This window comes from Vidua macroura, chromosome 13, assembly GCF_024509145.1.
Source record: "Vidua macroura isolate BioBank_ID:100142 chromosome 13, ASM2450914v1, whole genome shotgun sequence".
In the NCBI taxonomy this organism is placed as follows: domain Eukaryota; kingdom Metazoa; phylum Chordata; class Aves; order Passeriformes; family Viduidae; genus Vidua; species Vidua macroura.
The window spans coordinates 14,718,062-14,829,696 of NC_071583.1; the positions used below are offsets into that span (position 1 = coordinate 14,718,062).

Sequence of the window (111,635 nt, forward strand, 5' to 3'; positions counted from 1 at the left end):
CCTCTCACATCAAGCCAGTCCTGCAGCACTCCCAGTTTCAATAGACCGCTCTGTCCTGCTCTGCTTCACCAGACTCCCTGCCCTCCACAACAAATCCAGCACCCTTGTGGGCAGCTCTTCCCCACCCAAAGACCACCCCAAATCCAGTTTGCCTTCCCATGCAACAAGCCAGCTATTTTTACAGCAGGTGAGGAAGCGGCGGTGGAGGAAGGGGGGCAGCATGGCCAGGCAGAGCCGAGCCGCAGGGATGCTCCATCAACATGCAGAGCCACGTGCCAGTTCGACGGTGGCCGGACAGCGTCTGGCTCATCCAGACAAACTGCTGCGGGGAAAGGTGGAAATTCAGCCCAGAAATAATGGCGGAGAAGGCATCCCCTCACCTTGAGCCCAGGATAATGGGCTGAATCCCACCGACAGGATCTGCCAGTGGGAGCCCTTTGTGGTGCTTAATTAGGCTGTAATTTAGGTGGTCGCTCCGTTTAGAGGAGCGAGGACAAATCTTCAGCTTGTACAAATCAGTGGAGTACAGCCGGTGCCACCCCCGCCTGTCGCCTCCTGCTCTCTCACGGGTGGCGTTCGGGGTGGGAAGCTGCTGTGCCAGGTCTGGGCTGGCCAAGCCGCCGGGGCCAGCCCTGGTACTCAGGAATCTGCTGCCTCGTGGGGCTTCAACTAATGTGACTTGCATCTGTAATTTACTTTTAAAAGGGGATTCTTGCTTTCTCTCTCTCCACACTGCCTGCTGGCTGCTCCTGGATTTTCCAAGCAAAGGGAAGGGGAAGAGGGGTATGAATAAAATATCATCATGACAGCTTTTATATATATATACATGAACCCGCTCTGTCAGGCTGCAAGCTTCATTTTTAAATAAGAAGCTCAGCTCCGTTCCCAAGAGGCCGGGAGAACGCAGCGGGCTTTTAAGGGAAGGGACCAAAACAGAAGAGCATTTTCCTCTTCCATCACATCAGACTGGAGCTGGGTTAATTACGCTTCTCTGTCCTGATTTAAGCACGGGAGCTTATTCAGTACAACTGTTCCTTTATTAATGAATTGCAACCCAATTTTAACTGGAGGAAGTTGGCGAGGAGGAAAAAAAAAAAAAAATTGGAAACTCTTTTGCCAGCATGCTCTGTTTGCCGCTGCCTTTCATTTACATAACTTCAAAGTGATGCATTTTTTAAACCAACCTATTTTCAGGACTGGCTGGACTGCATGGGTGCATGGACATCCATGCAGATGTGGCATTTCTCTGTGTACGCCCACTGCTGCTGCAGGGTGCAAGAGCTCCTGGGCAGGGCTGGGATCCTCCATCCTGCTGGGCTGGGACATGGCTCTCCACACTCTGCTGCTGCCCGAGATGCTGCTGGCTCTGGGTCAATGCCATCATGAGCTTTATGACCACGTGCCAGCCAGTCCCTGCAACATATCCTGGGGTTCCGATCCTGCCCTGGCCCATCCTCCCTAGGCTGGACCAAGAGGTTCATGGAGGATGCCCCAGGGAGCAGGGATTCATGCTGCTGCAGTCCTGTGCTGGTTCTGCAGGGTGTCACTGGCACCTCTGGGTCCCTCTGTGCCTCCCCGCAGCATCGGGGGGGTCGCGGGCATCGGCGCCGCCGCCACGCGCCAGGGATCCAGGGACATATGCTGCTTTTTCACGCCGCGGAAACACCACCTGCTCGGCTTCCTGCTCAGCCCCAGGCAGGAAGGGAGGGGAGCCCATCACCCCAGTGCCCCCCAGCATGTCCCCACAGCCTCCTGCAGCCAGCGGGGCTTGGCCTCTCCCTCACAGCTATGGGCACTCACAAGTGGCCTGAGCTCTGGAGTGCCATGGGTTGGCACAGCTGATTCCCAAAGCTCTGCAAGCAGAGAGAGCTGAGAGCAGCTTCCCAGCCCCGTGGTGTGCCAGGACCCAGCCCGGTGCCAGCACCCACCACTGGCACCCTCCATCGGCTCGCTCCACACACGGGAGAGGTGCTGGGGTAGGGGGGAGCCTCATGGATATTCATGAGCAGAGGGTTTGCTGATCAAAAGGCGCAATCCTGTTTTCCTTTATAATATATCTGGTTAATACAGACTTAATGAACAAATGAATAATAAATTAGACCAATTTTGTTTTCTTTCTTCTTGGAAAGGCAGGCGCGAAGGGGGACTCTGTGCGGGTTTGATTGATAGCAGGGGCTTGCTGGGAGATCTGCTCCTCAAACCCTTATTAAATATGAAACAAATAATGGTGCAATTGGTTTAATCTTGTTGCAGCGGTGGACGCTGGCTGGGTGGGGATGAGAATGATGGGGAGGAAGAGGGATTTTCAACTGCCTTCACCCCACACCAAGGCAGGGTTCAGGTGTCTGGACAGGGTGCTGGGCACCTCGGTGGTGGTGGCTGCACCATTAACCAGAGCACAGTGGGGGCACAAGCTACAGGAAGCAGCCAGCACTGCACGGCACCACCATGGCACATGGCCCAGGGTGATGCAAAGGCATCGTGAGGGAATGGAGCAACAACATCATTGCCCCAGCTGGATCAACACAGGGCCTTTCTGGGCTCAGCAGGCTGATGTCTGAGGGGCTGCCACCAGAAGAAGGATGAGATGATGAGTTCCATCAGGGAGATGAGTTGTGGCCACCCCGTCATGGCTGCGAGCCTGGGATGGCAAGGGGCCGTGGGTCCCTGCATGGCAGCACAGCTCGCTGAGCCAGCACTGCCCTCGCCTGCATGGCTCATTGCAGCCTCCGGGGTCGTGTCACATCCCACATGCTGATGTGAAGCACTGGGAGGAGGTGATGAGTCACGGGCCACTGGAGCATCCTCCACCTGGCAGGACTGCTGGGAAGGTGGCTGTCCGGGGCAGCCCAGGGTGCTTCCCTTGGGAGCACTGGGGCTGGCATGCAGATCTCCAGAAACACAGATCCCTTCAGAAACACCCTCCTGGCCTTCAACAGGCTCCAGGGTCTGGGCTTCATCCTGGTCTGTCTCCACAATGTCCCACTGAGATGCCTGAACCACCTGGATTCCCTGCAGAGCCAGTGATGAGAGCATCCTCCTGCCCTAGGACCACAGCATCCCCTTCTTCCTACACAAGGGTGCTGAGCTCCTTGCAGCGTGATGGACGTGGGTGTCATGGGTGGATTTCCCATGCCCAGCACCCCTCTGCTCTGCCAGGAGGGCCAGGCAGCGAGGGACTCCAGGTGGGTGCCAGCACCCCAAACCACCCAGTGACGCTTTAGCACACACAGCGCCAGCAGTGCATCAGGCACTTCTTGTGGAAGCTGCTCCTCTCCAGGTAGCTTCCCACTGCCATCATTTCAATCGAAAAAAGAGAAGGAATTCCCAGCTGCTGTGAGCTTAGCACCGCTCCAGCCGCCTTGGCCCAGCCTTGCCGCTTTTCTTTGAGCTCAGAGCCCCTCACTGGAGTCCTGGCCGTGGTGGGAAGCTGGGCTGGGGATAAAAGTGCCGCTTACCTGCTTACTTCTGCTCCAGTGCCCAACGAGCAGCAACACATGGATTACCAAAAATAATTCCCCCTAGAAAAGGAGGAGGAAAGAGAGGGGAGAAAAAAAAGAAGGAAAAAAAAAAAAAAAAAAAGAAAGCCTGTGCTGTGGGAACAGCCAGCTAACCTCGAAAGCCTCTTACCTGGCTAGATTTAACTGCCTTTGTTGCTGCATCAGCCTGAAAAATCCCTTCTTGCATCGTGTCAGTGCTGCTGGCAGCTCCGAGCCGCTTCCCGGCCCTTTGTAATGAAAGGCGGCTCTGTGCGGCGCGGCAGCCGCGGCTCCGCTCTCCCCGCTCCGGCTGCTCTCCCGAGAGACCCAGCTCATCTCTCGCACTGCTTTTCTTTGCGGGGCTGTGCTCGGTGTGCACGGGGCTCCAGAAGTGGCCTGGGGAGGAATTGCCTGTATTAAACACTGGCCCTGGTATTAACTTATCTTCTGCTTCCTTGAACCTGCTTATCGCTGTGATCCCAATTGCAGCACTTCCAGCTTGCTCCAAAGTGGCATTTATGAGACATATCTCCAATCTACTAATTAATGGCTTTATTAATGCTAGAGGAATAGCATGGGTTGGGACAGGGGGCATGAGGGGCAGGGGAGCTTGGGTGAATCCAGGGTGCTAAGGTAGAGCCTGAAGCTGTCCCAGGGAGTTGGTACTGGTGGGACACAAATCCCACACACTCCCATCCCCTTTTCCAGGGCAAACCCCAAGGCCACCTCTGCCACCATGGTTCAGAGCCTGGCATCTGTACCACGCTCCAGCCAGCAGCAATGTGGGGCTGGGAGTGAGCAGGGGATGAATGGGACCATGCCTGGGTGACATCTGCGCTTTCCTCTTGGATTTTTCTGCCACCTTGGCGCCAGCCCTCAGAGGTGAAGAGGGAGCCAAATCAGCTGTGAGGCATCAAAGGGGGATGTGTGTATGTGGATGGGGTGCACCACCAACCCCAATGTTTCCTTTGAGTTGGTGTCACCCAGGATGGTGGGTGACAGCCACCTTGCCTGGGAGCATTTGGTAGAGGTGGCAGTAGCCAGCTGGAGGACACAGAGGGGTGTTCATATGTGTGTGGTTTGTAGGACCTGAGTACACCTCGGGGCCCAGAGCTGCATCGCCAGTGCAGCATGCACCTGCAGCACCCCATTGCCGTGTGTGTGGGGACAGTCACAGCCCCTTCCCGGGACCTGCCACTGCTCAGTGGGAAGCGAACGGGAAAGAGGACGGTGATGGTGCTCCATCCTGCCTGAGATGTTTTGGTCCGTTTCCCAGGGTGGGCATCCCTGTCCCGGGCTCCCGCTGCCTCTCCCTCCCAGGCCCACATCTGGGCCGTGACCTCCATCGCGGGCTGCGTCCCCATCCCGGGCTGGGCTCCTCCTGTGCTCAGAGCGGCCTCGGGAATGGGGGGGTCCCGAGGGGATGTCGGGCGGTGGGGGGAGTAAGGCAGGGGAGGCTGCGGAGGGGGCGGGGAGCCCCGGCCGGACTGGGGGCCGGTGCCGGGCAGGGCCGGGGGCGGGGAGGGGGCGCTCGCCCCCCCTTCCCGCTGCCCGCCCCCGCGGCAGCGAGAGTCGGCGGCGGCTGCAGACGGGGACGGCGGCGCCGCGCAGGTAGGACCGACACCGGCAGCGGCACGGGCAGCGCTGCCGGTCCAACGGGAGCTCGGGGCGGGGAAGGAGCGGGCGGCGGGGCAGGTGCGCCAGCCTCGGTTCGGCTGGACCGGCGGGGAGCGGCGGCGGGTCCTGCCCGGCCGGTACCGGCCCGGGGATGGGAGCGGCGGAGCCCGGCGCGGGGGTATTCCCGCTGCTGCCGCTGGCCGGGGGCGCTGGGCCGGAGCCGGGGTTGGATCCTGCCGGGAGGGAGGCGGCTGCCTGGCCGGCCGGGGTGGAAAGGTTCCGGGATGGAAGATCGGTGGTCCTGGGGACCGCTCGGGGGTGATGGGGCTTCTCGGGTGCCCACGGAGAGCGAGGCCGGGGGATGCCAGGGGCTGGCGTGGGCGTGGGTCGGGCGCCGGCTGCCTGGCGGCAGGTGGATCCGGGGGAGGGACACCTCGGGGGGACCCCTCGGCCGCTCGCTGTGGCCCCCCATTTCCCCAGCGGTCACTGCTCGGCCACCTTGGTGGGGCCGGGGGCGCCTGGGCGAAAGCCCACTCGAGCAGGGAGCACCCTGGGAGGCAGGAGTCATGTCCGGAGGGGCCGAGCCCTTGTCTCCTCTCCCCGCAAAGCCCCGGCCCGCGAGAAACTGACTCCCTGTAGGTTCACTGCATCGTCCCGGGTGGCCTCGGCGGGCTGTCGGGGTGGCCGGTGGCTCTCCGGGGATGTGATACATGTGACACGGCTGAGCTCCCTGCTCCTTCCCCGGCTGCCGCCTCTTCCCTCTGCAATTTTTCATCCTCCCATCTCCACGTCTACCTCTGCAGCCTCTGGTTTCTTTTTTATCCTTCCCTCTTGTTTCAAGATCCGTGGGTTTGTGTGGACTTTTTTTCCAGCCCACTCTCCCCCCCCCCCTCCTGTTTTCTCATCCGTGCTCTCGCTCGCTCGAGCCCTCGTCTTTGTTTCAGCAGGGAAAAAAAAAAAATTGCTTCCCTTGTAAAGTTGGCCCTGGCAGAGCGAGCCCCTGGAGAGCGATGCTGCCCGGGTGGCGCGGGAGCCAATGGCAGCCCCTGCCGCCCTAGAGCCGCGGTCCCCAGCGCGGGGGGACAGCCGCTCGCCCCAATAAATACCTGCCACCTCCCAGGCAGGGCGGTGTTGGGATGACCCACGGCTGGGGGGCACTGGCGGTCTGACACAGGTACCTCCACGGAGCTGCTTTCCTCAGGGCGGATTTTTCTCCCCGCATGATTTTGATCCCGGGCCCCGTGTCTCGGTCTGGGCACTCTGTCACTCAGGTCTGTGTGTGGTGCTGGTCCCCGGCGGTCCCGTGGGGCTGGGGGCCCCTCAGCCGGCCTGGGGTCTCAGGGGGCTTGGGGTCTCAGGGGCTTGTGTTTCAGGTGTGTGCTGCTATGCCCAGGTTTGCCTTTGTTTGGAGCAGGGACGGGGATGAGGGACGGGGCGGGGGGGGGGGGGGGGGGGGGGTTGGTCTTTTATTTTTCCTTTTGCATGTGTCTTTGATACCGTCCCCAGGCGGGGATCCCATTTCCCCGAGCCGCCTTTGCTCTGCGTGGCTCCTCCTGCGCTGCTGGGATTCACACCAGCCCCAGGTAAACGGAGAAGCCACGACTGCTCTGTGCTTCCCGCTCCCCGTTCCGCGGGCAGGCTGCCGGATCCCGGCTGCGATCCCTGCATGGAGCCGCTTTGTGGCTGGCTTTGGCCTCGCTGGCTCGGGTATCGCCTGCCGGATGCCGGCGGCAGAATCTGGCCCCTTGTTTATAAGCGAGGGAGTAGTTTTGTCCTTATCTCCATCTGCTACGGAGGCCGGAGCTAAAATTTCAGTGGGATGCCGTGGATCACCCCGGGCGGCAGCCGGCGTGGGTGCTACGCCCAGGGGAAGGTGTGGGCACCCCGAGGGGGCAGAGCAGCGACGGGCTCTGTTGAGCCCAGAGTTGGGCTCTTGAGGACCACGGGTTTAGCCATGGATTTATTGTCTGGTGTCTCTGTCTCCCCTCTGTTCTGTCTGGTTTTTTCTTCATCTCTAGGCTGGCTCTAAAAGGCAGGGAAGAGGTGATGCTCGGTGGGCAGTACACAGAAGGCATGCGGGGTGTTTCGGGGGGTACGCACACGCCCGCTTCCTCGTCCCCGGGAAGCTGTTTTTACAGGATGCTCTTGTGGCTTTAGGCACCCGATGATTTTGATCACCTAAATAAAGCCGGGCGGAGCGGGAGCGGAATGTGAGGGCACCGAGCCCCGTGGGGAGCGCTGGCCGGGCCCCTCCGGCTCACCGGTGTCGGCACGGCCGCGCCAGCTCCATGGGCCGTGTTTGGAGGAATGACGTGTGCGGTGACGGGAAGGAGGGAGGGTGAGCAGGGGACGATCAGGAGCCGGAGCCTGGCCGCATCCTGGGGCTCGCATGGACATCCACAGCAGGAACGGAGAGTGGGGAGGGGGATGAACAAGGGATGGCGTCTTCCTCTGCTCGACCCTCCGCCTGCCTCTGCGCGGCAGAGCCCCAGCACAGCTGCTGCTAGCCCCTGCTTGCCCCTGCCTGCCCTCTCGAAGCCGTTTGAACTCGGCCATAGGGAAAGAAGGCCAGGCGTAGGGTTTCCTCCCACCTCCCTCTTTTTTGTGTGTGTGCTTTTAGACATGAGACATTCCTGAGTGGATATTCGTTGCCGGGGCTGGGATGCCTCCTGCCAGACAAAACTCTACGAAAAATAGGGGAACTGGTTTGAGATTTTTTTTCTCCAGTGTCTTGACCCTTTGAGTTATTGAAAAGCCAGCTGCAGCTCAGCCCTGTACAGCGATTCCCACGTCTCCAGACAGTCATTTTGGGTCTGTAGGTGGCTTGCAGAGAAGTCATTGTGAGTACGGGAGCAGCAGCTCACACTGTTGTGGTTTCTGTGGCAGGTTACATGGTTTTGTCTCTGTTTCCTCCCCAGTTCAGATGTGTAATTATCAGAATCGTCAAAGTGTAAGTTATAAAACAAAAAGCTGCTGTGACATAGTCATAACTCTGCCCTCAGTGAGGTCAGCCTTTGGAGCTGTGAGGCCCAGAGGAGCACTCTGCCACCGTCCCATCACCCACCTGGCCAGTGACAGGGGAAGGAGAGGGGAGATGCAGTTAGGCAGGCAGGGAGTGGGTGACCTTGTGAGGTCCCCTTCGTCCAGCTCTGCTCCACCACCTCTCGTTTTTGTCCAGGCACTTACTGTAGACATCTCTGAAAGCTCTAATCTGCAAAGCCCTGGGGGGCTCCACACTGCGCTGGCTGCTATTATCCCCGAGACAAAGAGGGACAGGCAGGCAGATTACCTTGGCCTTTATTTTTTCAGCTGAGAGCAAAGAAAAGCCTTAAATGAGCTTGCTGCCAGGGAGGGATTGACAGGGCAGAGCCCCCAGTGCCCTGCGCTCCTACCCCTCCCCACATGCTGCGGGACCCCATTTCTCATCCGGTCGCTCCCTGCTCTGCTGCAAAGCCCCAAGGCGAGGCAAGGTTTTGCCTCAAGGCTGGGCTCCACTGGAGCTGCCCTGCAGTGTCTCCGGCCATGTAGCACCTGAGGCTGGCGTGGCCAGGAACAAAGTGACGCTCACACCCACCTCGTCTGCACCATCTCTGTGCCTGCTGCTTACATTTCCAGGCTGGAGCGGCCGTGGACTCCCAGGGTCTCATCCCGCATGGCTCAGGGGCTGTATCCCATCCAGCCTGGCCCCAAGCCGAGACGGCACCGCCACAGCGAGGGCCAGGTCCCCTCCATATGGTGCCCCTGGCCGGCTCCCAGCGCCGGGGCAGGTGTTCTTGTCGGGACTACACAAAACCCTATTGTCGGGGCCCAGAGGGCTTCCCTCGCCGGGCAGGGGCCCGCGCCAGCCCCAGCACTGCCGGGCAAATGGCTCAGCCGGCCGGACGCGGCCACATCCTCCTCTAGGTGCCCTGCAGAGGATGCTCCCCATGCAGGCGGTGTCCCCTTGCTGTCCCCTCCACCTCGTGCCCTGCCGAGCAGCCCCGCTGCCGACAGCCCTGCTGGGTGGGTTGTGTCACCCGGCCGCTGAAGTGCTGATGGTTTTATGCCCAGCACTTAATTATTTCCCCGATTGCCACCGCCATGTGCTGGCGAGCGGCGCTGGCTGTGACCCCGCCGAGCCTGACGCCGCCGCTGCAGCCTGGGGAGCTAATGGCAGAAGCACACCACACGTGGAGTTTAATTATTGGCTTTCTTCCTCAACAGAGTACATTGGCTGACCTTAATGCAATTAATTAGGGCTTAATCAACTTCTGGTGGCTCAGCACAGCACACAGTGATTCCTGCCTTTCCAGGAGGGTTTATAAGAGGTTAAGGCAGTAAAAGGGAGGGTGTGGTGTTGTTCGTGGGTTTTGTGGGGCTGCGCTGATAAGAAGACTTAAGTTAGTCAAGTCCTGGGGTAGAATTTGTGACCTCCCAGGCTGGGCTTATTGCTGGACATTCTGGTAAAGGCAGGGGAGAGGTGAGCTGCACTCAAAAGCTGTGTCTGAAGTGATGCTTCTGCACAGAAGTGCTTGTGTTGCTTGGTTTTGGCATCACACTGAGCTCAGGGGCAGCTTGTGGTGTGACTGTGGCTGGGTTATGCGTTCAGCAGCTGCTGGTGGGTGGCTCTTAGGTTTGCACCCAGAGTGCTGGAGGTGATGTGTAGGGAGCCCCTTCACCTCCTTGAGCAGCTGTCAGCCTTGGAGACAACAAATTGTTGGTCACTGACAGTTCCTGAGCAAGAGCGAGGCTCCTTCCCCTCCCTGCCCAGCAGCACACAAAAATTAATAGTTCTCATTAATATAACAGAATGTCCCCAGCACCCTTGCCATGGGCCCTTGGCTCTGCACCCCATGGCTCCTGTTGGGTGCCCCAAGAGCTTTTGGAGCTCCTAAAAAGGGGATTAGACACAGATGTCCAGCTTAAAGACTTATTTGCACACCTTGTGTTTCCAAACCAGCAGGCACCTGTTGGCTTAGCTGGTGATGGAGTGCCCTGTCCTTGGGCTGCTGGGGATGAAGTGACTCAGCCTTGGCCTTGCAGAAAGCACCTGGCAGGGGAGGTGGCCCTGTGCAAGTGGTGGCATGTCCTGGTGTCAGCTGTGGTGACACTCACCACAGTACCCTCATGTACACCATGTGTACCCTCACATCCTGCATGCTTTGCATCCTCTCTGTGCCATCATCCCATAGAAATTCCTGTCCCACAGTGGCATGCCCCCCCCCTCTGCCGCTGTTTCTTTGGGTCCCCACGTCCCTGACTGAGCCCCCAAGTCCCCTCGTGCAGCCTGCCCAGTGCTGGGACTGGGATGTGGCAGCAGGAGCTGTGCCAGGCACTGTTACTGCCTTGTTTGCTTCAGTGCCAATTCATTAATATCAAAAAGCTAATTAGGATTCCACAGCCCTTCCCACCCAGCCTCTCCTTTGGAGGCAGGAGGATACTTGTCTGCAGGATTTTGCTGCAGCCCTGTGTTCAAAGGAGTCAGTTCTGGTCTGTCCCGTCCCGGTGGTTTGTGTCCCTCTCTCTGTTCCTGGTTAATCCACGTGGCTAAAGCCCCTCGAAGCCTGGCAAATGGGAAGTGATATTTACCAATAATCCCTCTGCTCTCCTGGGCAGGCTTCTCATATTACAGGTTTATTAAAAAAAACAAAACCCAGGCAGCAATAACTGTGGCCCCAGGGAGAGAGCCCAAGCACAGATTGTTCCTGGTCAAGCCCCACCTAACAGGAGAGCCCAGGCAGAGGCACTGCAGGCCCAGCCCCATCTCATGGAGCATCTCTAGGCAGAGCCCAGCCCCTCTTGCAAGCACAGGAGTGAGCCACAATCCTCTTTCTCCCTAGGGAACAAGCAGGATTCCCGTGAGTCACAGACTAAATCCAATTTCTCCCCTCAAAGGCTGTGGGATAAACCCTGCTACTGCTCAGCAGGGCTCCCCAGTCCGGTGCCAGCACCCCCTGGCCTTGGCATCTTCCCCACGGCTGGGCTGGGCAGGAGCAGCTCCTGCACTGGCATTTTGCAGGCACGGGACAGAGCCAGCACCACCTGCCTGGCACCTACTGGGACAAACACAGACTCTGCTGCTGATTTCTGTGCTTTGCTTTGCAAAGCTTTTGAGGAAACTTGCCCAGAATTAGGGATGCTGTTTCTTCCAGAACAGGGTAGTGATGTTCTTCTATATTTTCCCGAAGTCTTGTCTCCTTTAGAATGGGTTGTTCCCGTGGGAAATTCAAACCACTAAATATGTGTAGCTAGGGGTGGGTTTTTTTGGTTGTGGGGTTTTTTTTTTGTTTGTTTGTTTTTTTTTTGTTTTTTTTTTTTTGGTTTTTTTTTTTTTTGTGTGTGTGTGTGTGGTTTTTTTTTTTTTTTCCTGCAAAAAATATCAATTTCCCTACAAGGAGTCTCACTTCAGCTTGAAACATTTCATTGCATGGACTGGGGGTTTCCTTCTGGTTTTAAGTCAACATTTCCCCTCAAAATGTCACTCAGGGAAAGCTGCTTTTTTTTTACAGCAAAAGTCTGTGATGACATTTTAAGTGGAGAAGAAAATTGCTGCTTCATTTCAAAATGCCAACTTTGTGTGGGGTAGGATTAGAGTTTTGTTGTTTTTTTTTTTTCATTCCAGTGTTTCCCAGGGGAAAAGCAAAATGGTTTCATTAGACTCGAGTAACTGTTGCCCCCCCCCCATCATCTCCAAAAGAATTTTTTTTTTTTTTAACCTGTTTGCATTTTTGTAGCAGGGAAACTTTTGCCACAAGAAGTTGTGCTCCAGTGGGATGCTGCCTTGGGAGGGGAGAACTCTGCTGCATCCAAACCCGAGCCCTCTATGGCAAAATCTCTGCCACCAAACTCCAGTGAGGACCTGTGGGAGAGACTCCACTACTGCTGGCTGGCCTTGGTTGCTGTGGGAAGGATTAACAGCACAGCCAGGTTTTGAAGCTCTCCTCTTCCTGCTTTCCCTCTGTCTTGTGCTCCTGCTTTTATTTCATACAGCTCTCCTCGAAAATCGCTTGTTCTAGATTAGGCTAGAGACTGGAGTTATCTTCCTTTTATTTATTAGGGTAATTATACCTAATGATTCACATGCTCGGGGAGAGTAATTGCTCCCAAATACAGCGCTGGCAGTGCTCTTACCCAGCCGGGGTGCAGTGATTCACAAACACATCTTTTCCTACAATTCATCACCTGATGATCCCGTAATTGCTGACTTGGTTTGGAGCATTAAGGAGCGATGCGGACCCGGCGCTGCCCTCACCGTGTCTGTGCTCCCCTGGGAGTGTCTCCTCCCTGCCACCCTAATGCCCGGCACCATTCGCTTCCTGTGTGGGTTTTGCTGGGATTTCAGTTGGGCCAAGCCCCCCAAACTGTGGGATTTGTGCTTTTGAAAGAGTCACGGTGTCTCATCTGGCAAATTCTGTGGCACAGCCTGGCCGAGGGAAAGCCAGGGCTGTGCCCCTTCGCAGTGGGAATGATCATCATCCCAAAAAGTGGCAGAGATGTAGTTTTATGTTCACCACTTCACAGCTCTTGGAGCAGATGGGTGAGAGCCTTGGAAATACTGATGTGGAAAGCCAACCCCCCCAGGTTTTACACTGAAAAAAGCTTCTGTGTGGATCGATTTCCCCTTCCTTGGGGTCTGGCAGCCCTCTGCCTGCACTGTGTGGAGAGCCTTGCCTCAGGACTGCTGCCCATCCACCATTCAGCGTGGGCAGGGACATCCCACGAGGGACGATGTGCAGAGTTCACCCTTCTGCACAGCTCCAGCCCCTGGAGAAACCTGGGCACTAGTGGAGGAAGGCTTCTGGGAGTGTTTTGAAGAGTGTTATGTTCCCAGTGCTACCCTGTGGCATGGAAAGGCAGCCTGAGGCTTGAAATTCCTCCTTCTGGCTTAAGGGGAGCCTGGGGTGATGGCTCTGGGGTCTCCCAGCTCCTCTGGAGCTGCTTAAGACAACACTATAGTGCTCGACTGGAGGCTCCTGGTTGGCTGTGCTGTCTTGGGCCAGCAAAAAGTTTTTTTGGTGCTGTGTGGCAACCAGAGAGTCTATTGGTACTTTGTTGGGGGGGGGGGGGGGGTGTTGGTTTGTTGTGGTTTTTTTTTTTTGGGGGGGGGTGGTGTGGTTTTTTGTTTGGTTGGTTTTGTTTTGGTTTTTTGTTTTTTTTTGTGTTTTTTTTTTTAGCTAGAAGACCCTTCCCTCCTCAGTCTGGGCTGCACTGCATAAGCCTGCACCCACCACCCATTCTCTCCTTCCCCCGGCACTGCTCCAGCTCTCCCCTCCCGTCGATGCCAGAATTGCTGCTGGGATGTGAGCAGAAAGGCAGGAGGAGAGGAGGTGGCACAAACAGCCCTTTAACAGCCCTTTCTGCTGGCCACCACTTGGCTTCATCCCCAGCACTGCTTGGGTGGGCTCCCAGGGGAGCCTGCCCTGGTTGCCCCCCACCCCCAAACATGGGGTTGTGCCAGTGCTGCTCTGGAGTGTTCACTGGAGGAACAGTTCCCTGCTTTCCTTCCACCCACATCCACCTCCTTCGAGGAGGATCCACACTTCTTCACGCTAGTGCCTGGCCCCCTGTCAAGAGCTCCTGCAGGCAGCCAGGAGCTGCTCCCAATGGGCTGCCAGGGGATTTGGGATGTGACAGCTGGGTGCTGACAGCTCCCTGCAACTGCTCGCTCCAGCTGCTGGGCCCTCCTCTCCCTGGTCAGATGGAGAAGGATGCTCTGACCTCCACAGGGAGGAGGCTGGCTCCTTCTCCCTTCACCAGGTGTTTGTGGTGGTGCTGGAGGGTTGTGGTACCCACTGCCTTGGTGGGGCTGGTAAAGCCTTGGGGGACAATGGTGGTACAAGCAGAGGGATCCCAGGCTGGAGGAGCTCCTGCAGGGTGATGCTCCCAGATGGGCACTGTGAGGGCGGAGGAGGTCTGGGTGTAGCACAGAGCAAGTCTTGTCGCAGCTCCTAGCAGGGAGTTGGGATGGGAGGCCCTCGTTAGCTGGGAGCAAGTGCTGACACCTCGTGGGGCTCCCTCTGCAGCAGCTCTGGGGCCTCCCAAGCTTTCTCCTGGCTGACACATCGCTTCTCTTCTCTGTTTGATGCAGGGCTCCTGTGCCTCCCCACAGACCCCACACAGGGGCTGGTGGGAATCCTGGGGGCTCCCTGGGGTCCGGCTCCATCCCAGCGGGGGCTGTGGCAGCCCAGGCAGAGGGACTGTCCCGTCGTCCTCCAGCATGGAGCATCTCACAGCCTGCCGTCTTGTATGGCTTTTTATTCCTATGTGATTATACATCCCACTTCATATAGGGATTGAAGCCGTGCAGTACGCCGGGGTCCTACGGCAGAGAGCAGCCCCTGTGCCACGGGAGCCGGCCTCGGAGGAGCCACCAGAGCTGTCCCCCAGGGTGCTGGAGGAGGATTGCGGGCCTCAGCCTGGACTCCGTCCTGCACCCCAGGCTCCCTAGCCCTCTTGGGATGCAGGTGAGGGGTGCCAAGCTGCTTTGGGGTGAGGCCAGCACAAGCCCACTTCTTACATTGTACCCCCTTGCAAGGGTGGGCCTGGTTCTGCTGTGGAGAGCCCCCGTGACTGCACTGGTGGGCTCATCCCTGGGGAATCTGCTGCTTTGGTTTTGTCCCCGACTGTCCTGGGATATGCAGCATCTATGTGCAGGCACTGCCAGCAGCACAGGGGAGGAAGAGGAAGAGGAGGAAAAAGATGCTGAGGAATGGCCACGACAGCAAGGGCTGCCCCAGGCACGATGCTCTTCAAGGTTTCTCAAGAGGCCGCAGCCACTCTTTCAAGGTTTGTGTTATATCTGTCACATTAGCGAAAATGGTGAAAATTGTGGCTTGTGGAGGAGATGAAAGGCAGCCCCTTCCAATGCCTCCATAAAGGAAGGGCCCCATTAACACCTAGTGAATTATTGGCCATTAATCAGGCTCTGTGCAAAATAAAACCATCCACATTTATCATTATTGGATCCTTAATGAAGTGATAATGGGAATGCTGGGGAGCTGTGATATTAATGTCTTCTAAGAGGCAAGAGCAGAGCCAAGGGCGGCAGCCAAGATTTTTAATTTACTGCCAGAAGCTCGTGCTGTTAATAACGCTGTTACTTCTCCCAGCCGTTAGCACTGTTTGGCTACGAGCTGCCGACTTAGGAGAGCAAATCAACCCTGAACATACCCAGACTTCGTTCACCTGCTCCCCACACAGCATCTGAGTACGTTTTTCCCACCCACTGTCCCAGTGTCCCCTGCCCATGTGTAGGGATATGGCTGGGGAGCTGCTGGCCATCCTCACCCACCTGACTCCTTCCTGAAGGCTGGCTGGTGTAGAAAGTTCTGCTTTTCTGATAAAAAGGGAAGGGACTGTATCAAGCCCCAGTGTCTCTTACTGTCCTCACTCTCTCTGACTTTTCTTCTTAGGCACAGGCACCCCAGAACCAGGGGGGCACGGAGCTGCTCTCAGCACAGCTCACACACTGGGGCTGCTCAGTGTGACTGCATCCACACTCTGGTGTCTTCATTTGCACAGCTTTATTCCCATGAGGCCAATATCCCATCCAGGACAGCTCGGACAAGCTGCAGAGCCCTGCTCAGCTGTGGTGACTCACTTGAGTTCACAATGGGAAAGCCATTGCTTCTGCCAAGCCCTGCCAGCCCAGAGGCAAATCATTACCAGGCAGGTAAGCGATGTTGTTCTCGTGTCTTAAGATTTGTGTTATCTCACAAATCCTGCTACACCTCACCAGTGTGGCCCAAAGGTATGTTGGCTCATGCATGGGGCCTTTTGACCTTTATCAAGGGACTGCAGGTCAGAGGGAGCTGGCCTTGGGCTGGAGCGATAGCAGACAATTCCCTGCTGAGCATTGTCTAGAGGAATAAGATGATGCTTTGTCTGTGAGGGCTGAGCACACTCCAATGCTCCTTTTGTCCCTCGGTAGAAGTTGCACAAGGTCCACCAAAGCAACCCCTTGGAAATGGAGCTTTGAGTTATCCAGGTAGAAGCATCAGAGAAGTATTTCTGTAGCCTGGGTGCTCTTGCTGAACCTCCCCTGGCCTGTTATCTCCTCATTAAGAAAGAAAGGACAAGAACAAAAATCCATATATGGGAGCCAAGCAAAGGTAGATGGGAAATGCACTTCAAACAGCTCCATCCTTTCAACAAACCTTTTATTAGACTTCTCTCCTCCCCAACACACACTTTTTAATCGTTATGAAAAGCCACCATTCAGGAAGCAAGGACACTGCTCGGGCTACCTGGAATAGGCATTTCCCAGGAGAAGCCAGCCAGCACTAGCCCAGGGTCCTCTGGAATTGACTGGGCGGCAGCACAAGCAGCAGCTCGAAGTCCAGGATGGTGCTCAGAATGTGGCAGAGCTGTGGGCAGGGGGTTGTGGTGGCCCTGTGGCAGTGTGCACAGGCTGGCACACAGGACCGCTGCTGAAGTGACCCTTCTGCCAGGCAGCCCAGCCCGAAACAGGAGTCGCTCTGCATTCTGCTGGAGCAGAATGGCCCAGGCAGCGCTCAGCACGCCGTGGAGCCAGCTTTACCCAGTTGTCCTGGCTGCAGCCCATACTTGTGGCTGTATCGCTGCCCGTGTTAGTGCCCCGTGGAGCTGCCCTGCTGGGCACGGAGCAGGCGACCTGCCAGCGACCTCTGGAGAAAAACACACGGCACAAAGCAGCTTCTGCACAACCACCCCCTGACAATACAGGGGCACAGCGAGCTCTATAACGCTTGGCAGATTTTCCCCAGCAGATCTCAGAGCTGTTTGCCACTGTGAGCAAGTTCAGGCATGTTACAAAAGACCTTCAGACTCTGAGGACAAATGAGCTGCGTGGATGAGTTTAAACCACTGGGCAAGACTGGGGTTTGAAATTCCCAGGGTTGTGCCTTATTCTGAGCCTGGGCTGTAGCCCAGACAGTCCAGCTGCCAGCCTGGCATTGACACCAGGCCCCATGATGCTCCTGCAGATATCCCTACGTGTTATTTACTGGCTTCAAAACCAAAATAGGAGGTTTTGCATCCTCCTCAAAACCCCACCCTCTGATCCACCTTGAAGTGGGGCGCAGAACAACTGACTGTTCAGTGAGACTCCACAGGGTGTTGGCACAACGGTGTATTTATGTCACGAGATGAGATCAGCCACACGGAGTAGGTCGGTCTGTCTGGAAAGAGTCTGAGTCAAGCGTGTCCTATTACATTAGAGCTGGATTTTCAAAGGAGCTCAGCTCCCACTTAGGCTCTGTAACAAACAGACGGATATTCAAAAGGAGTTGGACGTGCTGGGTCATACTGGCTGCTGAGCTAAAGCCCTTTGAATATCCAGCCAAACCGTCAGTGTGCCTGTTGCTGCAGGCAAAGCCCTCCTGAAATCTAGCCCCACTGTGAGCTCCATGTCCTGGGAAACCAAGCTCATCTCTGCTCTCCCACATATCACACTGCAGCAGGTGACAAAAATGTGATAACCACTGTGTCCTCATGCGTGTGGGGGGAGCCGCTCCCTGTCAGAGCACAGCTCTGGCAGATTTGCCCTTTGATCAGCTCAGCAGCATGGGTCAGGAGAGCTGAGCACGAAGGTTTCCTTGTCTTTTGTTCTGTGGAATTAGCAGAGTTAATCAGAATGACAGCAACTTCTGCCTCAGTGCAGAGGAAAGGTCAGTGGCTCAGGCTGGATGCACGACAGTTTTCTAGACAGTTGGAAAACAACACCATGAAAGCTCATAGCATACTTGCTGCTGGCACAGAGGCTCTCCCAACAGGGACCAGCAGGAAGATGTTACTGTGGAGGGAAGGGGCTGGAGGAGGACTCTACACAGCTGGCTTGTCACTGCACTTCATTCATCCCCATCCTTACACTGTACAGTGAAGGTATGTCATCCTCTTTATCACTGTGCACTGCTTGTGTCACCCAGCCAGTATCAAGAACTTCTCTCTGCCAATGTGCTTCTTAGCCACACTCCTGGCTGTGCATCCTGCTGGGCTTGAGGTCTCTGTCATCTCAGTACCCTGGTGTGGGAAGAACTGTAGGGCACTGTGCTGGCATGTGGAGTGGGTGCTGGGTGTCCCCGCCCCCCCAGCAGCTCAGTGCTTCAGGTGAGCAGGCCTTGCTGTTACTGCTTTTACATCCTTCAGTCACTGTAATTTGCTCCTGTGGACCCCTAAAACACCACTGCTGAGCTGCTCTTGAGCTCTGGGGGCACTGGAAGTGCAACAGTGCAGCAAGGGCTCTCCATGGTAGCCCTGCCATGGCCTCAACTTCCCCTCGTCTCTTAAATTAACTGTAGTTGAAGCAGTCACAAGCTTTAAATCCAGTTTTCTTGTCTGTAATATGACCTCTTACCTTCCTCTGAGCCTCCCAATTACAAGTGCTTGTTTTTGCTGTGGATGTCCACTCATGTGTCTAATTAGTGGATTCTTTTTGTCAAAGACACTAGCAGCTTCAACAGTGAGCCCTAATTTAAGCAGTTTGCATTTGTCCACAGCATTGGTGCTTTCATTTACTCCTGCTCCTAATTAAGTGTATTTGGGTATCTGCAGAGGGAGCTCTCATGATCTCTCCATGGCTCTAATTAAAATGGCCTGGATGTCCATGACATTGGTGCCTGTCAAGCCTGTCACCAGGAGGTGATGCCCACCTTGGAACTGGCTGAAGAACGTGTAGGAGTCGTTGTTCCTGAGAAAGGCCTCCACATCCAGACCCTCCTGAAGTGCCTCAGCCACCAGCCCTGGGCTGCAGAAGGCTCCTGCTGCCTCTGTTGGCCCATCCTGCCCATCTGTTCCCCCACTGAGGAAGAGGATCTCACACCTTCCTTGGGGGCTGCTGGCTCCTGTGGCCTGAGCCTTGTGCAGCCCCAGCCCCACACGCAGAGCCAGCTCCTGGTTTCTCCCTCCCTTGCCGGTTCCTTGGAGCTGGACTGTGGTTTCTCCACCAGCCAGGATGCAGACTGGTCTGTTGGGCCCTAATCCTCGCAGGGCCTGTAAAAAATCATCCAGGTGTAAACCTGGGATCTGTAGCTCTGCTGCCAGCTGCAGGAGATTCCCTCTCAGCTCGTCACCCAGGGGCCCTGCTCCGAGGCTGGTGAAGCCCAGGCAGACGAGCTGGATCAGCTGGCAGTACAGTGTGGCAACACGGCTGACTTCCCCATGGACTGCCGCACTCAGGACCAGAGCTGCATAGCCCAGGCCCTCAGCCTGGCGTCTGGCCTCTTCCAAAGCCAATGTGTTGGACCCAAGGATGATGTTGGAAACATGGGAGTAGTTTTCTGGAGCAGTGGGCTTGGTGGGAGAGCTGGAGAGGACCATTTCCACTGACTTGGGCAGGTTGTGTAGCAGGTTGTATTTGCTGAGTATGTGAAGGCAGTCTTGGACACTGTGGGAGCTGGCAGCAGTGGGCCCACTCGCTATGATGTCCAGGGGGTCACCTATCACATCAGACAGGATGAGACTCACCACCTATGGAAAGAAATGCCCACAGATTATTGCAGGAGGCAAAAACAGGTGATCACAAAAAAGCCCTGGCATAAGCACTGCTCTGAGTGCCATCCCCACATGAAAGCAGATGGAAACAGGGTAGGTCTATGCCCATTTTTATTTTATGGACCTGTGAGTGTCACCTTGCCCTTATCAAACCCACAGATTTACAGTCCCCTTTGAAGCTGGACTATCATGTTGGAAGATGTAATCTGTGACACTGCACTTGTCAGGCCCAACCTAGTGTGGGTTCAGCAATGGCACACGCTGAGAACAGCCCCCAGGAGAGCCAAGGGTCAAAGCCAGCCTTGAAAGCACTGTGCTGAAGCACCAACACTTGGAAGTGCCTGCTGGGTGTGGGCTTGGGTCTGCAGAGTGGCATGATGGGATGGCTGCTGTTTCCCGAGTCTGAATTCCCACTCTCCCAGCTCTGTCTCCCTGAGAGTTTCAGTCCAAAGTGAAATCTCAGCCGGAGAGCCCCAAAACAGCGTGCAAAGTTGTTCACTCAGTATGGACAAAAACCTGGCAAGTTGATTAAACCTCTGTTTTGAGGGCAGATGGGTGATCTCTGGGCAAACAGGGGCTTTCCCTTGGTTACCCGTGCAGGATGTGCCAGCTGGGCCAGCCCTCCACCCTTCAGCACGGACAGAGTCTTCCGGACAATGTTCAGCTCCTGTATGGCAGCTCCTTGGGAAGCCAACATCTTTGTGAGTTCCTCCTTCTCCTCGAGGAGGATGGGAGGGATGGGAGCAGGCAGTAGGGCTGATCCACCTCCTAGGATGCAGAAGAGATGGCAAGGACATCAGGATAGCAGGAAAAGGAGGACAAAGGAGAGCAAGGCTTTAGCCTTTTCTCTTCCCTCACCAGTGTCTGGAAGGAAGGCAGAGGTGATTGGGGACCTAAGCTAACATCTCTGGAGAATTCAGTCATCTTCAACAATGGGTTTTAATCACTTCTGTCCTGCACTCTCTGCAGTCAGCTACACTTCACTCCGATAGTGTGAGCCTGGCTGGATGGGGGCACCATAAGCCTGCAGTGTGGTGGGGGTGACAGAAGAGAGACAGCAATTACCCTCACCTCTGCACGGGGCTACAGCTGGGTCCTCACACTGATATTCAAGGGTTACCTGGGTGGCTGAGCAGGGAGCACGGCCTCCATGGCTCACACAGCAGCCAGTGCTGTGCACATGGGGACACTGCCTGCTTTGGTGGCTCCATTTATTCAGGACAGTGTGTAAAACACTGGCTAGGGATGCAGCGAGATTGGAAACTGCTGAACTGCACTCATCTAGGCCTGGGAGGAAAGAAAAGGGGGGACAGTAATGCAAAGGACAAAGCACACTCCGAGTCCAGGGTGATAGCTTCACTGATGGGAATTCTGTCTGATACAAGCAGGCATTGGAAATGTGGAAAAGAAGGCAAGGTTCCAATGGAAAAGTGGAATGGATGGAAAATACAGAGGAGAAAAGAGCAAGGTCTGTGCACAGAGTGAACGTGCACAGAAGTACAGCTGAATGCTACTGTCAAAATGCAAAGCCTGCTCAGAGGTTTGAGACAAATCAGCATCAATAAAACATGATGAGCAAGAAAAACAAATGCAAATGCCTGTGTTTCAGTCAATAGCCAGGGATCTAGCTGAGAGGCAGGAGCAGTTGGGGACCGGCTGCTGTGTGGGAGTGCACATGCATAGGGAGTCACAGCCACGGGGAGATCCTGTACAGGCTCCCTGAAGGGCTGAGGAGTCTCTTGGAGATCCCTGTAGCCAAAAGACAGGAGGAAGCCCAGGGGAATCCCCAGAAAGCACAGCTAGCTTCCAGTCACTTGGGTGTTTGCCTAATGGCACTGCTCTCTCCATACCGAAGCAGGCTTCAGCATCCACAGAGGAATAAACACTGAGCAGAGGAGACCAAGGCCTTTCTGCAGAGCTGCTCAAAGCCCCTGCATGCTTTTGCCCTGTGACATCCACTGAGCTCAGGATGAGGTGATGTCACTGCACCCCTCTGTAAATCTTCTTACACAGCCCTGGATCTGGGGACAGCCTGGGGGCCACCAGCCAGGCCCTGGGAGTGTGCAGGGCTGCCCCTGCAAGGCATGCAGCTTACTGTGTGTACCTGGAGGCTTAATTTCCACTAGCTGGGAGGCAGACAAGCCCTGGGAAAGGTCAGTCCCAGATCTCAGCTTTCAGACTCACACTCCTGCACAAATGCAGAGCATGCAAGTCTACTGTGTGCTTGCTTCTCCAAGTCTGCATCCCCAGATGTAAGGAGGGGGCAGGAAGAAAGTGTATCCTTGCCAAGAGGTGAGAACAGCTGCCAGGTTGTGCCCAGAGGTTCCACTTCACTGTGGTGGCACAACTGCAGGAGCCAGCCTGTGCAGCTCAGCCTCTTTCCAGTGCTGGGAGGCAGTGTGTCCACTGCAGCAGCAGGAAGCCCTGTGCTCTCCCTTGCTGCATGCCTGGAGAAAGGATGGCAGAAGGGACAAGAAAAATCAGAGATGCAAGTGTCTGTGCTGAAGGGGCTGGCACAGCACAGCACTCCCTTGCTGCATGGTCAGGGGAGGACAGGCAGCTGGGGGCCCTCAGCAGATCCCATTCCCTGGGATCCCCACACTACCTGAGATGAGCACAAGGAGCACATCATCTGCAGTCAGACCCTCGGCCAGCTCCTGGATGGCAACTGCTCCCTTCAGAGCCTCTGCATCTGGGAGGTTGTTCTTGGCGCCTTCAATGACCTGGATTTTGCTGTGTGGCTTTAGCAGCATCTCCCTGGTGAGGTAAGAGAGGCAATTACACCATGGATCTGTGCACCCACACAGGCAGCCAGGCTGTCACCTGCAGGTGCCTGGTGTACCAGTGGTGTACAGTGAGTGACCTGGACAGCCTTTGCTGAGTGTCTCTTCCTCACAGCCAGAGAGGCAGCACATCCAGCACGAGAGGTGGGCTGCATCACTGGTGTCACTGGGATGTGATGGTGGTTGAAGATAAGAGTGCTGGGGTGGATGGGGTGGGCAACAGAGCAAGGGCAGCTCAAAAGGACTTAAGGTGTTCCCAGCAACATCCCACAGAGGGAAAATCTGGCAGCCTACACCCCTCCTTTCTGCTCCCCAAAATTGTCCAGAAACAGTCCTTACTGCATTCCCGCTCGCTGCAGGCTTTCCTGGATCCCCAGCGGCACATTGATAATCCCCCGAGTGAGGTGGTCTCCCAGGATCTCTTCTGCTGCTGCGGCCATCCCCAGCACAGCTTTTCCGAAACCCACCAGGTACAGGTCCCTCTTCACTGGAAAGGCCTGGCCCCTCACCAGCAGCTGAGGGCACCCATCTCCCTGAAGCTTCAGAGCGCTTTTCAGCATGGGAGCTGGGCGGACGGTGCCCAGAGCGCCACGGAACAGGGACAGTGCGTGCTCGCGGAGGGACATGGTGCACAGGCTGCCAGGGCTGAGCCACTCTCCGTTGTCGGGTGGGCTTCTGCCCTCTCTGCCAGCACTGGCAAGGCCTCAAGGGCTGAAACAGCCAGCAGCCTCCAACCTGCAAAGGAAAGTGAACATTTTTGCTAGTAGAAGAGACAGGGCTGTCACAGAAAGAACAGAGGTCAAAACATGAACCGTGGAACTCTAGCTCCTGTTTCCCCTAGATTAAGGTGCCATACAAGCAGCATTTTCTAACTTTTCCCCAGGCAGGAGGAAGGGAAGGACAGTGTCACATTCAAACTACCTGTCAGCTTGTGATTCCCCTGCAATCTCATCACTTCCTGCAGGGAAGGTGAGCTCTGCCAGCCAGCTTCTCCATCACTGTAGATTTGCCACTGGCAAGCCGTCATTTTTATTTGCTTAGTGTTTGACACCTTTCCAAACTGTGGGAGCTGCTCTCTCTCCTGGAGAGAGCAGGGCATCTGGGTGGAACAGCTTTTCACTACATTAACTCCCTTCCCCATGCTAGCCAAATGCTGATCTCATCCTCTGGCTGTGCATTGCCCCATGTGTCCCTGCAGCACCAGACACGGACTGAGGAGAAACAACAGCCTTGCTGGCTGCCTCATCCCTTGCTGCTGGTGGCCACAGAGAGACCAGTAATGAGGTTTCCTCACCAAACAGCAAATTAACACAAGGCTTAATTTACCTTTCTCTTTTTCTCCTCATTATCCATTAAAATCACATTTAGACCCCAAATAAGACTTCATATCCAGGCAAAGTTGCCAGCTGTCTGTGAAAGCCCATTTGAGCTGCTCTCCACTGAGCATTAGCATTATCTGGAACAGATCTGTGCATGGACTGAAAGATCTCAGCTGCTCAAGGGCAGATACTTGTCTTGACAGAGGAAAGGTGGCCCCTGCCAGCATACACACATCTATTCCCTCCCAGCATTTCTCCTTCCTTCTGTTAACTGGCAGCAAGTTCACTGCTGGTTTCTGAGGATCAAAGATCCTTGTGATCTGCATCTCTCCTGCTCATGGCATTTAAGGCAGGGTGCCAGGAGGCTGAAGCAGCCAGGGCAACACACTTGATCACAGACCCATTGAAATTCCCTGAGAATTAATCCTCTCTCAAGTAAGTGGATGTGTTTTGTGCAAGGGCTTCTTTTAGGAGAGCTCAGGAGTCCAGAGGTCTCTTTGTTCTGACACTCCCTAGCATTGCAAGGTGTTAATCATTAAGCTGGACAAGCTTTTCAACAGCTCCTCTGGGCCTAAATATGCCTTATTTTGCTGCAGGGACCCAAAAGATCTACACAAAAAACCTCTACACATCTTCTCAGACATTGAAATTTGGGCACACACTGAAATCTTGGGACAAGGGACTTGCAGCTAAGGCTATACAGAGAATCAAAAGTTTGTCAGAGAAAGAACCCCAAGAATCACTGAAGTGGGAAAAGACCCTTAAGAACAAGGCTAACAGTAAACGATTCATTTCTTAGGAGAAAAGATTTTAAAGCCAAGGCAGATTAACTCTTTATGTGTACTCCCTTTAGGAGCTGGTCAGAAGGACTGGCTTTTCAACCACACGGAGACAGGAGAACAAAAGACGGGATGCCCTGACCACTTTGTTACTAGACTCTTAAACTTCATGGCAGGCTGATGCTGCCAGCAGTTGAAACCGCTGACCCCACTTCAATGAGGGCCAGAGTAACTGTGCTGACCGAAGTGAAGTCAGCTGTGCACCTCTCAGGAACTGAGATAAGCATCTCTGCTCCCAGCAGATCTCTGATTCACCTGGCCCTGGGCACAGTGCAATCAGAGGAAGGTGCTACAAAGCAGAGGTGCATCACACCCCAGGTCACCTCGTCTGAGCTGCAATACAAGGTTTGCAGGAACGGCTGGAGAAGAGAAGCTTTAAGGGAGCCAGGGCAGTTTAAGAAAATAAAGCCCTAAAGTTTTTAACAGGCTTTGTCTCTGCCTTGATGTTTCTGTGTGCCGCTGACCCTGAAGCCCGGGGAATTGAGCACAACCAGACCTGCAACCGTGGCTCCTGTCACACGTGCCCTCCTGGCAGCCCCATTCAGTTCCAGCGCCAGACGTGACACAGCAGGCATGAGTTCTTTAAAGGCAATCCTCTCCTACTGGAGGTGGGAAAACGAAATGCCAGCTTAATTCATCTGGCACTTGTGTACATACTGCTAATGCTTACTCTGGAAAGCATTTCAGTACAATAGCAGGCATGTAATCTGTTTTCTGCACTCTGAACTCAGATTGTATTTTAACCATCAAGGCCTGATCCAGAGTCTGTGGAAGTCAGCAAGCACCTTCTATTGCATCTGAGGGTTTTGGGGTCCACTGCCTGACACCGATCTCAGAGCACAGGTGTAAAGGCAAAGTAAATACAGTGCAAAACCCCCTTGCAGTCAGAGGTTATCCAACTTTATACCAGTGCAACAGAGAGCTGAATTTGGCACAGATCCATTTGCTTTGGATGTCTCAGTGTGTGACTCTGCTCCTTGTCAGCTCTGATTAGACACACAGGCTCACTGGAGACTCCCCTTGGAATGGGGGTGCTGCTAATGATACCACAAATCCCTTTTTATGTAATTTATTTATACAGTCTCAGGCACTGGGTACTAAATGTCATCAGGGAACAGCTATAAATCAGTGCTATGAAATCCACTGTAGACATTAACAAAAAATAAAACTCCTACTCATTTTACTAAGGCTTTAAAAACAAGATCAAGAGAACTGAATATCACCCCAAAACACAGGCAGTTGTGGAAAGAAAAATAACCCAAATGGCAGCTCTCAGGCTCCCTCCCCAGATGGTGGGTTTAGAAGTGGTGTAATTGCCTGTTAACTGCTACATATTGCACGAGGGGAAATTACACCCTCACATCCCTGCGTTTTCCTCTTCCCACTGCTGGCTGTGAGGAATCTGGGCTGGGAGAAGGGGCTGATGATGTGACTCATATTACTTCATGCACTAATCTTAGTTTCCCAGTTTCTCAGGAAAATCACTTAAGGATGAATGAGCCCTCTTCTATATCGATATAAGGTGACAAGCTAGAGAGTAAGGTTCAGGTTTCACACCTTCCCTTTGTCCCTGGTTGGGATAATTTGGAGTTGGGATATAGACTTTTGAAAAGTTTCCTGTAAGTTCGTACTAAGCTTAGGATGAAAATGATGCTAAGAATTGCCCGTTCCAAAGAGAGCTGGAGGATTGTAAGGGGTTTAGATTAATCCCCTTTAAATGAAAACTTCCTCAGTTTTCATTCATGAATAATCTATGCACTTATAATAATCTACACACACCATTATAAGCCCTTTCTTCAGAGGGCTCCTCCTAAGCCTGTAGAAATTTCCACTGTTAGCTCTCACACCAAAAAGCAGCAAAATCACAGCTTGTCATTTTCACCTTCTCTGGGAAAGAGGGAGGGGAAGGAACTGGACTGTGATAAAATACAGGCAAAACGCTCGTTTGCATTACCTTTCATTAACTTTTTAATTAAAGCAATTCTGCAGGCAAGGAGCCAAAGTCAGAGGGAGACAGAAACAATCCAGCAATAGGGGCAGAAATGTGGTAAAGCTGCCAAGTAAATTGGATGGTGGCAAGAGACCAAAAGCATGGACATAGCAGGGCAGAGTCTGAGCCATAAACTTGGAGGCACATTGGAGAAGAAAACAGTGAACAAATGAGCTGGCCATGCCCATGCAGTGAGAAAAATGAGCCAGCACCTCACTCCATGGCAGGTACTTGAAAGCTAGAAAAATACTCCTTTCTAGGGGCCAGTCTGCCATCACTGGGAAGAGCTGAGCTGTTCCAGGTGCTGTGGTTGGAGGTTTGTTCAAGGATTTGCATCTTGGCTTGTGGTTTTTTTGAAGTTGAGGCAATTGAGCTTATTGCAGGCCAATCCAACCACACATACATCCTGAGCATTTCAGGTGCTGTGAGATCAGAGGATGCTGTGCTAGAATGCATGATTTAACTGAGAACTTCAGGGACCTAAGTTACTTTAGCTTCAATGCTGCCAGGATGCCTCTGGATTTCCTCCAGGACTGGTGGCTGGCCCACCTTATACAGGGTCAACTTCAAAATCCCTGAGGGGCTAGGAAAATATTTGAGATAGCACTGGATCAAACCCCAGTTGCTGGAGGATAATTTTGAGCTCAAGCTCTAAGAGACAGATTACAGTAGTAAACTCCCAGACACAGCAAGTTTTAGCAGTGTCTCTTGCTCCTCGTTTTTCTTGCTGCGTGACTTTTTTCTGGCCTCTTGGCATGTAAATTACTGACAGACTCACCAAGGCTCCCTGCTTCCATTTCTCCTGCATCACCAGGGGAATTTACCTATGAAGTACAACAAAGTGGAGATTTTACTGCCTTAAACTCCCCCGTTCCCACTTACTGACACATCTCCTCTATCATTTGATATATCAACTTTAATTTGCCTGGTGAGCCCTGCTCAAACCCAAGTTTGCTGCTCCACATGGTCCCAAAAGCATTACAAGAAAATTTTCCAGGAGATGCACTAAACCCAGGAGGGAAACAACGCACTGAAGGCTTGTTCCAAGTGACTATTCTGGGAGGATTAGATGGGGGATTTTTCAAGACTAATCTCTTTAAATGAAAATTTCAGAATTTGATTAATTTTTTAATCTGCACATGGATTTGCATAAAATTACTGCACTGCCTTATTCACATTTGGCAAAAGAGAAAATATCTGCAGCAGGGATGGGCAGCTATGAAGGGTCCAGTGCATGAGTGGGTGTGCAGGGACAGGGTGAGGGACCCTTTGCCCCCCTCACTGCAATGCTCCTGCATCCAAAAGTGGGGAAAAGTATGAGGGTGGTCAGCAGCAATATGATGAGACCAGAGGGTTTGCCAGGCAGGCAAGGGAGAAAGTAGGATGGAGCCTGGATACCTTTGTTTTAAGAATATGCTGAGCTCTGGGAAACCCAGGAGTCCTAGTTTCCAGTACATGGCTTTCTATACGTTGCTTGAAAAAGAAATATGTTGCTCTCATGACTGATTTACTCACCAGGAAAGTGTCAACAGGGTCTCTTTGCCTTTGATGGAGAATGTGGCTTAAGGCCAAACACAGGGAAGATAAGTGTTCTATTCAGCATTTTATATATATAGATCAGTATCATTAGCAAAAAAAAATTAACTGGATTTGACATATGCATCTTACGAGTTTTTCTAGGTCACACTCCCTTCACTCCCTATATACCTTTTGGAAATGATTTTCCCATGCTCTGGGGATTGCAAGGAAGGAAAAAAATTTCACTAAAAATTCTTCTGTAGCTCGACACAGAACACTACTACCCTGAAGCCAAGCCCATGCCAAGTCTACTTCCTTTCATGCTGTAATTTCTCAAGCTCCCTATTCTGAGTCAACTTGCCATCAAAGATGAGAGTAATTTAAAATCCAGGGAAGGATCACAGTATTCTAGAGAAGATGAAAAGCTGCGAGCCTCGAGGACTGGAATAGTAGAAGGGGGTTGAAATTCAGTGCTGCGAAATACAAGGTCATGGTCTTTGGGATTAATAGCAGAAAATTATGAGCTCCTCAGCTGGAAATAACATAAGAGGAGAAAGAGCCAGGAATCTTAATCAGTCACAGGATGACAATTACAGCTGCCCTCTGGGCTGAGACAAGAGGCTGTGGGGAATGTGGAAAGCAGCAGATGTGAACTGCCTGGACTTTGCTGAGGTTTTTGACATCATTGCTGTGAGCACGCTGGAGGGTGGGCTGGGCAATCACAGCCAGCCCTGCTGGAAACCAGCCTGACCACTGGGCTCAGAGGGCAGAAGGCAGTGGCTCGGGGTCCAGCTGACATCTGGTGATCCACAGGGACTCTGCTGGTGTTTGTGTTGCCCCACGGCTTCATTAGTGACCCGGAGCGTAGCACAGAGCGCTTAATTTGGGGGAACCGCTGATGGAGGCACCTTCCAGAAGAACTGTGATAAACTCAAGGTCGGGGCCCACAGAAACCTCAGGGCACTCTGTAGGGAGAACTGTGAATTTTTGCTGCTGAGCAAGCACAAGTCCCTGTATTGTGCAGGTTCCAGTGGTATCTAATACAGAAATGCATAGGTAGAATAACTGCATTTGATCGATATTACTCAAGCAGCAATTAAACGTTTTTTCCATTAACTAATTGTGCAGGGGCATTATCCATAATTCCTACTTAATATGACATTTTTCTAGGAGATCCAATTATCCTGCCAGCTAAATTCCAGCTTGGTATAAACTGACAAACTAAGTTCCAACGATTAGGAAGAAAGGCAGAAGAATAAAAAGGAAGTGACAAAATATCAAATCAACAACCCACGGTGTTATACAACTCTAAAACTTAGCTAAGTATTGTAGGTGTTTTGAAGTAAATTGTCTTATGATGTTATTGGTGAGTCACCTCCAGGGCCCGCAGGAGATAATCCAGGCTTTGATCCTGCAATTTAGAGTGTGCAGGAGGCATGACATTCCCAGCTTTTCTAAACCTTTTATCACACGAAAATCAGTTGTGGGTTTTGAACTGGCCTAAAAAAGGGGCAGCTGACCCCTAGACCCTCAGGAGGAACGAGGGCGTGTTTTGTATCCCTGGACTCCCATGTGAAAGTCTTTGTTTCAAAGTAAAAAAGGTAAATCATCCTGAGGAGCCAATCCCACCGCAGCCTGAAAGGACGAGTGGGGTGAGCTCTCTAAACATGTAACAGGGAGCTCCAGCAAGCAAACAGCAAGGGCAAGGACTCAGAAAAGAAATATTTAACTAAATCAGACATGCACACAAAATAATTCAGCCTGCTTGAAGGACGTGCAGAGCTTTAACAGTCCTTGGACTTGCTGAGGTTTGACCACAGGAGGGCAACAGGATCCAAAAGCAAATTCTATTCTGGACACCTTGAAAGGAAATGCAATTAACATTCAGGAAGGCACCTATGGTTTATTTTTTTTCTTTTGATTGTGCGTTTCTGGGGGACTGAAGTGACAAGATCTGCTGGTTTCTAAATTTAAAATAGCAGAAAACGTCGTGGGGTGAGATTCTCACAGCTACTGTTATACTCCAAGAGCAGCTTTTTAAGGTAAGAAATACACAAAAACATGCACACAGAGCCTGTCATCAGGATTCGTGATAGACAAAAGCAGTTCAAAGGTGTGTGTCCTGGAGCAGCACCCTCAAAAGCCACGGTGTGTTTCTCAAAGGTTTAAGTGTGTGCTGCTCACCTTTACCTGAGAGCCTGTGTGGTGTAGGAGCATGGTGCTACAGCTGTGGTGTTGCTGTAGTATTGCCAACAAGTTTTTAGAGGAATAAAGATTACTGGGAAATAAAAATGTGCAATAGCTGGACTGAAAGTAGGAGGGGAAGGGTGAGAAAGTGATCTCAGTGTATTTCAAAGGAGGGGGAGCTGACTGATGCTCCCTGGTCACGCTGGGCTGCCCTGGGGATGTTCCTGCCAGGCTCTGCTGAGACGCCGGCACAGCACAAAATCAACTGTGTTGCAGAAGAACCCTGAGACATCGAGTCCAACCTATGACCCAGCAGCACCCAGACCCCATATGGCACCGAGTGCCACAGCCAGCCTTGCCTTGAACACCTCCAGAGACAGTGACCCCACATCTCCCCGTGCAGCCCATTCCAACGTCTAAGCACCCTTGCTGTGAAGAAATTCTTCCTGCTGTCCAACCTAAACCTCCCCTGGCACAGATTGAGGCTGTGTCCTCTCGTCCTGCCAGCGGTTAGCTGGCCAAGCCCTCCTTTCGGGGAGTTGTAGAGAGCGGTAAGGTCACCCCTGAGCCTCCTTTTCTCCAGGGTAAACACCCACAGCTCTCTCAGCCGCTCCTCACATGACCTGTGCTCCAGACCCTTCCCCAGCTCTGCTGCCCTCCGTTGGACCTGCTCCAGTATTTCAAATGTCCTTCCTGAACTGAGGGGCCCAGAACTAGACGCAGCAAAGTGTGCCCTGAACAGTGCCCAGGACAGGGAGACAATCACTGCCCTGGACCTGCTGGCCACCCTATTGCTGATACAGGCCAGGTGCCACTGGCCCTCTTGGCCAGTGCAAGAGGCACGCCTGGGCTCGTGTTCAGCCGGCTGCCGACCAGCGCTTTTCTCTCTAGCTTCCACTGGAAACTGCGAAAGGCTCCTTAAACCGACATAGTGCGGGGACTATCCCGCACAGGGTGAGGCTGCCCCGCGCTTCCCGCGGCCCCTCACGGCCTGCAGCACGGCGAGCCCGCCCGCCCAGCCCGGCACCGGAAGTGACGCGTCCCGCCGGCGCGAAGCCATTGCCCGTTCGACGGGATGACGTCATGCCCTCAACCCGGCCCCCTACGCCTCAATAGGCACGGACGGACGGGCGGGTGGGTAAAGAACTGATAATGGAGCCCAGCCCCGCCCCGCCACAGCCGCCCGGCCCTGCGCCGCCCCTTCCCACCTCAGGCCCCGGGAGCGGCGGGGACGGCGATAGATGCTGACAATCACGGCGGGCCGGAGCGCGCAGGCCGCGCTGCTCTTCCTGCCACACTCAATATGGCCGCCGGCCACCCCGCCCTCCCCCGTCCCAGCAGCCCGTGCGCACGCCCCCCCCGCCACCCCCCGTTCCCAGGGTGTCCCGCGCGGCCCCGCCGGAGCCGCAAGATGGCGGACACAATGAGGGGGAGCCGCCTCTCCGCGGCCTGAGCGCGCCGAGCCCGCCGCCCTCCGCCGCCCCCCGCGGCCCCGCACTGCCCCTGACCGCCCCTGGCCGCCCCGCCCCGCCCGGCCCGGCCGTTCCCGCCACCGCCCGGAGCCCCGCCCGGCTGCCTTCAGCGCCGCCGCCCTCGCTCGGTGCGGCCCGGCGGGCGGGATGAAGCTGACGGACAACGTGCTGCGGAGCTTCCGCGTGGCTAAGGTCTTCCGCGAGAACTCGGACAAGATCAACTGCTTCGACTTCAGCCCCAACGGCGAGACCGTCATTTCCAGCAGCGACGATGACTCCATCGTTCTCTATGACTGCCAGGAGGGCAAGTGAGTGGCGGGGCTGGGCGCTGCGGCCTTCGGGGTCTGAGGCAGTGTCTGGGGCACGGGGGGGTGAGGGGCCGTGGCGACTGCCCGCGGTGGTCTTTGGGGAAAAGCTGTGACGGCAGATCTGGCCGGTGAGCTTTAGCTTGAGCTTCTCTCCTGTTGTTTTTTAGCGTAGGGCTTCTGAGTAGAATCCTAGCGGCAAGGATGGCAGCAGCGTGGGTTTGCTGCTCTGCGGGTGTACTTGTTATCTTGGTAGGCTGGAGACAGTGGAGATCATTTCCTAAGTGTAAGCGAAAGTTCACTTCTGTGAGAGCTAAACAGTTGCTAAGCCTAAAGGGTTCAGTCTGATCTCATTTCCAAGTTTCGGGATTGCTGCAAGTATGGAACTGACTTCTCGGGCTTCTCTGGGCTCAAATCTCGCTAATTAAGAGAAGTGGTTGGTGTGAGCAATGTGCAGATGTGCCTTTTTAATGCCTCATTTGAGTGTAACTTCTTTGCTAAATGCTTTAAGCCAAAAGGTGCAGATGGTGTGGCGTGTATCACTACAACTGTAAAAACCTGATGGTGTTTTCCATAAAACCCAGTTCCTTAGTGGTGTCTTGGATCGCTGCAGGCAAACGTGGTCCTCTGTGTTTTAAATAATTTTCTCTGGTTGTGTCCTTATCTGTAAAACACAGTTAAAATAGGTGTGATTTGCCTGTGTCTTCAAACATTGTCTGTTTAGCTGTATTTGATGAGGGTGTTGATTGATTTCTATTACCTAAGGGTAATGAATTGAGGGTGTGTTTCTGTTTCTCCGTTGACTGTCCGGTTTTATCTTTCTTCTACCGTTGATCACACGGTGCTCATCTTGATTTTCGGATAAACTCTCAGAAATTTGCAGAGCACTTGAGGTCTGGTGCTCCTGTTCAGAAGATGGAAATCTACACCAAGGGCGTTTGTAGTCTGTGAGTGTTGAAACAATTTGAGCCAAATGGTGTCATTATGCCATTAAAATCTTTCTCTGTACTTTTTCACACTCTATACAAGTGTGCATTTGTTTGCTTTAAATTCTTTCAGATTTTAAGTTTTACACGTGCTTATTGGTGTAGAGACGTTGGTTGTTCTTGGGTTTTTTATAAAGTTAGGAGTGGGAAGCATCACATCCACACAGAACGTGAAAGGAAAACAAGCGTGTGTATTATAGGACAGGGAGGAGAAAGGGTAATGAGGGAATGAAAAAGAAATGGCTTGGGAGTGTCAAGACAGAGATATGTCAGTGATGTATATATTTTCTAGTAAACTGGGTATTCCTAACCCTCTGGCTTTTCCAAGCAGGCCAAGACATCATACTTGCTGGGAGGAAAGATTGCCTGCTACATATTCTCTTAATTTTGTGGCCCACCTATCATATATTATTTTAGACTTCTGTGTAGTTTGATTGCTTTACACGTTAAAGTTGTTGGTGTTCCCCATCTGCTAGAATGAACTCTGATGTGCAAATATTTAATTTTTATTTATGTAAGAGCAGGTAACTCTATACATATGGAGTGTGCCGTGGATCATATCCCAGATCTTAATTATATACAGTAGTAGCAGGGCTGAGTGATGTTAATGCAGATGGTATTGATTGCTCTTCCCCTTTCAAACTTGTAAAGAATAGTTTGATGGGTTGGGAGGCATTTGGCCCTTTCACTCCTGTCTCCATCTAATCCTGATGTGCTTTATAGTCAGAGGATTTGCTTTAATTAAGTTGAATGTCGATCAGTGGTCCTCTACTGCAGTGCTGCAGGGCAGTGAGAGTAGTTTCAAGGTAACTTCTGTGTCAGGATGCAGTTCTCTGGTGGCTATAAAATTTCAAAATTATTTGAAAGCTTCTCATGCACTATCAACTGGCTTAAAAGTGTAGCTGTCATTTTTAGGGGTAGCTAAGGATGCAGTTGTTCTCTAACCTGGAAGGTTTTACTTTGAACTACTTTGTCACTCAAAATTCATGTGAAGATGATATTTTAGGTCTGTGAGTGATCATTGCTGTGGCAGTTTCAGGCTTGTAGTTGGTTTATTTTTTCCTATAAACTGCAATTTCAAGAGCCTGGAACTCTTACCTGCTTAGATATAATGACCAGGAGGAAATTAAATGTCTTGCTTACTGGGGTTCAATGTAGGATGCCCTACTTCATCAAATGGCCTGAAAATTAATGCCTTTCCCTGTGTAAAAGTGGGAACATCTGGTGTGTGTCCTATCTTAATGAGCAGCTCTGCTGGTAGAATTAAAATTAAAATGTTTGGTTGTACTTTAGGAGTATCCTCACCTAGTTTGCTTTGCTACATCAAAATGAGTTGCACAGCTCTGTGAAATTGTGCCCAGTCTCATTTCAGTGAACTTCAGCTTCTGACAGTGTCAGGACAGTTGAAATAGTGCTGTGTAGCCAAGGGCTGACAGGACAAGATTATCTCCTTATCATGTATTGTTCTGGGCTTATGCAACTGACATAAGCATCCAATAATTTTGGTCCTGAGATTCCATTTCTATTTCAAAGTGTGCAAACAACTAAATTGTTACTAAATTTTTAGCCTGTCCTGCATCACCAAATCCCTCCACAGTAGGCTGGCTCAGAAGCATGACTAAGAGTCATCACTGGAGTCTGTTTGGACTTGAGGAAGGATTGTGAGAACTTGCAGGACAGTTGTGTGTTGGGATGTACAGCAATCCCTGAGGCTGGGAACAGCCTGGCTGCACATTGGTGACCCTGCTGTGATAGAATGGTGTCTAGTAAAGGTTTAGCTTGTGATTTAGTGTATATCAGTCGTGTGTTATTGAAACAAATAAAGTGACAGATCTGGACTCCTGCTTTACTGTGCTGTTTGCTGGGCACACCCATGTTCCTGGTTGTGGTGATGTTTTACCCACAGCAGCAGTGATTCAAACCAAGGCATGAATGATACTGCAAACCTTTCCTGTGTTTTGTTTCATCTTCGTAGCAGATTTGCCTGAGATCTTGTGTTTTTCTTTGTCAATATTGCTTTTTTTGTAGGTGGGCTCCATAGATTGACCTTGACCTTAGAATTGTTTTAGTGATTGTGATTTGTTGTTAAAAAGTACTTAGTCTTCTTGTTTGTGTTTAAAATAGTTGACTGGCAACAGGTCTTGTGTGCAGTGACACACTTCTGTTTGTATCAGTTTACATAAATACTTCACCTTTTGTAGAACACAGAACTCTTTTTCCTTCTTTTTGGTAAATGTGCTTTTGTCTGTCTGTTGATCTTCATTGTCTCTATGTTAATTTATTCTAAATAGATCTTCTGAGGTTTAAACTTGTAATAGAAAAGGAAAAGTCAAACTAGGCGTGGGAGAATCTAATATATATAATATATTTTGAGATTGGGGGTTTTTTTCTTGATTTGTTGTTAGGTTTTATTCCCACTAGATTGGTCAACAGCATGGGTGAGGTAACTTCAGAAAGCAGTGTGGGTAAATATATCATGCATAATGTTAGAGTGTGTCAAAATTTAAATTAGGTGTGCTTTTTCAATGTGTAGCATGTTTGGATCTGAAGAACGATTTAAAAACTGCTGGAGTTACTGGGGAAGAATCAGATTTGAGATTTGGTCTGTGGTACAGGTGGTGTGTGGCTTTTCACTGCACTTGGCTGTATTGGCTTTCTCTTCATGGGAACTTGTCCCCAGCAAGTTTGTTTGAAGTCAAAGCCCTATGGCTTCTGCTGTTTGAGAATTGATACTCAAGAATGAATGTCTGTTTTTGTTCTGATATGAAAAGTCTCCAACTTGTGCTCTTGTGTCAGGTTGAGCTAATGAAGAAAGGAAAAAGTCCAGCATAATAGGAACACCTTGTCTGAGGTGTAGTCTGACAAACTTTTCTCTTGGCAGCAGTATTGGTTTTGACTGCTCCTGCTGTTTGTCTCCGTTCCCATGCTGTTTGTCTTTGGTTGTGTGGGTAAAATATTTTGTGGGCCTGTGTAATAACCAGAGTTATGAGTCTCTGGAATAAAAATAGCTCCTGGAAGAGATGGCATTTCTGATGTTGATCTGTACCCTCGCTGGTCCACTGCCCAGCTCTGAAACCTTTGTGCTCGCTCAGGTGGGGATGAAAGGGGAAGGAAAGTGGTGGAGACCTTGTACTGCCCGAACAGGCATCACTGCTGTGAGATAGCCTTATTAGCCAGCTGCTTCCAAGATTACTCTGCAGTTTAAATTTCTAGTACTGCAGTGCATTACCTGCTTACCAGACTCCCAGAAACCCAGTTCTGTAGGTTGTGTTTGCTCTCACTAGGATTTTTTATTCTGTTGCGAAATACTAAATTTGAGTTTCTTTGCCTAAGATTGGATACAAGTATAATTCTGCAGTGGTTTGGAAAAGTCCCTATGTTACTATGTCTGCTATAGATGACTGGTATATAGATGTGTTTGGGTTAATACCCCGTGAACAAGACACCCTGTTCTAGGTTTTAAAGTAACAGAGAACAAAGACAAATTATACTCAATCTAAAATAAGCAGCAGATGAATGGGAGATTTGAATGGGCAAGGGCACAGTAAGGCAGTGCTGCTTGCTGTGCTCATTATGGTAGCTCCTCCTTTTCTTTTTGCAGTAGACGTCATAGGAGAAGGAGTTTTTGGAGGAGACGCATGCATTTAGCAGGTGTTACAGAGACCTCCTCAAGCCTAGGGATAGTTTTGGAGAAACTACAAGATCCTTGTTTGAAAATAAAATGCAAAAGCTTTTCTTTCTTTGTATAAAAACATCTGACTTCTTGAAGCAATCATGCAATGTCTCAGTGGGAACAGGTCTTGTTGATGTGAGTTTTGAGATTTTTGTTGCCAAGATTGCAATTTTATCTCTGCTTCCTCCTGACAGACCAAAGAGGACCCTGTACAGTAAGAAGTATGGAGTGGACCTCATCAGATACACACATGCTGCCAACACTGTCGTGTACAGCTCCAACAAAATAGATGGTAAGTGATCCACTGGAATGGAGCATATTAATCTCCTTACACTGCATGTCTTGATAATTAGTGCTAAAGATTTGGGAAAAAGTTGTAAAAACTCTTCAGTGATGAGAACTCTGTCAGAGGCAGAGGAGGGAATTAATGTCCAACACTAATGCACGCCTTGGTGCCAGGCCCTTACATGTTTGTTCACTGCTGCAATAACTGAGGGTTAAACATTGTTAGGGAGATAAAACTTGGGTTCCTCATTGTGCTCTTCAGTTGGTGTCGGTGTCAGTGCTGTCATTGGCCTCTGCACCTTCATTTCTTACGTGAGTGAGGTGGAAGGAGCAGCTGGGCCGAATGCCACAGCTATGTGGTGCACAGCTCAGCTTCAGAGGAAGGGAGGGCAGCAGCTTCAGGTAACTCAGCAGATCACCAGCCAAGCCTGGAGGAGGTCACAGAGCTCAGTCTTGGTTTTGTTTGTTGCAGTCACTGTCTGAGAATTTTGCAATGACCACGTCTCTTAGCACAGCACTTCACAAATGGATTGTAATACTGTACTTGCAGACTCATAATTTCTGTAGTAGAGGTTTTGGTTTGGTTTTTCCTTTGCAGAGATGAAACTTAACAGTAGAGATGCTAGTGCCTTGTGATGTGTTCTGGGCTACTAAAGGAATTGCAAAGGCTGTAAATTTAGAGAAGATGGAAGTAAAGAGTTAGGAAGTTGGGTTAAACTAGAGCAAGCGGGGCCTGAAACTAGAGGAACAAGGAAGTCTCCACCAGAATTGGATTTAATGGTGTAAAAGGTTTAAAAATGTCACAGGAAGCATGTGCCTTTTTAGTCTGTTTCAGAACCTACTTATTTTTTTAATTATATTATTACTATATGTCACTTTTTAAATTTGGCTGTTATTTAATTTACAATAAGTAATAATTAACTTAATTAAAGTTATTAATAATAATTTAACTTCATTTAATGCTTAAATGAAGCATTTTAATGCCATTTTGAATACTGAGTTTTTGTTTATAAGCACTGGTAAGCCTTAAGACTTAAGTCTTCTGGCTGCAGGGTAGCATTATGGTGAACACTTAATTAGAAGAAGAGAAAAAGAGACAATGTGAGAATGTTTGATGCTGTTACAAATTGTAACCTTAATAAAACCAATAGTATGTTCTGTAGGAGTCCAGGTTCTCTGTAGTCCCTAATGCTTGTGGTCATGGGCAAGGTGCATTGTATTAACCTGTTTTGCAGGTATTGGGAGGGAAAATTACCTCAGGAACATTCTGTAGGAATGCTGGTACTCGTTTGCAAGCTTTCTTCTGTTGAATGTTTTGTTACTACCAATCTCCTTGTGAAGATTTCCTCAAGGCCTCTGGACTTAATTCCTGTTGCCTGATTCCAGGCTGAGGTAGTAGTTTGTACAGTTTGAGGGTCTATGATACCACCCGGTACAGGAGATAACTGTACAGGCCACTGCCTTGCCTGGGACAGAGCACTGCCAGCAGTGAGGATCACAAAGGAGCACAATTGCCCAGTGCTTCCTCTTTAGCAAAGGAGGATGGAATTCTGCATGGATACTTCGGAGATCAGGTAATGACACTTCATGCAGGAAACTAGAGATGAATCCTAATATGCAAGTTAGAAGCATGTTGGTGCTATCCAGTGTGGGATGTGACACTGCTGTTAGGGATTTATATTTTGGATAATCAACTCAGGTTACTTAGAGCTTTTCAGAACTGTCTGTCACCAGTACCACATTTCCAGCTTGTTCAGTCAGCTTCAGTTTGCTTCTCAAATACTGGAGGGTGGTTTAGACCTCTCATCTCAGCTTGATGAGCAACCTCAGGCAACAATGAGAACTTGATCTTTTTTTCACAGATAGAAACTTTTGCTGAATGAGCCTTTCAAAACATTCTGAACACAGTAGTCCCTCTGACTGTCAAAATACCCAGTTCATGTTGCATCCTCTTGGCACATGTTCTTCTGAGTCAAAAGTAAAATGTTCTTGACTCTAAGCAGGACTGGTTGTTCCAGCAGTAGAGTCTGCACATAAAGATTAAAAAGTGGCTTCTGTCTTTTAGTAATTGTTTCTTCTTAGAAGGATTTATTTTAATTTTGGGGAGGAAGTTTCAACAGCATCTTCCAGAGTAGTGGGCTGCTCTTGGTATGTTCACCTATACTCAGGATAAAACTGGCACTTAAGAAATGTTGTGCTGCTGCTCTCATCTATTCAATTTATGTTTAAGGTTGCTTGAAGTGCACTAAGCTTTAGACTACTCTGTCCTCTTCTAAGAGCTTAGTGCAGAGAAAGTGTGAAGTTGTTGATTGTCAGATTAAACAAAAAGAAGAGAGGTTTGCCTAGTTTTTAATGATCTTGTCTGGCTTCGAAGTTATGGTTTTATCTTTAGCTGAGTGCCAGAATTTGTACATTTCCTGTGGGTACTACTTAGTTGGAGATTTGTTTGCTGAATGTGTATGTAGGAAAGAGAGCAATATTCATGCTGCAAAGCAATACAAAGTGGTAGCATTAACTCTGTAAATTTGATACTCTCCATTTTGTGAGAGCAATGGAATAAAACCTGCTGATACTTAAATTTTAGCACCTTTGAAATTACCTTGTTTAAATCACATGACAGATGTTTTTAAAATGCAACATGACTTCAGACTGTGGGAAGTATCTTTTCCTGTTGCCTAATTTTCAGTTCTGCTTAAGAATTGAGTTGGTTTATGTCTGTTTCTAACTTGATTCTCTTTCAAAGTCTTACTTGAAATTAAATGACCAGACTTAAGCACCGTGGTGAGATTACTGTTGCTCTTGGGAGCAAGTTACTATGTGATCTCTTTCAGATAACCTTGGACTGGTGGTATAATAAAGCTTATGGTTTGTTTATGTTTCAGACACAATCCGATACCTCTCCCTGCATGACAACAAATATATTCGGTATTTCCCGGGGCACACAAAAAGGTGAGATGTGGCTTGGGGACAGGACAGGAGAAATCGCAATAAGAATGATAATGGGCTTGAGTTCCATTACACTTGGTTCATGCTGCTTTTTGCTTAGTTAAGTTATGGGTTTTTACACAACTGTTGGGGTGGGTGTTGCTGCATTCACTTCTTTGGTTTTTCTCTGATGCATGTGGATTTCTGTATTGCAGAGTGGTTGCTCTTTCAATGTCTCCAGTGGATGATACTTTTATTTCTGGATCTCTGGATAAAACTATTCGTCTTTGGGATCTCCGCTCTCCAAATTGCCAGGTAGGTTATAAAATTCATGTGCACAGTGTGTTCAGTTTTCAGTTGGAAGAATAAAAAATGGATGTGTGTTTGTAACAAACTAAAAATACTGCCAGAAGTGTGTGGTGGTTATTTAGTGTTGACATGTTCCTGAAGGAGCCTGGATCAGGAATCTCTGTGCAGTATGTGTGTGTCACATTGTGTAACAGCACTTGCTCTCACCTGTGTCTCTGCTGGAGAGGCAGTGGGGAGTGCAAGAAGTAACGCCCACAGCTGATGAAACAAGAGAAGGGCTGGGTGTCATCAGCTTGTTCATCAGGCTGCTGCCTTATGCAGAGGGTGTTCTCTCAGAGCTGGCATCCCTCCTGTGTTGAGAATTCATCTTACACGGGTGTTTGAGCGTGTGTCTAAAATTGGTGCCTTGATGCAATTAAATTTGATGAAGGAACTGGTGATCTAAAGTAACACAGCAGCCATATGGTCTGCCACCTCCTTGCATCACCTCTGTTGTTGATCAGAACTGTTTGTGAGCAGGTTTGACTCGATAGCAAGGCAGCAAAACTGTTTTTGTTTACTTATTTTGCTGGAATACTTTACTTTTCTTAGTGGAAGCACGCTTGTAAGAGCTGAGAAAAATACAAGAACTGGCAGCAGTGGCAGGAATAAAAGACTGGAAGTAGAATCTCTACCTTTAGTGGTGCTGAGCTGTTTTGTCCTGGTATCTGGGTACACAGTGTTATGCTCTCATATTTCCCCATCTCTCTAGGACTGTCTTGCTTATGAGAGAGGGCTCTTTGCTTGTTCCAGATGATGGAACTGTAAATGAAAGATAAAGGAAAAAGTTACATTTCTTACAAGATGTTTTTATTATTCTTCAAATCAAGCCTTTTCTTAATTTTTTCTTAATTCTGCTTTTTTTTGGGAGTATGCCTTTAACTCCAGCATGTAGGTTTCCCTTTGGATGAATCTCCATCTCCAAGTTGCTGCAGATGAGACAGGGTTGTAAGTGCAGTAGCAACTCTGTGACTTACCATTCTTACAAGTTCAGGCATTAGCGTAAAACTCAGACTTGGAACTGGAAGCTGCATCCAGCCAAGTTTGGGAAACAGCTTGAGGAAGTGTTACTTGTAGTTTTCAGTTGGTCCGTGAGATGGCAGCCATACTGCCTGGAAATATTCCCGGGAAACCAGAGCTGGCCCACTCACTGGGGCCCTGAGGATTGGCTGAGCTCTCTGTCTCACCTTCAAAGACCACAAGGAAAACTGACCTACGAGGGAAAGAAGAGAAGTAGTAAAATCTTTAGATTTACCTAAAGAGGAATGCAGAAAGAAATAAAAATGCAGAAACTTGTTACTTGTGTTACACATTTAATCAAAGATGTTTTCTTGTTTACGTGCATACAGTTCATGAAAAGGTTTGACTAACATGCACAGATTGCTAGTCAGGATACAGAAGATCACATATTTTGTTGCCTTTTAACAAACTTTCTCAAGTGTTTTCTACTGAATGACTTAAGGAAAAGGTAACATTAAAAATAAGCACTGGTAGTAACCTATCAATTCTAATATGTAAGGTCTATTGGCTTCCAACAGGTGTGAGGTTTCATTAAACAGGCGTGTAAAGCTCAGCAGTGATATTCCCTTGCTTTCAAAGTACTTTTTTTCCCCTCTTGTGCAGCCATAAGTGGTAGAGCATTGCTGTTGATCCCAGCACCAGTGTTTTGTGGTGCTGCCTGGTATGGTTATTAACACAGCCATATGAGCCTCCCTTCTCTGGGGACTTCTGGAGTGCATGACACCTAGACTGAGTTTTTGATTTGTTTTGATGTAAACTTTGTCACTGAAGCAAATTGGAAGCCCTATATGATGACCTAAAGTTGAGAAAGCTGAGTTCTGAACCTTTGTAAAACCTCAGTATTTACAATTGAAATTAATTTGTTCCACCCTTAGTGTGCTGTCCTGCTCACAGTGGACTCAAAGTGGGGTGGTAGAAATGTGAGCATCAGTCTTGCAAAATAATTCTAGCTATTTCTATTTCTAGGGTTTAATGCATCTCCAAGGGAAGCCAGTGTGTTCTTTTGACCCAGAAGGGTTGATTTTTGCTGCTGGAGTCAATTCTGAAATGGTGAAGCTTTATGATCTCCGTTCTTTTGACAAGGTGAGGTAACCTGACTTCCCTTCTTACAGCTTTTATCTTGCAAGAGGTAATTTAAACTCAGTGCTCAGAGGCTGGATTTGTATTCTCAAGCTTAATGTCTGGGTGTGTCCTTGGCATCCAGAGAGTTCTCAGTAAGCACACATCTCAGGGACAGAAGTACAAATCCTGAGGTACACTCTTAACCAATGTTTAAGTGCTAACTCTTGAACCTGCTCCAAACTGCAGTTTAGGCTCTTTGTTGTGCGGTTTTGGCCTTTCTTTCCTTGCTGCTTATTCTGGAAGAACACTGGCAAAGATGGAGCCAGGACTGTCAGAAAAGATGGAAATTTCAAAGGAAACTGTACTGGTGTGGGCAGCTGAACTGAATAAGCACTGAGCATAGTTAGGTCCATGGTTTTCAAAACTCAGATGATGATTACACTGGCTCAAACTCTTTCTCTAACTGCATTTAGCAGCCTTGTTCAAAAACTTATTCCTACCTTAATTTCTGCTGTTGATTGTGATAGAGTATGAAACTGTTGGATTGAAACAGCCTGTTGCGCTCTTTTTGTTTTGGAAACTAGATTCATATATTGAAACTTGTACATTCAGAGATATGTTTGCCTTGACACTCATTGTCTTCTGGTATCTTAGGGCCAAGGATTTTCTTTTAAAAAAATCTGAACTGTTTTCCTGTGCAAAGGTTAAAAGCAGATTCTTGTTACCAGCAATATAAACAGTCTTCTTCATATTTCCCATTTTCTCTCTGCAGGGGCCATTTGCTACGTTTAAGATGCAATATGACCGAACGTGTGAGTGGACAGGCCTGAAGTTCAGCAATGATGGGAAACTCATCCTCATCTCCACGAACGGCGGCTTCATTCGGCTGATCGATGCTTTCAAAGGAGCTGTCTTGCACACGTTTGGGGTGAGCCTGCTGCCTGTGGTACTTGCTGGAAAACCTGGTGTTAGTTTGGGGAGCAGGTGCCCTTGGGTTGTGAGATTGCTGTGGACACACTCCCTACTACATATTCTCCTGTTTTGTGCCATAGGGTTATAACAATAGTAAGGCTGTCACGCTGGAGGCATCATTCACACCAGACTCTCAGTTCATCATGATAGGTAAGATAATTCTTGGCAAGAGTTGCAGTACTCTGAAATTAGCCGTGTTATGTAGGGCTAAAGCTGTGTCTGTTGGGAAACAGAATGTATTTAAATAATACAATGCAGCTGTAAGCTTTCTTTGCACTGACAGTGTTCTGTTTTGTTAGATTGCTCAGTGTTCTGTAGACTGAAATGTAAAAAAGCCTGCAAGAAGTCTTTTCTTCTTTTCCGATATATAAATGCTGTTCCAAAATAGATAAGAAACCAGGAAACTGTTGTAGTGTGGGAAAACTGGTCACACAGTTTGTTAGTGGTCCTCTCCCTGTGACTAGGACGCCCTCATGTGCTGCCTCACAGCATTTTGTGGCTGTGTTGTGGCCATCCCCTGTTTCCTGATGACCAAAGCACATGTTTGTGCTTGAGTGACTGGTCTCGTTGCTTGGTGCATTTGTACACCCCCAGGGCTGTTCTCACTGGTGACATTGTGGGGCAGCTGCAGTTTGTTCATGTGGCTCTTGTAAACCCCCATGTCTGTGGAACAAGCTCTTAACCCTTGATAGGAGCTGTAGGCATCAGTCTGATGGCTCCCAGTGTATGATTCCCCTGGCCCTCTGCAAGATGAACTCCTGAGGGAAGCAGGTGGCAAAAATCAGCTTGAAACTCCTGTACAGGCTGGTGTTGCACCTTGGGCACCCCACAATGAGCACTTCAGTCAACCTTCAATTGAGCACTTCAGGCCCAACAGGACCTTTGGACTCAAGTCAGATGAGTCTGTGTGGTGCTGCCCCTTCCTAGAACTCTATATTTTCTTCTTATTTCTGTGGCTGATATATCAAATATGTTTACCCTTGTGGTAATTTGATATCCAGATCCTCATTTTTCCTGTATGAGTGATGGTCTTGGCAAAACTTCATTTCTTTTGTTCTGGCTGAGAACTTCCTGATTACAGAGAAGAGGGGTGGGGTTTTTGTTTAGTTTGTCTCTGGAGAGCACTTTATTGCACATATTTACCTTCCTGTTGTGCTCTTCCGAAGTAAAACAGTAGTAGAAGTTCCAAACCACTTACTCCTGTTCAGTTTTTACATATGGTTAAGTTGCAACTTGTTTTTCTTAATTTTTTTCCTGAAAAGCTACAGACATAAATAAAGGAGAAGAAAATGCTTTATGCTTTCTGGTTTTATTAGGAATCCTATTTAAAATGAGTCTAAAGCAGTCTAATTAAAAATTAATGAGTCTAATTAAAAAATCCTTAGTTCTCAGCCTCAGAGTTTGAAAAATGTAATTTTAAAGTGAAAAACTTGTTCCATTGTAGTAATGTGGAGAGTCAATATCTCCAGGGGAGCTTCTGATACTTGGCTTAGTGCATTGAAATCTGGTTACCTTCCATGGTAAAAGCTTTGGCTTGATTCTATGCCCGCTGAGTGAGACATTTACCTGTGTCTGAACTGAGAACTTGTGTGAACAATGACTCTTTCCCTAGCACTTGGTCTCTGTACATTGTTGCAGGTTGGCCAGGGTCTCTCCTCCAGAGCTGGAGGTGTCAGATCTCCTTTCCTACTGGGTGATAGTAGTTAACATCTTTGCCTCAATAGCGTTGCCCTGTTGTGTAGTTGAGTCTCTGCAGTGCAAAGATACAAACCTGCCATATGGATATAGGTGTTTCAACTCTGTGATGTTTTGTACGTGCCCTTGTGACACTTGGAGAACTCTAAAGGTTTTGTTATGAAGTTGAGACCTACCTGAAAAACAGACCTTTCTGTTGAGACAGAAAAAAGGGTTCTTTCTTCTGCTGACCTCTCCTGTGCATCTTTCATATCTTGCTTTCCACTCTCACCTTCAGGTTCGGAGGATGGGAAGATCCATGTTTGGAATGGAGAAAGTGGGATGAAGGTGGCTGTCCTAGACGGAAAACACACAGGTCCTATAACCTGTCTGCAGTTCAATCCAAAATTCATGACTTTTGCTAGTGCATGTTCCAATATGGTAAGGAAATGGGCTTTAAGTTCCTCTGAGCTCCATGAGGTGCTGACCCTTCCAGAGATGAATCTGAGAAGGCTCAGTGCCTCCCATGTGTGCTTGCAGAAGGGTGGCAGCTCCTACAGGGTGCTGTAGGAGAGATTTGTGTTCTGCCATGAAAAGATGTTTCCTTTCCTCCTCTGTAGGCCTTCTGGTTGCCAACTATCGACGACTAATTCCTGCACTGTGGCTGCTGTCGGATGGCTCCATACTGCTAACAGCAGCTCGTCATTGCAAGCATAGTTTTGGAATTGCCTACATCTCCTAGACTGTTCCTGTTCCTGCGTATTTTCCATGTCTTACCTTTATCTACAGCATTCCGTTGTGAGGACTGCTCCTTTTGGCCTCCTGGCACGCTCAAGAAGCAGTATGCTACAGGTTCTTACCTTTCAGTCCATGCCCAGCAGGCTTTAGCCCAAGATGGAACTGACACAGTGTTGTTTCTTAGAGCCGTGAATTCTGTTTTATCTACAAAATGTTTGTGGCATTTTTTAAAGCTGTAATTATGTTTTCCTGCTGTAAATGCACAAGGCTATTGATGTTCCAATGTGGAGCGTGCAGTTCCTTTCCATAAGTGCATGTTTTTAACGTCTGGGATCTCTGGTTTCACTGCAGTCCACAGATGCAAATACTTCTGTGCCAAATGTGAACACTGACAATTTTCAATGGCAGATGCTGGATTCTCTTGCAGTGGAACATGCACCAGAAGTGTGGGTAGCTGTGAATGTACCTCATACATCTTGTCATCATTATTTTTTTGGCAATTTAGTGTGTAACTGCACAGGTTTCATCCAGTGTCAGAGGTTGCCAAAGCCTCCCTGCTGTTTGCTGTGTCAACATCCTGGAGGCACAGACAGCACTGCTGAGGTCCGGCCAGTGTCCCGAGCAATAAAGGAGTCTGTCAGCAGAAGATGGAGAAACCACATGAGACTGAAAGCACAGTCTGCCTGTGTATCTCCCTTATGTACCATTTTGGCTGATCTTACTTGTAAATATCATGGGGTGGGTGGGCAGTGGGAATGGGCCATATTTTTTTACTTTTAGATATAAAAGAATATGATGTGGGCCAGTAATGTGAGGTGTCTAGGCTGTTTACTTTCACTGATGCAGTTTTCCGCCCCCTGGTTTGTAAATAAGCTCCACGAAATTCATCCCACAGGAGGCTTAGACTGGTATCCCTTCACTGGTAAAACTGACATAGGTAGTCTATCACACAGTTTGGCACTGGTCTGCAAGTTTTTGGTGATAGCTCCAAAAGAGCAATGCATCCTTTGTCAGATGGTTTCTTCAGAAAGGAATTTAAAAAATCTTAGGTATGACTGTGCTGACTCTGCTTTGCTGTGGTCCTCCTCCAAGGAATGTCCCTGCAAAGAGATGGGGAGGGACATGCTCTCCTGCCTCAGGGGCTTGTAGCATTGAAAAGCTGGCAGGCTGGTCTTCAGGCCCAGTTCTGGTTTCTTTTTCCTGAAATGCTGCTTCAATGGAATGCATCCACCAGCAAGCTGAGACAGGCCTGGTGAAAATGTAATGTTCACTGTATTCTTGCCTTTCCAAACACACTTGGGGTTGCACTTGGGAAGTCTGTTCTTTCCCTTGCCCAGACACATGTGCTTCCCTGCTCATAAATATGAAAAGCTGGCAAGGTGACAAGACAGTAACAGGCTTGTTCTCTGCTCTCCAGGGCCACTCCATACTGGCAAACCATGCTGGAGCGTTTTCCTAAGGTCAGTTTCCTGATGTTCCCCTGTTACAGCAAAGTTCACATCATGATTCCCTGGAAGAGTAAATGCCTTGTAGGACAGCTGTTTCTCTTTTGCTTTTTCTTGCATTTTTTTTGTCTCCTCCCAGTCCTTGTCCAAGGAAAGGTGCTGTGCTAAGACCTGCGTATGGGCACTGAGCATTTCTGCGCTGCTGGTTCGATTCAGGTTGCAGCAATTGCCTGTGGCAGTGCAGGAGCACTGCCCACACAGGGCAGGCTCACACCATGGTGCTCGATCTATGCTGTGGTTGTGGCTCTGCTGCTGCTGCCACACCAGGCATTTCTAACCACAGGTCTGCAATGTGAGTTTACCATCCTCCAGCAGGGTGATGGATGCTTTCCCTCTGCCACACAGACCTGCTGCAGGAGATGCAGATGAGAGGTTCATGCCACCCCTCTTCTGTGCTGTCCCACCGTTGCCTATAAATAAAACTGCCCCATGCAAAGGGAGGTGGTTTTCTCGGGCCTCAGTCACTTTAACACAGCAGTGTTGCATTTTAGGCTGTTTGGTGCTATTTTACCTTCGTTGGTACTTGCAGTACTTTGTAAAATAGAGATATTTGGGGTTTGTAGTGTGTTTTAACAGTCAAACTTCAGCGTCCAGTAGTAAATTATCTTTAAGGTTTTTCAAGTCTTTTGCCTGAGGAAGTGAACAGATAGCCTCTGGCCATATTCCTTATTACTTTTGACAGGGAAACATTTGGAAGTCTTTTATTCTATAAAAGCTCTCTGTTAATGTGGTTTTGAGCGCTTGTCTAGAGGTTGTTGTTCAGCTCTCTTCTGCTTGCAGTGTTGTAAAACGTGGTGTGTTGTGGCATGGAATGTTGAAGGAAAAGGGAACCAGAGGAGTGGTTTAGGAGGATAAACACAAGCACATCAGTGGCTTTCTGGAGTGAATAGGGATGTTCAGGCTCATGCACAGCAGCACTAGTTCTCCGTTCAGGGTGGCAGCTGAGTGCCTTCGCAGGGTCCACTGCCACCCACGGAGGCAGAGACATCTCTGTTGATGTAGCATGGAGTGCTTTCCATCTGGCTTTAAAAGAGGGGAATGTGCCAAGTGTTGTCAGAGAACATGAGAATTGTGTGTTTCAGACAGTTGGACAGGAAAGGTGAATAAAGCTTTTAGCTTCTATGTGCTTCTCTAGGAATCCCAGGGCTGCAATTCCTGTGCTTTTTAGGGCTGCCAGCTAATGAGAAACAGATCTGATGAAAAACAGCCTTCCCAGGTCTGACAGTGGCCAAGCAGCAAACAGCATTCCCCCTCCAAATCCGACATGTAAATCCTCCCCATGTTCTTTGGGATGAAGTAAAGACCTTTCTTCAAAATACGGGGAAATGAGACTCAAGAGTCCATCTTTAAGTAAGCAGTGTGGGGGCTGAGCACATCTGCCTGGGCTGTAGGAGATTTCAGGTGTAATTCTCCAAGTCAGTCTTGAAAGATTTTTATTACTTTATTGAAGCTCCCAGGTCCTGGATTCGTGTCCCAAGTCCCTTTGTGCTTTGGAGGGTGCAGGAGTGAAAAATTTGGAAACAGCAGGGTATCTTTTTCCAATGCCTCTTAGCTATTTTAGCACTTTAAGAGACTTCACCTTGGTTTTGGGTCAGGGGCAGGAACCTGGTGAGCCTTTCAGAAACTGGTCTCTGGTTGTGAGCTGCTATAGGGAGTTGGACTCCTCAGTGGTATCTGCCAGTGAGTGTAAATACATAAAGTCAAATTATGCTTTGTCACAAAATACTACCTATGTGGAGAATTCAATGTTGTGGCTGTGACCAATAAATATTTTGTAGAGAGACCACTTGAGTGCTGTGAATTCTGCATTTGTCCAGTGTGATACAACTTTCTTAGAGGGGGAATGTTAAACTCATCCATTTTTTAAAATCTCCCTTTGTTTTGGAGAGTCAGAAATTCTGTAGTGGAAATTGTGATTCTTTAAAGTTACCCCTCCATAAATTGCCCATTTTAAGAGGGGTTTTTTTGCCTATGAATGTATCAGGATAGGGAAGCCTTGTGACAGCTGCTTAGGGAGCTATGGTGCCCTAGGTAAAGAGGCGTTCACAGCAGCCTGTGGTCTAGATGGAAGAGCTGAGCTCTTTCTCAGCAAGGTGAAAAAATAACTTCCTGGATTTGAGTAACAGGAACCTTGGGTCATTACAGTTAATGCATATAAATGTGTTACAGCTACTGAAGGGAGGCCAGCAGCCAGTATCATTACCATGGGTGAATCCTCATGTGCATTGTTTTCAGGTCAAACTTAAGAGGATGGAGGGAAAGTGAAGCTGGAGAGAAATGTTTTTTATTCTATCCCTTGCTTAAACCATGAGCAGATAGGTGAGAAGGCTGCCCCTTTCCTGGGGGGGGGGAATTTCCTCTCACTGCTGGAGATAATCTTTCAACACCAAGCCCTTGCAGCAGTTCTGGTAAGGGGATGCTTCTGGTGACAAGCAAAGACAAATTAAAAGGAAAACTCCCCAGTAATTTTCTGAGGCTGTTTTCCTCCAGCCCAGATCTATGTAAAACCCCCAGGAGGAATAACACCACAGTAAGATGCATGGGAAAAAAACCAAGTACTTTTATTTGGACTTTCATCCTGTGGAACTTAAACACGCACTGGGGTTTGGCTGCCTCTCTAGGGAATCCTGGAACCTGTGTAATGAATAATGAAAACCAAAGTGGGGACTTGGGGAGATGGGAAGCTTGTCCAGACCTGAATTTGCCTGGCTAATAAACAGGTTGGGAAGCAGACCTTCAGAGTTTAAGTCAACTCTGGCGTGTCTGCTGCACTGTGTTTCTGCTGGAATAAGTGCTTGAAATTCAGCACCGCAGACAAATTGCAACGAGCCGGTTTTATTTTACTCTGAGCTCTTCTACTGAATCAGCTGATGTACTGAAACACCTTGGTTCTCATCAGTGCTGCTGCTACAAAACCTGCTTTGCTATCAGAAATGACCTGAATAGAGAAAGTATCAGCAAGTGTGGATTAAGATTTATTAGAAATCTTAAAAAGTGTGTTACTAACACACTTCAGTGTTCTTAAATAAGAGTAAGGCACATATCTTTGCACAGGAGGCTTCTGTACACCAGGGTGAAGCTTCACATGGCTACATCCTCTGGGTTTGAGGTGGTGCTGCCTACAAATGGTAACTGTCTCAAGAGCTCTGGGCTACTGCTCCAGCATTCCCATGCCACAGGCATGGCTGTGCCCAATGCTGTCTTGGCAGCAGCTCCCAGGTTTTCAGCACATCTCACGTTACAGCAAACGGATACAAGAGATGCTTTAGCTTATGCATCCAGTTCAGTTTAGTTCAAGTCTGATTAAAAGCCAACTCTTCAGACTGGCTGGATCTCAATTGATCCTTATTGTTCAGTATTAAAAAGGGAGAGGGATCAGTAGAAATATGGATTTGAGTGTCACTGTACCGCAAAGATCTTAGGAAAAGTGCCCTTTAGTTTGCATGGCCCCCTTTGCAGGTTCTCCTTGGTCCAACAATGAGAAAGGGGAGTGATTTGTTGCCCACTGTGCTTCTCTTGCATGTTGTTACAGAGCTAATTTGTTCATCCTGTGCCAAGTGCTGGCTGTGCATTTCAGGTTCCACTGCAAATGGTTTTGCTGGAAAAGAGCGTACACGTGTGCAGCAGAAGTCCCTCAGTCTCAGGCTGGTGCTGAATGGCACCACAGGAAAGGAACACAGAAATGCTGTGTGTCATCCTGACAGTCAGTCCTCTTCCCTGTTGTGTAGTGGGATGACAAATACAGAGATGTCATCATAGGATGCCTCATGGCTGTCGTCCAGCATCCACTGGTGGCCTCTCTTCTTTCCCCTTGCCCTGCATACCAAGCACTTGGCCAGTTCTGAAAACCTGTGGGTAGAAAAAAGCAAGGGCTAATTTAGCAACTATTCCCCTTAAGTACAAAGCTGGGATGTGGCTTTATGTTGTCAAAATAACAAGATTTTTTTAAGACATCAGCTTTGTTTCCAAAGTCACAGAAAAGAGTGGTCATGCCAGAGCTGACCTGGAAGCAGTGGGATGTCAGCTTTGGGTCTGACCAGGTTCTTTGGAAGGGAAAACAAAGACAAAGCTGGTATTACCTTTGAGGATCTGTCCTGTTTTCTGCAAGGAAGCTCCTGACCACATGGGCCACCTCATCGTTGCACAGAACATCCCAAAGGCCGTCAGTTGCCATGATGAGGACATCATCTTCCTTAATGTCATGCAGAGCAAAGTCAAATACATTCACCTGGAAAGCAGAGGAGTAAATCTGTGACAATTCCTGCAATGTAACAGAAGGGTCAGGGAGATGAGACTTCCCTGAGAGATGACACACTGGGACCAGGGTGCTTGGAGAAATGCTAAGACCTGCCAAGTCTTTAAAAGATGCATCCTTCTGAGGAGCAGCTTGTTTAATTCCACCCTACAATTCCCATGTGCTGTGACTGACCTTAGGAATGCAGGAGAGGAAGGGTTTGACTTCAATGTTGGTGTCGATGACCTTGAGTTGATGATCCCCCAGGCCTCGAGAGACAGCCAGAGTCCCCAGCAGGCGAGCCTGGCCCCAAACAAAGCAAAACAGGATTGAAACGTCAGGGTGCGGGGCCTTTCAAGGCTGATGTGTGGCTTGTCCTGACTGATCTATGTGTTGCTTTAGGACCTTTCTCCAAGCATCACCTCTGGAGAACAGCCTCTGGAGACATTGGAGATGGGGGAGTGATGACAAGCAATGATGGCCTGATGGGAGTGTGGAAACAGCCTGATTGTCAATGGCTCCCTGTGGCCCATGGTGTGCTCTGGAGTTAGTATGTGTGCTCTGCGTAATGCTACAGACCTCAGGAAGCCTGTGGTGGCATCTGCTCTTGGTTTGAGGTGGCAAGAAAGACAATTGGATTGGTTTGGGAGTGTCTGTCCTGGCAAAGGAGATTCTGCAGACTCTGTAAAGGGGGTGGCATGTAGGTCGTAGTGCTGGGGGAGGTGATGGGACTTTCTGCTCACCCCCAGCAGGCAGATGCTGGATGGGTGCAGTCACTGCTTCTCCCTACCTCCTCCTTCCCTCTCCAGGCTCATTTCTCAGCCTTTCCTTGAGGAGGACAGTTTGTGGGAAAGGTACTAGAGTTAAAGGAGACAGTCCCAAGTGGGAGCTGATGAAGTTCTCATCTGAATAGAGTTCTGGTGTGCAAGCCCTCAGGGCTGCTGTCTGCTCTGCTGTACTCTGGAGGAGGGTGCTCCAGAGGGCTCCGGGTTACACCAGCCAGGCAGCAAAGGAAGCTGCTGTATCCAGGCTTTGGGACTGTGCTGTGCTGGAGAACACCAGAGCTCCAGGTCTGCTCTAGTGCCCCAGAGTGTGACAGGAGTGACAGGGACACTGAGAAGACTTGCCTGTGCCTTCCCAGTGTGTAAAGCATTAAGCTACCTGCTTCCCGTGACCATGGACAAGAGGATACTTGAGGTCAGCTTTCTCCACCGTCTTGTACCCCCTGGAACAGAGAATTCACTGTTGATTTGGGATATGTCTGACTTGATAGTACAACCCAGCGAGAGCATTTTGACTCTGACTGACCCTTGTGGTGTCCCCATGCACAGGCAACTCACTGAGGATGGGGTGAGGTGATCCTCACTCTCCCCTTCCTCCCCAGCTTGTACCTCCACCAGCTTGGGACTGCTTGCACCAGCCCCATGCCCATGGATGCCAGAAGGACCATCCTGACTGTTTTCTGACCTCCCTGCCAGGGCCCTGGTCCTTTGGAGGGAGCTGCTCACAGCATCCTTCCCTACCATCGTGCTGCTGCTCTCACTAGCAGGATGTGCCCCGTCTCCCTTCACTTCCCCATGGGTGTGAGCAGGTGAAGCTGCCCTGTGCTGCAGCCTTGCCCTCGGGCAGAAGGGACTCACCAGCCCTCCATGAAGTAATCCCGGTACAGGACTTTGTGGCCCACATCATCTCCCTTCAACCTCCGTGGAAACTCAAAGCGGGTGAATTCACCATCCAGGAGCTTGGGGAAAAGGAAAGCCTGGAGGAGGGAATGGAGGGGTGAGCATGGACAGGTTCTGCTTCTGCCTCAGGACTGGTACTCCCAGCAGCAGAATGGAGACCACAATTGGCAAAGCATGTTCCAGTGAGGACATGAACAACTCCCATACTAAAGACTTGGCTGAATTTCTACCCCAGCCCTCCCTGGCTAGTTCTAGCTGACATTATGGCCACACAGTGGCCTTCAAGGAAAGCCGGAGGTCCTCTTGCCACAAGCCCTCTCTGGCCAAGTGGGATGCTTGCAGCTGGATTGTCTGATCTGTGGAAGGACTCACTCACCAAGTGCTGGATTCGCTGCCTCTCTGACTCGGGGGTGAACTCGCTGCTCATGGGCACAATGTTGTCCTTCAGGACAAGAATTGCCCTACAAGGGGGAAGAGGCAAAGCTCAGCTGTGCCAGAGAATAGCTGTGCACCCAAAACTGTTAAAAAATGCCACTGTATTTCAAATAACTCCATTGCAATTGCACTGTTGCAGCAGAGAACTGTGCTTGCCTGGTTTGACAGTGGTGGAGCTCACTGTTAGAGGAATGGGGGGGCCACAGCCAAGTGAGGGAAATCACCCTTTACTTTGAAACACCTGCCAGGCTGATTGTGCTGCTGCATTACCACCCCAAGGCTCTCTCTGGGCAGCTTTAGTCCCTTGTAATCTCCAAACTGTTCCAGAAGCCACGAGAGCACCTTTCTTCCAATAGGTCCTGTGCCAGGCAGGAGGGGGATGGCTGGGCTGCACATTTACTGTCTGTAGGATTAAATCAGAGCTGTGGTTTAACCTGGCAGCTAAACACCACACAGCCACCTACTCACCCCCCACACCCAGTGGGATGGGGCAGGTAACTGGGAAAAAGGAAAGTAAAATCTGTAGGTTGAGAGAAAGAAAGTTTATTAGGACAGGAACGGAGGGAAAATCATACTGAGAAAAGAATAAGAATATAGAAAACAACTGATGCACTGTGCAGTTGCTCACCATCTGCTGACTGATGCCCAGCCACTTCCCCAGCAGTTGCCCTGGGCTACCTTTCCCCTCAGTTCACACACTGAGCATGGTGCTATATGGTCTGGAACATCCCTTGGGTCACTTGGGGTCAACTGTCCTAGCTGTGTCCCCTCCCAGCTTCTTGTGCTCCCAAACCTCCTTGCTGGTGGGGTAAGAAGCTGAAAAGTCCCTGACTCTGAGCAGCTGCTGAGCAGTGCTTGCACAACTTAAACATCAGTGGGTTTTCAACAGTGTTCTCTAGAACTCTGTCCCAGCTGAACCAGGACAGTAAGATGCTGGAAACCTTGCTTAAATCCCAGCTCTCATCCCCAGCAAGTTCCCCCTTTTATTATGACTCACCTGCTGTCCCCAGCATTGGCCACATAGAGCTTTCCCTGGAAATAAAGGGCAGCCAGAGCAGTGCAACCTCCTGTCTGGTTCGTAGCTTCCATCTCCTGGCCAATGACTTCATCCTGTTGGTTTCAACAAGTTTGGAGACTGGCATGATCTCGGGTGCTGCTTTCTACACACTGTCTCATCCCTCCCAGCAGAAATCCAGAACCAAAACTGACTGTGGATGGGCCACAGGAAACCAGCAAAGTAACAGGCAATGTCGCTTCTGTACAGCCTACACAGCTGCTGCTCCTGGACTGTGGATGCTTTAGGAGGGTGATGGGGAGAGCTCAGACCTGTACGTGCTGTATGAGTGTGACAACAGCCACCTGCCTGCCCTACAGAATTGGACAGAGCTACTGCAGCTTTGCTCTGGGTCAGCACTGCCAACAAACAGCTCTGACACAGGCCTTAGGCTCTGACCCAGCACATTTAAAGGTTTGGCCCAATGTTCCAGGCTACTCAGTGAGCAGCAGAACTGCAGACCCTGCCCTTCCAGGGCTCAGGGAGGGACAGACTGTGGCTGCCTGGGCCAGCAGGACTGGTGCCCTGCATGGGGTACTCACACACTCCTGGAAGGCATTCTCCAGGGCTCCCACCACCAAGTCTGCTGCATGGATGTGCTTCTCCTCCACGAACTGGGGGTCACTGTCACAAACGCAGCGTCCGCTGAGGTGCATGGGGGGCTGGGCCTCGGTGATGCCTCCCACAATCTCCTCCAGCTTCTGCTTGATGCAGTAGTGCAAATAGTTGGAGGCAATGATGGCAGCGTCTGGGCCACCGTGGCCATCAAACAGCGCCCAGTAGTGACCAGTCAGAAACTGCCGTGAGGAAGAGGGACAAGACAGGGGCTGAAGAGGTTGTACAGATGGCAGGCTCTTAGCCAGGATGCCACTGTATGTGTTTTGCCTGACTTTTCCACCCCAGCTACCCTGCCCTGCCACTGGTAAATCTCCTCAATCTCAAGCGATGCTCATGTGCTGCTCTGCCAGACCCATCATCTGAGCTCTGAGCATCTGGATTTGCACCACACACCCTCATGTGCTGTATTAGGGGAGATGGGGCCATTTCACAAGAAGTGCAGCACAGCCTGGTGAGAGCATCCTGTGTACCCAGCTCAAGCTGCTGCCCAAGTGATGGCAAGACACACTGGCTCTTGAAAGCACAGGGAGGACAGGAAAAGTGAGGGCTTGCATGACCTCAAATGCTGCAAGTGGCCATGGAAGAAATGGCATTTACAGAGCTACGTATTTGCCAGCCACAGGGTACATGGGTCCCCTAAATACATCCAAAGAAGGGTTTCAGCACGTGGGCATGTAGGACTGACGGAGCAGTCCTGTGTTTCCTGAACCTGTGCCCTTGGGTGGCAGCAAAAGGCTGGCAGCAGGGTGAGCACAGCCTGCCTGGGGGCAATACCTGTGTGGAGCACAGGATCAGCCATTCCTCATCCTCCTCCAGGCCTGGCTCTCTCCTCCGGACAGAGATCTGACAGCAGGCTGCCTGGTCCTCATTGAACTCCGACTTCTCAGCATTGATAACCCTGCAAACACTCCAGGTAAGGTGTGGGGACACACTGCACTGCTCCTGCTCTCAGCCAGCTGTGCTGGCTGCTTTGCAGCCCCTGCAAACAGCTGCACCTTGCCCCTCCTTTCCAGCCCCATGCTCCCTGCTCCCTTTTCAAACTCAAGGATCCCTTTGCTGATGACTGAAATAGTAAGTCATTTGTGTGCAGGAGGGAAAAGCCCAGCTGGGGACACAGAGACCTGCACCCTGGCCTCAGGCAGCCTTCGTCAGCAGCCCACACCATGCCATTTCCTTGTTGACACAGTGTATTGCAGAACCACCACCCTTGCTTTTCCTTCCAGCCTTGGTAATGTTTGTCCCTGGATGGGAGTGTGCTCTCCTTGCATTTCACGCTGTGCCATCCCAACACCATGGGGTCAAGACGTGGTCTGGCCAGGACGTGGGGACAGCTCCTGGCTGGAGTACTGCCTGATCCATCCCCTCTGCCATTTAAAAAAGCAAACCAAATGATTTCTAAAATCGTGGCCATCCCCTTCCTTTGCTTTAAAGACACTTTGCTACGAGCGGTGCTGCTCTCGGGGCTGCCCTGGCCACTTGTCACAGCGCTGGAGCCGGCACTGCGGCTGGCCGGGGGTGGCCAGGGGTGTCCCCGCCGGCCCCGGCAGGGACGGAGACGGGCTGGAGCATTCACCGCCACGCCAAACCTCCTCTGGGCCAGAAAGCCACTCGCTCCTCGCCCGCAGATGGTGCAGGAGGATGATCTGTGCCTGCGGGCGGCCACTCCGGGCAGGGGCGGCTGCAGCCGAGGGGCGCAGCAAGGGCAGGGGGGGTGCGACCGCCCCCGGCACCCCGCCAGGAGTCCCGTAAGCTCCCCCGCACCCTCCACGCCCACTAAACCTGCACTATTCCCCGGTATCAGCACCCGGCAGCGCCCCTCAGCCCGCCCGGAGCCCCTCCCGGAGCGGCCCCGCCGCCGGCTCCACTCACTCGGCGTATCCCGCACCCCAGGGCAGCGGCCGCTCGGGCGCGGCGCCCCGCACGGCCCGCCCGCCCCGCGGGGCCTCCTCGCCGCCGCCGGGCACGAACTTGGGCCGGCGGTAGCGCAGGGCGGGGGGCGGCGGGCCCGGCCCCGCTGCCGGGGCTCCGCCGGGGCGCTCTGCGGGGCCGCCCCGCCGCCAGCGCCGCAGCCACTCGCCCGACATGGCGGGGCAGGTGCGGCTCCTCCCGGCTCGGCCGCGGTCCCGCCCCGGGGCGGCGCGGCGAGGAGCGGCCCCGCGCTCCGGAACGGGCGGTGCTGCCTGCCCAGCCGTTTCCTGCCCGGGACGCGGCGGAGCGGAGCCGAGCGGAGCGGAGCCGAGCGGAGCCATGACTCACCAGACCGGCATCCACGGTGAGCGGCGCCCGCCGAGCGCTCGTGTCCCCCCGCCCCATCCCGGGGGCTGCCCCCGCCACTCGGCCCCCGCCCCGGGCCGGGCTGCCCCGCCGCGCCCCCCGCCACCGGCACCCCCGGGGCCGCGCCCCGCGCATCCCCGGCCCCGCCGCGGCGAACTGCGGGCGGTGTCGCGACAGCGGCGGCGATGGGGGCGATAAGATGAAGCTTCCCGAAAGAGCCGGCAGGTTTCCTGCGATTAGCGGGGGAGGGGGACACCGAGGCTCGGAGCGTTTGGGTGCCGAGAGGAGGTGCGGGAGGGGGTTCGGCCCCGGGGTGCCGCCGGTGCGGGGCTCTCCCGCATCCTTTGTCTGGGCTGATGCTCAGCACCCGCCGCGACGTGCTCGGACAGATGTGTCACGCTCGTCTGCCCGGCCGCAGCCCCGGCCACCGCTCCCTTGCCTACGGGGATGCTCGGCCCCAGCTGCTCCCCAGCCCAGGGGAGCTGCGGAGAGCCCGAGTGAATTCCTGCTTCCCGATTTCTCCGCCCGCTCCCCACAGGACCCAGCCAGCACCCGACACGGCGGCTTCTGCATTTCTCGGTGTGCTTGGTGCATGACTGACTGTGTGTCCTCACGGTATTTCCCTCCTGCCCCTCGCCTTGCCAGCTCAATTAGCAATATTAATCAGGAGTAGAGGTGCTGCATAATTTATGTAACCAAATCAATATGCGAGCAGGGATGTGAGAGCAGCTGCCCCTGGAGCCCTGCTCTGTGCGCTCGGGTGTGAATCCAGCCCGCAGCGTGTCCCGGGAGGGAGCTGGGACGTTGGCCTCACAGCTCCCTCTGGTCAGCACCTTTGTGCCGGGGAGGGAATTTGTGTCGGCTGGTCCTTCATGGCAAGAGCATCCTTGTTCCTTCAGCATGGTCGAGAACATCCCTCCCCTCCAGTTGCTTCTGGAGGGGCTGTAGCTGAGAAGTGGCCAGCGATGATGCTTAGATGTTTCTCCTGCTTTTGCTCAGGAGAGCTGGTGCTCATTGATGGCGTTTGGGTTCAGGTTCATTGCTTCTGGCTTAAGCTGAGATCCTGAAGCATATGCTCTAATTAAATCTTCCTTGTTTTGTAAAAATATAACAATAATTTAAAAAGTTAAAAGTGAGCAGGATGGACCCCTGCACCCACCTGAGCTCTGGGTGTGCTGGCCCTGCTCTGCAGAGCTGTCCATGGGGTTTGGGCAGGCAGGGCCTGCTGCACTGTGTGCCCCCGGAGGCTGCTGCCTGTTGCTCTCTGGCCATGCCCGGCTGCTCCTGTGCTGCTGGTGCTGTCCTTCCTGGCACCCTGCAGCTACCAGGGAGGGAGATGTGCCAGCTTGGCTCTCTCTGAGAGCACTGACCTTCGCTGACCTTGGTTGCCCACTGCTTGGCAAGCTGTGCCCAGTGCTGGGAGTCACCGTGCGGCACCGTTGCCCGTAGGACGTGACGTGCCCTGTCAGCGGGAAAGGGGAAGGGACTCGACTTCCCCCAAGGAGCTGCAGCGGTGCAGGGTGGGGATGGACCTGATGACTGTCCTGGCAGCAGATTCCTGGGCTGGGGGCGGTGTAAAATCCTCCCTGTGGTTATGGAAAATAGCTTGCGTTGGGTGGCCTCGCTGTCGCAGCATCTTGGACATCTCTGGGTTCTCTCTCCGTGCCCTGTTGCGCCGTCTCTCTTCCGGGAAGCTGCTGTTTCCTCTCTGCATGCAAATCTGCCCCTCCAACACCTGTGATGCACAACTGGGGTGCTCCAGGCTTTAAGGGAACCCCCCCCCCCGAGGTGGATTTGGGATATTTCAGTCTGCCCCACCCCGTCAGGGTGATTGAATTATTCTGTTTGCTCAGCAAAGAGCAGATTCCATATCGAATGAGGAACAGCAATCCCACTGCTACTTTCATCCCCTCTGCTGAGGCACTGAGGTCTCTTGTTTGCTAGGAGGAGGGATTATTCACTTCTTCCTGGTTTCTGGGGCCTTGTTTTCTTTGTGTGCACCCAGCATTTTCTGTTTCTTCACTCCCATTTCTCCTGTATTTTCAGGAAGACATCTGCTCCCAGGGGAATTATGATCAGATTCCGCAGCTGGCTCAGGGGAGGTTGCAGACAAGCTGGCAAGGGATTTTGCTTGACACGGTGCTAGATCTGTGTGAGGCAGGGTGACGTGGTGGTGGGGAACCCCCAGAGCAGCCCCTGTGGGAGATACTCCCACGTCATCCCAGCTTTTGGAGAGAAACAGGAGGAGGGGAAGCTCTGACAGTGAGAGCTGGGGGATCAGGGAGTGCAATCAGGCCTGAGCCTTTCATGCAGGGGCAAGAGGGTAATTATTATTTTTTTAGGTATCTCAGGCAGCTCTCTTGAAGGTGCTGGCAAGAAAACCAGGCTGCCATGGAGACTGCCAGGCTGGGGAGGCGGTTGGAAGCTCTCAAAGGGTGCTGTGGGCTTCCTGGGGCTGGAAACCTGCTTTTTAGCTACAGCTGGGAGGATTCATTGAGTGTTTTTGCAGTTCCTGTTTTGCTCTGAATGGCATTAGATTGGAACAGCATTTGCTGCCTGAGCTTAGAACCTTGGGAAGGCGATGCTGAACCCGGGCTTTGATGCTGGTGGGAGGTCATGTGCTTTCAGTTGCTTCTGGGATCTCTTTCAAAACCACTGTGTAGAGAGAAAAAGTCTCTTAGAGGGTATTTTTTCATCTAGAAACTAGAGAAATCAAATGCATTTTGTTTCTTCAACCCAAAAATAGAGTTTGGTACCTGCTCTTTCTGGGGGAGGTGGTAAGATCTGGGGATAGGGGAGGACCTTTGCTCCCATCCACAGCTGAGCTGCCACTTCGCCCCAGGATTTTGCTTTGGGAATGCCTCTGGTAGGAGTGGATGTTTGCTTCAGGAGAAGCATAACCATGATGCACATGGGCAGGATTGCTGTCAGATGGGTAAAAAAAGAGCAGGAGCTGCTGGGTCTGCAAAAAGTCTTAGTGGAAAGCAGGCAGCTTCCTGTCTCTCTAGTGAGAAGAAAACAGGACCTTCTCTGCCCATCCAGCACTTCATTAGCCCCTCTCCTCTGGCTGTGCTGGGAGGCAGCACTGGCTCCTGAGGCACCTGGATGCACAAATTTGGGGGGCACCTTTGGAATGCTGGAGGCACCCCCTAACCAAAAATATGTCACAAGGTGCCATCAGCAAAGGAGGAGAAGGAGAAGGGATGGCTGGTTCATGGTCCCTTTTATCCATGGGGAACAGAGGGCACTGGGCCGCTGCAAGGATATTTTTGAGGAGCCAGACCCAGTCTCTTTTCTGGGGCCACCTTGGAGGTTGATGCCCCCTGGATGTATGGCCCATATCCAAGTGGAGGGCACGTCAGGATGGCCAGAGCAGCAGCACCTGTGGAAGACCAGATAAATGAGATGTCAAACCCCTTGGAGTGAAGCAGTGGTGGGATAGAGGAAATCCTTTGGAAAGCATGCAGTGAGAGACTAAATGCAGGGAGATCGTGGCCAGGGTCTGTCCCTGGGTGCCTGCCCCCTCCAGTGCACAAACCAGTGCTCTGCTGCTTTACTGGGCAGAGAAAAGGAACAGCAACCAGCAGCTTCTGCAGGCAAGGAAGGACCATGTGTGCTGCACCACCACTCTGCCCCAGGATCCAGCTGATGCTGCCTGCAGGGTGAGAGCTGCCTACCCTGGAGCAAGGGAAGGGAGGAGTACAGCGTGCAGACAAGACAGGTCCTGCGCACACGTGGAAAATCAGGTGTTGAAAAGCAAATGTCTGGTGTCAGGCAGGTGGCTCAAAGTCTCTGGGCAGGATTTGCACTAGCGACCAGGAGCTGTCCATGTGAAATCCTGCAGGAATACAATCTAGCCCCACAGAAAATTGGGAGAAAAGCTTTGCTTGTCTCCTCTCTTGCTCCCTTTTCACCCTGCCCCACTCCCTTCTTTCTGTTTTCTTCTGACATCTGTAGCTTTTTTCCTCAGAAAAGATTCCCTGCAAGGACATATTTATTTATTCCATGGTGAGAAATAAAATCCTCTTACTGCTTAAACTGGCCAACCGTGTCCATTGGCAGAAAAGCTCTCTGCAGCAAGTGAGTTGAGCAGGCACTGCGTAAAGGAGTTACACTGGGATAGACTGAAAAGAAGGAATTTTAGCAGCAGCAAAAGCTATTTTGTGCCTGTTGCTGTTGTATCCTTTCCTGGATGCCCAGACCAGGAGCTGGGCAGGGCTGTCTGGGCAGGGAAAGTGTGGGTAATGCAGGTATAACCATGTTTTATTCATCACCATCTTGACTTCTGTCTGGCCAAGAATCCCTGGAACTTGGACAAGTTTTGCCTGAGTTTGTGGCTGGATTTTTGGCTGAGTTTCCCTGCTGCATCCCAGGCACGCTGTACCCCGGACAGTGAAAGGGAAGCAGCCGCTTGCAGTCGCATCGAGTTGAAGATTATGTCCAGGGAATGAAAGATTGATGGCCGGAGGCTCGGGTTTCCCGTCGGGAGGGCAAGGTGACTTGATGTATTGAGAGAGGCATCTGTTTCAGGGAGCATGTATTATTGATCTGGGCGCTGCGTGGGGGCCATGGGGAGGGGTCAAACAAGCAAAAACGTGCTGCTGCCCCAGCAAGTGGGCGAGAGGCCGGAGGAGGGGACGCGCGGGGGAGACGCTGCGGCTGTCGCCTCCATCCCCGGCTGTCGCCTCCATCCCCGGCTGTCGCCTCCATCCCCGTCCCGTGGTGCTTCCCGGGGATTGCGCCGGTGGCTCCGCGGGCACCCGGGCATCCCCAGGGAGAGAGTGGCCGTTGCTGTGGCTACGGCTGCCATCACTGCCTCCCTCTCCCTCCGGGCTCCTTGCTGCCCCGTTCTGCTCAGAGAAGCTCACTGGGGCTGTAAACAGCAGAAAAAGGCTCATCTGGTACCTGCAAGCACCATTGTTCAGCAGCTTAAACAAGAACGATGCTTCAAGCCCGGCACGGAAATCTCCTGGGGACTGATCCAGGGCACATCCCAGCACAGGGCATCCTCTGGCTGCCAGCAGCGTGTCTGTCAGGAGGTGCAAGGGTCTGGCTGCCCTGCTGCTCCCTCAGCTGGGCGAATTCAGGCTTTGCTCTGCACCTTTTGGTCAGTGCTGCCAGAGGGCAGGCACTGTCCTGCCCTCCTCCCACCAGCTCCAGTTCTCCTCTGGCAGTTTGCCTGTGGCATCAGGGCCACCTGAAGGCCACTGCTGGCCAACCATCACCTCCCTGCCACGCCGTGAGCTGCCCAGCCTGGGTGTCCTGCTGTCATCAGCTGGCTCTGCTCAGCCCTCCATCCCAAATGGGTGGCAGGTGCCACTGGGCTGGGAGGCTGTGTGGGACAAGGGGACCTGGGACCTGCAGTTATCAGGCTTCTAAGTGCAGGCTGTTTGTGAACAGGGGACAACTCATCTGCAGCCTACAAACAGGTGGGAGAGGGAGGTGCTGCAGGACTCAGTGGCTGGAGGCGATTTTGGGCTGGGGTGTGTGTGCTCACCAGGTCTGCCATGAGGGTCGACAGCAGGGCTGGGCTGCCTTGTAGAAAGGCCAGAAGGTTCCTCAGATGGTGCTGGGCTCACGCTGCCTCAAAGCAGCAACACCCCCAGCAGCAACCTCCATTTTCCAGGGCAGGGATAGAGGCATGGTGTCCTTCCCAGGGTTTGGGCACCCTCAACATGAGATTTCCCAAACTCCAAGGTGGGTCTTGATGTTCCTGGTTGGAAAAGCAGTACAAGCTGTTCGTGATTTTTCTTTTCTTCCCTGAGCTGACCAGCTGCAGCTCCTGCACGCTGTGCCCTCTGGCACAGGTGCTGTGTGTGCTGTGCCTTGCTCCTTGCACGATGCTGAGCCTGGGTGTGCTGTTTGTGCTGTGCCTGCAGCCTTGTCAGCACCAGATAACATGGTCATGCTCTTGTTCGTGCCTTCACAAATGACTTGCCTGCAGCAGTGTGAAGTGACTAACCTGGACTCAGCTTGTGACCCACCTTTCTCCTCTGGAGCTGCTGGACCCTGCCCGGTCTGGTCCTTTCTCCAGTTATGGATATTTGCTTCCGATTGAGTTTCATCCTATTTCTTTTTTTCCCAGCCTATTTCTCCAGTCTCCTGAGAGAACGCTGAATTTTTCTCGAGTGCACACTTGCATCTCTTCTAGCTTCCCACCTAACAGCTGCAGGAAGCACTATTGCAGCTGCCAGAAGTGTTCATGGAAATGTGGATAAAGCTGCACCCACCACAGGTGCCCAGGACACCTTGCTCGATCCCACCTCTGATCCTCCCTGAGTGAGTTACCCATGTGGTTTTGTGTCTGTGCCATGGAGGTTCACCACCCCCACGTTCCCAAGCTGGCAGCTGACACTTTGAGACACTTAGAAACTGGCCTGAGACCCCTGAAGCCCACAGGTCTCTGGCTCTGCTGGAAGAAGCATGAGGGATCTCATGCATCTTGGCCTCAGCAGATCCACACGGGCTGTAGCCCAGCTTGGATTTGTTTCTGGATTATTTGTTCCAGGGTTTTCCAGGAACCCTTGTCTAGAGGGTGAGTTGGATGTGTGGGTCCCTTTCAGTCCTCTGCCCTGTTGCTCCTCCCTCTCCCTTGGTTTTTATGGTTTTCCTCACACATGGGTTTTTCAGCTCTTGAGTTGTATCCTGGAGACTTCCTGGCAGGGGATGCCATGAGGCACCATCTCCAGGGTGAGGTCTCCTCCAGCTCTTCCTCCAGAGCTGACTGTGGACTTCTCTATTAATATTTCAGGCACGCAAGCCATCTCGTCAAGTCTGCTGTGCCAATTAAGTGGTAATCATGCCGTAATGAAGCAGTGCTGAGCTCGTGCTCAAACCTTCCCTGGTTTATTCCTCTCCCTCCTCACTGGCTCTTGGCTCTGCATTGTGAGAAGCAGAAGGGGACATTGGAGACACTCTGGTTTTTATGTAAATGAAAATTGCTTTAAAAAAAAAATCAGAAAAATTAAATCTTGCAAGCCCCCTCTGAGGTTTTTTTTTGAAAGCTTTGCTGCTGTCTCCTCTAGAAATAGTCTCCCTCCTTGGAAGAGGCATTTCCTGTGGTGCGCTCGGCTTCTCTGGCAGCATCCAGGCTCTTCCTCACCTCCTTCAACCCCTCGGTACCTGCACAGAGCCCAGTGCTTGGCTGTCACTGTCAGCCCCTCAGCTGCCAGTCATCCCGGCTGTCGATCTTCAGGGCACTCCTAGCATTTCCAAGAGGGCTACAGGGTTGCATTTGCCCAGACTCCTGATTTTCCAGACCCCCCACCTGCCTTTGGGTTCTGGGAAGGATGGGGTCAGACTGGAGGGATTTGCAAGCTGGTTAGTGCTGCAGAACATTCCTATTTCTTCCCTGAAGTTGATGCTGTAGAAACATCCAAGAGCGATGTTATTCTCTCACAGTTTTGAAGTGTAATAGGAATTGGTGAAACCTGAAGCTTATTAAGAGTTTTGTCTCCTGCATGAGGTTTCCTGGGTGTATAAAATGTCTTTTTCTCTTCCTCTTCTGCCTTGTACGTGTGCAATAACCAAAGATGCTGCCAGAAGGAAACAGCCACTCTCAACAGGGAAACGGTCTAAAAATATCGGCGTATCCTTGGTTGGGCACAGCAGGAGTGGGCTGAGCTCCCAGCTGGCACTGGGAGAAGGTGAATGTCTGCTCTGGGAACTGGGAGAGCTACAGGCCCTGATGCCATTGGAGGGAGCATGCTTGTGGTGGGATTACACCAGCAAACCTTCTGTTTGTCCCCTGAAATGCCATTAAGGAGTGACACGCCTTTGCTGGAGTGTCTCTGTGCCCATTCCTGCAGGGTCCTGTCAGGATGGCATCTCTGGGTTTGTGTGGGAGCTGCTGCCTGCAGGGAGCCAGCCTGCAGCTCTTCCTCGTGTGTGCCTCTTCTCTCCGTGGGAGAAGCCACGCAGCCCTCTGATCAGGGCAGGCTTTGGGCCGGTGGAGCAGATGCATCGCAGAGGTGTCACTGGTGGGGGACAGGCAGGAGTTTCCTGGGAGCTCCCCAGGGATTCCCCCTCCCTCAGGGCTGGGGGAGCTTTGGCAGTGCCCCAGCCCAGGGTCTGCCTCCAGGGACTGAGGGCCCCGCTCAGTGACAGTCGGTGGCCACTCGGGTCCCTTGTGCGGTGCCGGGTACCATCGAGGCTCCTCCTGGGGCTGTGCCAAGGGTGGTACCCAGTGCTGAAGGGGCTGCAGGGACTGGAAATGGCTCTTGAAGGGATGGCTTCTCCTGCCACGTGCCTTAGCTGTGGATGCTCTCGGGCTCCGGGTTCCTTCCTGCTGCTGGCACAGCAAAGCACCGGGAATGGAGGGGCTGCTGATGGAGATTCCAAGCACAGATCCTGGTGTGGGCTTAGGGGCATCTGCCCAGGTCTCTAATCTTTGCAACACCAGTTTCTTGAGTACTTCTAACAAGAGCAGCAGCTTTTGAAATCACAGGGCTCCCTTTGCTGCATGGCTGCATCCAGGAAAGGCTTGGGTGGCTTTAGGGGGAGCCAGGCCAGGAGATGATCCTTGTTGGGGGGTTGGCCCCTCGGAGCCACATCTCCTGGGCTTTGCCTTCACATGGAGTGTGTCCCGGGTGGCACGGGGAGCTCTGTGCCAATGATGCTTCCAGGGTGGGCAGATGAAGCCTCCATCCAGTGCACTATCCAGTGCCTCCAGCTGCCTCCTGGTAGGATGCTGAAGATTGGTTGCTGTTGCCTGGTGCTCAGGGAGCGGGGGGAGGAGGAATGCTCCCCAAAATGCTTCCCAAAAGCCTTCTGCAATCCAAGCCCTGCCAGCTTCAGAGCAAAACCCTGGGGCTGTTACCTTTCCCTTCCCCACGGGCTCAGCTTCAAACCAGCATCTCCAGTTTGGAGTTGTGCTGGTTCCCAGCCTCTCGGGAGCAGCATCCTGCCGTGTATCACAAGCCCAGGACATCAGAGCCTGCCAGGACATCCTCCAGCCACCCTGGCTGTGACAAGCCTGCTGCTCTGTGAAGCGAATCAACTTGTCACTTGAGCTCTCCCTGCCTGCACTGGCCAAGCCATCGTCTAAATTTGGGTGATTATGTTCACCCAGGCCAAGTATCAGGTTCTCTGGATCACATGTGCTCCCAGCTGCTATTTAACTCTGACGCCTCAGGGAGACGCGGCACTTCTCTCCCAGCTTTTTGGATTATGTGTTATTGTTATTTTTTATTATAATTTTTTTTTGGCACCAGAGATTTAATTAAATTTTTTTTAAGCTTTAAATCCTGCCAAGTTGGTCCCCTTTCTGGTCAGTCACTGAGCAACCCAGCACCTACTTTGATTGTTAAATCTGATCACGATGTTTTTGGTTCTTTCAGCCACCACAGAATTAAGGGACTTTTTTGCCAAAGCCCGAAATGGTTCAGTTCGGCTCATCAAGGTCATCATTGAGGACGGTAAGTCCCATTTTTAAGTGCTTTGATTTACACTCTGTTCTCTGTCTGTTCCCTGTTTCCTCTCCTCCTTTCTTCTTCACCACTGCGGTGCCAGCTTGTGTTTTTGTAAACCTCAAGGAAAATGCTCCTGGGGCTTCTGGGCATGTGGCAACCCAGACCTGAAATACAAGCCCAAACTTTGGGTGTGCTGGTGAGCAGCTCTTGGAGCCCCAGGCCAGCTCCAGTGGGGAGCAGTGACTTTGCCAGCAGAGCAATACCAGCCTGGGATCGGTGCTCTGTGGGGGCTTTTGCTGCTGCTGTGTCATATTTTATTATGGGATCTCTGTGACAGGCTGCTGCAGGGACCCTGGGACCCTTGCTGGGGGTGATGCACAGGCATCTTCTTCCTGGGATGTGTCATCCCACAGCTGGCAAGGAGATGCTCGGGGCAGGGGGGTGCTCTGTGGCTCCAGGCCCAGCACAGGGCTGCAGTGCCATCCTGTGAGGAATTCCACACTCTGAGAGCCATCCCATCCCATGGGCTGCCCCTAGCCCAGGATACAGGCTGGCACCAACCTTGCCCCTGTTTGTCCCATGGAATGGGTCCTTTGGGTGGCCTCTGCATCTGTCAAGCAAGTGAGCAGAGCTGAGCACTGATTGAATGTCCCAGCAGGCAGGGAGCTGCCCTGGTGTAGGTTTTCCATCACCTCAGCCTCATACAATTGCATATGAATGACTTGTTTCTCACGGCAGCAGCAGGGACATTACTGCCCTGCCAAGCTGCTGTCACCACCTCCCCTGGGTGGGCCACCAGTGCAAACACCGAGGTGGATGTGGTTGTTAGGAGCCTGTGGTCATAAGGAGCCCACCTGACCTCTGGAGAGGCCACAACGTCCTGTTCAGAAGAGCAGCGTGACTGGAAGTGCATGGGACACATCAGTGGAAGTGCAGCAGGGCTCAGCAGTGGTGGCTTTGTCCTTGGCAAGGTCCCCATTGTTGGGGGATGAAACATCCACATTGTTTCTTTGGAGTGTCTTTGACAACAATTTTATATTCTCAGTTTCTTTTGCTTTTCAGAAGTGGGAATCAGGTTTGTGTTAGGATAAGCCATGCCTGTCCCTGAGCCTGGACTTGGGATGCTTAGGGCTTGTGCTGCTGGTTTTGGGTTGTGGCTGCTGATGCCAGCAAGGAAGACTTTTTATCACCAATGGAAAACATTTCCCACCATCTCTGCTGTGGCTGAAAGGGATTTTTTTATCTGTCAGCAGCAGGGCCACCACTCTGCTGTCACACAGGGGACATCAGCCTGCTGGTACTCAGCAGAGAAGGACCCTTGGGCACTAAGAGTGGCCAGGTAGATGTCACAGCCAGACAGAAAGATGCTCACCCTGGAAGGGAGTTGTCCAGAACTGCCTGGGGAGGACATGCCAGCTGCCCTGCCTGGACAGAGGATTGGGAGAGGAGCCTCCCTCTCTGCTGGATGGCTTGCAGCACCTTTTGCCCTGTGGAGAATTTGTCTTGGGGCATTTTGGAGCAGACAAATGAGTAGAAGGAGAGGAAGATGGTGCAAGGAGCCTTATGGCAGATGCTCTGTGTCTGGGCATCTCCAAGACCACCACTGTGGCTGAGTGACCCTTTGGGAGCAATTTGAGAGGTTGTTTTGCCTTTGGAGAGCTACTGGGAAGAGCTGAGATTGGATGGAGGAGGGAGTAGGGGAGCAGGATGTGCACCAAGACTCAGCAGCAGTTTCCTGGCATGAGAGCAGCTTATGCTCCAGCATGTTTTTAGATGATGCTCTGCTCCTCACTGTCAGCAGGATTTGGGACAAGATTGGCTTTGTGGACTTCCCTGTTGAATGCATTTCTTTACTCACAGGTGATGGTGTGCACTGAGTTTTGCAGATTGGTGCCCACCAGAGCTGCAGGCAGGGCTGCCTTGTAGAGGCATTTCAGGGCAAGGCAGGGAGAGCTGCGGGCACCTCGAGGGCCAGACACGCTCCCAGCTCTGCTTTTCCAGCAGCAGCTCCTGGGACAAACAGAGCCTGATACAGCCAGTGCTGTGTAACTCTGCTGAAGGGCGTCTGCTCTGAGTTTCCCCTTTCTGACACTTCCCAAGGAAGAAAATTTGTCCCTGCATGGATTGAGCAGAACTGCAAAGAGCTCAGGGGAAAGTTGAAGGCTGCCAGCTCACAGCAGCCCGGCTGGGGTCGGGCTGAGTCACAGCCCGGGAATAGCCTGGGGTGACTCAGCACTGATTGCTTTGTGCCTGAGGTGTTGGTTTGTTTTGCAGACAGAGATACCCTCGAGCTGCCAGTGGGTTTGGCCCCGCGAAATTCCTGCAGTTTCTTCTTTGTAATGCACAAATCCATTCACAGAGCTTTGTGTTTATTTTAGGAGTACATTGAGGTTTTTATGCTTCCCTTTCTCCAAACAGCTAGTTTTGCAAAAGGTAAAGTATTACAAGCACCTTGTTCTCTGCTGTCCTTGCTACTGAACCAGAATCTGGTGCCACCCATGCACAAATAACTGGATTGAGTAGTGGTGGCAGGTGCCAGGGCAGGGGAGGGCTACGCTCTGTCATAGGGGATGTCCTGCCTGGGTGGGAAGAAGGGGTGAGTAATTCCTCCCAAACCCTTCATTCCTCAATTATTTTCCTTAAAAGCTTTCCCACTGTGAGATTTGGAGCTGCTGAGCTGAATGGGTTGGGAGGGAGAGGGTTGTGCCCCAGCCAAGGGGCTCCCTGGCTCCCAGTGGGCAGCGGGGCTGTGGGCAGAGGTCCTGGCAGGGCATGTGCCTGGCCAAGCATGCCCTCAAGTGCTAATTGCCAAAGGCCCCAAAACATTTTGCTTTGGCACCCCCAGAATTTCCTACATCTTGTTCTGAGTCCTGTAAGCTCCCCCCAGACCTTTCTGCATCTACAAATGAAGTAAAAATACAGGCTGTTTTCCAGCAACCTACACTGGTATCCCCAGCACCACCACTTTTCCACCCAGCCATCCCAAAGCTTGGCTTGATCCTTGCCAGGGTGTGGATTCATGTCTGTAGGATGCCTGCACCAGTGTTTAAATCCCAGCTGAGCAGTGCCCAGCTCACAGGGCTCCCAGTCCCACTGCCATTTGCGTAGCAGCTGAAAATAATACCTTGAGGTGTGTTGCTTCCAGAGGCTGAGCCTCTCCTGGCAGCGTGGTCCCCCTCCAGGCTGGGGACTGTGGGACATCCCTGCTGCCCACAGACATGGGCTTTGGGTATCAGCTCTGATTTTGACCCCTGTGAGGTTACAGGGGACCCAGTGAGAGCAGCTTTGGCCCATCATCCTGGATTTTGCTGAGACCATTACTTTTCTCAGCACCCAAAATGTTGGTGGTTCTCTGTGTCCCTGGTGAGGTGTTCTAGTGACCCTAGGGCTTGTCCAGGTGGGATGGGGGAGGTCTTGTGTTCCCCTGTGGGCGAGGAGCGATGGGTGGGGACTGCAGAGCTGGAGGGAGCAGAATGGAAGGAAGTCACAGGTGGTCACCAGAGAGACTTTGCTGGTGAGGCAAAAATTATGGTAATGATGGCTCCATTTTAGTTCAGTGTGAATGTCCCATGGAAATTCTTTGGAAAAGGGAATCTCAGGGATTTTGTAGCTGCCAGGACATGTCTGTTCAGAAAACCAAGCCTCAGACTTGCTCACAGTGAGTGTTCTAGTGTTTTCTTTGATAAAAACTGGTTTAAACATGAGATCTTAAGAATCTCACCTAGCACTAGGGATTTATAGGAAGCATTTCCCAGGTCCACAGTGGAGGTGGGAAAGAGGAGGGGAAGAGATGGTTGACAGGAGGCTGGCAGAAAACCAGCCCTCCACAGCAGCCACAGCCCCATGGTCTCTCCTGGTGGGAATGTGCACTCCTGCATGTAATTCGAGGTCATAATTTGTTCTTTTGCAGCACAGCAGCATTGCTGGTGCTGGAGCTGCAATGAACCCTTAGTGAGCCGCCACCTGGTCCTGCAAGATGAAGCTTGCTTTGGTCTAACACCAACTTTGCTGTGTTCTCCTTGCAGAGCAGCTCGTGCTGGGAGCCCACAAAGAGCTGTCCCGGCGCTGGGATGCTGACTATGACACCTTGGTGCTGCCCTTGCTGGACGAGCAGCAGCCCTGCTACGTCCTGTACCGCCTGGACAGCCAGAACGCCCAGGGCTACGAGTGGCTCTTCATCTCCTGGTCCCCCGACAGCTCCCCGGTGAGCTGCAGGCCCTGGCACCCAGCCTGGGGACAGGGACACGCCGGGGGAGGTGCAGGGGGGAGGAGGGGCTGGCCAAGGGGACTTTGCCCTGGGGCTGAGGAGGAGCGTTCACACCCTGCTCGTGGTTGAGAAATGGAGACTGCTGTGGGGATGGGGAATTTTTTAAGACACAAAGAGATAGACTGGGACTGTGTCTCTGTCCCATTTCAGTGCTAGGTGAGGAGGTGGAGGAGCTGGGATGTAGAGGGGGGAGTGGTGTGGACCATGAGGCCAGGATGGACACATCCCACCATGGCTCTGGCCATTGCTGGGAAGAGCTGGCACTGACACTGTTTTGCCTCCCTGGCCCTGCTCTGCTGGAGGCTGATGCAGAGTGGCTGCCAGCCCTTCTGCAGGCCTTGCTCCAAAATCAGCTGCTGGAGCATGACACAAAAGGGCTGGTTGGATGGGAAGCAGGTTTAGAGGATTATCAGTGGTACATCTTGGAAGATGCCATCGTGTTGAGCACATCAGCTGAAGTTTACTGATGTATTAACACATGTGCTTGTCTTCTATATACATATTTGTCTGTGTATATATATGTATATGTGTGTGTATATATTCCTATGTATTTATTTGTTATATATTTATTGTAATCTATAAGCTAGATAGATTTACTGCCACATTAATACATGCACTGGCCACATATATAAAGATAAGTATACAGGTGATATAGATGTAATTTTATATGCATGTGCATATTTGTGCATGTGTACATGTACATATACACGTGTATATAGAATCATACATATTTTAAATACATACATCTTTCAACAAACCACAGAGGCTCTTACTGCAGAAGCACAGTGTGCCCAGGAGCACTTGCCAAAGCTCTTCCCTGCATTGTGCAGAATGATGCAATAGAAGTGCCAAAGGCAAAAGTCACTTTTAAGTGGGTCTGTGGTATTTGTGCCTCCTCTCACTCAAGTGCTGGTGGGAAATGGTGCTCTGGAGCTCAGGGGCTGGAAATCAAAGCATGAAATAAACTGTTGGATTGTGGGCAGCTCTTGGCAAGGCTGCAGCCCTAGAAATAGTGCTGGTGGGTTTTCCCAGCTGATCCCTACCTAGGGATGCTGCCATTAAAAATCAGACTGAGCTAGAAACTCAGTGGGTGCTCCCAGGAGAGGCTGAGGTGTGTGGAGCCTGTGGGGGGGCGGGTGGTGGCTGTGACCTCTGGGCCCCTCTCTGGTGCCCCTGTGTGACAGCACTGCCACCCCTGTCCTGGCAGGTCCGGCTGAAGATGCTGTACGCTGCCACCAGAGCCACTGTGAAGAAGGAGTTTGGCGGGGGGCACATAAAGGACGAGATGTTTGGCACAGTGAAGGTACTGTGGTGGGTCCTGGGCAGCCTTTAGGTCTGACCCTGAGCTTCAGAGCCTGCCTGGAGCTCAGTGTGGGGGTGGTGGATGTGGGATGCTGGTGTCTGCTGAGGGGACAGCAGGGTGTTGGTCCTCCACACCGCTCCCTGCGTGGCTTTCTCCTGCCTGCATGGCTGTGGTCTGTGACAGAGAGCGTGGAAGAGGTGGGAGGGAGGCTGCAAGATGTGGAGCTGCACACTGAATGGCAGAAGTGCCAGGTGGTGGCAGTGTCACTCCAGCAGCAGGAGCTGCCTCCACGCCAGGGTTATCCGCTGCCTTGCATGGAGGTTTCTCCTCCTGTTCCATGGGCAGAGGGAGCTGCACAGCCAGGGCCTCCTGGACATCAGTCCTGCTGGGGCCTCTGGTACTGGTGGAAGCCAGGGAGCATTCCTGCTCTTCTCCAAGGTCCCTCTGCTGCTCCTGGGCTATGGGCTCTGCCTTTCCCTCTCACTTCCATGCTCATGAAACAGCCAGAGGAGCCCACTGCCACAGCCATGGGTGACTGGGGAGGGGCAGGGTGGTCAGAACAGACAAATGGAGTGTGGGATTTGCATGGAGGAATCTGAGAGCCTTCAGGTTGGTCCTCCCGGTCAGGAGGGAGCCCGAGGCTCTCTGGGTTGCTCAGACTCAGCTCAAGGCTGGGGGCACACCCAGCCCTGCAGCGATGACCACCCGTGACACTTGTGACACTTGCCCTGTGCCTCTGTCTGCAGGAGGACGTGTCCCTGAGTGGTTACCAGAAGCACGTGTCCTCCTGCTCTGCCCCCGCCCCGCTGACCGCAGCCGAGCAGGAGCTCCAGCAGATCCGCATCAACGAGGTGGGTGTGCAGCAGGGCTGGCTGTCCAGCAGGGCTGGCTGTCCAGCAGGGCTGGCTGTCCAGCAGAGGTGGCTGTCCAGCAGGGCTGGCTGTCCAGCAGGGCTGGCTGTCCAGCAGAGGTGGCTGTCCAGCAGGGCTGGCTGTCCAGCAGAGGTGGCTGTCCAGCAGAGGTGGCTGTCCAGCAGAGGTGGCTGTCCAGCAGGGCTGGCTGTCCAGCAGAGGTGGCTGTCCAGCAGAGGTGGCTGTCCAGCAGGGCTGGCTGTCCAGCAGGGCTGGCTGTCCAGCAGAGGTGGCTGTCCAGCAGGGCTGGGTGTCCAGCAGGGCTGGCTGTCCAGCAGAGGTGGCTGTCCAGCAGGGCTGGGTGTCCAGCAGGGCTGGCTGTCCAGCAGAGGTGGCTGTCCAGCAGGGCTGGGTGTCCGACAGCCCTGGGAGAGGAGCCTGAGGCCCTCTGGGCACAAAGGGATGAAGGATGCAGGGAGTGAGCATTCAGCTGAAAGGGATGGCTCATTTTTACTTTGCTCTCTGCTGTTTAATATGTTTCTGTCCTTCTCAAGGTGGATGAGCACCCTCACAGTCAAATTGGTAGCATAAAGAGGAATTTATATTACTCCTTTTTTCCCCCTTGCTTGGACATGAGCTCAGGACTGTGCTTTACTGATAGTCAGAAGATGGTTTGGGGCTGAAAGCAAGTCTCTAACCTGTGGGTATTGGAGGAAAAGCAAGAGCTGAGTTTGAAGATACTCAGGCCTATCTTTGGACTGCAGCAGCCTCCTCTCCCATACACTTCCTTTATGTCTATAAATACGAGGGATGCTGTCCCAAGAAATACAGATCTTAGCCTGTAGTTGGGGGCTTATGTGCTGGAAAGGATGTGGAAGTGGCACAGGGTAGGGCTGGGGGCACACAAGGCTGTGTGCCCGTTGTTCCCTGCTGGCCTTTCACAGCTCTGTGGTGCTGTGGCACGCTGAGACAGAAAAGGAGGTGTGCTCACTGTGTGGGGAGACCACTTGGAAGCAGTGCTTTGTTTTGGGATGGGGGAATTTCCCTTAGATACATGGAGAGCTTTCCTCTCTAGAGGAGCATCCCTCTCTTCTGTCTGTGCTGGGGCTGTGCCTCTCATGGATGGATCAGGATGTGTGGGAGATGTGAAGCCAATCAGCCTCATGGCATTAATTAACAGCACAGATGAGGCAGGAAGTTTCTACCTGTCCAAGCAGGTCTGGGGGTGATTTCCACCTGCCAAAGCAGGTCTGCAGGTGGCAAAGGTGAGGGACATTTGGGAGATGCCACCAAGGGGTGGTCTCCAGGTGGGTCTTAGGGGAGTTATGCCAGCTGCCAGCCTGGAGGGCCTGGGCAGAATTTATTCTAGAGGATCCAAGGAGATGCCCATGTTTGGAGAAGAGAGAGGTGCTGATGGTGACTGTGTGGTTTCTTTGGCACCTTGGGACACCTGGACTTGATGATTCTTGAGAGTCCCTTTTGACTCAGCTGATTCTGTGATCTGCCATCACCTTATCTGGCCTGTGTTGCAGGATTAAGTAGTTTTGGGGGGCTGCTGGGCAGTGTCTTACAGGGCTGTATGGCCCAGGTAAGTGGTGCTTGTGATGCTCATTGATCTGCCTCATTCTCCTTCCCTCCCAGCCTTGCCTTTGTGAGATGCAGCTCCTGGATAGAGGTGCTGCTGGTGTCTGGTTTGTTGGGGGTTATTTTAAGGGTACATGGTCCCCTGTGTCAGCCTGGGCCACAGGGTGGAGTCACTGACATTAAGAAAGAGATGAAGATGAATATAGTTTTGCCTGTGGATTTAAAGGTGGGAAGCAGCCAAGTGCTGGGTGTGCTAAGGGGTCTCTGTGTTGGTGTTACAGCTTGGTACAGTGATGCTTCCAGCTTTGTTCATTGCTTGCAGCTTGCAGGGTCCCTTGTGCACAGGCTCTGGGGCCTGGAGTGTGCTTGCACGTGACTGTTGAGTTTGGAGGAGCAGATCCAGTGTGTGGGAACGAGTGGTGAGGACCAGCACTGGCCTGGGAATTGGCCCTGGGGTAAGCCCTGACCTCAGCACTTCTGTGGGTCTGCCCAGGCCCCTGCAGGGTCCAAGACCCTGTGCATCCCCTTGTGTTCAACCAATCCATTAGGATTTCAGGAGAGGCACAAGGGACATGGTTTATTTAAAAGCCACCAGCCCACAAGTGCTTTGCTGTGCCACTTGCCTGGAGCTGCTGCTGGGCCCCACTGCCTCCCCTCCCACTCTGCTGACTCACAACCTTCCAAGACACTGGCCAGACTTGCAGCCTTCACCCCACACGTGGCTGTGTTTGTGGGCAGGCAGAAGCTGCCTGGGGTCCTCCCCAGCCACCAGAAGAGTGTGGAGAGGGGATGGGAAGAGAAGGGCAGGTGAGGGCTGCAGGGCAGCAGCTTCAGGGCCAGCAGAGTGGCCTTTGACACCGAGCAAGGAGGGACTCAGGTTTGCACATCCCCCGGGGAGCTGCCCAGCCTTTGGCAAAGCAGCTGTTAGGCTGGGGTTTGAGGATTGGATGGACAGAGGTGATGTCGTGAGCTAACCCTCTTTTTGATAGCTGGGTGGGAGCTCATGGAAATTTGCCACCTGCTATATATATATATACATGTTTTTAATAGCTGGAAAATGCCAGCTTTACTGAGCTGATAGTTGTCAGCAGACCGTGGGCTAAGAAACAGCTTTGAATTTGGCATTGAGCTCAACACCCACGCCTTGGGAGCCTTTGTAGAAGTGTTGCAGGTTCAGAAATATGGGTGGAGGGGGAGCTGGGCATATCCCATTGGCAGGCCCATGGGGCAGAGGAAGGCAGCCTTGGAGCTGGGGGAGGAGGCAGGAGAATTGAAAAGAAACAAAGGTGGGGGTGCCATTGCAGTGAGTAAGGGGGTGTCCTTCACAGCTGCCCCGCAGTGGTGGTGGTGCTTCACCAGAACCCTCCCATGAGGGATTTGCCATAAGACAGAGAAATGCTCCTCAGGCAGGGTCAGCACCACGCCAGGAGGGAGGAAAGAGGAGGAGAAAATCTAACCTAAAGAAAAGGAGATAAAATAACCTCCCAGGCAAGCCTGCTGCTGGCAAGGTTGGGAGGCTGGGATGCAGCACATGCTCAGCTGTCCCAGGCACTGCTCCCAGGCTGTGCCCTGGGGAGTGCTCAGGCAGCCAGTTTTTAATGTTTCTGAAAAGGGAAGGAGTAGAAAATGCAGAGGTATATGGGGGAGTTGATGTTGCTGGGACAAATTTCCATCTCCTGGTGTTTTTGGACTTCAGCATGCTTTGTGTCAGAGCTAAGGTCTCTAAGGTCCCACTGTAACTCGGCTGGTCTTCTTGCATTTATGGAACAGAAACCTGTGGTTCTGGAGGTGTTGGCAGTGGTAATGTCCTTGTGCTGCACCTCTCCACAGGGTGGGACCAGGTGAACTTGTGTGTGTCCTGAATCCCTGGGTGCTTGCCCTCAGGCCCTTGCTGGTGCCACAGCACCCTGGGGGATGGCAGGACAGCAGAGCTGGAGGTCAGCTGGACTTGGTGCCCACCTGAGCAATTATTTCCCTTTCCTGAGAGCTGCACATCAACACCCTGCTCACCCTCCAGGATGCTTGGCATGGATAGAGGCCTGGGCATTTTTTTCCTCATAAACATTCCATATATGCTCCTTAGTGGAGGATAGCCCAAAAGCTGTTGCTGCAAGTGCTGGAACTCCTCCAGACCCTGCATTGGGGCCACCCTGACTGGGGAGCCAGGAGGAGATGGGGCAGGGATGGGCTCTGCACAGGGATGTTGGTGGAGACCCTGCATGCCCAGGCTCAGGGCTGCCCTGGCTCTCCCTCCCGCTCCTCCCCAGCACTGGCATCTCCTGTGTCATTTTTTGCTGCTCTCCCTGCCCACATTGCTGGATCAGCCTTCCCTGTGCTCCAGCAGAGGTGGTGCAGCTCCCTCCTCCTGGCACACCCGTGTGTCCCCCTCCCTTCTGCTCTCACACGAGCTCCGTGCACCATTGACAGTGTGTCTCCTCTCCCCACGCTCGCAGGATTCCTGCTCCCAAGACTCGAGCACTGAGATGGTAGGCTGCTCTGCCCGCTTGATGCCCGGTTTTTCCTTCTCCTGGCAGTGTTTTCCTGCATGCTCTGCTCCGGGCATCTGGCTCCATCATCTCCCCAGGGTGTGGGTGCTGCGTGGGGCTGCTGTTACAAAGGGCAGCCTTAATGAGACCCACTTTGGTGCTGCCGAGTGGTTTTGAGATGTCAGCTCAAGCTCTTGTGTTTCTCTTGGCATGCCTTGACTTCTCTTCCTTTTCTCTATCGGGGGAGGGAAATGAAGAAAGAAAAAAAACCCATAAAGGTTGGACTCCCTCCAAAATCCCCAAAACCGATCGCAAAGGAAAGGGACCCACGCTCAGTGCAGAGTACCTGGGATGCTGTTGCTGGAGTGTTTCCTTGGGAGGGGGTCTTGAGGTGGGAGGGGCTCCTCTGCCATCGGGGTGACACCGTCTCCCTGTATTCTGTGGCAGATGGTGGGGGGCTGTTGCTGCTGCCCATCGCTGGTAGAGTACCCCGACCCCGAGGAGGTATGGTGTGCCTGCCGTGTGTGCCCTTCTCCTCCAGGCCCCATCAGGGACCCCTGCTGTGGCTGGATGGAGGCACCTGGAGCGATTTGATGTCTCTGCAATCTCTTTCTCTCCCCTCTTTGAAGTGGGGTTTGTTCTCCTGGCCTAGGGGGTGTGCTCGGGATATGGCTGGCAGTGTCTGCCGTGTAGGGGTTGTGGGGAAAACAGTGGCTGGGATCTTTCTGAGCTGTGGATCTCCAATCCCCAGTTCCAGCGTTGGAGGGGATGTCTGTCTGCTGCAGTCAAACCCACTGAGGGGTGGGGGTGTCCAGCTGAGTGCTGTGATTTCAGGCCTTTCCCTGTCACCCAGGCTGCAGTTGGAGATGATCGGAGAGGACACGTGTCGGTGCTGGTCACAGCATCCCTGCCAGGGATTCACTGGGAAACACTGGTTTGGAGCTGGTCTTTGCTGAGAGGGAAGCAGGAGGTGTGGGGGTGCATGGCTGGGGCCGGGTGATGTCCTGGAGAGGTGGGATGGTGTCAAGCACCACCATCCTGAGCCTGGCTGACTCTCAGTGGTTTAATGCTGTGATCCCTGTGGGACAGGTGTCAGACACCTCCTTGGATGAGAAGCCTTTAGCTGCAGAACCAGCTGTTTTTCCTGTTCCTCCCTTCCCCACCCTTTGCCACTGTGCCCTGACGCTCGAGGTGGTCTCCATCCCCAGGTGAAGACGGAGATCAGCGTGGAGAGCAAGCACCAGACGCTGCAGGGCCTGGCCTTCCCCCTGCAGCTGGATGCCCAGCAGGCCATCCAGGCTCTCAAGCAGAAGAAAATCAACTACATCCAGCTGGTAGGTCCCTCACATGGCTTCTCTGTGCCCCACTCCCCACATCCTGCTGCTGTCTCTCACTCCCATCTGCTCCCTGTCCCCTCTGTCCATCAGAAGCTGGATCTGGAGCGGGAGACCATCGACCTGGTGCACACGAGCCCCACAGAGATCACTGACCTGCCCAAGAGGATCCCCCAGGACTCTGCTCGCTACCACTTCTTCCTGTACAAGCACTCACACGAGGGAGATTACCTGGAGTCTGTTGGTGAGAGCCTCAGCACGGGGAAAGGCCAGTTTGAGCCTGTGCCAATCCCCGTTTTCCCTGGACCATTGGTTGCATGGGGAGCAAGCAGGGATGGGGATAGGGATGGAGCCTTGAGTCAGTTCCCTCCTGCAGTGGGTGCTGGCAAACCCTTTGGTGCCATGTGCAGGGCAGGTCTCTGGGTGCTGCCCCAGAGCTCTTGGTGGTGGGTGGTTTGGTTCCCTCTGGTGTTGCAGGAGTCCCAGGGGAGATTTGGGAGGGGTGATGGATGGGATGGCTCACCCTCTCTTGCAGGATGTTATCTGGGACTCTGGGCTGGAAAAGCCGTGAGCAGGGTGGGATGCAGCCGGTGCTCCCTGGCCATGGGCCCGGGCAGTGCCACAAGCCCTGCTCTGTTTTTGCAGTCTTTATCTACTCCATGCCCGGGTACAAGTGCAGCATCAAGGAGCGCATGCTCTACTCCAGCTGCAAGAGCCGGTTGCTGGACACTGTGGAGCAGGAGTTTTGCTTGGAGATAGCCAAGAAGGTGAGAGTGAGCCCCCCAGAGGCGATGGAGCTGGACACTGCCAAGGGGCTGTGCTGCAGCCTTGGTCCAGCCCCTCTGATGGGCTTGGGGGCAGTTGGGTGCCCCAAAGGCGGGTGTCAAATCCCAAGGGAGCTGCTAAGCCCCCGTTTCCCGTTGCCGGGCGCAGATCGAGATCGACGACGGAGCGGAGCTGACGGCGGAGTTCCTGTACGAGGAGGTGCACCCCAAGCAGCACGCCTTCAAGCAGGCCTTCGCCAAGCCCAAGGGCCCCGTGGGCAAGCGGGGACAGAAGCGGCTGATCAAGGGGCCAGGCGAGAACGGCGAGGACAGTTAGATCCCGCGGGGCCGGCGGTGAACGGACACCATCCCTGCGGCGCGTCCCGCCTTCCTCTCCGCTGACCTGGGGATCTTTCCCTCCATCTCAGCCTTTTTTTGTTTTTTTACCTTTTTTTTTTTTTTTTTTTTCCTGTTTCATTCCTTTTTTAAACATCTGGATGGCTCGCTGCACCCGGGGGCAGAGCGATGGGGAGGGTTCAGGGTTGTCGCTGGTTCTTTTCCTCCCGTCCTTGTGCGAGCCCCGGGGCTGCGGGGGGAGGACGGGAGCAGCAGAGCCATGTCCCCAGCCTTGCTCCTGCCCCCCTCAGGGTCACAGCCACTGCTTTCAGTGTCCCCTGGGTGACTGAAGGACACACTCACCTGAAAGCTGCTCTATGCAAAGGGAAGGGGGTTGGGGATTCCTGTTTGAAAAGAGAAAATGCTTCTTTCCCTGCCCCCCCAGCCTCCAGACTTTGTTCCCCTGTCCCACTCTTGGTGTGCACGGCCCCTCTGCCCCAGGCTGGAGCGATCCCGCACCCCCTCAGGGTGCGGGCAGGACCCCCTGTGGGGTGGGCTTTGCTTCCTGTGGGATGGGAGCTTCTCCCTGCAGAGAGCCAGGCAGCGGGAGGTGGAAGTTCCCCACTGAGTCCTGAGCTCAGCCTGGACCTGGAGAAAGGTGACTCTGCCTTTGGGTGATGTTTGCATCCCCTTTTTGAACTGCCCCAGTAAGGTTTTGCCCTCAGAAGGAGCTGTTACAGCCCTGACTCAGCCCTATCCCTGTTTAGGAAGGCAGCTGAGGGGTTCCTGAGCCCTGGTCCCCCATCTCCATTCCCCAGCCTTCACCATTACCTTACCCCCAGGTTCTCAGCTGGGTCTCTGGGCTGGGGCAGCCCCATGTCTCAATAATCACATGGGCTACTCCAAATCCTTGTGTGGGGGAGCATGACAGCCCCTGTGTGCCCCTGGGGGTGTCCCCAGCCACCAAGGGCCATCATCGGCTCCTCGGTCCGAGCTTGGCACTGTGATTTGGGCTGCACTGGGGCTTGGGGGGAGAGCACCTTGCTGCTGGGTACCAGCGAGGGCTCAAGAGCCACCTGCCTCCCTGAGAGGATGGCAAAGGGGTCAGTGAAACCTGCCCTCTGCTTTCCAGCTGTGGCAGTGAATGTCCAGATGTTGCCTCGCCGGAGTCAGGGGGTTGAAGCTGGGAGGAGCAGAGCACACTGTACTGAACGCTGTATTTTCTAAAGAATAAAGTATTTTTAAAACAGTCTGATGCTCTTTGGAGATCACCTGGATTCCCCACGTTTGGGCATTTAGCAGCTGTGGGCTCTGGAGCTGCAAAGCAAATTGCTTGGACATCATGAGCTGGGGCCAGCAACTCTCACAACCTGCCTGCCCTGGCTGAGTGCAGCCCTCACCACCTTGAAGGACATCCACACTTCAGTCCAGGGGTCTGGCACAACCACACTGCCTGGCAGAGATTTTTACACTGAGCCACTCCAGCAATGCCCAGAGCTCGAGCTGGCTACAGGAGGCAGCATCCCTGCTCAGCCCAGCTTTCCTTATTTTAATGGCTGGTGATTTTGCAAGGTTGTGAAGATGCTCCTGGAGCTGTTCTCTTGCCTGGAGTGAATTCCTGCCTGGCCGTGGGGAGGGAAAGCAGGAGGATGCAGAGCTAAGAGAAGAATTGGGAATGCAGTGGGGTCTGCCTGCATCCTAGGCTCCAAATCCTCCTGCTCCTCACCCAGGTCAGGGCATTGCCATGTCTTGGCTTTACCCTCCATGCCCAGGATGAGATGGAAGATTTGCAAAGCCAGCTGTAAAATGTTTTCTTAAAAAATGTTTAATGCAGAAAAAAATCCAACCCTGAATCAGTTTCTTTTTGACATAGAGGAGAAGGAGGAAAGATGCTGCCATGCAGGAAGCACCTCATTGCAGGAAAGCTTCCTCTGTATATAAATGCTAATAAGCCTGGCTGATGCCACCAGAGTCATTTGACAAGCTGAGTCACCCTTCTCCTTCGGATCTTACTCTCCTTCTCTGCTCAGTAATTTTTAACTTGCCCAAATATTGAGGGGGAGTGAGGGCTGTTCCCTTTTTCCCACCTGTCCCACTCACTGCCCCCACTCCCTGCCAGTGCAGCCATTCCAGGTGACAGCCCCCCTGTGCCAAAGGCCCATGGTCATGGGAGAGATGGCCAGGAGCAGCCCAAAGGCTGGGCACCTTTCCCATCCTATCTCATCCCGTCTCCTGTCCCATCCCATCCCATTCTCTGTCCTGTCCTGTCCTTCAGCCCATTATTCTATTCCATCCCTTCCTCTTCTGTTATCCCCTCACATCCTATCTCATGTCCCCCATCTCTTTCCATCTCATGCCTTCCTTTCCTGTCCCAGCTTCTCTTTAAGGTTTGAGCTAAAAGTCTCTGCTGCTGCCTTGCAAAAGACCTGGCGTTTGAGGCAATGCTTGGGAAAGCCACATTTGGTCAGCAGTGGCTTGTGCCACCTCGGGCCATGTGGCATTTGCCTGGCTGGGCAGGGGACAGCAGGACACACACGGCCTGTTTTGAATAGAAGGGGCAGCTGCAGGGGGCTGTGGCTGAACACCCACACCCAGCCCGAGTGCTCAGGGCTTTTAAGACTCACAGCCAAAGGTTCACAGACTCCACAGCAAACGAGCTGCAGAGTAAATGATGGCACTGTGATGCTTTTCTTTGTGGGATTCCCACGTGGGAAGGGTCAAAATCTCAAAGGAGCTAGCTCCTTTGGCTTCTGCTCCCCTGAGATCTGAAGCAGAGGGGCTGCAAGAGTTACACCTGGCTGTAAGCTGAATGTGTGAATTAAGAGTCAGTTGGCAACTGGGCTATGAAACCTCAGGTGCCTGTGGGAACAGAAGATGAGCCCTTGCCCTCTCAAGAGCTCCGTGCCCTCCCTACAGTCCTTGGGGAATGGCAGGAAGCAGGTAGGAGCAGCAGGGAGTGAAAGGCTATTTACCTGTGGGGTAAGGATATCGGGGATCAGCCCCCTGGGACTGTGCAGGGTTGGGGGTCTGGGTGGGGAAGAGGGTGCCTAACCTAACCTGGGGATGGTGAGGGCTTGGGATCAAGCTGGAGGGTGGCTGGGGCACAGAATGTCCTAAATAACCAGGAGTCCAGCCGTGCTGGTGGTGGGCTAGCAGCTCTAGGCCAGGGGCTACCTTGCATTAGGATTTTGCTGCCTTGTGCCAGTGTGCACCCCAACTACAGTGGTTTGTGGTGAGGCCACACTCACATCCCCCATCCCAGCTGCTGGCAGCAGGCCAGGGTGCAGTGCAAGGGGTGTGTCCCAAAATGGGTGCAAAGCATCAGGGATACCAGAACTGTAGATTTGGGGTGTTAATAATGCCCCTGGCCATGGTAGGAACAGAACCCCCTGCAGCCTCCTCCCAGCAATGGGGAACATGTGCTCCTGCTTGCACTTGGAATGGTTTTGCTGCTCCTGTCACACCTGGGGTTTCTCCTTTGCGTATATAGGTTGGGAAATGGAGGGGGGTGTGAGTTTAGGGCTATGCAGCATTTAACTAGATGAATTATTTTGCCCCAGACAAATGTTAGCCACAGCTTTATGGCTGCATTCCTCACTCTGCCACTGTCATTGTCTAACCTTAAACATATTTTACTGATTACTTCCTCTATTATTTTTTCCAGGAACCAAACTAAAGTTTGCATAACTTATCCCTACTTATACAACCCCCCATTCAATTTTTATTTGCTGGGAAACAATATGTGTCTATTTTTTTTCCTTTGTCCTTTTCATTGAGGAGAATTTATCTTTTCAATGTGCCATTGGATTTGTCTTTGTTTTGCAGTTAAGTGATGGACATCTGCTGGCCTCTTGCTGTGCCTTGGTTCTGCTTTCACACTCTTGCTTACCAACACCAGTGCTAAAGGTAATTTGTCACAGCTGATGTTAAGAGGTGTGGAGGTACTGGCTGCCACGTGCTGAGGTTATTCGTGTTCCTGTCATTTCAAAGGTTGCCAGCTTTGAATTCTGGGGTTTGGTTCTCTCCTGTGATTAATTTGGAAGAACTTTGGAGATTTCTGATAGCTGGTGCCTTTCTATGTCTTATTTCTTCTTGGTACTACCAAGTGTTGAATTGCTATTTTAAAAACTAGGAAGAAAAACTGGGCTTATAAGCTGGTTTGCAAAATAGACTGGGCCAATTCTGAAAGCTTTTAGCAAAAAAAAAACCTAGATATGCAAGTGACCTGGTACTGTCAGAATATGGCCATATGTGAGTCAACATGTTGTGTTATCTCCCCCACACACTGATTGCTTACAGCTGTTCCCTGATTGTTGCCAGTTTGCAACGAGGTTGTTGGCACATCATGATGCTGGGGACAAAGTCCTTGGGAGAGGTTGATGGAGGAGCTGTGGTTTGTTATTTTATGTCTCTAGTTAATGTAGCAGTATAACCTAAAAGATAATGGGGAGAGCTCTATAACAGATGCATATGCACTGAGTCTTGGGCCACAAATGGTTCATGGCAAGGCCAGGCGGGTCACATCCTCCCTTCTACAGAACACCTGCACGTGGCAGAGGCAGCAGCTGCCCCTTGGCTGGCTGGCAGAGGGCTTTTTCAGAGTAGCTTGGCTGCTTGGAAAGTCAGATGCTTTATAAAAACTCTTCTGAGATAGCAAGGTGCTTCAGTACATGCTTAAACAACTGGTGACTTCCAGCTGACGATTTTGCTTTAATTTGGGTTTCTCCACCCCACATGGCTATTTGTGATACTATAAGGGATCCCTAGTGGGAGGGAGCCTCACAGCACACGTGTGAGTGTGACAGCAGGGGGAAGTGCCAGGCTGGCTCCTTACAGCCACAAAACAAGAGTCCCTGGGAGAGAGTGGCTGCTCAGAGCCAGTGCAAACCACTGCAGCAGTTCCTGGACATGCCTGCACCTGCAAGGAGTTCAGTGCTCTGCTTGACTTCATGCCAACACTGACCTCTGAGTACATGTGCTCACCCAGAGAATTTACTTCCCCCTGTTCAAAGCAGGCCTTTGCTATTTACCAAAGCATTAAATAAGATAGGCCTGCTACAGCCGATTGCTAAGGTTTCAGAAGGCTCGCAAAGGCAGTACTGATTTTCTCCCACAATGACTTCTCTCAGAGACCTGAACTATTATATTGCTCGCTGACAGTTTTCACAGCAGCTCATGGAGACCTGCAGAGACACAGGCAGCCAGAGCCCACCTGCAATGGTGCACATGCCCCACCAGCACCTTGGTTTTCTATCAGGTAGTCAGAAAATACCACTTAATGCCATTAGCACCTTTTCCCTCAGTGTAGTGAATGCCAGAAGGGGAATGCTTGTGCACAAACTACAAAGGAAGAAGAGGGTAGCAGAGGGAGACAGCATCTAGCAGAACCCATTCTAAATGGCTGCCTCCCAAAACATGAGTGCAGCTGCTTATTTAAAACACTTCTCAAGGCACTTAAGTATTAGTGAGTATGTAGAACTATACCTGCTTATTTTCAAAGGCTTTCAGGAAGATGCCCCAGATAAGCTATTTTCTCTTTGCATAATAAATAAACCCCCTGCAGGAAGCACTACTGAAGTTCTTTGGGCATAGTCATTGGACGGGCAGTAGTTCAGCTGAGGGGCAGTAAGCTGTAGAGCAATGTTTTATTCCATCAAATGCCATCCCAGCCCCTGACACATCAGTTCTAGTTATGGAAGGGACACAGAAGCACACAAACACAACAGGGCATCGTGGCTCTTGAAATTTATTTTCAGAGCGTAGTGCTTCAACTACAATTAAAATACTTGAGCAATTAAAAAATGCTACTGACTTGATACTAGAGCTGGACAACAACTGACATTATACTCTCATGCACTGACAGATACTAGTTTGCTCATGCCACTGAAGTAGGCTCGTTCTCGTTCACTCATTGCTTCAAAATGCAGGGGTCGTCTACAGAAGTTGCATTCAGCTGAGGAGTGTGGTTTCAGCTCCAGACCAACATCCTTCCACGTAGCCAGCAGTTTTTCTGTTAAGAAAAGTTTATCAAGATCAAAGCTTAAGACTGGATTGCTTTAGAGAAGCAGCAGAAGTGTCAGCATATTTATTCTCCTAACAAGTGAGCAGGGATAATAGGATTGCACTCTGACACAATCTACCTCTTGAAACAACTGGGCTGCAACTAAGTCTCAGCTATCCTCCTATCACCCCTCCTGACGGGATCAAGAAGGATCTACTTTCTCTGAACAGATCCACGTTTAAGACAAATTAACAGCTCAGCTGAGGACAGCTGAGTTTGGAATACATGTAACATGTGAAGACTGGTTTGGACAATGCCTGAGCAGAGCCCCGGCTGGGTATAGGTCTGCACTGGCCCTCACATCTCACACTCCAAGCAGGGAAGCATGCAGGATGTGCTGCAGCAGTGGAAAGACACTGTCCAGCTAATGACACGTAAACTCAACTGCTTCCCAGTCTCATCTTTAGTGCAAAGACTGCACAGACAGGCAGGCTCTTCAGTGCACTGATGCAGGAGTTGACTCACCAATAAAATAACTCATCATCTGAGGGGTGTGGTGAGGTGTAGGGGCAATTCGGAGCAGCTCCTCTCCACGGGGAACTGTTGGGTAGTTGATGGCTTGGACATAGATGCTGTGCTGGCTCATCAACTTGTCACAGATCTCTGTATTTTTAGCAGCATCTGCAACCTGAAGTTCAAAATTTTAAGTTACAAAATCAACCAAAAGAATAAGAGTTGGTAAAACTGTCAGCCCAACTTAGCAAGCTGTAAGAATCCAATAGAGCTGCTAAGTAACATGTAGGTCAAAACAAAAGGCTAATAGTCTGTCTTGCAGAGCACTCTGGGCATAAGAGCACCACTGCAGCCTAGGCAGGTAGCAGTTTACAACCCAAAGCTTTTTACTAGCTTGTTAGCAGTTTCCTTATTTTCTGTATACTGTTAGTGTTTGAAACCCACAGTCTTTCTCCCTCTATTTTATATTTACACCAGACTTAAGCCAGACTCGTGGCACATCACTGCTGAGCAACAAGGTGAGTTTGAACTTTGTGAAGGCAGTGACTAATACCCGACAGTACAACGTGCTCATGGACAGTACAACGGGCACCACAGCCCTGTGCTAACAGTACCCCAGGTCCTCACCCTTACGGGGATGATGTGGCTGGGGCAGTGCACCACGGGCAGCCCCGCGTCCATCAGCATCTGCCTCATGAGCTTGACGTTGCGCTGGTGCTGGCGCCTCAGCGCCTGCCCCTCGGCGCTCTTGAGCGTCCGCACGGACTCCAGGGCCCCTGCCAGCAGCATGGGGGGCAGCGACGTGGTGAAAATAAACCCGGCGGCGTACGAGCGAACCGTGTCGATCAGGGAACTGGTGCTGGAGATGTAGCCTCCCACACAGCCAAATGCTTTGCCTGAAGGAAAAAAAATAGAAAGGTAAGTAACTGGACTTGTTCTTTCCACGTATTGGAATGATGTGAAGAACTGGAGCTTTTCACTTGGAGGAATGGGTTATTCTGGCCACACAGGTAATGTAGTCATGGCATGTTCCAGCCCCCCCTCGGTAATCTTGTATTTACTCAGCACATGGTACAGCTTTGTTTTTAAGCCAATCTTGATAACATGGATCTAGCTGCTGCACAGCAAGGACAGTTCATGCCTCTATCAAATACACAAGTTTTGATTTTGAGGAAGACCTTCCAAGCCCAATCATCAAGCAGGGACTTAAACAGTGACCCCAAGTGATCAACACTAAGTCTCTCAGCAGATTTAAAATAATCTGTTTCAGAGATGCTACAAATAGCCTGTGATCCTACGGAGCACAGGAGGCTGTTACTGTGATTGTGCAGTTGATACCAGCCCTCCTTTCCAAATGTCTGGAGTGCAGAACACAGCCACAGACAGAACCAGGGTGTCTGGTGAACACTTCTGTTCCTATTAGGCAGTAACCTAGGACTTTAAGTTCCAAAGGGCATGAACTTTCCTAGTAAATTTTATTTATGTTTTGAAAGCTGTTTAAACAGCCTTCCAATTGCAGCAGTAAACCTACTCCCCAGCCTGCATTCTACTCAGATAATAGCAGTTGCTTCAGTACTTGCCAAATCTCTTTACATAACTCCCCATCTCAGGTTTCTAGATTAGGAGCACTCCATTTCACATAAAGGAACTAAGTACCACTAAATATAGAGAACTGCTCTACTAGCATTCTCACCTGAATTTCTTCTTGACTTGTGTAACATGCTACTGGAGGACTTTTTGCTAGCTTGCTTAAAAGAAAACCCCATACAAAGCTACCATAACTATTTCTAAGGCAGTGTAAGTAGCTTAATGGAAGCTTTTCAAACTGTGGGGCACACTTAAATCCCTTGGGCTTTCTGAAAAATCCTAGGCCCCAGCAGCCCATAACAAGTTCATTTGACTAGACTGGTTTTGAGCTAACCCACTTAATTTGGCTGCTCAGCAGCTTTGCTGCCTCAGCTCCTGCAGGAGTGCCAGGCTGTGCATACCAAGCGTTCCAGAGATGATGTCCATCTTGTGCATGACTCCATCCCGGTCTCCTATCCCACCTCCTCGGGCTCCATACAGCCCCACAGCGTGCACTTCATCCACAAAGGTGATGGCCCCGTGCTCGTGGGCCACATCACACAGCTCTTCCAGAGGACAAACAGCACCTAGGAACCAAAGCAGTGACTGGCAGTTCAGGATTTTCTGTATGACTGGATAAACCCCAGAAGTACCCCTGGATAACCCCTATAGCACTGCATACTTTGAGACCTAAAACACAGGTGATCTGAGGAAGCAGAGAGGAGGCTTTGATGTCAACTTACCATCCATTGAATGAACAGTTTCAAATGCAACAATTTTAGGGGTGGAAGGATCAGACTTTTTCAATAGCTCTCGAAGATGGTTGACATCATTATGGCGAAATATATGTTTTGGCACCCTGCTGTTACAGATCCCCTGGATCATGGAGGCATGGTTTCCAGAATCAGAGTAGATCTCACAACCTGAGGAAAACAGGTTACAAGCCTAGTTACATTTTAAGTATAGAAGCATCAACTGATTCCTAGCATTGCATTATGTATGGCAAGAGTTCAGGAAACAAGGGTAGCTTGTCTTGATCAAAAGAGCAAGTTACAGATCATGGAAGCAAGAAAAATATTTGAGGTTTATTTTAGATATTCAAACTAACATAAATGAGAACCTGAGAAAATAGTTATCTAACACTCCTAACTTCTGAAGTGAGAGAGAAGTTCACCCCTTCCAGTGGGAGGACACTAAATTTCTGCTGTCTCATTTTCGCGTAGAGTTTAAACACAAGAACAGAAGACTCAGCTTGTGTAATTCCTCAAGCAGTTCCCAGCTCATAGATCTCAATCTCAGTAGGTTGATATTGTAATTTGTACTGAACATAACTTGAATATGGTATTAAGACCAGCAAACCATACTCTGCCCATGGATTAGGGTGAATCCTCACTTTGGACAGCCATTTGCAAAACATACTCCAAACAGCTTAGGGCAAGGCTGTGTTTTTGAGGCAACAGAGGTGCAGTTTGAGATCTTACCTGGCAGCATTTTAGCTAGAGTGAAGAGAGTGGAGTCATTGGCTACAAAGCAAGAGGAGAACAACAGTGCTGCATCTTTTCCATGAAGATCAGCTAGTTCTTTTTCCAAGTCGACATGAAATTTACTTGTTCCTGATATGTTTCTGGTGCCTCCTGCTCCAGCACCATGTTGTTTCAGTGTTTCCCTAAAGAGGGCCCAAGAGAGGCATTAGCATTGCTGTGGGACACACAGAAGAGTAAAGGATCAATGCTGAAAACATTCTGGTACATAATCAGGACTGTTCTAAAGAACTGGCAGCAAAAAGCAGCTGTTGGGTCTCTGAGCAACCTGCACACTCAGGAGTCCATTAAGGTCAGATATCAGTGACCAAGCACAGCTGCAATATACCATCCAGTTTATCTGGCAACATTTGGGGCTTTTAAGGAAGATCCAAGGAGCACCATCAGTGACCAATACACATAGTGCAGCCCTGGATCTAAAGACTAAGTGACCGCCCAAGAAACGAGTGTAATCTTAACTGCACCCCAAGAATCACATCAGAAGCAACTTATGTTCCACAGTATAGAAATCAGCTTTTCAGAAGCCTTCCCACAAAATACAGCTTGAAAACGCCTCTTAAGAACACAGCACCACTCACATAACTGCCCCACAGACACGAGGGTGGCGGCTCATGCCCAGGTAATCATTGCTGCACCAGACAGACACCTCCTTCTTGGTGATCAGGGAATCGGTGTAGTCGTCCGCCATGGGGAAGATCTGCGCCTTCCGGTTCACGGTCTTGAACACGCGGTAGGTGTGATCCTTCTTCTTCTCATCTATCTTCTTCTCAAAGAACTGATCATACTGGAAAGTGGATACAGCTGAAAGGAGACAGGGACTTCAGCACACAGGAAATAATCACAACAGACCAGGCCTCTGGGGGTTTTGCTAGACATTCTTACATTTTGGCAAGTTATCCTGAAGCAGATGAGAGACGCTTTCCGGCTTTTGCTTCAGCATAATATCCTTAAACTTCTTGAGCAAGCCACTCTGCTCTGCTCCCTCAGTCTCAATCTTTCTCACTGTGGAAGTGCTTGGTATTTTGGCAAATTCTGTACCTACAGATATTTTAATAAATTCCAGTGAGTTTATTTGGTTTGAAACCAAGTGAGGTAAGTTGAATTCAGCAAAGCAAACATTTTAAGTAAAACCAACATTTCAATCTTTAGGAAGGATATGCCCAAAACCCCATATTGATCCTGCTAGGATGAACTATTTGCTTACAAATTTGCCTTTGACAAGACAGAAGGATTAGCCTTGTTAATCAATCACAGTACAACAGGTAAATTCCTTATAAAGTATTTGTTTCATCATGACTCAGAGAACCACACTATACAGCTACAGCACTCATCTGAAAGGATTGGTACACACCTAACTGGAGGCAGAGTTCTAGTCAGCTGCTTCCTTTTTGTTCTGTTAGCACAGATTTTTTTTTTTTAACTGTGCCACAGAAGGCAAACAAAACATAAGCCTTCTGAGACAGGCAGTGAGGCTTTACTGACACTGCTAAAAAGTTCCTTCCTTTGAAGGACAGCCCTTCCACACTACCACTCCAAGCCAGCCAACCTCCCTTAATTCCGTAAACACCAAAAAACCACCCCAAAACCATTTGCCTGTTTTCAAGCTTGGATTTGTGCTGGTACTTGCCTGGTGTCTCAACACTTTGCTCCATCTTTGGATATAAAACCTTTATCTAAGCCAGCACCCTGGCAAAGCTCTCTTCAGATCTAAGCATCTGCTTGGGTGCAAGTGTAACAGCTTGACTCACACATCTAGAGCCAGCCAGCACATCAAAATACAGCTCACGGTATTCCCACATCAAAATCACCCAGGGAAGCCCTGCACAACGTCACAGGTATGTCATTAACACCTACATTCTCCAGCAGCTCTTCCCTGCAGTCTCCCATAATCCCAGCTGCATCGTTTCAGCAGTGCCTGTCAGACCCGGCACGCTCCAGATGCAAGTCAGGCACCAGAGGCTCCCGGGGGGGAATCACTGCTTCAGTGCACCGAGAACGTACCTTTCCTGTCAGCCTGCACTTCCTGCACATCCTCCTGCAGTTCCAGGCTGGCTTTGCAGAAAACAGTGCTCTTCTTGTGGTTCATGTGAGCTGCCAGGAACGGGCACTTGGTAGCCGTACTCTGGCTAGCGCTGGCAGGTGGGTGGCCAGCAGGAAGCTGGGCTCCATCTGCATTCTGCTGGGCCACTTCTTTGACATTTTTGGCCTCTAAGATGGGGGCAGAGAAGGGAAAACAATTCAGCTTCATCATTTTAATACAATGACTTCAGTTTTTTGATCCATTACTTTTGCAATTAATTTGCCAGGACCCATTCAGTACTATTTAACTGAGCAGTCACATTTTATTTATACAAGCGCAAAATCCTAGTACCACCCAAGGGACATCTGATTTGAGATGCTAGATCTAGCACTGTACCCTTTGAGGGGCAGAAATACCTCTCACTCCCAAAGGGAATATTTAAGGGAAGACTGGAAATGGCAGTAAGTGCTATGTTTAGTTTACATAGTAGTGTTCAGTCATAGGCTGGACTCGACCTCAGAGGTCTTTTTTAACCTAACTGTGATTCTGTGACCTTCTTTCGAGGACTTGAGAGATTTTTCAGCCATGCAGCTTCCTCTGCTGTAAGCCTCAGCTCCCTCCCCTGAGTGCCTGGGGAAGAATTCCCCAAGGAATGTTCCCGGGTGGCGTGAAGGGCCACCGTACCGTGAGAAACACCGCTCCGAGACCCAGGATCCCAGATCCCCACCCGGGGCTCGCCGCAGGACGCCCCAGCAGCCCGGTCCCTGATTCATGTCACGGCCACAAATTTCCTTACCGCGGACATTTCAAGGATTAAGCAACCCCTGCCTCAGCGCTGCCTATTCCAGAAGTTTCCCCCCGAGACATGCAATGTCTGTGTTATTTTTTTCCCCCTCAGGGGCCCGCGTGTGACCCTCGGCTGGCTCCCCCGGCCGTACTCACCGCGGCGGCCCGCGGGGGTCTCCTCCTCCGCCTGCTGCCCGCGGGCGGCGGACGTGGCGAGGGCGCGGGCGGCCGGCGGGGCCGCCTCCATCATCCGCGGGCAGTGCTGGGCGTACAGCAGCAGCGACGGCCCAGCCTTCTGCAGGAACGCCTGGGACACACGGGCCAGGAACGGGCAGCGCCGCACCACCGCCTCCATCCTCGCTGTCGGACGGGACACCGGAGGTGACGGCAGAGCAACGCCGGCGACGGGGAGGCGACACCGCGCCGTGCTCCCGCACTGCCGCCTTTATAGCCCCGGGGGCGCGGCGCAGGCGCGGTGGGGCTGCGCAGGCGCGGGGAGGGACCCGGGGCGGCGCCCGGCGGCTCTGGGGTGTTGTGAGGGACCGCCGAGGGTCGTGGGATCGTGGAAGCGTCCCGAGGACAGGGAGAGATCCCCGGGGTTCTGAGAGGCTGGCGCAGGGAGTCGTGAGGGGCTGGAGGCGTCCCGACCCCCGGCGGTCATGAGGGCTGGAGTGGGTGTGGACGCCATGGGGGAACAGGGGCGCTGTGAGGGTGTGCGGGAGGCCGAGCCGCTGCCGCCCCGCTGTGAGGGTACGGAGGCGGCTTGGGTTCTGCCGGGGGTCTGTGAGGGGACGGGGCAGCCGGCCCTGCGCGGGGGCTGTGGGCATGGCCAGCACGGGAAGCGCTGCTCTGGGTTTCCCCAGAGCCGCAGGCTGTGCGGTGCTCGTTTCCCAGAAGGTTCGGGCTCCCTTGCCCCCAGGACAGGAGACTCGGGGTCAGCCCAGCGCGGCCGTTCGTGGGAAAAGGCGAGCTCTGAGTCAGCTGGGGGAAATCCGGCGCTGCTCGGACGCGTCTCGGTGTCTTGTTCCTAAATGCCCCTCTGACTGCCTGCAGAGCCCATGCCCAGGGGCTCAGGTGGTGGTTGTGGGATCCTGAGCTCCTCTCACTTTTCGCACAGCTGGTATTGATCTAACAGCACCTCTGTAGGTGATGCTCAGACTTTCACCATTGCATTTTTGCCGGGTTTTGAAGGAAAAAACAACAGCAACAAGTAAAATAGAAGCCTTCATTCCCTGGTTTGCAATGGACATTAAAGCTTGTTTGCTTACAATAGTATTTGGTGGGGAGTGTAATGCTAAGAGTTCTCCTTATGTGTGTGGCCATTCAAACTACAGTAGTGCTACTTCCTGTAAGCACTGACTGCTTAAGAATGGAGAAGGAAAAACGACAACGCATTTTTTTCCCTCATCTTGTGAAACAATTTCATGGAAGACAGGATTTGGGTAGAGAGCTGGGAGCTGTCTTGGGCACTTTGGGGTAGGAGTGGGTTTTGTAAGAGGTGTGGAGTTTGGAGGAGAGCTTTCTTAAAGGTCACTCTTGGCTCTTGCCTTGCGTGAAGTCACATTGGGTAGTTATTAGAAGGTGCTCATGTAGCATGACTAGAGAAATACAAAGCCTGTGTAGGACTGTGGCTGCTGAACACAAATTTGGCTATAAAAACCACTTCTAAAAATGATGGTTAGCATTTACGTATTGCAGATTAATCTGGGGGACAACCAGCAAGGTATTTGCCTGACCCTCTTTTATTCACCACTGACTCATTTTGAGGATGCTGCATGCAGTTTGTAAACTTTGGGATCTGAGTAAATTGGTCAGGAGGAAAACCTTATAGTCAAATGTCAGATTTGATGTCAGCTCCACTGTGTTACTAAGCTCTGAGGCAGGAAGTGGGACAGAGTTCTGCCCTCATGTACTACTTACAAAGCCCTGAAAAAGTTAGCTGGGATTTTACAAGGTAGGGTGTGAGATTTGGGTTTTAGTAGGGCTTTAGTAGGTGTGTTTTAAGCACAGTTTGCTTCTTGCTTATTAGAAATTTAAGACAGTGTTATATAAGAAGCCTCGATGCTCAGATCTTAACTCAATATTTGTCAGTATAATTCATAATTGGCATCATTAAACCAGATATGTGCTAGTTTTAATTTGTTCTGTAAATAAATTATTAAAGTAGGGCAGTGGTATTTGACCTCAGCCTCTGTAGCAGTTATGATAGCAGGAGTCCTGATCATTTTGGTAGTACCAGGATAGTGTTTTGAATTATTATTTCAGTTGCTCATTAAGAATTTATTTTTGGTTCCCCCCCAACTGTGTTTTGGCTAGTGTTACATACCTCAAGTATTTAGCAAAATAATAAGTTTAAAGACGCCTGATCTGTTTTTCAGGGTACTGCTGTCCTTGTTTCCTGGAACATCAACATTTGACTCTCTACCGTGAAGTTTTGTATCACACCAGTTATTCTAAAGATTGAGGGGACATCATGGCATTCTAACTTGTGGATACCTGACAAATGTCCTTAGAGCACAGTTAATGTGTCTGGGCCTAAGGGGTCACTCCTGTGCTTCTGGGATTAATTGCAGTTTTAGCAACAGAAATCAAATCCCATAAGCTTGATTTATAGTATGTTGAGAGTATTTTTCTTTCTCCTCCTATTTTCCCCTTAACAATTGTCCACAATACTTAGCTCAGAGGGAATGTGTGTTTTGTTGTAAGAGGCACCAGAGAAAGGTGTTGTGCAAATGAGCACAAATCTGCTGCAAGAGGCTGCAGAGCTTGTCTGCCTGGACACCTGCCACAGCAGGTTAGATCCCTCAGAAATCTGATAATCCTCCTTTATCCTGGTAATCTGAACAGCAGCATCTTGCCATGTTGTAGGGCTGAGGGATGAAGTTTGGTTGCTGGAATTCAGAGACTGGTGGGTTTGTATTCAGCAGTGCATGTGAAGCCTGGAGAGCATCTGCTTTTTACACAAACATCATTCAAGGCTGGCAGCTGAGACACGGCGACCTTGGCTATGATACGCAGATCTCCAAATGGAGCAGAACTCTCAGCTTTCCTGTCAGACTCCCCTCCAATCTGTGCTGTTCATCAAACACTGCAACAACACTTCTTTTAAAGCTTGATTTTGGTGAATTTATTTAACCTTGTACATGACAGGAATTGCGCAGAGCGGTGGAACAACGTTAACTTGACCTTCATCTTGGAGGGTGCTGAAGGAACTGTCCTTGTCAGTGCATGGAGCTGGCTGGAGCTCTGGGAGCAACAGAGCAGGGAAAAGTCGGGAAAAGGGTGTCTTGTCAACTGCTCTGCCAGTGTCCTTCCTCCCTTTGGAAATACTGCCAGAGCTTACGTGTTGAAGGTGAAGTAAATACTAATAAAGCTGCCGTTAATTAAAATTTCTTAGGGCTTCAGTGGATTAATTAAATGGTGTTTAAGGATGTTAATTGTGGCAGTGTATTACTGCCATCCTACAGGGCTCAGGAGAAGCATATGCTGTTTGCACACTGCAGGAGGAGCACAGTGTGCAGCAGGGCCAGTGGCAGCCCAGGAGAGAACAGGGAGCCCATCCTGAGAGAGAAAAAGCAGGCTTAGATCGGAGAGAGGCAGCAGGTACAGCAGGCAGGGGAGAAGGAATGGCTGCTTGGCACTACAGAAAGGGCAGAGTAACATGTAATAAAGGAGGAAAAGGGTTTAAGCAAAGGGGGTAGCATTGATGTGAGAACAAATTTATTCAGCTGGCCCTGACAAAATGTAGGTCAGAAGGTGAATAGTTCCTTGCTGTGTTTTTGAGCAGCTTTTAGAGCTGGTTCCTGAGACCAGATAGATTGAGCAGAGGAAGCTCAATCTGCCTGAAAGGCTCATGTATTGCAGTGGCAGAGGATGAGAAGGAAAGACTCAGCTATCCTGAGAGCCTCTGCTGCTTTTAGTTTCCTAAAGGCCATTCTGTTCTGATGATTTGTCAGTTTCTTAGCTAAATAAAAGTTAAGGGAAAACAAGGTTAAATTCCAGCAGTTTGGTGGGTGAGAAGCCACAGAAAATGCTTCCCACAGAGAAATTGAAATGGGGAAAAAACCCCTGCCACAAGATCAAGTTAATGTCTGCAGATGTCTCTGAAGAGTTGCTGGTGAAGATGGTTGCTGGTTTACCATGTAGGGTCAGGTGTAAGTTAGCTTGAATACTTCCCTCCCATCCCTCTTCCCTCAAGCATGTTTGCCCCAGTATTCCTGGAAGCAGAACTTGGTTCACAGGTTTGTAGCATTCATCTGCCCTTGCATTTGTCGGCAGGTAGCTCCTTTCATAGAATTTTCATGAATTTTATGCTTTGAAGAGAGCATTTAGATACTCAGCAGAAAAGCAAGGGTCAAGCCCTTCTGCATTCAGCCTGTTCAAGTGAAAGGCTGTAACTGCACCATAATTAGCAACATCTAATCCCTTTTGCCCACTTCTGAAGTCAGGGCTGTGCATATTCCTAATTTTTTCCCATCCTGTCAGTGTCAGAGAGGGCAAGCCAGAAAAACAATTCCCCCTCCCCATGCACAAACTCTTGTTATATTGAGATCTGAATTTTCCGAGGGAGTGGGTGTGATCCTGACATCTGGATTTAATCCAGACTCAAATTCCAGGCTTCATCTGAGAACTTCCACCTCCGGTCCTGAGACCAGCAGTTCTTAGGATTTAGTTTATTTACCTTTTAAGGCAAAATTGGAGGCTTGTCATAGCAGCTGCATAGTGACAGTTCTGATGGTGAATTTCTTTAACATGTTTCCTGATTTGGAGCCAGTGTCTTCTTTACATGGCAGAACAGGAAATCTCATTTCTTTCTAGGACCCTCTAAGCAGCAGAGACTTTGAGCAAGCTGGAGGAGCTGCTGGATGCTGAGGCTCGTGTTGCAGAGTGGCCGAGCAGCACCCCTGAATCACCGACACGAGCCAGGCAAGATCTGTACCCGTCTCATACAAACAAGCATGACTTGTTTTGTTCCCTACTGTAATGGATCTCCTAAAATTCATGGACTGCTGGTGGGCCCTCACAAGGCCTTTGGGTCAGGACACTTTTCCTGTCTGCCAGGCCCCAGGAGCTGCCCATTGTTCCAGAGGAGTTTGTTTTTCTGGCAAAGTCCCATCACAGGGGCGTGAGTCAGGCCCAGTCCGGGCAGTGGAAGCTGTTGCCACCCTCATACAAGGTACCTCATTGTCCCACTGAAGGGCACCACCCCACACTGCTGCTGCAGTCTAAAGCCCAGCTGATTAACACATCCAGCAGTGGCTTATCCTAAGTCCAGAATATCTCCCTGACATCTCTCCAGTTGCTTCAGATGTGGAAAATCACATAATAATGTTTGTTTTTTTTTTTTTTTTTTCATCTTGCATTGTTGAGTTTGTCTTGCTTTGTGCAGCACATAGCAGGAAATGATGCACTAATCCTTCCAGCTACTGTGTGCTTTGCTGCACTTGCCATGACTTGCCTCCACACCCTCATTTCCTCCTCTCACACAGTTTTCCTCCTTCTCTTAGAAAGAACCAGTAGACCCCAACCAGTCTTCTTTTAGTTATGGTTATTGAAGTTATTCAGCCTGTCACTTTTCTTGCATATCTTAGCCCTCCCTTCTCATTAGGTACTCAGTCAGAGACAGCACCTTCTACATCCAGTTTAGGAGCTTGAAGTCTACTCAACAGAGAGCAGAAATACCTTAGAAAATGTGAATTCAAGTGCTTCCTATATTGAAGGTGTGAGAGGGTGGGGAAAGGACTTGGATCTTTAGTCAGAGCTCTCTATAGAAATCTGGAACTGGGGTTTCCAGAAAGTATTTAAATAGATAATCTGCTCCTCTCTATATAGGAAGGACAGCTGTCAGAGGAGAGAAGTGTCTCTTCTTTGAATTTAAATGCTTTAGGCCCAGAAAGATACTCAAGTCATGCTTATGTAGTAAAGCATCTTTGCTATACCAGGTATCTCTAGTGAGAGCCCCTAATGTTGCTCATACCTATGCTTTGGCAGGCAGGTTGAAGTCAAAGCAGAAAGGGGATTGTCCAAGTCCTTGAAAACAAGAAATCAACCTATGGCAGTGAAAAATGCTGTGCTGGAGCCTATGGGCTCTCTCCCTTAAAGCAATGTCAATGTTTTCTGTCAAGAAGATTGCTAGAAGCTGCAGACCTTGTTCTCTCCCTCTTGTCCTCTAAAAATGTGCTGGTTTTGGCTGGGATAGAGTTAATTTTCTTCATAGCAGCTTGTGTAGTCTGTGCTTTGGATTTCTGATGAAAACAGTGATGATAACAGAGGGACTTTCAGTCGTTGCTGAACAGTGCTTGTGCAGTGTCAAGAGCTTTTCTGTTTCTCACACTACCCTGCCCGCTAGTAGGCTAGGGACACACAAGAAGTTGGGAGGGGACAACCCCAACTGAGCAAAGGAATATTCCACACCATATGACATCAAAATCAGCAGTTAAACTGGGAGGGTGGAGGTTGGCTGGGGCTGTCATAGCTCAGGGACTAGCAGGACATCAGTCAGTTGGTGGTAAGGAATTGTTTTCTTTTGCATCACTTGTTTTCTCTCTGTTACTTTTGTCCTCTTTTTTAGTTATTAAACTGACTTTATCTCAACCCACAAGTTTTTACACTTTCACCTTTCTGGTTATCTCCCCCATCTGACAGAGGAGGGGCGACTGAGTAGGGGCTCTGTGGGGATTTGGTGCCTACTGTTAAATCATGACCAAAAATCATCTCTCTGACTTGTCTACCTGTCCATGGGCCTGCCATGGACACCTGAGAAAGCAGTAGCATAATTAAACTGCCCTCACTTCTTTCTAGTCACCACAGATTCAGATTGATACAGGCAGTGAAATCCTTTGTATAAATCGATGCCCTTTTTTTTTTTGTCAAAATGAGGATTCCCTGACTGGACAGTTTTTAATCAGTACTACTTCCTGCAGCCTTTACATGCTGCCTTTCTGTTCCCAGGTGTAGAAATACAAGTAAGATTGCCTTTTAAGCCTGGGAATAGGGATAAAGGCATCCAGTGAAGTCCTAATAGTCACAGTACACCTACTAGTAAGGCTTGTTGTTGTTGTTTGTCTCAGCAAAGGCTTGTTACTCTTTTACACATCTGGTAATATAATTTCTTCTGCAAAGATCAGTGAAATTCAGTGAAGTAAGGAGTAGCACTTCAGAATGAAATACCTGCTGATGACGTGAGAAGGTGGGGGAAAATCCCGCTCCTGACTAGAGCCAAGCTGGGTGTTTCTGTGTAGGTGTTATCCCATGAATGAGTACCCAGTGAGGCAACAGAACTTTCTTAGCTGGGAGGCTTTTCACCTTTATCCAGTCATTTCATAGCATTAGATATTGCTGGTTGTGAGACAGTTTTAAGAACTGTCTTGGAGAAAGCAAGCAGTAACAGAGTAAAGTGTAAAGCAGTTGTGATCTTTCATTGTTTCTGTCAGTGGCCAGGGAGAATTTATAGAATTATATAGAATTCTAAAATTTTAGAATTAGTTGTCATAGTTAATATTGGATGCTGTAGTTGTACAGTCAGAATTAGCTCCTTGCAAGAAATAGTCCAAAGGGTTGAGGTGAAGTATCCAAGCAGTAGAGCAGAAGGATGTCTCACATTTAAGTAGAGGTTTTCCAGACATAAAAATAGCATGAAAGTGTGTGGTAACAGGGGGTATAAAACCTCACAGAGCCAAACGGTCCTGTGAGTGGAAGAGTCTGTGTAACACCACAGTCTGTGTATACACCAGAAAGGTGGAAGGATGAGCTTAGAGCCTTCTCAGCGTCCAGCTCCAAATGCTTCCACCTCCCAGTGTGCATTCTGCCCATGGTGTTTGCTGTGCTGTTTTGCAATAGCTCTTGTTGCTTAACCTGTGAGATGCAAGACATGCTATTCCTCCTTATGCACTGAAGATTACAGATAGGGGGTGGTGATAAGCTATTAAAATGAGAAGAGTGTCAGCTATAGGGAAGAAGGGGCCTTGTGCTGAAATACTGAGGGAGGAAATTAGCACACTGTATCTCCAAATCTGAACTTGAAAGCTGCAGATCAGAGAAACTCTGTGACGTATTGAGATTATTGGAGTATACAAGGCTTCCATTCCATGTTTGCTTTTGTACTGAACTCTCCCAAAAGCTGCCAAGTGCTCTGTGTGCCCTGTCTTACAAACAGCCTCAGTCATGCAAAGCTCTGGACTCCACTTCCAAGGCTCCCAGGCTGCTCTGCCTGCCAAGCAGCACAGGCAGTACCAGGAGCAGTGAGGATGCCAGGACAGTTGGACTGGGAGGTTTCTTGGGGTACTGTGACCCAGCTGGCAGCCTTGTCTGCATTGGTTTATTAGATCAGATGATTCTGCAGCTGCTTTGAACATCATTCCAGCTGAGATCTATTGGACTAGAGGACTCAAAGGAGTGAGCTGTCTCTGGCTTGGTGTGCTGAGCAAATCTAGTTGTGTTGTATTGGCTTGGGGTGGTGGTAATGGTGGGAAAATGTGTTGCTCTTGTGCCTCCAAGAGATGTGGTAAAGAACTCTGAGCTTTTAAGGTCTTCTTTTCAGGAATCTTGCTGCTTAATTGGGGGTGAGGCATGTGCTCTTTCTTGGAAATGCATCTTGTCCCAGCCCTGGGCAAAGAAGATGAAAACTGATTCTAGAGAATGTCCTAGAAAGAGATGGAAGTGCAAACATTGCATAACAAAAAGGTTGAGAGGGATCAGCTGAGACATTAAGATTGAAATGGCAAAAATACAAACCCGAGGTTAAGTCATTGTCTTTACTTCTGTGCCTGGTTTCTCATGTCATACTGACTGTAAGAGCCAGCCAAGGGAGAGTGGAGGGTTATTGCTGGCTTAGCACTAGTGATACATCAAGTGATTGACCTGTGTGCTGTGGTTTTATAGAGAGCTCTGATAATCTTATGGAGTTTTATATACATTAGATAATCTAGTCTCTTCAGACTTGCAACCCAGAAATTCCTGCAGACATCCCACAAGCTTTTAGGAAAACTGGGGTGTAGTTCTGATGACTTAGTTTTGTACTTCCTTATCTTTTTTTTTTAAAGAACTCTAGTCTTGAAAAGTCTCTGCTTCAAAGTTTAACTTGAAAAGGCAATTCAGAATTCATATTCTCAAAAAGATGCATTGTGTTTTCACTGTGAAATTTAATAATGCATTAATTAATACAAAATAAAAATAATTCTCTGTTACTCCAGGTGACCTGTTGTGAGACACCCTCTCTAGGCACTGATAAGGATGGTTGATCACATAGGGAGGAAGTACTGAGCCCTGTGAGAGTGAGGTGTGGTGGCTCTGTGTGGAGAGGGAACTCGGGGCAAAGGATAACTGATGGTTCTCCAGCCATCAGTAGCACCAGAAAACTTTCAAATGAGCTCCACTGCACAAGGTTCTTGCTGGCAGTGGCTGAACTGTTTCCCCAAAAGCCTGGTGGCAGTTTTTTAATTTCCTTGTAGTTCTTTGGCACTTTGAAGTCTGCAAATACAGCACATAATAATGTATTATTGCAGTATTTAGAAGTAGAGGGGTGGTTGGGTTGCTTTGCAATCTTTTTCCACAGCCCATTCACTACTTTAAGGTTAATTCTTCTGCCTCTGATGGGGGATTGCTGAGCAATCTCTGTGTCCAGGTGGGTGTGAGGTTGGGGTTTTTTTTTGTCAAGCTGAATTTTGTGAGGGAACAATATCTTGCAAGAAGTAATTTTGGGGTGAGTTGCCATGCACGTGTATTGGCCAGCCTCTGATATGGAGCAAATGTTCATCCTCTCCAACCTGCAGCAAGAATGAGCCACTGTAGTGGAGGGTGGGCTGCATGAGAAAGGGACAGCTACCATTTCAACCACAAACCAAGAGCCAACAGTTCTAACGAGTGAAGATGTGCAAACCTTCTGGATCTTTGTGCTCTCTAGTGCTGAAATCCAGAAGGATCTTCAGGGCTTGTGTAGCACCTGGCTTTGCACTTTCATTGGAAGAGGTAGAGAGGAGGCTAATGCTTGGCACAGCGAATAGCTCTGCTGTTCTTTTGGAGGGTGTCATGGGGGCAAGCTGTGAGTTCACTTGTGAGCCTTTGAGACCATGGATTGCTCTGTGAGACCTGTGCTCTCTGTACTTCTGTCTTGGAAAGGTGCTAATCTTTCCTGTGTTTATTTCAGCTTCATTCCCAAAAATGCCTGCCTCCTCCACAGTAAAAATCCTGTCAGGATTATCTACCATGAAGAACACTGAGATTTTGAGCAAGTAATTGAAATTTAAAGCTCTAATTACAAAAGCAAATAAGCTAGAGATGCTTCCTAAGCTCATATTTTAATTAGAAGAAGTGATTTCAGTGCATCCTTCCCAAAGTCCTGGCACAGTCTCTTGGGTTTGATGGCCAGTGACCCAGTTTTCATGGAATGATCTCACTGTAGTGCAGTCCCTCACCCAGCTGCACTTGGATGAGGGAGAGCAGTGCATGTCTACAGTGATGGTGCATATACTGTGAATTTGATTGCTCTGCTTTTCAAAGTTTCCTTGGGTAAAAATACTGTTTTATGTTTACTTGGCAGCTTTTCTCCGTTCTACTTGTCCTGGTTTAATTGTGTCTGTTCCCTGGTGTGCTGTCAGTTGTGCATGTTGGAGAATACAATGCCTTTGGGGGTGGTGGTGAGCACAAGTGACACCTTAATAAGAGTCCCCAGAGACATGGCTTTAGTACTAAGCTGCCCCCCTCTCCCAACAGTTGTCAGTGTAGGGCTTATTAGTCATCCATCTCTCCTCTGAAACAACTATTTTTAATGCTTCTGCTCTGTGCTGAGTCCTCAGAAGCTCTGTTACGTGTTGCTGTTTTTGCTGACAGTGACTGCTTTTTAATTGCTCAGGTAGCAGAAGCAGGGCTTGAGAACTCAATCAACACTATCTTGTCTTACCTCCCTGTCACCAGTGGATTTAAGCAGATCAAGATATTCATATGGATCATGTGTAGAGGCAAAGTACAACCAGCTGTAGAGGCCAGGGCAGAAGATGACATTTACCTAGACTGCTCTCCCCAGTGCCAGCCATCCATGCTCTTGACCTCAGTCAGTCTCTGCTCCCTGTTGGCAGATGGGCTCTCCCCTGTCATGGTCAGAACCAGCTCTTTCTGCCAAGTGAACAGCCTGGCTTTGCCAGCACGTGACCTCTCCTGCAGTCAGCTGCAGTGTTGGGCCCTTTTCTCCACTGGCCTTGATGCCCCTTTGCAGCACCCATGGCTGTGACTGCCTCTGTGCAAGCTGGTATCTCTCAGCTTCTCCCAGAGGAGTTGTGAGAAGAAGTGACTTGGGATGGCACACCCCACCCAGCACAGGGACGTGTAGAGGGGAGGAGCAGGGTTGCAGGTGAAGCACAGCCCAGGGATCCAGGGTTCAGCTGTCCATCAAGATTTGGTACAGCTCCTCTGCTGGAGCCTCATGTCTGCCTGCCCTGGTCTGTTTTCAATCTCCTCACTCTCCTGTGTCATGGATTATGTCAGTGTGGTTTGGGCAGGGGTTTGTGAACAGGCTCTGGGTTGCTGTTGCTTCCTCAGGGGAGACGGGGAGAGCCTGGTGTGTTTGCTGGCTAAAAGCTTGGCAGGGAGCAGGCTGGGCAAAGCAGCTACTGCTTGGCATAACCCCTGGCCTGCTTTTTTGCTTAATGAGCCACCTTATCTGTCATGTTCCTGATGGCAGATGGGGAATCTTCGGGATTAATTAAGGATCATAACTGTGACCTAGTTACCAGACTTGCACTATTGTCACTGGAGCTCTCTGAGCCATCAAGCTGTTTGAGAGAGTTTCTTACCCTTGTCTTCTCTGGTTACTCACTCTGTGTATCCTTCTGGGACTGACTCTGAGCCCCAGGCAGGATCATATTACATTAATTTCTCTAATAGATCCCTGCTTTACCCGTGGGTAGGTAACTCTCTGCTTCCTGCTTGCACTGCCACAGTCGGTGTGGGGATTGGATATGCTGACATAGACCCTTCACAGGGTTGTCTCCTGTTTGGGAGCAGGGGAGAGACTGGCTGCAAGATGAGGGAGGATGGTGCTGGAGACAACATCCTGAGACAGTCCAGTTCCATGCTGCCATACCTTAAACCATATGGATACTGAAAGGTTATTCCAGGGCCTCTCTTCTCTTGGCTCAAATCTTTCTCATTTCTAGCTTGTGCTTTATCGTGGAAGGCCCTTAGGAATGCTCCCCTTATGGGGAAGCAGCAAGGATGACTAGAGCTTGAGAAGTAAACTGAGTTCAAGCTCTTCTAACCCTGCTTTTCACCTGGCAGATTTTCAGGCAGAGCACTGTTCCAGCTGGTAATGTCTCAGCCCTGTGTTCCTGTGCTCTGCAGACCTGCTACAACCCAATCTCTCCTTCTGCTGGGGAGGGGTTTGCACCACAGGGATCTTCTTGTTCTCTCCCTCCTGTTGCTGCTGGTTTGGTGGGAGCTTGCCTTGCCCACGGGACTGAGTCCCACGCAGCCAGGCCATTGCATGAGCTCTCAGCCTCATGCACAGGGACTGCACATGGCCTGTGTAGTGTACACGTGAGGGAGGTTTGTGTTCCTGAGGCTCCTCTCAGTCCCCCATGGAGCTTTAACCAGCCTGATGTTCTGCTCAGGGTCTGTCCATAGCCCCAGTGGGATCCCAGCAGCTCCTGCTGGTTTTGGACAGAGGAGCATGAAGGAGGCTGCTGAGTGGGACCCCGGGGAAGCAGCACTTTGTCCTCAGAAGCCAGCTTGGAGGGGGAGCTGCCTGGCTTTTCTCCTCTGCCTCGAAAAACATCTCTCGTGTTCCAGTGACCTGCTTATTATGTAGGTCAGCATCAACCGGAAAAGAAAAACAATTTCAAAAGTAGGAGAAATCCAGCATGAATCCTCCACACAGCAGTTCTTTCCAGAAAAGCAAGGAAAGTTTTCCTGGGGGAGGTGGCAGGCAGCATGGCCTGTTCTTCCTCCCACCCAGGGCACAGCAGTTGGAGAGGGAAGGCTCTGAGGCTGTTGGGATGTGTGATACCCTGAAAACAAGCACAGTGTGCCATGTGATGGGGGAACAGTGCATTAAGTTAGGCAATAGGAACTTAACTTGAGTGCTTGGGGGTTGTTTGTCCTTTATTGACTTCCTTGGGCTTGGTTTCGGTAAAGAGGAGGCGGTTTCTGCTGGTCTGCTTGGTCATGTGTCTGCACAGCAGAGACTGGTGCCATGTTGCTGGAGGAGTAGTCCCTGCTGGGACACAGCTGTCCTGCCAGGGTGAAAAGGGGACACAGAACAAGCAAATGCCTTTGGATGCCAAAAGTAAAACTGGGACCTCAACCAAAATTCATCTCAGTGTTGTGCTGGTGCTATTACCCTGGGGCTGCTCCACTATGCTTGTAGCAGAGCTGACACCTTGTGATACTCACTGAGGAAAGAGAAAGTCCTTAGCATAAACTCCTGACTGTAACCTAAGCAAGGGACAAGTTGCTCTGTGCACAAGAGGTTTGGTCAAGTCCAATTTCACTTGTACTTGCCTCTGATGCAGTAAATCTTAGTATCCCTCACTAAGCTCACTTCTCTCCCAAATCACCTACTAAATATCAGCTCGGTGGGAGACACCCTGTGCCCTGGCTAATTCTCACTCGGGAAAGTGTGTGTGTTCTTGCTGGCCAGCCAGCAGGCAGGGAAGAGCTGCAGCTTTTCCTTGGCAGGAGCAGGAATGTAGCTTCCCTCTCTCCCTGCTCACTACGGAATTTCTCTTTCCCTTCAAACAGTAGAAACACCATGTTTTTGAGACAGCTGGGTTTGACAGGAGAAGCTAAAATCACTCAAAGGCTTCACTCATAATCAAGGTGAGACAACACAATCTTGTAATTGTAAAATGAGATTTCAGTATGCTGCATTTTTGGTGACGAAAAGGTGTGTGGGGAGGTGGGTTGTGCAGTGAGCAGACGGCTCTGCCTGCATCTGCCTTGCTGTTTGCTGGGTCCCCTCCCCATTCACCCACCTAAAGCTGAGAGTTTGAAGCCTCTCCAGCTGCAGGAGGCTCCTGGCACCACCTCTTGTGCTTGAAGGTGCACTGACTTTTTCCCAGATCACAGGTTCTTGCAGAGCTGCTCCCTCTGTTTCAGATACAGCCTCCTGCAGCCTTTGCTCCTTGCTTTATACCAGCATCTGCTGTGCTGGCTTGATAAAGCATATCTCTGTGACTGGACTGTCCTTCCTCTTCAGTGTCTTGATCTTGGTGGTTTCTATTTAATATTTGAAGAGCTCTCTGCAGATCCCAGCTCTCCCTGTCTCACCCAAGGGTAGGCAGTCCTTGCCCCATCACACCATGGTAGTCTGGAGAAGTCAATTCAGGAAGGAACACAGCATTGAAATTTTGAACAGAATGATGTTTTTTCACCCTCAGTAACAGGACATCTCCCATGCTTTGTGCACTCACACGGAGCAGAGCATTAAGGCACCAGGCATGTGCCTTAGCTGGAGGCACTGGCAGTGATCTGCCAGTGTACTGCACACAGCTTGGAAGTCTCAGTCAATATGCAGGATTAGGGTACATTCCTAGCACAAGATTTTCTCAGTTAGCAGGGGATGGGTGCCCTGAGGCTGGGATTGTCACACTGGCTTGGTGGGTCCTTGCACAATGAGGCTGCTGTGTGTTGGAGACAGCAGTGCTGGAGCTGTCATGTACTTGTGGTGAGAGTGTTGAGGATGGCTTGTTATCTGTGCATGGAGGAAGGATTTGATTAGAAACTGTCTCACAAATGTGTGGTTATTGAATGAGTTGCTCCTTTAGTATGCATGAGCCATCTCCACATACGTGACAAGTGCATCTGTCCTGGGCAGGCAGCTGCTCTAAAAGAAAGCAGATGAGCTTTCCTCATCACAAGCTCATCATCAAGCTTTTTCTAAATTGCTCCCTGCATGGAGCAATTCTACAACAATATTAAACACAGCAGCAGGGGTGAGTCAAGCAGATCTTGTCAAAGCTGCCCTATTTTTTCTCCTTTTGGTTTTATTATAAATTGAATTTACTGTGCCACAGGGAACAGTGCTGTTCTCAGCATGATTGGTAGCAACAAATAGCCACCCAGGAAAAATATGTATTGTGTGGTAACTGGGAAGAACCTCCTGTTCTAAACATCTCCAGCCTATCTGGGGCTTGTTGCCATGAAATTGTGGAGCTTAACTAAAGCATGATTGGGCTGTGAGAAAATCCCTTTAGCCACTGGTTAACTGAGCTTACTTGTGTGTGTCTCATTGTCTTCAGAAGTTGGTGAGACCATAAATTTAGCAAGATGGAGTGTCCAGCTCAGGTTCTTAAATGGAAAACAAGGCAACCTGATTTTGGAATCAACAGTGATGCTTTTGCGAGGGAAACTTGGGTGTTGCTGTCCAGACATAAACCAGTCCTGAGGTGCTGGAGGCCAGGTATGCAGGCAGTCTGTGGTTCCTGCACCTCTTTGGGAAGTGTCTGCTGTTGGTCTGGATAAGAGATGAGGTGAGGTGGCCCTTGGACTTGACATGGAGGCCTTGACAGCACTCTGCCTGGCCTGGGGCTCTGCATAGCTTTCTGTTGCGAGAGCACATCTCACATTTGCTCAGCTTTGCTTTGCTAATATCAAGATAATTCTTGCTGTTGTCCAATGTAGGTTTTTGCCCAAACCATGAACAGCAGTTTAACAGTTACTGTAGCCTCAGATGATGTAAAACTTGTGGGCAGTGGGTGACCTGTAGTGGAACATGGAGGGTCTTTGAAGCAAACACCAGCCTGAGTCTTGGAAAATTACTTGGGCTGCTAGCAAGTAGTTGTCCCACCAGTTACTTGTTTGGAAGCTTCAGTTGTCCTGTGGATGACACAACTTCTAATTTGAATTAATGTCAAAGTAAAGGGTGCCTGAAGAAATAAACCTGGCTGTTTGTCTCTGCAACCTGGGGTTTTTCTTTCCTGCACACCCCCAACTTGACAATGCTCAGATCTTGGCTTCCACCTCTGGAGTGGTGCAGTGACCCCAGCACAGACCTGGCCTGCCCAGGGCAGGAATGAGTGAGGAGCATAGCTGGGCCCTGCTGGGCAAGAGAGGGAGGACTTGGAGATGACTGTGCACCTCTGGATGCAGGTTGAGGGAGGTAAGGAGGCAAGATGAGGCTGCTGGAACCTCAATGCAGTGGTCTGAGCATTCCTCTGCACTTTCTGCAGCCTGCAAAGTAGGCCCTTGGCTGCCTCTGTCCCTGTCCCTGCGCTTGCCCAGACACTGCTGGATTAAGTGGGCAGGAAATCCTTCCTAGGAGGTGACTTAATTACAATCAGACAAAGCCTCAAGGATCACAGCCTCCAGGTAAGCCTCTGACATCTCTGATTGCTCAGCCCAGTGGAGTGGGACCATGCAGGGAACTGGTTTCACAGCTCTCTTGTGCTGGGTGAGACTGTGCTGTGGGGGACAAGAAAATAGCCCAGTGTCCCAGCATGAATCAGCCATCCATTCATGCCCAGCTTCTCCAGCAGTACCAGGCAGTCCTGCACGGAGATGGGCTGCAAGGATAAAGGACTGACTCTCCTCTTGTGACAGGAGGGTTTATGTCAGTTGTGGCTGACTGCTGTTGGTGATAGGAGAAAGAGACTTGGACTGAAGAGCTTCCCTACGCTCTGGGTGTTCAGGGCTGAAGATCCACTCACTAGATCATGACTGTCCAGGTGCTTTGGTTTGGAAGTTCAGGCTACATCTCTAAGAACTGAGGAGATGAGCCTACAAACAAGAATCTTCTGACTCGGTGCCTTTTCAGATTTTGATTTGCAATTCTCTTGTGTTTTAAAGGATTTTTGCTAGGCTAGGATATGATTTACTCTTGGCTTCCTTTTCCATTTGTTTCAAGCTGAACTCTGTGAGGGCACGGTGTTGTCCTGTGGTTGTGCTGACTGCCTGCCCGTGGCTTTGAACGTGCTGGCCATGCTTCAGTTCAGTGAAAAGCTCAAAGAACAGTAAAGCTTTTAAAGGTTCCTAACAGATCTCTGAAACCACAAAGCCAGCTGATAGAAACCTTGCCATCCACTGACCAAGAAACAGACTGTAGCAGACTTGAACCATGGCAGCCATGAGGAAAAAAAACCAAACCAGAAATTAATTATCCAAATACTAAATCCATGAGGGACCTGGTTTCCTTAGGTCTGCTGTTGATGGAGCTCCTTGCATGGCAGAGGAAACAAAATCATTCACCAAGTAGAAATTAAATGAGTGGAAAAAAATTCTGGATTGCTTGCAGCTATTTGCCAGTAGTGTAAGGCAGGAAAAGGTTTAACATTAATTTCTATTTATCTTTTTTGTACTTTTTTTCACTTGTCCAGTGCTAATTCAGTGCAGCAATCTGGAGGGTGGATGGCACATGCAGTGCTGGGGAAAGAGATGCTTTTGGGTGAGGATATAGTGTGAATGTTCACCTTTGGGGGATATCCTGCCAGGCCAGAGCTGCTGTTGCCAGTTAAGCCAAATGTCACTGAGCTGTTGGACGAGGGTTTGGCCTTGGCAGCCAGGGTTGCTGCTGCTGTGGAGTTACCCTGCTGTAGCCAGGCCCGTTCTGTACTGTGTGCCTGGACAGATGAGAAGATGATGACTTAGCCTGTGCTATAACCCCTGCCCTGGGTTTCTCTAAGCCCATCACTTGTGAGTCACTATTTGTTTATTTACAAAGCACACAGAAATGATATCAATACAAAGTCAGGCTGTTACAGACACTGCTGTTTGGACATCAGGCTGTGTTTGCAGAGCAGAGGCAGAGCAATTGCACAATCTGTGTAAGTAGTCAACCATTCCTAAGAAAACCACTCAGATATCTCAGGTTTTCTACCTGATCAATTGCTTGAACCCAATGACCTGATTCTCTGCTTGCTTTTACGATGTAGAGGGTTTGATTTTCCTGCTGCAAAGGTGTTTTACTGTGTGTGGGCTTTGTGTCATCTTTCCACCTCCCCTACTGCATAAAAGCATTAGATCAAAAGCTGTAAGAGCACCACATCCACACAGGTGCATTTCACTTGGGAAGGACAGGGGTTGCACAAAAGATATGTTCAACTTAATTTAATGTGATTACTCATGATTTTATTTTTTAATGCTAAAGCTTCCTCTCCACAGTCTAAGCCCAGAACCCCTTTGTGAATGCTGGTTTCACCAGCACAGCAGGGGCCACAGCTCAGCTCAGGGGCAGAGTTTTGTACCACACTGAACAAGGTATAGGAGCTTATGGTGGGGTTGGCATCAGGAACCTTTACCTTATAATTATGACATCTGGAGGTGATATGAGGGTACCTCTTTATAATAGCAAGGAGATGTTTCTGTAACTGTGCAAGAAATATATTTTCAGCACTAACAGTAAAGTGATGCTTTTGCTGTTGACTTTGTAAGATCAAGGCAGCCCCCTCCTTGTGACAGAAAAACTGCTCTAACATAATCCTCAGCTAAGATAACAGGCCACAGGTAGGTGCTAGTTGTTTGGCCTAGCTTAAGAGAGCTGGGAATCTCTGTTTATAATTAGAGTAAATAAGCCTGATGGAAAATTGTCATCCTCCTCTTTTTTGGGTCATTTTTATCCATGACACCCATGATTGCGACACCAGTGTGATTAATTCCATGCAAGGGATTTATCTAAGATGTCTTTTCATGCGAGGTTAGATCATTTGCTTGCACAGTGTTGTAATACTTTACAAACAAGAAGCAGAGCAGCCCTGTGTCTGCCCTCCTTGGAGATGGTGGTCTGTCTTTTCAGGCTCACAAGAGACAGAAGGAGGAACTGAACACTCTGAGAAGACACTTTGAGAAACGAGCCTGTGAAATCCCACACTGCCAAATGAGGCTTTGTTTTGCACAAACAACACTGAAACTTGAATACTTCAGTCTTGGCTGACTGTATAAGTCAAGTGAGTCAGAGCCAATGTCCATCCAGCTAGCAGCAGACTCTAAATGAAGATGCTGGTGTGCACTGTGCTCCTGGCAATCCCCTGAGACAAAGGATATAAACTAGGAATTAAAAAAAAAAAAAAGTGTTAATCATTAAAAGAATAAAAGTTCTGGTGAACTCTGCCTTGATGGACTTTTATGAACATCACAGAATCACTAGGTTGGAAGAGACCTTCAAGATAAACGTGCTTAGTTTAGAGTTGAAACTTGGCAATGAGTTAAACAGTTCTGTGTAATTTGGAAACGAACTTCCTTAAAATAAAATAGTATATTTGTGTTTAATATCAGCTACACTTTCCTGCCCTCTGAAATCTAAGATAGCATATCACACTGTCATGAAACTTGCTGGTCCTTAAACTCAAAGTTTGAAAGCCATATAGTTTTGCTTTGGCTGAGTATCCTGTAATGTCAACAGCCTGCATTTCTGACATCTTTTGTCATGGTGTAAGTATTTATGGCAACCATGTTGTGCTAGAGAGATTCTTCCCTGAAGGTCAGGACAGCTGCAGATGAAATAGCCAA

The 111,635-nt window shown here is 50.7% G+C and overlaps 5 protein-coding genes and 1 long non-coding RNA gene across 7 annotated transcripts; 3 read left to right on the forward strand and 3 right to left on the reverse strand.

Moving 5' to 3' along the window:
- The first annotated feature begins 14,625 nt into the window (after positions 1-14,625).
- On the forward strand, positions 14,626-18,679 carry LOC128813796 (uncharacterized). Its single transcript, XR_008439182.1, has 3 exons — positions 14,626-14,861; positions 15,488-15,747; positions 18,606-18,679. It is a non-coding gene; the product is annotated as an uncharacterized LOC128813796 (long non-coding RNA).
- GLYCTK (glycerate kinase) lies at positions 15,805-31,552 on the reverse strand. 2 transcript variants are annotated; one of them, XM_053989131.1, is made up of 5 exons: positions 31,389-31,552; positions 22,667-23,062; positions 22,150-22,301; positions 20,137-20,312; positions 15,805-19,520 (listed from the first exon to the last, which is right to left on the reverse strand). In XM_053989131.1, exons 2-5 carry the CDS (start codon positions 22,951-22,953, stop codon positions 18,615-18,617), a joined length of 1,521 nt encoding a protein of 506 aa, XP_053845106.1. In that variant the 5' UTR covers positions 22,954-23,062; positions 31,389-31,552; the 3' UTR covers positions 15,805-18,614. The 2 variants fall into 2 exon arrangements, with proteins under 2 accessions (XP_053845106.1, XP_053845107.1); XM_053989132.1 differs by lacking the exon at positions 31,389-31,552 and adding an exon at positions 24,982-25,049.
- Positions 31,553-31,704: 152 nt separating this feature from the next.
- Positions 31,705-48,931, forward strand: WDR82 (WD repeat domain 82). The gene is made up of 10 exons (XM_053989133.1): positions 31,705-31,960; positions 36,811-36,908; positions 39,784-39,850; positions 40,042-40,141; positions 42,161-42,277; positions 43,029-43,184; positions 43,309-43,378; positions 45,201-45,343; positions 45,523-46,364; positions 47,058-48,931. Exons 1-9 carry the CDS (start codon positions 31,800-31,802, stop codon positions 45,550-45,552), a joined length of 942 nt encoding a protein of 313 aa, XP_053845108.1. The 5' UTR covers positions 31,705-31,799; the 3' UTR covers positions 45,553-46,364; positions 47,058-48,931.
- Positions 48,932-49,681: 750 nt separating this feature from the next.
- PPM1M (protein phosphatase, Mg2+/Mn2+ dependent 1M) lies at positions 49,682-57,252 on the reverse strand. Its single transcript, XM_053989628.1, has 10 exons — positions 57,038-57,252; positions 55,943-56,066; positions 55,093-55,347; positions 54,494-54,606; positions 53,438-53,522; positions 53,020-53,138; positions 52,541-52,604; positions 51,575-51,682; positions 51,225-51,373; positions 49,682-50,994 (listed from the first exon to the last, which is right to left on the reverse strand). Exons 1-10 carry the CDS (start codon positions 57,250-57,252, stop codon positions 50,850-50,852), a joined length of 1,377 nt encoding a protein of 458 aa, XP_053845603.1. The 3' UTR covers positions 49,682-50,849.
- A 97-nt stretch (positions 57,253-57,349) lies between these two features.
- TWF2 (twinfilin actin binding protein 2) lies at positions 57,350-81,027 on the forward strand. Its single transcript, XM_053989627.1, has 9 exons — positions 57,350-57,440; positions 66,781-66,858; positions 70,878-71,056; positions 72,327-72,422; positions 73,169-73,273; positions 78,552-78,677; positions 78,771-78,921; positions 79,323-79,444; positions 79,611-81,027. Exons 1-9 carry the CDS (start codon positions 57,416-57,418, stop codon positions 79,776-79,778), a joined length of 1,050 nt encoding a protein of 349 aa, XP_053845602.1. The 5' UTR covers positions 57,350-57,415; the 3' UTR covers positions 79,779-81,027.
- A 4,480-nt stretch (positions 81,028-85,507) lies between these two features.
- Positions 85,508-92,637, reverse strand: ALAS1 (5'-aminolevulinate synthase 1). Its single transcript, XM_053989717.1, has 10 exons — positions 92,361-92,637; positions 91,400-91,606; positions 90,281-90,436; positions 89,977-90,199; positions 89,339-89,523; positions 88,601-88,780; positions 88,280-88,444; positions 86,919-87,187; positions 86,304-86,466; positions 85,508-85,787 (listed from the first exon to the last, which is right to left on the reverse strand). The coding sequence occupies exons 1-10, from the start codon at positions 92,557-92,559 to the stop codon at positions 85,627-85,629; spliced, it is 1,908 nt and encodes a 635-aa protein (XP_053845692.1). The 5' UTR covers positions 92,560-92,637; the 3' UTR covers positions 85,508-85,626.
- Positions 92,638-111,635: the final 18,998 nt, after the last annotated feature.

Bases quoted from the DNA above. Each gene is read 5' to 3' on its own strand.
- WDR82 (XM_053989133.1), top strand. From the start codon at position 31,800: ATGAAGCTGACGGACAACGTGCTGCGGAGCTTCCGCGTGGCTAAGGTC. The intron at 31,961-36,810 runs GTGAGTGGCGGG...TCCTCCTGACAG, and splicing joins TATGACTGCCAGGAGGGCAA to ACCAAAGAGGACCCTGTACA. The intron at 43,379-45,200 runs GTAAGATAATTC...TCTCACCTTCAG, and splicing joins CTCTCAGTTCATCATGATAG to GTTCGGAGGATGGGAAGATC.
- TWF2 (XM_053989627.1), top strand. From the start codon at position 57,416: ATGACTCACCAGACCGGCATCCACG. The intron at 66,859-70,877 runs GTAAGTCCCATT...TTCTCCTTGCAG, and splicing joins CAAGGTCATCATTGAGGACG to AGCAGCTCGTGCTGGGAGCC. The intron at 72,423-73,168 runs GTACTGTGGTGG...CTCTGTCTGCAG, and splicing joins AGATGTTTGGCACAGTGAAG to GAGGACGTGTCCCTGAGTGG.
- GLYCTK (XM_053989131.1), bottom strand. From the start codon at position 22,953: ATGTCCCTCCGCGAGCACGCACTGTCCCTGTTCCGTGGCGCTCTGGGC. The intron at 20,313-22,149 runs GTAGTGTGGGGA...TCTGCATCCTAG, and splicing joins GCTCCTTGTGCTCATCTCAG to GAGGTGGATCAGCCCTACTG. The intron at 19,521-20,136 runs GTAACCAAGGGA...TTCTTTCCATAG, and splicing joins AGCTGGCACATCCTGCACGG to GTGGTGAGTCTCATCCTGTC.
- ALAS1 (XM_053989717.1), bottom strand. From the start codon at position 92,559: ATGGAGGCGGTGGTGCGGCGCTGCCCGTTCCTGGCCCGTGTGTCCCAG. The intron at 90,200-90,280 runs GTAAGAATGTCT...GTCTCCTTTCAG, and splicing joins TCAGGATAACTTGCCAAAAT to CTGTATCCACTTTCCAGTAT. The intron at 88,781-89,338 runs GTAAGATCTCAA...TGTTTTCCTCAG, and splicing joins TCTAGCTAAAATGCTGCCAG to GTTGTGAGATCTACTCTGAT.
- PPM1M (XM_053989628.1), bottom strand. From the start codon at position 57,252: ATGTCGGGCGAGTGGCTGCGGCGCTGGCGGCGGGGCGGCCCCGCAGAG. The intron at 54,607-55,092 runs GTGAGTACCCCA...TGAAACCAACAG, and splicing joins AGAATGCCTTCCAGGAGTGT to GATGAAGTCATTGGCCAGGA. The intron at 53,139-53,437 runs GTGAGTGAGTCC...TCCCTCCTCCAG, and splicing joins GGCAGCGAATCCAGCACTTG to GCTTTCCTTTTCCCCAAGCT.